Raw genomic sequence first — 144179 nt, 5'->3', positions numbered from 1 at the left:
TGCTCCGGGATTTTCCTGAGGTGTGGAGACAAGTAATATCCTGCTGTATAACCTCTTGTTTGTTTTGCAGGTGCTGTGTGATACCTTGCGACTCTCAGCAGTCACGAGAAAGGTTACGGAGGTCTATCTGAGGAAAAGACTTCTGATGCATATGAATATTGGCTGCGTGGCCCGATTTGAGAGTGGTTAGCGGCTGAGAGCAGGTGGGCATCAGGTGTAGTGCGCTCAGCAGGAATACTAGTCTGGGTCGTGTTTAAGGCTTTTATTCCTTTTTTCTGGTAATTTTTTTTCCAATAAGATTTGGCCACTGACATAGGGGCTTATTCATCATGGATGGCAATTGCAACAGCGTTTGCAGATCGGCCGATGGTGAATACTGCGCCAAAGTGATCACGTATGCAGATACAAAGCCATCGAAGAGTGAGTGTCAGGACGTCAGCGTTTGGGGGTGGTGACAGGGGGAGTGGTCCATTTGAACGCGGTTTCCTGGGCGTGCATAAATTAGCCACTGCGACGGCATTCGCAGCTTGAGTACTCACTGCGTGCGATGAGATTTGCAATTTCTGAGACGGGTCAAACCTGCTGTAATTCTGCGTTAGGGTCCGATGTTACTCGATGTTACTGATGTATACGCAGGACTGTGAGGTCTTATGGATGTGAGAAAGCGGTAGTGGGGGTCTCTATGTTGGCTGAGCGGTTGCAAACAGTATATTTTTGTGCGTAATCGCAGCTGCCATCACAATAGCGATCCGTAATGAATCAGGCACGCAATGCGGATGTTCGCGGGGGCCGAGAGCTTTTTTGCTACTGCGTTTATGTGAAAACTGTAAAATTCCTATGGCGCATGCGCATGGCGTGTGCACGCAAAGAGGCTGTTGCGATATAGACTCACGGTAAAAGAAATTACTTGGATAAGTGCCGAGCGTTCCTAGGCGTTGACTGGGAGGTGGCTTAGCAGACGCACGGGGACGGACTTTCTTATGGGGGCGTCACCGGGGTGCTGGCGTACACAGGCGCTCAATCGTTCACTTTGGTGCCCAGACTCAAATGGAATATTTGCACCTGCCACAGGGCTGGTGTAAGTTTTGATGCGGCGACCGATGGTGGCGTCTAAAGAGGCACCAGGCGGTATTACAGCGTGAATGGGGCGCTGACAGTGGGCGTCTCAGTCCTTGCAGATTTATACACACGGATACCAGGGAAGGACATTGTAGCGGCATCTGCATAAAGTCGCAGACAGGCAACGGCCAAAAGACACAGACATGGCCGAGTCTGCGTCCACCTCTAAACCCTATGTGTCATGTTTTTGTTTAGCTTAAAACGAGGAAACCGGCCTCTGCCTCTGTACAATATTAGGCTTTGCTGACTAGACCCTGCCACTCCGGCCAGTATTGTGCTAGGTATACGAAGAGCTAAAACACATTCATGGAAATGGGAACTTGTTGCTTATAGTGTCCTTTATTATTACAGATAAAATGCTAATGATAGGTTAGGGCTACGCGGACGATTTCAGTCTCAGCAATGAACTCTTACAATGAGATTAATCACCCAGAGGAGAAATAACGCCTCCTCCCTGTATTCTCTCTCTCTCTCTCTCTCTGAGCATTCGCTGGCTGGAATTGTCGACTTTTCCCCGAAACCAGCGAATAATTGCTCATCCCATTGAACTCTATGGAGGAGATTAATTGGCTGAAGTTCACGCGAGGTGATTAAATCGTGACACTGTGCGACTACAGGAGATTATCGCGCCACGGCACGTAGGAAACAATGAGTTACAAAAATGGCGAGATTGATTTCTTGAGATACTGCGACTACAATTTCCCCGTGTAGCTCAGACCTAGGGGCCTATTTATCAAGGATCGCTTTTGCAAAGCGATCAGGGCATGCCAGTAACGCTCCTGATTGCATTGCAAAAAGCGATATCTTCGGCCGGATGCATCATCCGGGACATGCATGGACACGGGCTCCGAAAGGATCCCGTCCCTGCGATGTCTCCAGAGAGCGGCCAGCCACTGCAGGGGGTGGTGCGCATGCACAGTCCCGTGGACTGCACATGCACATCCGCCATAGCCGGGGAGGGTTCCGGCGGATCCCTCCACCGGTTAATAGTGCGTGGTGTAGCCCATAGGCTACAGTGGCTAATGCCATGTTCAGATGGCGGGGGCCAATATCTGGAATGCATCGCATTGCGGATATTGGTAAATTTGGCAGCATCGCTTCCCCCATAGAAACCTATGGGGGAGGCGGCAGCCAGCGGTAATGGAGGGATACCTGCTGCGGTCCCTCCTTCATACATACGGGGGATACTTAGTATTTGAGGTAAACGGATTTTACCTCTAATACACTTTGATAAATGGGCCCCCTAGAGAGGTGAATGAGATTAGAGAAAAGTCTTCTGTAGTACACGGTGCGGTTTGCAGTGAGCTATGTGACAAGAGGGTGGACTTTCACACATGTATGGCAGCGTGCAGCAATTTATAAACGATATTCTGAGCCAACACAGCAGTTTCAACACCGAGCAAAGATAAGCTAAAACTCATACAGCAAATTTTACAACTGCTGTTATATAATTGTGGAATACAGCTGAGGAGAAATAATGAGTACATGCCATTACAATTGCTTACATTGGACAGTAATCTGCATGGTAAGGTACCAGGTGGAAAGCCTGCCTATAATCTTATCTGTAGGGTCATTTATTAGGCTCCAAACTGCAGACCAACAGTGTAGACATTCTTGTGCAATAATGTGTATTATTTACCATACCCATATATACAATCACACCCACTTAACAGGTAGGGAAGAGCTTATAAATGGGACAATATGATACAAAGCCTTTCTCATTGAGATTATCTTCTGACTTCCTATCTATGCTCTATAGCAACTCGCCCAACTGCGTAAAAAGAAACTCCTTAAGTGTGCAATTTCCATACTTATTCAAATACCAGTCTCTACCCCTTGGTTCACTCAAATCACAACATAAAATATAGTTTTTCCATGTGGGTACAATATGCATGTAACCTGCATTTACCCAGGCTCAGTGCAAGGTTTCTCAGCACCCAATGGTGCTGGTAGGAACCTATCACCCCTCCTCCTACCAACACTAGACCTCATTCAGAGTCTCTCGCAAGCGCGGTGCGCTCGCAAGCGGCCCGATGGTTTGCGAACGCGCATACGCACGCTTCGTTCTGCGAGTGCTTGAACTACTCTGTGTGAGCGCAGCCCGCTCGCTCGCCCAGCAAAGACAGCCCAGTGAAATGAGTGACAGGAGAGGCCGTTTGTGGGTGGTAACAGGGGCAGGACACTAATAATGGGGGAGTGGAGGTGCAAACGCAGGCGTGCCTGAGTGTTTCAACGCCGTTTTTAAAGCGTGCATAATTAACAGGCAGAGTCATAGTACACGTCACATGCCTGTTTTTTACACCGAAGTCCTCGCAGTGCTTGCGGTAGGGTAAGGCAACCACAAGCGCTGCGATCGATAACGATGGTGCTCGATGTACAAATGTTTTAATACACTTCCTGGAGATGACGTGTGCAAGTGGGAGTCTCAACATAGGCTAATAAGTGTCAGCATACACAGAGCGATTGCTCGCAAAGCCAAAGTGGGTGTGCTTATGCCTTGGCAAGCGATCGCTTCCCATGGCGTCACTTTGAAAAATTTGCATACGCTGGATGCGAGCGAGCGCCCGCTTGCGAGAGACTCTGAATGAGGTCCACTGTCTTCTCAGCCCCTCACATATATGACTTTGTAAAACCATAATTCTTACCTGCTCCTGTCTGGCTGGCGAAGCTGAAGTCCAGATGCACAGAAGTCTCATGCAGAATGCTGTACAGGCCCCACTGCTGCCCAAGGGCAAACACCAAATTTGTAGATGGCAGGTGGGTCCAAATGTTGAAATCATGCATAAAAAACTTTGATGATTTGTTTGACTGTGTTATGTACTTTTTAAAGGTACTGTGAAATGTCTGTATACCTGCACTATACATAATATCTTTCTTCATATTGCTACTTATATAAGAAAAAACTAGTATTGTTTTACAATAAGAGAGGGAAAATTTGTACCCCTCCCCCATACCTCCAGTGGGCTGCTAAGCCTGTAAAGAGGTATTTGGTCTTTAGTTGCTATGGGCAACTTCTCCACCTGTCCTCTTCAGAAGGTTTGATACAACTCTGCCAAAATTTACTAATTGTCCACCATGTAACTTTATATGACTCATACACGGACTCACACTCACAAACTGGCACTCTCTTTCATACATATAGACTCACACACACTCGCTTATCCAGTGTAGGTAACGGGCGGATCTGTGCTCTGATTGGCTGAGTGACTGTGAAGTCAGAGCACAGCAGAGGCTCATGGATAAATGGGCCCCTTACAGTTGATGTAATCTTGCTGCGCTCAGCCGCGTGCTTTCCCATACAAGCGGGTACAATTGCACAAAATAGATAAATCACATCAAAAACTGAATTCGTACTGTTATTCTAGTGAATGACCTTAACGGACTATTGGGCCTGATTCAGACCCGCTCGCTAAGATGTGCTCGCACGCAGCCAGCTGATTGTTTGCATTCTGCGCAAGTGTACGCATTGCAGTGCGCAAACCCAGTGCAAGCGATCGGGAAGCGTACGCTCGCTGCGCATAGACAGCCCGGCTGAATGAGTGACAGGAGAAGCCGTTTGTGGGTGGTGACACGGGCTGGCCGCTAAAAACGAGGGGCGTGGAAGTGCGAATGCAGGCGTGCCTTAGCGTCTTAACGCCATTTCAGAGGCGTGCATAATTAAGAGGCAGCGTCATAGTACACGTCACTTCGCTGAAATCTACACTGAATGCTCGCAGTGCTTGCGGCAGGGTATGGTCAACCACAAGTGCTGCGATCGCATCCGATGGTAACCGATGTACCGATGGTTGCATACACTTCCTGGAGATGACGTGTGCAAGAGGGCGTCTTAAGACAGGCTGGGGGCCTCTGCATACACAATGCGATCGCACGCTGAGACATAGTGGGCGTGCTAATGCCTTGCGGTGCGATCGCCTGCCTTGCCGAAATTTGCATACGCATCTAGGGAGCGGGTCTGAATCGAGCCCGTTATTGGGTCATACAGATTTTCAACCACACCATGAGTAGATTTAGCAGAACTTCTAGAAAGGAAAATTGAGGTGTTTCCCTTAGCAACCAATCAGATTGCAGCCATAATCTGGAATCGACTAGGCAAATAATAGCTGGGATCTGATTGGTCGCTTGGGGCTCAATTCCGTTTTTCTGTTGTAGAAGTTTTAGTAAACTTGCTGCCAATTTTTATAGACAACTTTAGCACAGCCGGTATAAAAATATTACATTTGTATCAGTTTAGGTACTGTGCTATTTATTCAAACAGATGGCTGCCCTATCGTTTTGAAAGGGAAGGGGAGAAAATGAAATCTTATACCTTACAAATAAAGTAAAATGATATAAAGTATAATTAAATGTATATATACAGCTGTCACTTACTTGTGCTCCACGCAGATTAATGTTAGTGATTACAAGGTGTATTTTTATTTTTCCATCTGTGGCCCACGTCCTGTTGCCATGTTATCTGCACTAGTAAAGGAGCCTTGGTAAACGCACTTTGTCACGCAATTAATTGCAATCGGACAATGATGCAGCAAAGGCGACACATTCAGATAATACAAAATAACGCAAAAGTGAATTGTCGGAGGCTCTTATTATTGTGCTCCCTAAGCTGGCGGAAGATCCTGTGTGCCCTGATTACCGCCCCATTTCCTTGTTGACCACCGATATTAAAATATGTGCTAATATACTAACCCCCTAGCTTAGTGCTGTCATTGGAGAAATCATATATCCAGATCAGACAGGGTTTATAGCCAGGGAAATCCACCTCTATAAATCTGCGGAGATTATATTCACACCTGCAATGACATTATCCAGATGGATCCCTCTGCCGTTGTGATGTCCCCCCACACACGGCAAAGATGGATATATCTCTGGGAGGTGTTAGGTCGCTTTGGAATGGGATCTACATTTATGAGATAGATTTCTAGCCCTGTATTCTGTACCAGCGGCAGGGATGCCCACTCTCACCTATGCTGTTTGCAGTGGTGATTGAACCCCTGGCATGTACTATAGGAGATCATTCTTCCATCAAGGATCTAGTTGGCTTCTACCAGTGAGGGGAAAATGTCACTATATGCAGACGATATGTTGCTGTTTTTTGGCAATCCTGCACTTTTCCTTTCCAGCCATATTATCTATAGTGAATCAATTTGGTTCCTTTCCTTTTGTAAAAATAAACTGGAACAAATCTAGTATGTTTCCCCTTAGATGTACTCCCTGGTTCTTTGCACTTACCCCTGACATGGGTTACTCTATTTCGATATTTGGGTGTTGCAATTTCTTATAACATGGCCGATTATTTTCAATTGAATGTACGACCCTAAGTTGACTTCCTTAAAGCCACATCTCGTGTTTGGAAGAAATCGCCATTGTCATCTATTGGTAGAGTGAATCTATGGTCAACCAGACTAAGGAGCTTATTCAGACCCGGTCATTAGCTCTACGAGCTCGCGACCGGGTCGATGTTGTTCCAGTGCGCATACACACGACGGAGCAGGCTCCGTTGTGCGCATGCCCGAGACCCGGCTAACGACGGGTGATCCGTCGTTAGGGGTCTCGTTGCAGACAGGGCGAGCTGTCGATGTTGAGTGACAGCTCGCCCCGTTTGCTGGGCGGGCCGGGGGCATGCCTGGCCAAACGGAGGCGTTCCTGTCGGAACGCATGCCGTTTGGGGTCGGCCCCACTGACATCATCAGTTATGTCAGTGGGGAGCTTCCTGCTCAAACAGAGAAGGAAGCTCCCTGGGGCTTAAGGTTGACGAGACCCTACCTTAGGGTCTTGTCGTAAGCCCCGATGGTCGCGATGGTCTTGACCATCGCGACCATCACCCTTGCCGGTCGTTAGAGCTGTGGGTGTTAACCCACAGCCTAACGACCGACATGGAGGTGGCCGTTCAGGATGCAAGCGGCCGCCCTGTTTCAGAACGACCGCTTGCATCCTACGACCGCCTCTGAATGAGGCCCTAAGTTTTTATACCTCCTTCAACAGTCCCCGATATTTATACATACCCATATCTTTAATTAAATAGATATGATGGCAAAATACCAGAGGCTCTAATCGAACAAGCAGGGCTTCATTATACCCCTGTACAATTTTTGTTTGTCGCTGGCCCAGCTCATGGATATCCTCCATTACTGATCCAGGCTAGGAAGGTGTGGCCTCGCCGCACAATCTCTCTCTGTTGATATCAGGATATGACCCTGGAGCTATGGAGACAATATGGGGCAGTGGCTGTAGGCCAATTGTATAAAGCAGGTGTTTTTGCCAGTTTTGAAACAATTCAATGACTTATGGCCAACCGAATATCATCAACTGCCAATGGGTAAGCAGTTTGCAGGTGCTGACCTGCAATATTCCATCTCCCCTTTGAGATCGTTCCTCCATTCTATCAGAGCCCGTAAATTTGTCTCTATTGTATATTCCTATGTGTTGGGTAGAGAGGCTAGTGAGCCATTGTGAAGCCTCCATGATAAATGGGAATCTAATTTGGGTATACTGATGGATAAAAATGGGTCTATTGTTTTGCGTTCGCTCTGTAAAGCCACTGCGTCATCAATGTTCCAACAAATTCAAACATTTATCCTTCATATGGGTAAATTTACTAAAGTGAAAGTTTTTAGAAGTGGAGATTTGCCCATAGCAACCAATCAGACTCTAGCTATTATCTTCTAGAAGGTGCTAGTTAAATGTTAAGTAGAATCTGATTGGTTGCTATGGGCAACATCTCCACTTCTAAAAACTCTCACTTTAGAAAATATATCCCATACAGTTTACTGGACACCGGTTAGGCTGGCTAAGCTAGGGAGGGGAGTAAGCACTAACTGTCCTAAGTGTTGGACTCCTGGGGCAGAGTTTTGGCATCTGCTATGGGCCTGTCCTAAAATTTTGATATTTAGTGATAGACTGTATTATAAAAATGGGAAGTACATACTCCTCTTCATCATCCGGGGATATGTATATTTGGGATTGGCATGGGGTATTCTATGACTTCTGTGCTCCAGCAATAAGTTAACAATCTATGTACAGTATGTTGGGAAGGTCTGCACAGCTAGACGCTGGATGGCTTCTGCCACACCCTCTTTCTCTATCAAGATGGCGGGTGTCTCCGTATGCTTGGAATCTAGTCACTCTACATGACATAACAGACTTAGGGGTCTAGTTACTAATGCTGGCCATACACGCTGCAATTATCGGGACGATCCGCCCGATATTGGCGGATCGCCGCGATAATTGTAGCGTGGGGGGGGCGACCGAGGGTTAAATATTGCTCGGTCGGGCATGCTGGATTGTCCAGCATGCCCGTCCGATGCGATATTTACCCAGTAACTGTCGGCCGCATCGGGCAGTGTATGCCCAGCGCGGCCGACAGACAGACATTTCCTGTGTTCCTTCCTACGGAAGGAACAGGGAAATGTCTCCTCCCCTGGGGGCGGAGCGCAGATGTCGGGCTATACACTGTGAGATTTCTCTCACAGTGTATGCCGCGGACATCTGCGGCTGGCAGCCGGCCAGATAAAATGTCTGTCAGTCTGACAGACATTTTATCTTGCCGTGTATGCCCAGCATAAGCAGTGTTATGAGACAGAGTGAAAAGTGATAAGGTGCCAGCCAATCAGCTCCCAACTGTCATCTCACAGGCTGTGTTTGAAAAATGACAGTTGGGAGCTGATTGGCTGGCACCTCATCACTTTCTTATCACTTTTCACTCTGTCTCCTAACACTGCTTAGTAAATAGACCCCTTGGTTACCCGTGAGCGGCGAAGCATTATTAACTGAGCTATAATGTATTGCATAATTACTGTCTGGGTTTACGTACCCAGACAGTAATTGCAAATTTATCTATCTGTGTCAGTGTCAACGCTATATTCTCCCCAACCGTGAATTATCCAGCTCTATGGACTGTACTATAGCATGTCTTTATTTATGTTCTTATTGAAAGTGTATTTTACATGAAGTGTAATGGAAAAAATAATATTTCTGTATGTTTATAAAATTTTTATAAAAATACTCAAATTAAAAAAAAAAAAAAATAATTGGCACCATACAACTCCACGTTACACCAGGGCCGGTGCCAGCATTAGGCTAACCTAGGCGGCTGCCTAGTGCGCGAATGGTTTGGGGGCACATACAACACTGAAAAAGTGTGACGTTCACCTCCACGGTCTCTGCTGGCCCTGTGTTACAGACCGTGCACACTGTCATTATTAAATTGTTCAAGCTGATCAACTGCTAGTGTAGCTTATCCCAAGGTTGAGTGTGGGATCTTTGTAACCGTTATGGGCCCTCGCAGATTCAGTAAACAGCCAAACAAGGTATTATTTTGTTTTTTTATATTTTAACCCCATGCGCCCATCCTTAAGCCTATATAGATTTTCATTTTAGTTTCGTATGGCGTTAAGAACTAGTTATAACTCCAAGATTAGATTGACCACTTACTTGTTGGTCCTTTCTCCATTCAGTCGCAGCACAGGTTAGTGATGTTGTGCCAAATTTGGCACAAATGAAATGTGATGTCAGAACTGTCCGTGAGAGGCTCTGACCATACGATCTCCTGCTCTCCGGCCTCGCTTCGCCATTCCGTACTTGTCTTTCACAGGATTAGAGATCTATGAATCGTGCAGGGAAAACAACAGACAATTCTGGGGTGAGGTATGAATTGCGGGTGGTGCTAAAATAATGAGGGATTCTGTGGGGAACGAGGTATGGTAAATAAATACACATATACCAAAAATCCTGACGTTATTACACAGCAAACACAACCCTCTTACTTGTCTGTCTGCAGTCCCCGCAGGTCTACACACTAAGGGGGCAATTTCATTACGAGGGACGTGTGCGCATTACAGTAGCCCAACCTCGCACCTCAATGGGGTGTGAGGAAAAAAAGTCTGCGGTGTTGGTGTTCGTGAGTTGCAGGAAAAAACGTTGGACTGCCGCCACCTCGCTGCCGTCGGGCACCATTGAACTGCCCCCTAAGTATGGGTGATAACAAAGGTTTTCTATTGCCCCATTTGCCGATCTAATTTTGGCGTGGCAGATGAGTGATACTCATCGATAATGGCGGCCGATGGTAAGAGTCCTCTTGCCACTTCACCAGAAAATCCTCAAAGCCTTTGCGCATACAGATTCGCCCCATATGCGGTGAACTGGAAGTTCCACTTCCGTTAAAAAAATAAAAATAAAAAGAGGACAATGAATTATTTTAATATTATCCCCTGAGAAGGCGAGAGTTATGGCCGCCCATAAGAATTATGAGTCGCCTGACAAAATTTGATCCTGGCCCCTTCCAGAAATGTGATATCTCACAACTTAATCGCGCTTGAATATTCATTGGTCATTAAGTGATTAATAAATAGATTTACATCCAGTCCTCCCCCCCATACATAAAACAAACTTGTATGAGTCCCTACCAACATTATATCCTTCCCATGCACAATGACGAGCTTCACTCACAGTTACCTCGCCAGTCCGTGACTCACTCGCGAAGTAACCGCCGATATCAGTACCTCAGAGCCACCTCTTTCCTCTGCGACTGTGTGATGTCAACAGTCTGGGCGGGTGAATATGTTGTGGACAATGGAGGAGGTGCCCCTTCAGAGCTGGAGCCCGGCGGCAGGCGCCTCCATTGTCTCCCATAGTTCTGCCCCTGCTGGTCAGGGAGGTGGCACACGTGTCTCCTGGCAGAGTGGGGCCCCTCTGACCTGTGTCCCCTCTTTCCCCTAAGGGCAGCCCTGGTGATAGCTATAAGAGGAATCCAGTGTTACAGGCACCTCTGAGCTCCTTCTTAAATAGGCTTTACCAGAGAACCCCGGCGAAAGCTATCGCTACTGATATATCCAGAGAGATGGGTTTTCTCAGTTTTACACATAGGTCTGCCAGTGTTATGCGTTATTCCTTTATTACTTCTCAATTGCAATGCACTGCGTAGTATTCTAGCATTTTATATACATGGCTGTCCCGTCTCCATCATGGGCTGTGGCACCAGACTCCATATACAGACGATTGTGGACAGGTGAGGGAGGAGAGAGACTAGTGACCCACCAGTCACAAATATTAGTAATAATAATAATATCCAAATATTAGACCTGATAATAATAGTAATACTATGTATTTATGCACCTCAGCAGGCAGCTGCCAGTGACATGTAATACATAGGAGGGTGCTATATTAAGTTTGGGAGCCAGCGAGCCCCTTGAACGCCAGCAGACAGAGAGGAATGCATGCGGGTGGGGGGGGGGGCAGAGCAGGGACAGCCCTGAGGTACACCTAATAATCATATAATAGTAGTAAATATGTTTATGGGCACCTTAGTAGGCAGCTGCCAGTGATATGTAATACACAGGGGTGCTATAACATTTGGGTATCAGTCAGGGCTGGATTTACCGCTAGGCAACCTAGGCGCCCACCTAGGGCCTGGCAGGTCCCAAACCGTCCGTGGCCGGGCACCCCTAAAATCCGGCCCTGGAGAGAACCTAGAGAGAGCACTGTATGACCTGCTGCTACTGCTGGCACCACCCAGGCAGGGGGAGATGAGTAGAGACAGACATACTGGCTGGCGGTGTAGTAGCAGCACGTCCGGCCCGGGGCCTGCCCCACTAAGCTAGGGGAGGAAGAAGCGGAGTTGAAGGCCAGGGCCGGCCCTTCCATTAGGCAGGGAGGATATGCAGCTGAATGAAGTGCCGCGGTCACGGTGAGGAGGGTGCTGCCGCGCCCACAGTCAGTGATTCACTGTAACTCACTTTGTCCCCCGCTGTGCCGCTGTTCAGGAGGCTGGAGCTATTCGAAGAGCCATGCAGGTCCGCACCAATTCACTGGGCAGGTAAGTTTGCTGGAGATGGCAGGGAGGGAAGAAAGGCGCTGATCTGTGAGGGGGTCTATACTGATAGGAGTCTGTACTGCGGAGGAAGAGGGGTCTAGTGAGTGGGGAGGTGCCTATGCTGAGAGGGGTCTGTACGGGGTGAGAGAATCTATGCTGAGAGGGGTCTATGTTGAGGGGGGGGGTCTGTGCTGTGAGGGGAGGAGGGAGTTTGTGCTGTGAGGGGAGAGGGGGGATTATGGGTGCTGTGTCCTGGGAGATAGGCAGTATGTGGTGCTGTGAGGGGGCAGTATGTGGTGCTGTGAGGGGGCAGTATGTGGTGCTGAGGGGGCAGTATGTGGTGCTGTAATGGGGCAGTATGTGGTGCTGTGAGGGGGCAGTATGTGGTGCTGTGAGGGGGCAGTATGTGGTGCTGTGAGAGGGCAGTATGTGGTGCTGTGAGGGGGCAGTATGTGGTGCTGTGAGAGGGCAGTATGTGGTGCTGTGAGAGGGCAGTATGTGGTGCTGTGAGGGGGCAGTATGTGGTGCTGTGAGGGGGCAGTATGTGGTGCTGTGATGGGGCAGTGTGCTGTGAGGGGGCAGTATGCGGTGCTGTGAGGAGGCAGTAGGTGGTGCTGTGAGGGGGCAGTAGGCGGTGCTGTGAGGGGGCAGTAGGTGGTGCTGTGAGGGGGCAGTAGGTGGTGCTGTGATGGGGCCAGGCTTTCTGTGCTGAGAGGGGTCTATGCTGAGGGGGGGGGTTTGTGCTGTGAGGGGAGAGGGAGGATTATGGGTGCTGTGAAGGGGCAGTATGCGATGCTGTGAGGGGGCAGTATGAGGTGCTGTGAGGGGGCAGTAGGCGGTGCTGTGAGGGGGCAGTAGGTGGTGCTGTGAGGGGGCAGTATGTGGTGCTGTGAAGAGGCAGTATGTGGTGCTGTGAGGGGGCAGTATGTGGTGCTGTGAGGGGGCAGTATGCGGTGCATTGAAGGGGCAGTACGCGGTGCTGTGAGGGGGCAGTATGAGGTGTGTGAGGGGACAGTATGCGGTGCTGTGAAGAGGCAGTATGTGGTGCTGTGAGGGGGCAGTATGCGGTGCTGTGAGGGGGCAGTATGCGGTGCTTTGAAGGGGCAGTATGCGGTGCTGTGAGGGGGCAGTATGCGGTGCTGTGAGGGGGCAGTATGCGGTGCTGTGAGGGGGCAGTATGTGGTGCTGTGAGGGGGCAGTATGCGGTGCTGTGAGGGGGCAGTATGCGGTGCTGTGAGGGGGCAGTATGCGGTGCTGTGAGGGGGCAGTATGCGGTGCTGTGAGGGGGCAGTATGTGGTGCTGTGAGGGGGCAGTATGCGGTGCTGTTAGGGGGCAGTATGTGGTGCTGTTAGGGTGACTCATAAGGGAGCCTGGGTTCTGATAATACTGTCACTGTGACTATAGCAACCTGAGGCTGTGTGCATACACACATATATTTATGGGAGGGGTACATATATTTATTAGTATACTTATATACATATATATATAAAAGAGGAGGCACATAGTGTAAAAGTTTGGCCACTGGGTACCACATGATATTGTTAAAATACTGAACCGGCAATACCGACAATCACCATCCAGGCTATAGATCAAGTCCACTCTCCCAGGCGCCATGGCCGTTAGTACAGGATACAGTGTGTCGGAAAACACACTGACCATGAAGGTGAGGTCCGATTGCGGGGAGGTAGGCGCGTCACCAGGCCTTGCCAGGGCCAGGTGACGCGCACTCGGACCTATATTTATTGGTGCATATATTTAGGTGTCACTGGAGCAAGATACACACATCATAACGGATCGGTATGGGATGCCGGCGGTCAGAATCCCGACGCCGGCATCCCGAGCAGATTACAATCCTGATGGCTCTAGGTAAGAAACACTAACCTAACCCCTAACCCTCCCTCCCCCTAAACCTAACCTCGAGGGAGGGGGCCCCAAACCGGTATCTTGCCTAGGGCCCCCTGAGGTCTGGTTTTAAATCCGGCTCTGGTATCGGTGAGCCCCTAGGAAGCTGGCAGACAGAGGAATGTATGTGGGGAGCAGAGCAGGGGAAGTACACCTAGTAATCATATAATAGTAGTAAATATGGGTAAGGGGCACCTAAGCAGGCAGCTGCCAGTGACATGTGGTACATTATAGGAGGGTGCTATAATATTTGGGAGCCAGTGAACCCTTTGCAAGCTGGCAGACAGAGGAATGAATGTGGGGGGGAGCAGAGCAGGGAAGGTACGCCTAATAATCATATAATAGTAGTAAATATGAGTAAGGGGCACCTAAGCAGGCAGTGACATGTAATAATACACAGGAGGGTGATATAATATGTGGGTATCAGTGAGCCCCTAGGAAGCCGGCAGACAGAGGAATGTATGTGGGGAGCAGAGCAGGGGAAGTACACCTAGTAATCATATAATAGTAGTAAATATGGGTAAGGGGCACCTAAGCAGGCAGCTGCCAGTGACATGTGGTACATTATAGGAGGGTGCTATAATATTTGGGAGCCAGTGAACCCTTTGCAAGCTGGCAGACAGAGGAATGAATGTGGGGGGGAGCAGAGCAGGGAAGGTACGCCTAATAATCATATAATAGTAGTAAATATGAGTAAGGGGCACCTAAGCAGGCAGTGACATGTAATAATACACAGGAGGGTGATATAATATGTGGGTATCAGTGAGCCCCTAGGAAGCCGGCAGACAGAGGAATGTACGTGGGGAGCAGAGCAGGGGAAGTACACTTAATAATCATATAACAGTAGTAAATATGGGTAAGGGGCACCTAAGCAGGCAGCTGCCAGTGACCTGTAGTACATAGGAGGGTGCTATAATATTTGGGAGCCAGTGAACCCTTTGCAAGCTGGCAGACAGAGGAATGAGTATGGGGTGGGGGAGCAGAGCGGGGAAGATACACCTAATAATCATGTAATAGTAAATATGGGTAAGGGGCACCTAAGCAGGCAGCTGCCAGTGACATGTAATAATACACAGGAGGGTGCTATAATGTTTGGGTATCAGTGAGCCCCCTAGGAAGCCGGCAGAGGAATGTACGTGGGCAGGGGCAGGAGCCTGAGGTACAGGAGCCGGGACACGGGCAGGGGGGGATCCCGGCCGCGGGAGGTGCTGCTGCTGTCCTGGGGGCTGATCTCCCGGCCGGGTCCCGGGCTCTGGGTGTGGTCTAGGGGCGGGCGGCGGCGGCTGCTGCTGGGGAATAAAGGTGTCTGAGCGCCGCCGGGGGTTCCAGGAAGCGGAGACCATCGCTGGAGGTCAGTGCGGGGAGTGCGCTGCTGTGGTGGCCATGGCTGGGAGAGCATGCTGAGACTTGTAGTCCCCCCCCCGTAGCTGCTCCGTCTTTGTAGCCGGGCTGTCCGTGCATGACGGGGACCGGGGGGGGGGGGGGGAGGAAAGCGGGGGCCACATCCTCATTACCGTCTCTCGGGGGGTCCCTGTAGCTGTACATGTAGTATAACAACCTATATGCTCCATAGATACGTATATGCGCTGCATGCTAGGATACTGCGTCAGTTTGGCAGTTTAGCGTCACGACCTGACATTTATCACCCTGCTGGGCAGACATTTATTTCATTGCTTCACCCTCTGTATGTTCCCGTTCTGTGTTATGTGAATATTTCCCCTGGTAATTCCTTTTGGGGTCAGTATATTGTAATAGGCATCATAGCTGTGACCCACTTTGCCTTTTGGGGTCCACATGCAGGTCACACTTAGGGCTCCATTTAAAAATGAGTCATAACCCCTTTAGCGCTCACTAACGGATGCCATAACCCCTTTAGCGCTCGCTAACGGATGCCATAACCCCTTTAGTGCTCGCTAACGGGTGCCATAACCTCTTTAGCGCTCGCTAACGGATGCTATAACCCTCTTTAGTGCTCGGCTAAAGGGGTTATGGAATCCGTTCTGCATTTAGCGCGCAGTGGTAAGCTCTGCCTAACGCCACTTGTGGCACCTATATATGCTGTTAGCGGCACGCTCCCTACTATCGCCAGTGGGGACCCAGCAAAGTCTTCCCGGCTCTGCGGAGTCCACACCTGCTTGAAGCACAATGCGCCTCTGCGGACCGCCGTCGCTCATGCGCATTAGTCAGCAGCCCGTCACCGGCAGAGGTAGGTCGCTGGCAGCTTATCAGAGAACACCGCCATGGAGGTGGAGACCGCTGGACCTTGCCGGACAGGTAAGTTATATTAACTACTGGCAACATATTCGTAAATATCACAATGATGCGAAAAGAAATAGATCGCCAGTGTTTGGTATCGTTCTTAAATGGAGCCCTTAATCTCAGAAATAAACTCCAAGTCCATACATTTACTGTAGGGCGAGAATAAATGACCCGCCAGTTGCCTACAGAGTGGCTTAGATCGGGTTTGTGGGATGGGTCTCTGCTCGCAGCCTATGGGTTTGCGGTCAGAAATCAGCTTGCTGTAATATAATATTGCTTATAAAGAAATGCTGCACGCTATAACAAACCAATCTGACAATAAAGCAGGAAGGAGTTGGAGGCGGCAGGTGAAAGCTCGGCGGGTTGCACGCAGCTCTAGCGCCACTTGGTTCCTCTCTCTACATTATAGTAATGGTAGATTGCGCCATAATTAAACAGTCGGGCAACAAGTTAGCCGTCATTGTTCCTGTGTAGCATCACTTTCTGAGTTCTTATGGACAGCCAGAAATGTGACTTAACAGTGGTGATTGAAGAGATAACATAATAATCTACTAAAAATATACAATTGTGCATCACTAGTGATGTTAGTGGGAGTGCTTTAGGCTCTGGTAGAGCTGAAAGCACTCTTGGGCTTGCGGCAACGAGACCCTACCATGAGGGTCTCGCCGCAAGCACGATGGTCGCGATGGACCATCTTCCTGGCCACTCGCTATAGCTGTGGGTGGTCACCCACAGCTATGCAAGCGGCCAGGAGGCCGCTCTAAAAAAACAGAAGGCCGGCTCTGATTCAGAGCGAGCGCTCTGTCAGAGCGTCCGGCTCTGAATCAGGCCCACTGTGCTTGTCTGATTATATCAGTTGTCACTAGCACATGGCTGTGAGCAGAAATCAGCTTTTTAGTCTCGGTATTCAGTAATAGCTCCATCTTTTTTCATTCAGCCATGTTTGTTATCTTAAAGGTTGCTAAAGTAGTATCCACATGCACCAGTGACCATATTAATGGTCTCTAATCTCACTGTAAAAGTTCCTTTAACTTTATAGAACCTGTTTAGCAACTGAATTCAAGCACTTGTTCTCTGTTATCACCCATACGCATAGTGATGATTGCATGCACAGGTTTTAGTGGCCATCCTTCAACCACATTTACCATCTTACCCGATAATGTTCCGATTGATTGTGGTCCCATCGTTATTACTCGGCCATAGGCTGCAATAGGTCTCTGCTCCTGTCAGGACTGAGCCATTGTAATCTGGATGTGAGATAGAAATGAATCCAGGTCTCACGGACTCGCATAATACAGTGTCTTGTGTTTGCCTGTAGCCTTTACAAAAGCAGCCAGTTGCAAGGTCTCCTGGTTCACGTTATGCACCGAATTTGCTGCACAATGCATGAGCACAACATTGTCTACAAACACTGGGTGAATCTGATGAAACGAGCAGTTTCTTCTGACCGCCATCTTAGGTCACATTAATGTCCATTCTGTGCAACATCGGATGGCTACCCGTAAGGCGGTAAAATTGTACAAAATTCTGTAGGAATATAGCTAGTCCTGAACACAGACTTGGGGGCCTATTTAACAGAATTAGCAGTGTGGCCCCAAAAATGAACATTCAGTATCACTGCACATCGCAGCGATTTGGAATGTGTTTAGGAGGCAATCTATCAAGGACCGGACACGGACTCCTATAATAGCCCATCCAAGTGATGAGTAAAAAGTAATTTGTTTTCGAGTTCGGAACAGGCCAGTAAATGCAGTTCTGTGTCCACATGTTTTAAGGACAGATGAATTAAGATAAATAGGCCCCTCTGGGATCCCTAGTGTGACCCATTGGTTTGCTGAATAGTGGGGTCGGAAAGCTTAAAAATATAAAACTGGGTACACACTATCTATACAATATATTGTGCAATCTTGGTAGTTTCGACCAATCTGCACGACCATCGTATAGTGGGCCTGATTCAGAGATGGACGCTCTGAACGAGCGCTCGCTCTGAATCAGGGCGTTTTTTTTTTTTTTTTTGCGGTCGGCCTCCTGGCCGCTCGCATAGCTGTGGGTGACCACCCACAGCTATTGCGAGCGGCCAGGTTGATGGTCGCGATGGTCAAGACCATCGCGACCATCGTGCTTGCGACGAGACCGTTGTGGTAGGGTCTCGTGGCCGCAAGCCACAGAGAACTTCTGGCTCTAATAGAGGCGAAAGCTCTCCCACTGACATCACTGGTGATGTCAGTGGGGCCGCCCCCAAATGGCAGGCGTTCCTTCGGGAGCGCCTCCGTTTGGCCAGCCACCCCCCCTGCCCGCCTACCAAACGGGGCGAGCTGTCAATCACCATCGACAGCTCGTCCCCTTTGGTGCGAGACCCGGAGCGACGGAGCACCCGGAGCTAGCCGGGTCTCGCGCATGCGCACGACAGAGCCGGCTCCGTCGTGCGCATGCCCAGTGGGCAAACATCGACCCAGTTGCGAGCGCTCAGCGCTTGCGACTGGGTCTGAATCAGGCCCAGTGTGTGCACCCAATCTACCATTTACGCACGTCGTTCATCGCATCGTCCCATACAGGGCTGGCTCCAGCCCTAGCAGCGCCCTGGGTGGTAATGGACCCCTACGCCCTACTCTCGCGACCGAAAAGAGGGCGTGACCTAATTAACATAGGCCACGTCCCCTAAATAACGCTATTTGGAGCCTCCCTTTTAACGTCAGGCTGGGGGCGAGCCCAGCACTATGTCAGTAGCTGGGCTGCCCCCAGCTCTCTCCCTGCACTGAATGGATGCGCACGCATGCACGCAGCATCCATTCTTGTTCCCAGGGGCTGGCAGCGCCGCACAGTTGCGGCGGTGAGGTGCCCAACATCGTGACCACCCGCGGGACACTTCGTCCCGGGGTTGAACAGCAGGACAGTGCCCAAAAAACGGGACTGTCCCGCTGAAATCGGGAATGGCTGGGAGGGGTGCGCCCTCTAAGGGATGGCGCCTCTGTTCGACCGCACTGGTCGAACATGCCTCGTGCCGGCCCTGGTCCCATCGGATGTGCTGCACGTCAGATGGTACCATGAACTGTACGATGTGGTGCACATCGTATAGAGTGTAGGTGAAATGATTAATTGGATACAATCCCGTGTCACACTATATCGTTCCGTCATTCCGAAGATTGCATAGTGTGTACGCTCAAAATCGTGGGTTCTGGGATGATATCATTGTAAGTGAAATTGTATCGGCCGTCGCATAGTTTGTTACATCGTTCAGGTGTGCACCTATCTTAAGACTAGATATGAACACTTTGGGGCCCATTAATCAATCACATACTTCAATCTGGATGCGATATTAGCGCCTATGATCGCATTCCGGTATGCTGTAACAGCCAATGTATGAAATAGCACACGCAGGGACGTCCCTTCGATCTGCTCGGAGTGGAATGAGCGCATCAGCTGTCTCGTCACTCCTCTTTTGGGACCGCTGTGCATGCGTGATCCACAGACCACGCATGTGCGGCGGCCATTCCCGGGGAGGGTTGAGTCATATTTGCAAAGTGTACCTTACAGCAGCACAACGCCCCCTAATATTCTTGCCCCAGCTCAGATTTCCCACTCACAAATTACCACCTTATTATGTTTTATACTGTGGTAATCGCAGCTGCGATGGCGCACTCAGACCAGCTGCGAAAATATGTTTATGTCTGCGGTCGCAATGCTGTCGCACACAGCCAGCATAGGGACTCCCACTACCGCTATCTCACATACGTAATACCTTGCAGTCCTGCGTATACATCGGTAACATCGGCCCCTCATGCACAATTACAGCAGGTCTGGCCTTACTCAAATGGCTAACCTCGTCACACGCGGTGAGTACACAAGCTGCGTATACCATTGCATGGGCTAATTTATGCACGCCCATGAAACGGCGTTCAAACGGAATGGCGCGTCTGCGTTACTCCCTTTCCCCGTCACCACCCCCAAACGCTCACAGCCTGTCACGCACTCTGCGATTAATTCCTCTCTGCGTAGGTGATCACAGTGCGATCGCAATGCTAACTCACGCACGCGCAGTGCTTATGTATGCGCAGTACGCACCATCGGCCGATCTTCGTATGCTGTTGCAGTTGCGATCGCTAATGAGTCAGGCCCATAGTGTGTTTCCAAATGACGTCCTGCGGTATGTTTACTACATGGCGCGGTCTGCGATTTTGCCTGCCGGATTTTACAATTTAAAGGGCATTGATATGAAACAGGCATGTTTTACATATAATAGTATTTTCGTCTTAAATTCAAAACCGCAGCCAATTGGTGGCTCTGGAAAGCCGTCGTTTAGTAACTAAACCTCCCGGTGTGTAAATAGGTCACTATTTAGTGTCCAGGCTTCCCCTAATTCTGACTCTTGTTCTGTACATTGCTGACTTCTAAGAGACGCTGGTAACAATCTGTATTTATTGTGTTTTACCTAGCCAGTCTAGTTGGGGCGGCTAGTTGTCCCATGTCCCGTGATGGGAGATTAGTGGATTATTGGGAGACCTCCAGGATTTTGGGTTCTCACTGGCCTACATAGTTGGCAAGTACATACCCCCATGCCGTAAACCGCATCATCAACCAATCTCCCACCTCTTCTTTTATATACGTGGCGTCCTCATCTCCCGGAGACCAGATATATAATGTAAGTAGCTATGACATCAATTTGAGGTTTGAGAAAAACTAAAGAGTATGACCAGAGGTTCTGGGACACAGGTAGCCAAGCCTATCCATCTCCGTTTGATGTTAAACTATAACGCCTATCATTTTCCCTGCCAGAATATGCTGAGAGTTGTGTAAAAATAGCCAAATCTTGCTGAAGTCTATAAATAATCACTCAAACCTGATTTTGTGGGGCGTATGCGAGTTGATTGCATGTTTCTTGCATAATCTCGCATCGCACATGCTACGGAGCCGAAGGTATGCAACTACAGGCCGGTTTCAACTTATCCCCGTATTCAATTTAGCGTCTTTTCGCTGGCGTGATAACGCAATGCAATGTAATGGGCAAAAAAGTTTCGCCTTTGAATACCCATCAGAGAAAAGTGCAGAATTGGGGTTTTGGGGTGCAATGTTTTGGGAACCACCCTGCAGCCTTTGGACACCCCCCTGACGCTAACTGCGTAACAAAACCGCAAAAAAAACCCACAAAGGAAACCCCCCAAAAATGGTCGAAAATAAATCAAAGTGGGGGTACAAATTCAAAAACTAGCGAAATAGCCTTTGGGGAGGTCTGCAAGTATGGGGGATGTGTATTTTTTATTGCAGGTGCTTTCTCAAGGTGCGTTTTTTAATGCTTGACTTTACACTTTTTAAAATATGCTTGCACCCATTTTCATGTACCCCAAATTTGGTGGGACTACTTATTTTCCCCCCAAAAAGTAGCAAAATGCTATTCTTCACCACTTGCTGATAGACACTAAATAGCGCCTATTGAGACCATTTAAAAACCCCAAATACCTTTTGCAGGGCTAGTCGAGGGTACCCATAGTGAACCCCCATGTCAGAGCATCTTTAGGGGGGTGTCAGGATGATTTCCCCAAAACTGACAGAACTTTTAGCCAATTTCAGATTCGCCTGGTCCCCTTTTCGCACATTTGCAATTGAATACGGGGATACGCAGGGGACGCGCGCTATATTTTTTCGCCGGCAAAACCTCCGATGACGGCAAAGAGTCCGGCCTCTGACTTTTCGCTCCTAATTGAATACGGCCCTTAATGTTTTTCTTTTCTTTTAACACATTTCTATAAATTGCCGACCCTGCCCATTTCCCTCTGTGGCTGGTCCGTCCTCTCTGATGGAAATAAGAGCCGTGAGACGTACGCAGGCAGAGCAGAGTGCAGCTTTGGGGGAAGGATGCGAGAGTTGGGAAAGACGTAAGCAGCAGTGTTACTGGTGTCTGCCAGCCAGCGTGATATTATTTCTGAGAGCCGGCCAGCGCATGGTGTATTTTTGAAGGCTGGGGAGTTACGCTATGGCTGCTCGTGTGTGCTGGAACATATCTGCTAAGTAGCTATATCACAAATGCAGGCGAGCTGCTGTCCGTAACCCTGTCTGTGCTTGCACGCAGCAGATTGTCAAGTAGGAAGAGGGATTGTCATGTCACATACAAGGGAGGGGGCAGTGCGGGTCACAAAGGAGGGTCCATACTTCCCTTCTCCGTGCAAAATGTGGTCTGTGCAAAGCAATGCCTCAGGGTGACGCCAGCACAAATCCTCCCGGAATAAACCCTGTTCCCGTGATCACCACTTTTGCACAGAGCATTTAAGATTACGCTTTAACACACCCAGGCCTGTCCAATCTCTCTCTGCGTCCTCCGTGTTTGCAGCTAATGCTCTGCCTTCAATGGCCTTGGGATTAACCCTCTGTGTGCCGGGGCTCACTAGTGAGCACAAAGCCTAACCTACAGGTCAGAGCCGTGCTGCAGAATTAGTAACCTGGAGTAGGGCACCTTCTATATATCAGAGGACACCTGTCCTTGGAGTGTAACACGAGAGGCAGGTATGGAATCCTGGTACTTGTAGTCCTACAGCAAACGGTAGCTACGCAGATTTCCTAAGCCCTGATATAAGGGACACAGGGATGTTGTGACTGAGAAATTAGGGTTTGATGCATAGGAGAGTCTGATTCGGGTGATTTATTCTATATTTCAGGCCTTAAACATCAGTGGGTTTACTTCCTCCATTAGGGCCCCTTTGTCAGGTGTAAGGTCTATAATATACTGTACGTGACCATTCATGAAATTGTTGAAATAATACAACCCCCCAATAGCGTATATTTATTATACAGGCACACATGAGCGCTAGAGCCTAATATCCTGCACAATTATCCCTGGAAGTAAGATCGTGTGTGTCTGTTACAGATACGTTCCATAAGTCTGCAGCTTTCTATAAGGCAGGGATAGCAGGTAATACATTATGCTGTAGCGGGGTTTCCTCTGGTGACTGGATGGGAGCCGTGTGTGGGATTTTCCTGACAGCAGATAATCTCAGCGATCTGGGGAGGTATCTGATTATTGCGCTCCTAGTAACTCTTTCACTGCCCTGATTCAGTCCTCAGCTTTGTGTGTGCCGGTACAGAGGCCTGGGAAGCCGCAGTACGGTGTGTCCTCTGCTACACTTCGCTTGTCTGAACCAGGAAATACCAGAGTAAGTTCCTATTGGCTATTGCCTACACTGCATGAATGCTACATCTTTCTTCTTATTGCTTGTTAATAACCACACAAAGGGGGGCCACTTATCAATAAACATTTGAGGCCTATTCCCCGACAAACACCAGTTTCCGGGGGGGCAACCGCAAATATTTGATATCCCCCGATGCGATGCATTCCGGAGATTGGCCCCCGTAGCTTCCGACATCTGACGATGGGCTACACATCGCATAATGGAATGGGTATGAAATGCTGGCTGTCGGGATGCCTACTGTCAATATACCCACAGCGGCATCTCGATGGTTGGTATCCCGACGGGTCGGGTAGGTATACTTACCCTCCCCCCTTCTCCCCTAACCCTCCCATTTTGTAGCCTAACCCTAACCCTCCCCGTTGCCTAAACCTAAGTCTCCCCCTTTGTGCCTAAACCTAACCCTACCCCCTTAGTGCTTAACCCTAACCCACCAGTGGTGCCTAACCCTAGCCCTCCCTCCTAGGGGTGCCTAACCCCCCTCCAAAAGAAAAACTAACCCACCGCCCCCCCCCTCCTCCCCGCGGCTAAGGCTAAGGGCGCCCCGAGAATTACCTTGTTTGGACTGGCGTACTGGATTCTGGCGTCGGGATTAAGATAGGCATCGGTATTTCGATGCCTATCTTAAGTCCCTTGTTGGGATTCATAACTACATCCCCGCATAGAAACCCTCCCCTGGCAATGGCCGCGGCGAATGCGTGGTCAGTAGGCCGCGCATGCGCTGGAGTCGCGGCACAGGAGTGAAGAGCCCGCCCGAATGTAGCAGAAAGTACCCGCATTATGATCATGGGCGCTAATATTGCGCCCAGATCGAATTGCAAATGCGATCATTAATAAATGGGCCCCTAGAGATTGTGGGCTGGACGGATGCAGAGATAAACGTGAATAAGCCCTATGTACTCCCAGACTGTGAGCACGGAAACAAATGCGGATATTCGCTCATACATATAGTTGTACGCATCTTGCGTCGCGCCTGCCCCTTTATGCGCGCTCAGGGCTCAGAGTCGGACGCTGCTGCATCCTCTCTTGCCGGAGTAGCGTCTAGGATAATATGCAAATACTAGTCTCAGCCTTCATGTGGTGTAGTAGCCTGCGTCTGACTGAGCAAACACGAGAAGCCTACTTTCAGCGCCCCTGCACGCTGTAACGCCGCCGGTGATTCTCAGCACTCAACCATCGGCGCACCATCGCGCTCGCCACCTATGCTTGCACCAGCTTTATAGCAGGTGCAGTGTCTCCATCTGAACATGGCCTCCGCGGCTGTGCGGCAGGGAACACAACCTCCACCCAGCCCTCCCATAGCACGCCCATGAGACAGACATTTATTTTGTGTTCGCTTCAGGCCACCGCCCAGGAAACGCCCATCACTTTGCCGCCCCATTTCTGATACCGTCTGTCCCGATCGCCGCATCTCTGTGTGTACGCTCTGTGTAACGTATGCATCACAGGGGGGTTTTTTCAGGACTTTGCGCAGTTGCAAATAATCTCTCAGCTATGTGAAAACCGCCATTGCGTGCGTCTCTGAATCAGCCCGACAGTTTGACGCCTGTCATCATCGGTGGAAACCAGTCCTATACTTGGAGCAAAGAAAAAAACCCCCAAGGTGTAGTTAGTCTGCATGGCCGGCAGTTCCATCAACGCGCCCTCGCTGAGCTTTGCCTATGCGAGAACGTTCTGTCACAGCCCAGTTACGATTCTTCTTTAGTGGCAAATGATGCGATTGAAATGCGTAAGATTCTGCATCACTCAGGCATTCGCACGCTCAGATCCAATCCTTACTCCGAATCAGACCATGCCGTCGCTGTATTAATATGTGTACAAAAAATAATCTCCGCTAGCGAATTCATACTGCTGGGTACATGAAGCGGCTGCTGGTGGCGTGATCTATAGACTAGGGGTCTGCTTCAGAGCCGCTCGTTATTTGCGAGCACACGCTCTGAATCAGGACGGGGAGTATTTTTTTTTTTTTTCCTGTCCGCTGGCTAAGCTGTGGGTGCCCACCCACAGCTAGTGCGAGCGGGCAGGAGATTTGTCGCAAGTATCGCGACCATCGACTATGCGAGGAGACCCTAAGGTAGGGTCTCAGCACTTGCAATGCTAGAGCCGGAAGTCCACTACTGACACCTCCGTTTGTTCAGCCACCACCCCCACCCGCCTACAAAACGGGGCGAGCTGTCGATCAACATCGACAGCCGCCCCGTTTTGCTGCGAGCTCCGGAGCGAGTGAAGGTCTCACCCGCTACGGGGCGAGCGCGTGCGCACTGGGCCTCCATCGACCCGCTTGAGTCAGGCCCTAGATACACTGGGCCCATGAAGGCCAGAGACCTGACGGTAATTGTCACCGGTGAGATACACTTGCACTGGCAGGTTTATCTAACCGACAATTAGAGGTAGACTATAGGTTCTTTTTACAGAATAGACCCTTTCTGCCTCATTGGATGTACGTCTATTTGTAGGGTGTAAATATAAATATTTCTCTGCTGTTCTTGCATAACAAATGCCCCTGTAATTAGATTTGAGTGTATTTTAGGCTTCCTGCCATTTACTCCTACAGAGGTGGAACCGTGGCGGCTCTGCGTTAGTAGAGTAAGGGAGTGTACATGTTAGTGTACCACGTCCCTGGAAACCCCACATAATAAGACTTGGGTGCATCCCCAGACACACTTTTTTGTAGAGGTAACAGAGGCCTGGTGTTAAAATGTACGACGAAGAGAAGGTATGCTGTCAGCTTGTCAGATGTTATGATGTCGACACACTTAAAAGGTTGACATCTGCAAAATGTTGACATAGTGAAATTATCGACATTAGTATAAGGGTTACCATTAGTGTTAAGCTGCATACACATGGAACAATATTGTGAACGATATTAACGATATCGTTATCGTTCATCCCGTTCAATATCATTCTGTGAGTATGCAAAACATTGTAAACTTGCGCGCTCCCGCGAATCGTTAACAATATCTTTCATCGGCTGTACCCGCAGGCCAATCTGACGATATAGTAAGATCCTGCCAGTTCGGGGATGCAGCCGGTGACGTCACTGAACGATATCGCTAACGATATCGTACAGTGTGTTTGCTCAATGTCGGGAGCGACATTGAGCCCGGCAGGTGAGAGGGCAACACTCAACGATATCGCTCATGGAGCTTATCGTTCCGTGTTTACCCGACTTAAGGGGTAGCATTAAGGTTATTCTAAAAACTGCTTGTCGACATGATCACCATGTTAACATTTCGTCAGTGTTGACATGGTACATGTCGAAATGTTGACCATGTCATCATTCCCATGTCGACTTTATGAATGTCACGAAATATACCGGAGCCCTACGTTCTAAATGCTGTATGCAACTTTGGAGTCTATTCATGTATATATTGAATTGTTACGCATCATTTTTATTGCGATATATAGCTTGTCTAAGTAGCGATTCATGTATACTTACCTGTTCTGATCGGGCTCCAGCGATGCCGTCTTCTCCTGCTGTCCCCTTCATTAGGCAAAGACTCTCCTCTTCGGGTCTTCTAACTTCAGTGCTGCGTGCGGGCCTGTGCGAGGCAGGGAGGACGGAGTGTGGTCAGGACAGAGGAGACAGGAATAAGGGCGGGGGCACTGGGGCAGCAGGGGTAGTGCAGAGCGAGGGACGGGACTGGGGCATCAGCGGGCAGTCAGGAGGAGGTGACCCGGCATATGCCCTAGGCTCCTCTGATTGGCTGCTGCCGGTGAAGTGGGTGGGGAGAGCAGGGAGAAGGCGGGGAGACAGGAGTCTTCGCTGCTCTTCTCCCCCCGGGAGGCACATTACGCCGTCCTGAGACAGAGAAAACATTTTTAGAAGCGAAACTGAAAGCTGAGCTCTCCCTGCTTCTATGGATTGCTCTCCCCATACTAGTGTATGGGGAAGCGATGTCTGTGCTACTCAGGGACACCCTGGGGAGATCTCAGATTTCTCCACGGTGACCCCTTCTATGAATAAGGAGAAGCAGTGAAAAGCCCTGTTATCTCTGATAAATGGCGTTTCACTGCTACATGAATAGACCCCTTTATCATTTACTGCTCAGGGGCCCATTTATCATTGAATATTTGAGGTAAAATCCAAATATTAAGTATCCCCTGATGTATTAAGGAGAGACCACAGCAGGTATCCCCGATGCCTGCTGTGATTCCCCCCATTCCCGCACGCAGCCGCATCCCCCATAGGTTTCTATGGGGGACGCGATGCTGCCAGATCTGAAGATGGCGTTAGCCGCTGTAGCCTATGGCTACACACCGCACAATTAGCCAGCGGAAGGTTCCTAAGGAACCCTCCCCCAGCAATGGCCGCCAGTCAACGGAACTGGCCGGCAGCTCTCTGGAGACATCGCGGGGACGGGATCCTTTCGGAGCCCTTGTCCCTGCATGTGTCGGATGATACAAAAGCGATCATTAATAAATGGCTCGGTGTCAGATTTCTACACTTTTCTTACTCCTGGGGCAAATTTACACCTTTTATACAAGCCCACCATAGAAATACAGCTGTGTTTTCAGCGGGCGCATCTTTTAGTAAGCCGGCTTTTTTTTTTTCTTTTTGGCGTAAGAATTTTTCTGCAGCCGTTCGGAGAGCACAATGGGCAATTCTTTTAAATAAATCAACTGCAATATCCTTAAAGTGTGACAGACAATGATACTGCGCGTGGATTTACCGTATTGGCGCAGTAGATTGCGCACTGTTTGTACCTGAGAGGCGGGACATTCGGAGAGCCAGGCCCTGCTTCTAGACATTTCCCACTGTTTGGTTTATACTCGTATTTTAAAAAAAAAGTGGTTTACATTCTAGCAAACTCCTTTCCTGTATCTCTGCGAGTAAATTGTGGACCTCACTCTCGGGACCCCGCCATTTGTTGCACATATATATGTTGAACTGTCATATAACTGGTTATACGCGCTGTTCTGACCTCTCGGGAGCACAGGAGATGCGCCACAGCTGCTGTAAATGACGGGAGAAGCAACTATGAAGTACAGTACGGGGGAGAGACTGACCCCAAAAAAAGTACCCTTGAAGGGGCAAGTGCTAAAATTCAACTTAAAAGTATATATATATATATATATATATATATATATAATATCTTTATGTGTAAGCACCAAGGGATAGATGCACTAAGCCGTGGAGAGAGATAAAGTACCAACCAATCAGCTCCTAACTGTCATTTTCCAAACACAACCCGTAACATGGCAGCTGGTTGGCTGGTACTTATTTCTCTTCACTTTATCTCACGCCAAGGCTTAGTGCATCTCCCCCAGAGTATTTTCAGATAGAGAATATATATATATAATCTCTATGGGCATATTTATAATGGGTTGCGGGGGACACGGGTCCAGGGGGCACGCACAGCACTTCCTGTACCCATAAAACTTGCCTCTTCGGAGTCCCACATCGACTCCGGTGTCTCCGCCTGGCTGCCGCACCATTTCCCAGTGACCTGCGCACACTGGCCTCCTTATCTCTAGAAACTCATATATATATATATATATTATGCAAATGCATCAGTCCAAAATGCCCGGCACTCCTGCAGCTACAGTACATATAGTTGTCCCGGTGGCCTTCCTAAATAAAGATATATATGGCAGGCTGGATGGCACTCAGGGAGCATACAGTGCATCCGGAAAGTATTCACAGCGCTTCACTTTTTCCACATTTTGTTACATTACAGCCTTATTCCAAAATGGAATAAATTCATTTTTGTCCTCAAAATTCTATACACAAGACCCCATAATGACAACGGGTAAAAAGTTTTTAGATTTTTGAAAATTTAATTAGAATAAAAAAAAACTAAGAAATCACACGTACATAAGTATTCACAACCTTTGCTCAATACTTTGTTTATACACCTCTGGCAGCAATTACAGCCTCAAGTCTTTTTGAATATGATGCCACAAGCTTGGCACACCTATCTTTGGGCAGTTTCGCCCATTCCTCTTTGCAGCACCTCTCAAGCTCCATCAGGTTGGATGGGAAGCGTCGATGCACAGCCATTTTCAGATCTCTCCAGAGATGTTCAATTGGATTCAAGTCTGGGCTCTGGCTGGGCCGCTCGAGGACATTCACAGAGTTGTCCAGAAACCACTCCTTTGATATATATATATATATCATATATATATGATATATATCTGTGTGCTTAGGGTCGTTGTCCTGCTGAAAGATGAACCGTGGCCCATTCTGAGGTCTAGAGCGCTCTGGAGCAGGTTTTCATCCAGGATGTCTCTGTACATTGCTGCATTCATCTTTCCCTCTATCCTGACTAGTCTCCCAGTTCCTGCCGCTGAAAAACATCCCCACAGCATGATGCTGCCACCACCAGGCTTCACTGTAGGGATGGTATTGGCCTGGTGATGAGCGGTGCCTGGTTTGCTCCAAACATAACACCTGGCATTCACCCCAAAGAGTTCAATCTTTGTCTCATCAGACCAGAGTCCTTCAGGTGCATTTTGGCAAACTCCAGGTGGGCTGCCATGTGCTTTTTACTAAGGAGTGGCGTCTGTCTGGCCACTGTAATATACAGGCCTGATTGGTGGATTGCTGCATAGATGGTTGTCCTTCTGAAAGGTTCTCCTCTCTCCACAGAGGAATGCTGTAGCTCTGACAGAGTGACTATCGGGTTCTTGGTCACCTCCCTTACTAGGGCCCTTCTCCCCCAATCTCTCAGTTTAGACGGCTGGCCAACTCTAGGAAGAGTCCTGGTGGTTCCGAACTTTTTCCACTTACGGATGATGGAGGCCACTGTGCTCATTGGGACCTTCAAAGCAGCAGATATTTTTCTGTACAGTTCCCCAGACTTGTGCCTTAAGATAATCCTGTCTCTGAGGTCTACAGACAATTCCTTGGACTTCATACTTGCGTTGTGCTCTGACATGCACTGTCAAGTGTGGGACCTTATATAGACAGGTGTATGCCTTTCAAAATCGTGTCCAATCAACTGAATTTACCACAGGTGGACTCCAATTAAGCTGTAGGAACATTTCAAGGATGATCAGTGGAAACTGGATGCACCTGAGCTCAATTTTGAGCTTCATGGCAAAGGCCATGAATACTTATGTACAGGTGATTTCTTAGTGTTTTTTTTTTTTTTTTTAATTACATTTTCCAAAATCTCAAAAAAACTTTTTACACGTTGTCATTATGGGGTATTGTGTGTAGAATTTTGAGGACAAAAATAATTTATTTCATTTTAGAATAAGGCTGTAACATAACAAAATGTGGAAACAGTGAAGCGTTGTGAATACTTTCCGGATGCACTGTACATCAAAGAAACAAGACTGACACGCAGCTTGACCTCAAGCTGCGTGTCAGTCTTGTTTCTTTGATGTATGATCCCTGAGTGCCATCCAGCCTGCCGTGTATATGTGTGTGTGTGTGTGTGTGTGTGTGTGTGTGTGTGTGTGTGTGTGTGTGTGTGTGTGTGTGTGTGTGTGTATGTATGTATGTATGTATGTATATGTATATATATATATATATATATATATATATATATTATATTGTACCGGGGTACCCAGTTCTTAAACAAAGCGGCCGCTTTCAGCACAGATTGGAGTTGTGCACAACAGCGTCTTCTGATCAAACGGCACCTTTTCCCCCTGTGCTGAGATACTGGAGAACCCCCCCCCCTTCGTCCGCAGATGTTTAGCCTCAGACTATAATGCTTGTGTGCAAAGGTCACCTCCAAATACTGGCTCCTGTCACCTATCTACCTCACTCCTGACTTACAGCATGTGTGACTCACTAATGCAGGAATTTATTACCCGTTATGTATATAGCGCACACATATTCCGCAGCGCTTTACAGAGAATATTTGTCCATCAACATCAGTCTACCTGTGCACGGGGGGGCTGATTCATCGTCCCGCGCAATTTTGCCCCCATAGCGATCATTTGTTATCCCCACATATCGCGGCATCAAGAAATTAATTTTTGGGGCAATATAAAAAGAATCTTTTGCCACAGAGAAGAGTAAAAAGTAAAGTGATAGCATACGCGCCTATTGTGGCACACAGGTGCAAGAATGGACTCTTGGATAGGGATCCCAAAAATCCCTCTCGGAAAGAATCTGTAGTGTAAAAGCTGCAATAGCCAATGCCAACTAGGGATGTGCCAAGCACTGAAGAGCAGAGCCGTAACTAGACTTTTTGGTGCCCTGTACCAGAGAGAACATTGGCGCCTCCCCGCTCCCCATTTTTTAAATTGGGACGTAAGATAGTGCACCTGAAAAAGGGCCATGGCCGCATGGGGAAGGGCCAGGGAAGAGATAGGGGAGGCCAGGAGATGCTGGGGATAAATAGGGACATAAGATAGTGCACCTGAGAGAGGACCATGGCCTCATGGGGAAGGGCCAGAGAAGAGATAGGGGAGGCCGGGAGATGCTGGGGATAAATAGGGACATAATATAGTGCACCTGAGAGAGGACCATGGCCTCATGGGGAAGGGCCAGGGAAGAGATAGGGGAGGCCAGGAGATGCTGGGGATAAATAGGGACATAATATAGTGCACCTGAGAGAGGACCATGGCCTCATGGGGAAGGGCCAGGCAAGAGATAGGGGAGGCCAGGAGATGCTGGGGATAAATAGGGACATAATATAGTGCACCTGAGAGGGGGCCATGGCCTCATGGGGAAGGGCCAGGGAAGAGATAGGGGAGGCCGGGAGATACTGGGGATAAATTGGGACATAATATAGTGCACCTGAGAGAGGGCCATGGCCTCATGGGGAAGGGCCAGGGAAGAGATAGGGGAGGCCAGGAGATGCTGGGGATAAATAGGGACATAATATATTGCACCTGAGAGAGGGCCATGGCCTCATGGGGAAGGGCCAGGGAAGAGATAGGAGAGGCCAGGAGATGCTGGGGATAAATAGGGACATAATATAGTGCACCTGAGAGAGGACCATGGCCGCATGGGGAAGGGCCAAGGAAGAGATAGGGGAGGCCAGGAGATGCTGGGGATAAAAGAAGAGGAAGCTACAAGTGAGTATGATAATAAACAGGAAAATTGACAGGCCTATACAGCACCCCCTGCCCTGCGGTGCCCACCCTAGTTACCACCCTAGTTATGACCGTGCTGAAGAGTAAGATAAGTTGTTACAGCTTGGTAAGTTGGACATTTAGAAGGATATAAGGACTTCTTGTGCAAGGGGAAATAGAGGTAACGCTACACACATCTCTGGTATCTGCTGTGATTCCCCTTCCTTATATATCCTCCATACTTACATATTACAGAAGTCCCCGAAAAAGGCCGTTATCAGACGATGACTACTGACAGTATCAGAGAGGAAATTATAGCTACCTCTGAGGTGGGGTAAGAATGTTGTTCTATATATCATATCTGTCTCTTCTGTTTATTTTCATCTATCTATCTATCTATCTATCTATCTATCTATCTATCTATCTATCTATCTATCTATCTATCTATCTATCTATCTATCTCATTATCTATCTCATTATCTATATCATATCTCTCTTCATGTTTATCTCATATCTAGCTATCTCTCTATGGGGGTCATTCAGACCCGGTCGCAAGCGCTGAGCACTCGCAACCGTGTCAATGTTCCCCCACTGGGCATGCGCACGTCGGAGCCGGCTCCGACGTGCGCATGCGCGAGACCCGGCTAGCGACGGGCAGCTCCGTTGCTAGGGGTCTCGCACCGTTTGGGAGGCGGGCAGGGGGCGTGGCCGGCCAAACGGAGGCGTTCCCGAAGGAACGCTTGCCGTTTGGGGGCGGCCCCACTGACATCAGCAGTGATGTAATTGGGGAGCTTCCTGCTCAATCAGAGCAGGAAGCTCCCTGGGGCTTGCGAGTGCCGAGACCCAACCTTAGGGTCTCGTCGCAAGCCCAGGTGGTCACGATGGTCTTGACCATCACGACCATCACCCTGGTTGGTCGCTAGAGCCGTGGGTGGTAACCCACAGCTTAGCGATCGACCAAGAGGCAGCACTACAAGATGCAAGCGACCGCTTGCATGTAACGACCGCCTCTGAATGAGGTCCTATATCCTATCTCATTTATCTTTCTCATCTGTTTATTTTCATATCTATCTCTCTATATCATATCTCTCTATGGGGCCCATTTATCATTGCATATTTGAGGTTTAATCCCTGAAAACACCCATTTTCAGGGATTAACCACAGATATTAAGTTTCCCCCGGATGTATGAAGGATGGACTGTAGCAGATATCTCTGATACCCGCTGTGATCCCTCCATTCCCGCTGGCAGTCACATCCCCCGTAGGTTTCTATGGGGGAATGCTGCCAAATTTACCAACATCCGGAATGCTATGCACTCCGGATATTGACCCCCGTAGCTACTGTCTTCTGTAGATGGCGTTAGCCGCTGTAGCCTATGTGCTACACCGTGCATAATTAGCCAGCGCAATGGCGGCCGTGCATGTGCAGTCAGCGTGACTGCGCATTTGCAATAGCGCAGGCAACACTCCGGGCACATAGCTGGGACGGTCTCCTGACAGCCAGCATCCCATCCATCGGTATTTCATACCGATTCCGATAAATAAACTTCTATATCACATATCTCTTTATTGAGTCTATATCCTATCTCTATATCTCATTTATCTTTCTCATCTGTTTATTTTCATATCTATCTATCTATCTATCTATCTATCTATCTATCTATCTATCTATCTATCTATCTATCTATCTATCTATCTGGGGCGTAACTATACCTACGGGGGCCCCATAGCAAAAATGCTTACAGGCCCCCTCCTCTCAGCCCGCGACCCCCCCCTCTCAGCCTACCGCCCCCGCACTTGTCCTGTGGACCCCCCTTGGCCTGAGGCCCCCATGCACCCTCCTCACGCACCTTCTCTCCCGGTCGGCTCCATCTCTAGAGATGACTAGTGAGTGAGTGTCTCAACACACTGACTCGAATCATTCAGATGAGTGAATGATTCGAGTCACTCAGTGTTTGGTGTGTGGAGACACCCACATCCTCTCTGTCACCTTCCCTAGCCTCTCTGTCACCTCCCCTAGCCTCTCTGTCACCTCCCCTAGCCTCTCTGTCACCTCCCCTAGCCTCTCTGTCACCTCCCCTAGCTTCTCTGTCACCTCCCCTAGCTTCTCTGTCACCTTCCCTAGCCTCTCTGCCACCTCCCCTAGCTTCTCTGTCACCTCCCCTAGCTTCTCTGTCACCTTCCCTAGCCTCTCTGCCACATCCCCTAGCCTCTCCGTCACCTCCCCTAGCCTCTCCGTCACCTCCCCTAGCTTCTCCGTCACCTCCCGTAGCCTCTCCGTCACCTCCCCTAGCTTCTCCGTCACCTCCCCTAGCCTCTCTGTCACCTCCCCTAGCTTCTCTGTCACCTCCCCTAGCTTCTCTGTCACCTCCCCTATCCTCTCTGTCACCTCCCCTAGCTTCTCTGTCACCTCCCCTAGCTTCTCTGTCACCTCCCCTATCCTCTCTGTCACCTCCCCTAGCTTGTCTGTCACCTCCCCTATCCTCTCTGTCACCTCCCCTATCCTCTCTGTCACCTCCCCTATCCTCTCTGTCACCTCCCCTAGCTTCTCTGTCACCTCCCCTAGCTTGTCTGTCACCTCCCCTATCCTCTCTGTCACCTCCCCTATCCTCTCTGTCACCTCCCCTATCCTCTCTGTCACCTCCCCTAGCTTCTCTGTCACCTCCCCTAGCTTCTCTGTCACCTCCCCTATCCTCTCTGTCACCTCCCCTAGCTTGTCTGTCACCTCCCCTATCCTCTCTGTCACCTCCCCTATCCTCTCTGTCACCTCCCCTATCCTCTCTGTCACCTCCCCTATCCTCTCTGTCACCTCCCCTAGCTTCTCTGTCACCTCCCCTAGCTTCTCTGTCACCTCCCCTATCCTCTCTGTCACCTCCCCTAGCTTGTCTGTCACCTCCCCTATCCTCTCTGTCACCTCCCCTATCCTCTCTGTCACCTCCCCTATCCTCTCTGTCACCTCCCCTAGCATCTCTGTCAGTGGTAGCTAGTGAATGGCAGCTCTGCCCCCTACACTGCTGATCCGACCTGATTATACTTCTCCACTGAGTCAGATCAGCAGTGTAGGGGGCGGAGCTGTCAGTGACTCACTCTGAGTCGCTGGCTCCCCTGCTGGCTACAGCGCCGCACTACATAAAGAGTCATGTCTCGAGACACTGACTCGAGACACTTCACTGAGTTGAGCCATGTGGCTCAACTCAGTGTAGTGAATCGTTCTGCCCATCCCTATGCATCTAACTGACTTATGCTAAGAGCAGGCGACCACGCCCTTCTCCCATTATCAGCCAATGGGGAGAGCCGGAGGCGGAGCTGACTGGGAAGACACGAACACGTAGTGGGGGGGTGGGCGCGACCAGGGAGCATGGAAGTGGAGTAGAGGGAAGTGAGGAGAGTGCTTGGCACCGTAGGTGCAGGGGGAGGGCAGGGCCCCTAGTTGGTCCGGGTCCCATAGCAGCCGCACCCCCTGCTCCTACGGTAGTTACGCCACTGCTATCTATCTATCCTATCTATCCTATCTATCTATCTATCTATCTATCTATCTATCTATCTATCTATCTATCTATCTATCTATCTATCTATCTATCTATATGTAGTGTACACATGTGTATTAAACCCTTTGATCTACATTATTCAAACACAGTCTGGTACAGGGCCATAACTAGGGACGTGTGAGTGGTGCCCAGGACACCGTCTCTGCCCCATGGCATCTGTATTTGGCTAGCACAGTGCCTGAAACGGAAGCCCGCAGATCTGCTGGAGAGGCGCCCAGTGCGTCCTCAGAATGCGCCGGGAGCTCAGCATCCTGGTCCTGGCAGCGGCCTGGCCCCCACTTTGTCATGATGTCACCACGGGGGGGCGAGGGGGCGAGGGGGCAGCCCATGGCACATTATCGCCCAGCTATGGTTCTGGCCTGGTATAGGAGTAAATGCAAATCAGGCATAAAGCTACCGGTGGTTATATTAGCGTGCATTGTATTCATCTGCATTGGTTGCATGCACTGTGGTGACTGCTCTTCTTTATATATGAAAGAAAATACAAAACTAACTGATACGTGATGAGAGCAAATAATGAAGAGCACGAAAAGAAAATGGTAATGGAATAAATCAAATGTTTGTTTTCATCCTTCCCTGTAATACATTGTCACTGCCCTGACCAGTGTGACACATCAGGGTGTGAGCTCTGCAGCCGGCCGCGTGTGTGTCTGTGTGTGTGTCTGTGTGTGTCTGTGTGTCTGTGTGTCTGTGTGTGTGTGTCTGTGTGTGTGTGTGTGTGTCTGTGTGTGTGTCTGTGTGTGTGTGTCTGTGCGTGTGTGTGTGTGTGTGTCTGTGCGTGTGTGTGTGTGTGTGTCTGTGTGTGTGTGTGTGTGTGTGTGTGTCTGTGCGTGTGTGTGTGTGTCTGTGTGTGTGTGTGTGTGTGTGTGTGTATAGATACATATTACATATTTGATGGGCCTGGTTACAGAAACAGTAGATTGTCATTGTTATGTGTCCTGTGACTGTAAAACTGTTGCAATCTCCTGGGTGACAGGGAATTTCTGGATTGACGCCCCCTTTACACCGTGTTTGGAGGTGGTGAGGAGTGAACAGAGCTTGTGTGAGGCCAGAGACTGACTCCAGCTCCACTTCCACACGAGATCCCAATGCAGCACAGCGCATTCTGGTGACCTACTGGAGACGGTAAAGGTCAGAGCTCTGCAACAGGCAGAGGGCTCTGCGTAACCAGCTCACAATAGGGTCAGCCTGGGGGATCCTGCTATGCAACGCTCACAATGGAACAGTTTAGTGGAGCTTATGCTCGCGCTCTCGCTCTCTCTCTCTCTTCCCAGTAGGTGTGATTTAATATAGTTCATATTAGAACCACAGATTCAAGAAAATACTGATAAATACATAAATGTTATCACAATCCCTTGATACGGAAGAACTATGGACCTGATTCAGACTTGCTCGCTGTGAGCGATTTTCGCCCATCTGCGCATGCGTATAATTCGCAGTGCGCATGCGCAAGCCAGTCTTTGCGATCTGATTTTGGCTGCTCGTAAGCTACTATCAGGTCGCTACTTTGATTGACTGATAGCGCCGTTTGTGGGTGGTGACAGGGGAAGGTGCTTGTGAACGGGGGAGTGGATGTGCGAACGCAGGTGATGTCAGGCCGCCAAAACGCTGTTTAAAGGACGTGCATAATTAGCAATGTAGATTCATTGTACACATCACCTGCATGTTTTTCAGCCCGCACTGATCACAGTGCTTGCGGCGGAGAAAGGCAAGCTCAAGGGCTGCGAGCATCTCCGATGGCTCTCGATGTTACCGATTAATCCTCCAGTTCCCGGAGATGACTTGTGTTGCGAGTGGCAAGGGGGCGTCTTTATACACTAGCGAGTGCTCATTGCCGTAGCTCGCTAAGACATAGAGGGCGTCCTTATGCAACGCAGTGCGAGCGCTTAATTTAAATATCCGGTCTCTTTTTGCCAGCGAGCGATCGCATCTTGCGAGCGGGTCTGAATGAGGTCCTATGTTTAGTAACTCCTATTTTATCTCATTTATGAATTGCAAAAAAAGGGTCTTCTGTGTATATTTGTTTGCGCCTATTTGTCACCCAAAGATAAGGTGGGCGCTTAGGGCCTGATTCAGACACGCTCGCTACGATGCACACTCTCGCTGCTGCCGATGTTTCGCAGTGTGTATGCAGTGTGCATGGGTATACCTTAGCGAAAGTTCACAATACATTCACTCGCTGCACATAGACAGCCCAGCAGAGTGAGTGACAGGAGAAGCCGTTTGTAGGTAGTAACGGGCTGGCCATTAAAAACGGGGGAGTGGAGGTGCAAACGCAGGCGTGCCTGAGCATCTCAATGGCGTTTTAGAGGTGTGCATAGTTATAGGACAGCATCACAGTACACGGCACCTGGCTGGTTCTTACACTGAAGTGCTCGCAGTGCAGGGTATGGTCAACCTCAAGTGCTGCGATAGCATTCGATGTTACCCGATGTACCGATGGTTGCATACACTTCCTGGACATGACGTGCACGAGTGGGCGTCTTAAACCAGGCTGGTGGGTGTCTGCATACACTATGTAATCGCTCTCTAATACCGGGCGTGCTAATGCATTGCTGAGCGATTGCACTGCCTACACAATTTGCATATCTAGCGAGCGGCTCTGAATCAGGCTTTTAGTTCTCTTTAGTCCTGCCCCTGTATAAGCAGATGCACCAACCTGCTGGTTCACCTGAAAGTGTGCACGGTAAATGAGTTAGGTCGCACCGCGCATGCCTCTCGATTGTGTGCGTACAGAGTCACATGTGTAATTTCAGACGCACACAGGGGAGGAGTGTAATGAAAATGTAGTGGGCGTTCCTGTTCTGTGACTGGGAGGTACTGCGTGTATGGGTGCTGACATTGGGCGCCTCAGGCCTTGGACAGTTGTACACAAGGGAAGAAGTTTGTATCGGTCTTTGCATAAACTTGGAGACAAGTGGCCGCAAATAGACGCAGTTGGGGGCGCGTCTGCATCTGACTCCCATTATGGGAGTTTGTCCACTTACGAATATGATTTTCCGTAAGTGTGAATGGGAACTGTGGAAAATTGTTTCCCATTGGTAGTAAAGTCCCCAAAGATGGGGAAACTAATCCAGTACCTTTATAGGGAGGAAAAATATATATAACCCTCCCACACGCTAAATGTGCAAGTCACGCCCCCTATCTGCCCAAACCATCCCATCAGATCCTGCAAACTATGGCATACCCACAATGCCACCAGCCTGGCCCGCAAATCCGTGTGCTGATCTTAGCTGTGAAGGTATGTGCGCAGTGCAACAAAAACACCTCCAGCTTTGCAGTTTTATACGCTCAGAAATATTTGTAAATCCTACAACTACAGTTTTATCCCATGTTGTGCAGCTTCGCTATATCACATGAACTCACCGGTTTCCCATTAGATTGTTACTGTGCAGACGCGTCTGTTTCGTGCTGGACCTTGGGCCCGATTCAGAGCCGTACGCTATACTGCCGTGATTTTCGCAGCTGTGGATGTGCGAAAATATGCTAATGCAACAGCGGCCGGGACTTGTACTGAGGCTCCCACCTGAGACATCGCAGCTGTCCGCAAACTGCGTACACATACGCAGCATCAGACGCAGATCATGCAAATATCGACTTCCTGAATGAGTCTATGGTGACTCGGATTGGCTGCCGTAACTGAGACGCCGGAGCCAAGTTTCCTGCGTCGCAGTCGGTGGCTGGTACAGGCCCAGGAAACTGTCGCCAAATTCCCACATTTTTCTCCCCCTGTTAATCACTTGCTAATAAATCCTCTGGGTTAGTGTATTCACAATTCAATCACCACGCGAGCGCATTGCTGCTGTGACAAATGCGCAGTCGGACCATAATCGCACGACAGCATAAACTTCGGCATAGCCGACTGTACAGTGCTGCATGAAATATTGGCCCTGTACATAATAATATTAATGATCCGTCAGAGGGCCTGATTCAGTTGTGAATGCAATGTCGATGTCGGACGGAAGCAGCGTTTTAAGTCTGCGTATGCATATGAATCGCGTTGCGAATGCATCCTGATGGTTACTGTCTGAAAGCCGCAGAAGTAATTTAAACGCAGAGAGAGGCAATTTTAGTGGGCTTTCCTGGGTGGTAACGGGGTGGAGGGAGTGAGGCTAACCAGACGTGAGCGCAGTTGCACTGATTTTGGTCTCCATGTTTTGACAGACATTCTGCGCCTCCATAGTGCTGGCGCAATGTTCGATGGTACGTCTTAATACGCAAAGCGGCTTATTAGCGCCGCAGCCAGTGAACGTCTGTACAAGTCCCATTGGCTGCAGCATTGGCTTAAAGTTGCAGTCACGCTATGGAATTAGACGCAGTGGAGGCTGCAATGGCGTCTGCCTCTGAATCGGAACCAGTCTCCTGTGCTAAAGCCTTGCGTGCAACCATCCTATATGTGGTATACACTGTCTCTGTGGAGTACTCGTATTATAGAGGTTGTATCGGTGACGTTTGCCGTGTACATTCTGACATACGTGTCCATTCATTCTTCCAGTTGGGTCTGTGAGCTCGGGCTCCAGGATTTGGTGAAACACTTGCTGAATTGCTGAGAACGTCTTATCCAGGGACAGCTGAAGTCATAAAAAGGTGAGCGCTATGCTATGTACTGTGACTCACTAATACAGGTGTGGCAAATGATCACAGCTAATTACATAAGCAGGTGATATAAACTGCTTACGGTCTATGTGTACTGGTTATCCACTATTACATTCCCCATAGATTCCTGATACTTCAATTTTAAATCCAGCTTTCCCAGCCCCCCCCCCCCCACACTTTTCACATCTACTGTGTTTAATGTCAAGAACCATCGGGTCCATATTTACTGGATTAATTTTACAGTAGGGGAAATGGGTTGCTTAGGGTCCTATGTGGGATCAGCGCAGTTTTCCCTCTTCGGTCGTCTTCCTAGTCCGCAGAGCATTCGCACTGTCTGTAAGAGGGGTTGCCCGTGATTTTATAGTGCTGTGTCTACGCTTTGTGCTCTGGACATCCATCGGGCTGTATTAGGAACACGTCCTATGGTTGGGTTATGTTTGAGTCCAGTACTGATGGTTCCCCTAAACTAGAGATTTTCAACCTTTCTGAACTCGCGGCACACCGAACAAATTTTTATAAGTACCAAGGCACACCATCTGTCCCCCATGAAGAAAAACACGCACATTGGTCTCCACGGGTGAAAATAAAGCACATTTATTGGCCTCCACGGAAACCAACAAAGCAAAAATAAAACACATTGGCCCCCATTTAAACAAAAAAAAAAACAATCACACTGGCCCCCACAGAAGGGAAAATAATACACATGGTCCCCACATAAAAACACAATCACACTGGCCCCCACAGAAGGGAAAATAATACACATGGTCCCCACATAAAAACACAATTACACTGGTACCTCCAGAAAGCAAAATAAAACAAACTGGCCCACAAATGAAAAAAATTAAAAAATTACGCTATCCAGAAAGCAAAATAATACACATTGCCCCCACATAAAAAAAAAAACACATTTACACTAGCCCCCACAGACAGCTAAATAATACACATTGCCCCCACATAAAAAAAAACATATTTACAATGCCCCCCACAGCAACATAATACATATAGGGGGTCATTCAGACCAGGTCGTTAGCGCCGATGCGCTCGGACCGGGTCGATGGCCCCCCACAGAGCATGCGCATGATGGCGCCGGCGCCGTCGTGTGCACGCGTGAGACCCGCTACGACCGACAGCGCCGGTCGTAGCGGGTCTCGATCCAAAGGGGGCGAGCTGTCGATGTTGATTGACAGCTCGCCCCGTTTGGAAGGCGGGCCGTGGGGGTGGCAGCCCAAACGGAGGCGTTCCCATGGGAACGCCTACCGTTTGGGGGCGGCCCCACTGACATCACAAGTGATGTCAGTGGAGAGCTTCCGGCTCAGACAGAGCCGAAAGCTCTCTGGGGCTTACGACAAGGGAGACCCTACCCTAGGGTCTCGTCGTAAGCCCCGATGGTCGCGATGGTCTTGACCATCGCGACCATCACCTTAGGCGGTCGTAAGGCTGTGGGTGTTAACCCACAGCCTTACCACCGCAAAGGAGGACCTCTTGAAAATTCAAGAGGTCCTCCCCTCATTCAGACCGGCCGCACGCTCTGTGCGACCGGCTCTGAATGAGGTCCATAGACCCCATACCTGGAGCACCTTATCCCTCGGTAGCGTTACTGGGCAGATCCTTCAGTCCCTCAGCGCTGGTTGGTGCAGGCTTGCAGCCGTCACATTCACTGCTCATCAGCAGTGTGAAGTACTGTGCAGGCGGGACAGCGACGCGGCGTGCGTGACCTATGATGTCACGCCGCCGCGTCTCCATTGGTATGGCCCGGGCAGCGGCCGAGCAACGTGGAAGTGCTCAGCGCTGACTCGGCACAAAGGGAAATAAATAGATAGAGCTGTGGGCGACATCTCCCGGCGGCACACTAGTTGAAAACCGCTGCCCTAGACTGTTCCACATACATTATTGACATTGATGCTATTGTGCCCATAGAACTGATTCTCTGTAAAATAAAACCATGTGCTTATACAGGGCCTGATTCAGAGAGGTAAGAGAACCCGATGGTTAGCCCTCATCTCTGTTGGTAAGTGGTCTGCGCTAGTGTAGGAATCGTTCTATGTTTGTGTATAACAGGTCCTACAATACCGCACAGAGGGCCTAATGCAGATTTCTGATGTTCGGGAATCTGCGCAGGCGCCAGACCCAGACACGTTGTGTGCATGTGCAGAACGGTCTGCGAGCCCACTCGTAAACTGACAGCAGACTCAGTGATTGACAGTCTGCTGCCGTTTGGGGGAGTGGGCGGCGATGGCCTCCGCTTCCTGACGCGCCGCCGTTGAAAGGGAGGGAAGAGGCAGGATCTCCGTCGGCTGACGGAGATTTCCTGAACTCTTCCTCGCAGCTGCAGCGGCCGGCTGCGTGACCCCATGGGTCACCTTAGCCGGCTGATGGTCCGCAGAGCATCCGATGCTGCGTTGGACAACGCAGCTCGGATATGCAATTCGGCAGGGGGCGTGGTGCCTGCTTGCGAGCAGCTGAGCTATTCCGCCTGAAGCTGAATGAGGCCCAGAGTCCCCCAAGACCCTGCCTAATTGACTGGCAGAAGCGTTTTGGGGGGCGGGGATGGCCTGCGTCCCCTGAATCTGCGACCTCGCAAGCTGCCAGGAACCGGTCAGGCTGCGGCAAGCTTCAGTTACTGCAGCCTGGCCAAAGGGACAAGCATCGCGGGCGATGGTCTCGATTGTTCCGATGGTGATCCCAGGCTGCAACCTCGGTTGCAGCGCCGGGAATCGCCGATGCAGCATGGAGGTGTCTGTTTCCCAAGGACACCGCCTGCTGCATTTGCATTTGAGATGGACGTAATTGCACGGTCACTTGTGTGCGTCTGCGCAGTTCCGTCCATCCCTGAATCAGGCCCAGAGTCTTGTTAGTGAATCTGTGCATTGACGCTGAAAGAATGGCAACAGGGACAGCAATGGGGCTTGAAAGGCCACAAGCTAGAAAGTTCCCATCGTCTTTGCTGAAAGAGCCGCTTAGGAATGTTGTATCTGCTTTGCCCCCGGAGTATCTAGCACAGAACATACTGTCAGATGCTGCAAATAACTTCCCAGAGCTAAGAAGCAAAACACTCAGACAGAAGAGGGAAACGGGATAAAGTGCAGTCACTGGACAACACACCTAAACTAGGATCTGATAGTAGGGGTGTGTTATGACCGCGTGCCACCCCGCCCCGTGCCGCTGCCTGCACGTGGCAGACTGGCACTGCGCCAGAGTCCACTGTTATGCGCATTCCTCCGGGGAAATGGCACTGGCGAGATTTTTCTGGAGGTCTCTTTTGAGTTAGCCGCAGCCACTGCAATGGGGTAAGTATATTGAATAGGTGCAGAGCGTGTGGTGTGGGCCCCCCTGGACCACACACCCTGCACCCATTATTGATTCGGCCACTATCCTACAGAAACTCATTTTTCAGCATGCTGATTACATTTAGTATAGCGAGTGCGCAACATAATACACAACATAATACACAACATAATACACAACATAATACACAACATAATACACAACATAATACACAACATAATACAGGGGTTTATGTTGCAAGAATGGGCTGAACAAAGTCACTGTAAATGTTAGTGGTGCGACTTATCCCTGCCCTCTCAAGAAAATGGTATATATGAACTTTGCTTTATATAGAGGTGCATTTGACACCACAATCTTTGCACTTTAATGTAAAAGGTGAATCACAATTCATTTCTAGTTTTGATGAACCTGTTCCTTCCACAGTATTACTTTGCCTGTGGCTTCCTGCTGCCCCCATTCCCCTCCTCACATCAGGTCACATGCAGCCCTGTCCTCACTGACTCATCACTCATCTCCTGATATACTCTGTGCTGCTGGGGATTCTGCCCCTCCCACTGGCTTCCTGCTGCTTCCATTCCCTTCTCCCATTATTTCACTACCCCTGTCACAGAGCCGGCTCTAACTAGGCAAGATTTTGGATGGCGCCCCCTAGCAGATAATCCTACCACCAAGCTTAGTATTTATACACTTTTTATACCTTTTCAAACATGATACAAAATTTTCTCTTACCTCTTAGGTGTTCCTCCCCTTTCTTTATTTCCTCTAGAGGCTGGCGGAGTACACAGAATTGTGATTCATTTGCCCCCATTTTTATTACGATCTCTCTCTAGACACAGACACACACACTATAGATACATATTGACATATAGAGCCATATATCTAGAGCTATAGTACACACACACACACACACACACACACACACACCCATATATACAGCACACACACTGACCCAGTTACTGCCCACTTCACAGCACTCGCTGACACTCCTCACAGCACCACATACTGCCCACCCCACAGCACACCACCCCCAATCCAGCACCCCCCCATCCAGCACCCCTTTCCCAGCACAGCACTCCTCATCCAGCACCCCTCTCTCAGCACAACACCCCTCTCCAAGCACAACACCCCTAGCATCATCCAGCACCTCTCTCCCAGCACAACACCCCTCATACAGCACCTCTCATCCAGCACAGCACCATTAACCTCATCCAGCAACCCTCTCCCAGCACAGCACCCCTGGCCTCATCCAGTAACCCTCTCCCAGCACAGCACCCCTGGCCTCATCCAGCAACCCTCTCCCAGCACAGCACCCCCTGGCCTCATCCAGTAACCCTCTCCTAGCACATCACCCCTGGCCTCATCCAGTAACCCTCTCCTAGCACAGCACACCTGGCCTCATCCAGTAACCCTCTCCCAGCACATCACCCCTGGCCTCATCCAGTAACCCTCTCCTAGCACAGCACACCTGGCCTCATCCAGTAACCCTCTCCCAGCACAGCACCCCTGGCCTCATCCAGTAACCCTCTCCCAGCACATCACCCCTGGCCTCATCCAGCAACCCTCTCCCTGCACAGCACACCTGGCCTCATCCAGTAACCCTCTCCCAGCACAGCACCCCTGGCCTCATCCAGTAACCCTCTCCCAGCACATCACCCCTGGCCTCATCCAGCCACCCTCTCCCAGCACATCACCCCTGGCCTCATCCAGCCACCCTCTCCCAGCACATCACCCCTGGCCTCATCCAGCCACCCTCTCCCAGCACATCACCCCTGGCCTCATCCAGCCACCCTCTCCCAGCACATCACCCCTGGCCTCATCCAGCCACCCTCTCCCAGCACAGGACCCCTGGCCTCATCCAGCCACCCTCTCCCAGCACATCACCCCTGGCCTCATCCAGCAGTCCTTTTCAAGCACAGTCAGCACCTCTTAGTCAGATCCAGCAGCACACTTAGTCAGATCCAGTCCAGTGCCCTCTCCCAGCTGAGAGCTCAGCTAACTTACTTAGACAGACTCACTGTCATCTGTCTCTTCTCTTCAGCCAGGCCAAAGAGACAGTCAGGGCCAATTTTCCAGCTCCTGGGACGGTCCCTGCTGCTGTACTTGGTGGGTGCTGGGCAGCGGCGGGTGATGGAGGCGTGCCCTCCCGCTGCCATTTTACTTGTAGCCAGAATGAGCTTCTGTGCATGTGCAGAAGCTCATTCTGACTTCTGCCCGATCGGAGCTAAGCTCTGATATCGGTAGCAGGTAATCGCCGCACCCGGCCAGAGCTGTCACTATGCCGCAGCCACCGAGCTGCGGGATGCCCCTAAGGCATTCCAGATGCCCTAAGCATTTGCCTAGAATGCCTATGAGTAGGGCTGGCTTTGCGGCCTGCCACATACAGCCCTGGGCTTACACATCACTCATCTCCAGATATACTCTGTGCTACTTCGGGGCCCGGCTCCTCCCACTATTTAACTTTCAGTGTTTGGCTTCCTGCTGCTTCCATTCACCTCCTCACATGTCACAGCCTCTGTCACTTTCAGTCCTGTCATCACTGACACAGCACTCATCTCCTGATACACTCTGTGCTGCTGTGAAGGATTTTCTGCCCCTGGGTAATTCAAAACTGAGCTTGGAAAGGACCCCCCTAGTCAAACTCGCCTTAAACTTTACAAATAGCTTTTGGATTTGGTTCCTGAATTCTACATCAATTTGACATAACTAACCTGGAAACTATTACAATGGGCACCAATAACTTAGTGTGATACTGCTAAAAACAGACGTAAAAACTATGTGGTTATAATTATCTATCTATCTATCTATCTATCTATCTATCTATCTATCTATCTATCTATCTATCTATCTATCTATAGCCACTGGGAATCTGTTACACTAGGGGGATCTATTGTCGCTGGGGGGTGGAAGATACCGTTACAGTGGGGGCCTATGGATACGTTGGGGTACAAGACACCCCCTAGGCATATTTTTGTTTCAATTAAATATGTACATTTTTAAAAACATGCTCTAAACTTAATTGACCGAAAAAAACCAAACAATTTCTAATCTTTGAAACAAATTCGCCAGATGAGTGTTAAAAGTAAAGATGTCAGTACTGTATAAATGTATCATCTGTGATCCTTATGTTTATATTTGGTCATTTTAATTTTGGATCTGCTTCTGTTACAATGTACATTCACAAAACAAAGTTTTCCTCTCAGTATCAGTCCATGTTGACGTAGTCAAAGGTAGGGTGCCGTGTGTTAGGTAGGGTGCCGTGTGTTAGGTAGGGTGCAATGTGTTAGGTAGGGTGCCGTGTGTTAGGTAGGGTGCCGTGTGTTAGGTAGGGTGCAGTGTGTTAGGTAGGGTGCCGTGTGTTAGGTAGGGTGCCGTGTGTTAGGTAGGGTGCAGTGTGTTAGGTAGGGTGCAGTGTGTTAGGTAGGGTGCCGTGTGTTAGGTAGGGTGCCGTGTGTTAGGTAAGGTGCAGTGTGTTAGGTAGGGTGCAGTGTGTTAGGTAGAGTGCAGTGTGTTAGGTAGAGTGCAGTGTGTTAGGTAAGGTGCAGTGTGTTAGGTAGAGTGCAGTGTGTTAGGTAGAGTGCAGTGTGTTAGGTAGGGTGCAGTGTGTTAGGTAGGCTGTATTGTGTTAGGTAGGGTGCAGTGTGTTATGTAGGCTACAGTGTGTTACGTAGGTTGCCTGGTTGGTACGTTGGGTGCAGTGTGGTATGTACTGTACAGTGTGGTACATAGGATGCAGTGTGTTACATAGTGTGTAGTGAGTAGAGTGTAATGTATTACTTGGGTGTAGTGTGGTACGTAGGATGCAGTGTGTTACATGGTGTGTAGTGAGTAGAGTGTAATGTATTACTTGGGTGTAGTGTGTTACATACGGTGTAGGGTGGAGTGTGGTATGTACTGTACAGTGTGGTACATGGGGTGCAGTATAGTATATAAGGTGTAGTGTGGTACATAATGTAGAGTGTAGTGTGGTACATATGGTGTAGGGTGTAGTGTGGTGCGTAGGATGCAGTGTGTTACATAATGTGCAGTGTTGTACATACAGTGTAGGGTGCAGTGTGGTCTGTACTGTACAGTGTGGTACGTAGGGTGTAGTGTGGTGCGTAGGATGCAGTGTGTTACATAATGTGCAGTGTGGTACATACAGTGTAGAGTGCAGTGTGGTATGTACTGTAGAGTGTGGTACATAGGGTGCAGTATAGTATATAAGGTGTAGTGTTGTACATAGGATGCAGTGTGTTACATAATGTGCAGTGTGGTACATACAGTGTAGGGTGCAGTGTGGTATGTACAGTGTGGTACGTAGGATGCAGTGTGTTACATGGTGTGCAGTGTAGTAAGTAGAGTGTAGTTGGTACATACGGTGTAGGGTGCATGGTGGTATGTACTGTACAGTGTGGTACATAGGGTGCAGTGTAGTATATAAGGTGTAGTGTGTTACGTAGGATGCAGTGTGTTACATGGTGTGCAGTGTAGTAAGTAGAGTGTAGTTGGTACATACGGTGTAGGGTGCATGGTGGTATGTACTGTGCACTGTACTATGTACAGCGAACAGACGGAACGGACCTAAACCCTGACAGATAACAGCTCTATGCCGTCCCCCTTCTAGGGAGGTGACATTGCTGCAAGTCCCAGCACCTCCCTCCTCCTCTCAGCTGCTTCTCCTTCCCTCTCTGCAGCCTGGGGCAGCTCTCTGGAAGCTGCTGGGAGGAGGCTGCCCAGCACTGAGCCCACAGCAGAGGGATGAGGGGGAGAGAGCTGCAGAGGGAGGGGGAGTCCCTGGTGAGTGTTGCAGGTCTTTGGCATCAGGATTGGAGAGGCAGGAGCCTGGGGGGGGGGGGGGGGGGAAACAAGTGACAGGCGGCATCCTGGGCAGTGTGGCAGTTTCTGGTCATGGTTATGCTGGTTCTTGCGCCGCCTTAGATAGGAGCAGAGAGGGGAAGCGGCCGAGGAAGTGAGAGGTTGGTCCCAAAACAAGGGGAACGGCAGAAGTGACAAAATAAAAAACTAGGGGACAGTTGGAGCAGGCTCTGGATCATGGGGCAATAAGCTGTAGGCCTCTTAGAGATCCGAACCTGAGAACACAAGTTCTTACCACCTACGTGTACAGTATGTACAGTACATTCACTCCTAGTCCTCGAGACAGAGGTACGCACATTGTGGCACGCAGTAAAGGGGGCCATGTGTGAACCAAAGCTGCTCGTGGCAAGACGTGTGACTGTACGTGACGGGTTAGTCTCAAAGTTAGGAGCTCTGCAATGTCGGCTGCCTGCAAGGAGAGGATACGCTCTGCACGTTGCGTGAAATGAGGGGGCAGTGTATGTGATGGATGCTAATTGCAGTTTTAATGCTCTGAACGTGACAGGTGCTGCAGCATTAGGGCTGTGTGTGACAGGTGTTGCGGGTAGGGGCACGGCTGTGTGTAATGTAGATTACTGTGACTGCTGTGCTGAGAGAGTGCTGTGCAGAACGTAGCCCTCTCCGTGACTGTAGGCTGTGTGACGGGTGCTGTTTACAGCATGGGAAGCGTGCTGCTGGCAGTGTGATGGCAGACCCCTGATGCAGGCGGCGCACGCAAGTAGTATGGTATCTAAGCCGTCCCTGAAACGCTCTGCAGCAGAGGACGGCAACCTGTGGCTGCTATGGAACTACAAGGTCTGTACAGTTACTGCTGAGGGGCTCAGCATTATTTTATGATCCTATAACATTAATAAATACATCCAGGTCTAATATATAATTTCTAAAGTGTTTCCCCCAGGAAGAATATAAATGAAACACGTAAAGAAACAGGTCATATTTATCATCAGGTTTTTGACTCCATAATTAGAATTTTGAAATAAGAAATTAAGGGGTCTAGTTACTAAGCAGTGTTAGGAGACAGAGTGAAAGATGATAAGAAAGTGATAAGGTACCAGCCAATCAGCTCCCAACTGTCATTTTTCAAACACAGCCTGTGAGATGGCAGTTAGGAGCTGATTGGCTGGTACCTTATCACTTTTCACTCTGTCTCCTAACACTGCTTAGTAAATAGACCCCTAAGTACCGCAGGGATTCATCATTCATTACATCCAGGCAGTGCCCTTTGCCCGGAACAGGGCCCTTTGCTGCCCTGTTCCGGGCCCCACCCCCAAACCCATGACGCCATGACCAGGGGGTGGAGCCGCCAGCTCCGGCAAGTAGAGCATTGCGGGCTGCTCCGCAGGGTGTCTGAAAGGAGAGGTTCTTGGACGCTCCGGGTGGCTCCTCTGTGCTGTTCCAGTCACCCTGCTAACCACGTGCAGGTGCCGCAGGGCAGCGACGGTGCCGCCCACAGGGTCCCGCGCTCTGTACGGCGGCACCAGTCGCACACCCGTAGTTACCGCCCTGCATCCAGGGACTGGGGCTTGGATAGTGTAAAATCATAGTGACCACCTTAGCGATCCCTTTACTTATAGTTTCCGGGGGGCCGGCGCGCAACTGCACATGTTCGGTCAAGGGTAATTGGTGAGTACCAGGGAGGGGTACTGATCCTGAGCTCTCAGCATTTAGGGCCCCGATGCAGAGTTGGTGACAGAATGGGCGTATAAGCGCACGTAAAATTAGCGTGCTTATAGAACACATTCGCCATTGGGGATCATTTCATTCACTAAAATCTCTCTGAGCAGGAAAACTACTCCCCGTCTCTCATATGCAAAGAAGAACCCAATAAAAAATATCTTAAACAGAAAAGCAGCAATCTGTGCCAGCGGGGTGTTTGCTCTCGGCTTATTACAAGTAGCCCGCCAGTGTTGGCCATCATCGTCACACCTGCCCCTGACCAGCAGCAAATAATACACCTATCCCAGGTGTCTATGCGGTTTTCTTTCATGATCTGCGTGTGCTCGCAGTACGGTGTAGATACACCCTTACTGTACTTGGTTTACTGTAGAATGCCACCAATCTGCTGGCCTGTTCCGCCAAACCAGGCACAGGCGGACGTGAGTGGCAGTATCCCCAAATCTGCATAGGTGCATCTATGTGCGCGAGCTGTTCTGGGCATGCTCAGTACGAAGTAACGCAAGCTACACTCCGCTATGTGGTGTAGTGGTCCCTCTGCATCAGCCCCTAAGATCAGGTTATTGTCGGACACTGGTATAATCACACACACATATTGGGCCACCTGTTGGCTGTTTTGCCCCGTGAATGTGCCGCTGTACCCTTGATTGCAGTGAACTTGAATTTTGAGGAGGGAGAAGATGCCCCTGGAATAGGGTCTACGATACGATAAGTGATTGTTCTCAGGTGGTGCTAAATAGGCAGTAGTAGTATGGGGCAGTGGTGAGCGTACCTGCCCCAAAGCAGGTTAGATTCTGACCAATCACCCTTTCTGTGTACAGTTTGTATGTTCTGTCCATAATTCTTTGTATTTCCTCCTTTGCTCAAAAGACATATGGGTACATTTATTGGCTTCAGATTAAAACTGACCTTCGTGTGTGCGCCAGGGAAATTAGATTGCAAGCTCCACTGGCAAATTGTATTGTCTGTCTGAACAAAATATGATGGCACAATCTGGAATTTGTTGGCGAAATGCAAATAAAAGGGTTAGTGCCGAAGGCTGTGCTGTAGTAGCAGGTGGGACCGTGAAGTGGGCGAGCACCCCGATATGTGATTGTAACGTGGGACCGTGAAGTGGGAGAGCACCCAGATATGTGATTGTAACGTGGGACCGTGAAGTGGGCGAGAACCCGATATGTGATTGTAACATGGGACCGTGAAGTGGGCGAACACCCCGATATGTTGTTGTAACATGGGACCGTGAAGTGGGCGAGCACCCAGATATGTTATTGTAACATGGGACCGTGAAGTGGGCGAGCACCCCGATATGTGATTGTAACGCATGACCGTGAAGTGGGCGAGCACCCAGATATGTGATTGTAACATGGGACCGTGAAGTGGGCGAGCACCCCGATATGTTATTGTAACATGGGACCATGAAGTGGGCGAGCACCCCGATATGATATTGTAACATGGGACCCTGAAGTGGGCGAGCACCCAGATATGTGATTGTAAAGTGGGACCGTGAAGTGGGCGAGCACCCCGATATGTTGTTGTAACATGGGACCGTGAAGTGGGCGAGCACCCAGATATGTTATTGTAACATGGGACCATGAAGTGGGCGAGCACCCCGATATGTTATTGTAACATGGGACCGTGAAGTGGGCGAGCACCCCGATATGTTATTGTAACATGCGACCATGAAGTGGGCGAGAAACCTGATATGTTATCGTAATATGGGACCGTGAAGTGGGCGAGCACCCAGATATGTGATTGTAACATGGGACCGTGAAGTGGGCGAGCACCCCGATATGTGATTGTAACACAATGAAGCCGTAGAGGATCCACACGTTTTGAGGTTCATAAATGGTACCAAATGGGGTACATCTTGGTGTGGGGAGAGGGAGGAGTGTGTGTGTGTGTGGGGGGGTGATTAGCTCATAACCGTGTAAGCATGGAAAAATAACAATTGGAAAATACATCGTCGTTCACTCAGAATATTGCAGCCATGCAGGCTGGCAAACTTGAAAGGAAAGTAGGGATCATTTACTAACATTGGGGCTGAAGTATAGCTGCTTAGTGGTCACGTGCAAGTACGGGGCGATGCACAGTGGTATGCATTTTCATTGCATTTACCCATATGACAGAAGTGTGACTGGGTTATAATGGGGCGTTCCGGCATAGGCAAAGTTCAGTGAGGGCGTGCCGGCTGCGGACTATGCCGAGCCAGATGTAAGGGAAAATGCGCCTGTTTAGAAGCGCATCATTTGGAATTAGTATAAGGCAGGTGCATGTGCGCACCGATGATATAGCGGCAACCAGGCAGACACATAGGTGACGGGACGCCTATAACTCTGCATAGGGATGAATACGTATATTATTTACGCACACGCTTCTTTCCAGCGGAGTACACCACGTTTTCTTCCAATTCTGCATCAGGCTCTTTGTGTTTAGGTGCAAAATTTTGCCTGATTCTAAGTTACATGCTGCTACGAACGCTTTAGCGTTGTTTGCTGTAGTATCTGCGACTATATGCTACTGCTGGTATCAGCCCTTCCCCTGGTGTACAGCCGTGTGTCTGTGACTATATGCCAATGCCGGTATCAGTCCTTCCCCTGGTGTACAGCTGTGTGTATGTGACTATATACTACTGCTGGTATCAGCCCTTCCCCTGGTGTACAGCTGTGTGTATGTGACTATATGCTACTGCTGGTATCAGCCCTTCCCCTGGTGTACAGTCGTGTGTATGTGACTATATGCTACTGCTGGTATCAGCCCTTCCCCTGGTGTACAGCCGTGTGCCTGTGACTATATGCTACTGCTGGTATCAGCCCTTCCCCTGGTGTACAGCCCTGTGTCTGTGACTATATGCTAATGCTGGTATCAGCCCTTCCCCTGGTGTACAGCCGTGTGTCTGTGACTATATGCTAATGCTGGTATCAGTCCTTCCCCTGGTGTACAGCTGTGTGTCTGTGACTATGGGGCCCATTTATCAAAGGGAATTTCAGGTAAATTCCCCGAAAACAGCTGTTTTCGGGGGTTTACCCCAAATACTAAGTATCCCCCGGATGTATGAAGGAGGGACCGCAGCAGGTATCTCCGATACTTGCTGCGATCCCTCCTTTGCCGCCGGCAGCCGCCTCCCCCATAGATTTCTATGGGGGATGCGATGCTGCAAAATGTATCAATATCGGGAATGCAAAGCATTTCCGATATTGGCCCCAGCAGCTAACGCTATCTAAAGATAGCGTTAGCCGCTGTAGCCTATGGGGACTTACCGCATATCAGCTGGCGGAGTGATCTGCCAGATCCCTCCGCCGGCAATGGGTGCCACTCATGTGCAGTCCGCGGGACTGCGCATGCGCAGAAGCCCCGACTGCCCTCCGGAGACATCGCAGGGACGGGCTCTTTTCGGAGCCCTTCTCCCTGCATGTCCCGGATAATACATCCGGCAGATAGGATCGCATTTTGCAATGCGATCAGGGGCGGTACTGCATGCCCTGATCGCATTGCAAAATGCGATCATTAATAAATGGGCCCCTATATGCTAATGCTGGTATCAGCCCTTCCCCTGGTGTACAGCCGTGTGTCTGTGACTATATGCTAATGCTGGTATCAGCCCTTCCCCTGGTGTACAGCCGTGTGTATGTGACTATATGCTGATGCTGGTATCAGCCCTTCCCCTGGTGTACAGCCGTGTGTCTGTGACTATATGCTACTGCTGGTATCAGCCCTTCCCCTGGTGTACAGTCTTGTGTATGTGACTATATGCTACTGCTGGTATCAGCCTTTCCCCTGGTGTACAGCTGTGTGTCTGTGACTATATGCTAATGCTGGTATCAGCCCCTCACCTGGTGTACAGCCTTGTGTATGTGACTATATGCTACTGCTGGTATCAGCCCTTCCCCTGGAGTACAGCCGTGTGTCTGTGACTATATGCTAATGCTGGTATCAGCCCTTCCCCTGGTGTACAGCCGTGTGTCTGTGACTATATGCTAATGCTGGTATCAGCCCTTCCCCTGGTGTACAGCCGTGTGTCTGTGACTATATGCTAATGCTGGTATCAGCCCTTCCCCTGGTGTACAGCCGTGTGTCTGTGACTATATACTAATGCTGGTATCAGCCCTTCCCCTGGTGTACAGCCGTGTGTCTGTGACTATATGCTAATGCTGGTATCAGCCCTTCCCCTGGTGTACAGCCGTGTGTCTGTGACTATATGCTAATGCTGGTATCAGCCCTTCCCCTGGTGTACAGCCGTGTGTATGTGACTATATGCTGATGCTGGTATCAGCCCTTCCCCTGGTGTACAGCCGTGTGTCTGTGACTATATGCTACTGCTGGTATCAGCCCTTCCCCTGGTGTATAGCCGTGTGTCTGTGACTATATGCTACTGCTGGTATCAGCCCTTCCCCTGGTGTATAGCCGTGTGTCTGTGACTATATGCTACTGCTGGTATCAGCCCTTCCCCTGGTGTACAGCCTTGTGTATGTGACTATATGCTACTGCTGGTATCAGCCTTTCCCCTGGTGTACAGCTGTGTGTCTGTGACTATATGCTAATGCTGGTATCAGCCCCTCACCTGGTGTACAGCCTTGTGTATGTGACTATATGCTACTGCTGGTATCAGCCCTTCCCCTGGCGTACAGCCGTGTGTCTGTGACTATATGCTAATGCTGGTATCAGCCCTTCCCCTGGTGTACAGCTGTGTGTATGTGACTATATGCTAATGCTGGTATCAGCCCTTCCCCTGGTGTACAGCCGTGTGTCTGTGACTATATACTAATGCTGGTATCAGCCCTTCCCCCGGTGTACAGCCGTGTGTCTGTGATTATATGCTAATGCTGGTATCAGCCCTTCCCCTGGTGTACAGCCGTGTGTCTGTGACTATATGCTAATGCTGGTATCAGCCCCTCCCCTGGTGTACAGCAGTGTGTCTGTGACTATATGCTATTGCTGGTATCAGCCCTTCCCCTGGTGTACAGCTGTGCATCTGACAGTGCAAGGCCTGAGATGCCCACCAAGAGTGCCGTCAGATGCCGTAATACCGCTTGGCGCGATTTTAGACTCCACCATGGGTCGCGCCATTGCAACTTGCAGCAGCCTCGTGCTGGGTGCATACTCTCCATCAGGGAACGGCCTCCGATGTGAGAGATTAGGCATCTGCTCACGCCACCAGCCCCGCTACAAGCCTGCGACACACCCTAACACTCCCAATGGACGGACCATCTCTGTGCGTCTGAACAGCCACTGCGCCTCTGTGCGTACACGCTATGGGACGCATGCGCGTAGGAGTTTTTAGGGATTTTCGCACATGTGCAGAAGTATAACTTGATCAAATCCGTGAACATCGGCATCGTGTGCGGCTCTGTTTAAGGCCCCTAGGGGTATATTTACTAAAGGTCAATTTTAACAGATGTTGATCAATTTTTATCGATTTTAAATCAATTAAAATCGACCTTTAATAAATATACCCCTTAGTGTCTGTTATGAACATGTGCTTTGATGCTTATTTGCATGCAGTAAGTAACAATGAAACTATCCATCTGTATAGTTAAGTTTTCTTTTCTTTTTTTTTTTTTTTAAGGAAACGGTTTAAAGATGTAAATGTCAATATTTGAAATGGTTAAAGCAGAACACCTCAGATTATTGTAAGCAGACAATCGTTGCAAATATTCAGTATACATAGAGAAAAAACTCTGTATGTTTGTGACTAAAGTGCAATGTATACACACAGAACTATTCTATGAAGCCATGAGCACCACAAAATAATGCACACCGGGCCGTTACTAGCGGTGTGCGAGGTGTGCCGTCGCGCAGAGCTCCGCGGGCGGTACTGTCAGAGCTCCATCCATGGCACCTGCATGTGGCTAGCAGGGTCCCGGGAACGGCAGCCTGCAGTCAGTATCACTGGCGCCCAGAGTGCTGTACTTCCCAATGCTAGTGGCCATGCCCCCTCGGCGCAGCGTTACTTCATGTGGTCAGGGGGCGGGGCCAGCACAGGGTGCTCTGCCTCCATGTTACAGCACTGAATGCACAACAGACGCGATGATTAACTAGAATTTAGAATCCTTTCAGAATTTTTCGGCAGTTTGTCAAAACCACCGATCATCGTTTTAAAATGGCAAATCTAAACCAGCATGGGCGTTTTAAAACTATCGGTGAACGAAACATAGCAGATATGTGGAGAGGGCCACTAGAAAGACTGCTTTATGAAAGTACAGAAACGAGGACAGATGCGGCCGCGCCCACGGACGCTGACGGTGGTCGCCTCAGTCCTTGCACGTTCGGATGTACACCAGGGAAGGGCTTTGTAGCGGCATTTGCATAAAGTTGCAGGCGGGCGGCCGCCAATAGACTGAGGCACAGACTCGCCTGCGTCCGATTCAGAATCGGTCCCACAGTGTATTTTATATTATGTGCAAATGCGGCTCTTGGTCTGCCTTCTGCATACATAGGAGCGCACCTACACTATACATCTACGGCATAAGCACGCCCACTATGTCTTGGCGTGCGATCGCTCTGTGTATGCAGGCGCCCACCAGCCTGTCTTAAGATTCCCACTTATAAACGTCATCACCAGGAAGTGTATGCAACTTCAGTGTACTATCCAGCCAGGTGACGTGTACTATGACGCTGCATCTTAATTATGCACGCCTCTGAAACGGCGTTGAGACGCTCAGGCACGCCTGCATTCACACCTCCACTCCCCCGTCACCACCTACAAATGGCTTCTCCTGTCACTCACGCTGCTGAGCAGTCTATGGGGGTCATTCAGACCCACTCGTGAGTGGCAGTACACTCGCAAGCGGGTCGATGTTCCCCACTGCGCATGCGCACGAAGGAGGGAGCTCCGTCGTGTGCATGCGCGAGACCCGGGGAGCGACGGGCTCTCCATCGCTCCGGGTCTTGCACCAAAGGGGGCGTCCTGTCGATGTTGATTGACAGCACGCCCCCTTTGGTGGGCGTGCTGGGGGCGTGCCTGCCAGACGGAGGCGTTCCCATGGGAACGCCTACCGTCTCAAGCCGGCCCCACTGACATCACTAGTGATGTCAGTGGGAGTGATTTTGGCTCTGATAGAGCCAAAATCACTCCAGGGCTTGCGGCAGCGAGACCCTACCGCAGGGTCTCCGTCGCAAGCCCGATGGTCGCGATGGTCAAGACCATCACGACCATCATCATAGACACTCGCTATAGCTATGCGAGCGTCCATTAGGACGCTCCAAAAAAAGGTAGGAGGGCCCTGATTCAGAGCGAGCGTTCTGGTCAGAGCGTTCAGCTCTGAATCAGGCCCTATGCGCAGTGAGCGCACGCTTCCCGGTCGCTTGGACTGGTTTTGCACGCACACTGTGATGCATGCGCACAATGCAAAAATCGTCTGGCTGCGTGCGAACGCTTCCTAGCGAGCGGGTCTGAATCTGGCCCCTAGTCCAGCCTGCTTTCCTATAGGAACCTCCCAGTCCTTTAGTTACATGTTTTCCTAATATACTGTTACAGTCGGCTTTATTTATGCCATAAGTATATCACACACGTGAGAAGACACTGGGACCGAGATGTACTAAAGGGGAAAATGCAGTAAACCCCCCAAAAATGCAGTTTTCGGGGTCTTTACCGCATTCCCCATATGTACAAAGCACCAGAATGCATCGTCCCGGTAGATAACGCCACCATCAGGAGGCATTATTCAATAGATACCAATGGGCTTCTTAGCAGGATTCTCCTACTTGGGAAGGATCCGATTGGATCCCTCCCATCACCCCCCCGTAGCCCATGTGCAGGTGCAGAAGGACGCCAGAGGGACTTCTGGATGTTAAAGCCTGAAGTCCCCCTGTCCGGAGCCATTGCAAAGGACACCTCTTATCAGGAGAGCTGTCTTTTGCGATACACTAGGTACATACCGCGGTATGTACCCGAAGACAGGCGGGACCTACTGCATTGTTGATGCGATGCTTAGTACATCCCGCCCTAAGGAGTAACTGTAGTAGCCTGCGACTTGCAGTCATTGGCTAGATCCTGGCGAGTCTGGCCGATGTTTTACAGGGGCTTATCATTTTAAAGGCAAATCCTGGTTGGTTTTACGTAATAAAGTGTTTCCCATATAACTAACGGATGGCTGGCGCAGACAGTGGCCGCCACCTCCTCAACCACCACAAAAAGCAGGGTTGTTGACCAGAAAATGCAGACTTCAAAGCTGCTCGATCTGCTGTAGCTGCCATCTTGTCTACTCACCTAAGCGCTTTGCTCAAAAACAGGCAGCCAATTTGGGAACCACTCTAGTCAGACATTAACAGCAGTGATGCCGCAGATCACACTCTAGCGCCACAGACTTGCCGACCTTTCAGTGTTCCCCGATGGGGGAGGTCCAGGGTGGGAGGTGCTGAGGGCGAGTCACTGATGACATCATACTCCCCCCCCCAACCCCTGCTGTACAATGCAGCACCATCAAGCTCGCAAACCACCCACTACGCTCTTGAAGGCTGATCTACAAATGTGTTCACATACATCTATGCTCCTTTTGCGCTAAAGTCACATCACACATAATGCATTAGTGTCATGCGGCTCTGTAGCCTGGGCATCGTTTTGTGCAACTTTTTTCCTTACAGTGCATCTTCTTCACAAATCGTGAAGCGTGTGAGGTTTTTTTCCCTTTACAGTGCGTCTTATCCGCAAAGGGACATGAATAGGACGCACAAGCAGCTTCTGCTGATTAAAATGACATACGGCATGCCTATACTCTGTGAGCGACTGCGGCTGTATCTGCATGTGTAATGCTACGTCAGTGTCAGAGGCTGTGACCCTTTAACATAGCATTCCGCCTGCAGATACAGCAATAGTCGCACACAGAATATATGCATGCCGTATGTCATTTTAATCAGCAGAAGCTGCTTGTGTGTCCTATTCACATCACATCACTTTGCGAATAAGATGCACTGTACGGAAATAAAACGCTCAGTGATACCGACCTGCGCCACGGTATGTTGTGACTAGAAGGGCTGCTTAACGCACAAGGATGATAGATGTATGTGGACATATCTGTACTCGGGGAGGGCGGGAGAATGTCCCGTAATTCACAGGATAGAGTAACAAACATTACCCTTAATCCCAGGAATAAGTTTCACATAAGTGATACAAGTTATAGTAAACACATCTGACTGTAATGCAGGAAGGAGCTGGGGGGCACAAGGGAAGACTTGTAGGGCCGCACATGGGCCCTGATTCAGAGCCGGACACTCTGACCAGAGCGCTCGCTCTGAATCAGGACCCACCTCCATTAATATGGAGCGTCCTCCTGGACGCTCGTATAGCTGTGGGTCACCACCCACAGCATATACGAGCGTGCAGGATGATGGTCGCGATGGTCTTGACCATCGCGACCATCGAAACTGCGAGCAGAAGCCTGCGGTTGAGTTTTTCAACCGCAAGGCCAGGAGTGATTTTGGCTCTATCAGAGCCAAAATCACTCCCACTGACATCACTAGTGATGTCAGTGGGGCCGGCTTCAGACGGTAGGCGTTCCCTTGGGAACGCCTCCGTCTGGCAGGCATGCCCACCAAAGGGGGCGTGCTGTCAGTCAACATCGACAGCACGCCCCCTTTGATGAGACACTCCGAGCGAAGGAAAGTCCTTCGCTCGTCGGGTCTCGCGCATGCGCACGAGGGAGCTCCCTCCGTTGTGCGCATGCGCAGTGCAGACCATCAACCCACTTGCGAGCGGACAGCCGCTCGCGAGTGGGTCTGAATGAGGGCCATGGTCCCAATCCTGCCTGTTACCGTCACTGCTCGAGAGGCCAGGCCAGGTTTAGTCAGTGTCGGGTGTGGGGGGCTATTATTAATAATTACCATACCATGTTTATAAACATTTTACCTAGTTACGTACAAGCAGCACAATATGCATGTTACATAAAAGCATAGGCTAAACTAGGATAATCGGTGTGTCTTGTACATAAGGGGGCGCTCCGCAGTGCAGCTTCCAGAGCGGTTTTGTATCACGAGTTGCCCCCTCAGGAAGAGGCTGTGAGATTGCAGACTCCTCGCTGTGGTATAGACAGCTGGCAGGGAGCGCAGACAGTGTGCAATCGCTGATCCCTGCAGTAATTAGTCGCTGCTTGTGATGGACAGAGACTGCAGCGAGTGCATTGTGTACGCACTGGAATCTTCCTCCTGGATCTGTCGGCATTGTGTACAGGGGAGGGGGGCAAGATTGTCATTAGGGACGGTTTATATTCTCTATATGTTTGCGTGGGTTTCCTCTGGTTGCCCCCCCACCACCCCCGGCCAAAAATATACTGATAGGGTCCATTTTTGTCAAAAGACAATTAACCTATTGTGTGTTTGTGCCAGACAGTATCTAGATTGTGAGCTCAAGGACATACATACACACATATAGATATATAGAGAAAGAATGATAAGTTACCATTACTTGGGTTATATACATAACTTATCCTGCATTATACATAAGTTATCATGTCTTATCCCGTGCAAGAAACAGTGACCGAATATACAATAGTTTTAGTCTTTCCTAACAATGTTTCCCATTGGTTGAGTCCCAGCTGTGACTGCAGAGTTACCTGGTCAGCTCTCCCCTGTTTTCTGCAGATCCTGGGTTATAATGACATTACATGCTACTCTGTAACATAACAATGTGGTGCAATGTGCTATTATGCCATAGGAGATTACTGTTAATGAGGAAAACCCTGAAAAGTCATAGGAAGGAACTGCCAGCACTGTAATCACAAATGGTCAGCATTGTTAGGGAAGGCTACGAAGAATTCGGGCCCATTTATCAATGTGTATTTGAGGTATAATGCTCCAAAACACCAGTTTTCAAGGGTTAACCACAAATATTTAGTATCCCCCGGATGTATGAAGGAGGGACCGCAGCAGGTATAACCGATACCTGCTGTGATCCCTCCATACCTGCTGTGATCCCTCCATTCCCGCATGTAGCCGAATCCCCCCATAGGTTTCAGAATTGGTATGAATTACCGCTGGACTCTTGGCCGGCGGTTCAAATCCCGACAGCGGCTGGCCAACAGAGGAGGAAATCCCAATCGTCCCTAGGTAAGTATAAACTAACCTATTTTTCCCCCTAACCTCCCCCCCCCTGTGCCTAACCCTAATCCCCCCTCTAAGTGCCTAAACCTAACCCCCCCCCTTCCCCACCGCCTAAACCTAAGTCCCCCGGGGGGGTGCCTAACCCTAACACTCCCTCCCCCTGGCCTAACCCTAACCTCCCGGGGGGGTGCCTAACCCTCCTTCCCCCTGGCCTAACCCTAACCTCCCGGGGGGGGGGGTGCCTAACCCTAAGTCCCCCCCGGGAGCCCTAAACCTCAAACCCCACCCCCCCACCCCCACGGCTATCCGCTGCGATGCCCGGCATCCGCTGGATCGTGATGCCGGGCGCCGGTCTCCCAGCGTCGGTAAAATGACAGGCGTCTAGATTTAGATGCTTGTCATTCGTCCCTCATCAGGATTAAATTGTCTGGAAGCCGGAGATCAGCATCTCGTCCGCCGGCTTCCTAAACGTATACCTAGGTTTCTATGGGGGAAGCGATGCTGCCACATTTACCAACATCCGGGATGCGATGCATTCCCGATATTGGCCTCCGCAGCTAACGCCATCTGAAGATGGCGTTAGGCGCTGTAGCCTGTGGGCTACACCGCGCATAATTGACCTCCGGAACCCTCCAAGGTAATGGCGGTCGTGCATGTGCAGTCAGCGTGCCTAGACATGCGCAGCAGCCCCGGCACCAGCCGGCAGTTCTCTGTGGGACACCGCAGGAATGGGCTCATTTCCGGGGCCTGCGTCCCTGCATGTCCCGGGCGCTATGATCGCATATTGCAAAGCGATTATGGGCGGTAATGTCATGCCCAGATCAGATGGCAATAGCGATCATTATTAAATGGCTACTACACTTGTGTTACTGCGGGTGAAAGTCAAAATGTCAGTATAATCCTCCCTTTGTGCTCACAGCTGTGCCCGGTGCCCTCTCCCACCACAACACATCGTGCATTAGGATTTGAGAGAACCTTAGAAATGTTTCAAGTTAAAATACGAACATCCAAACTGCACACGGAGTACTGGAGACGGTGCTGTGAGCTGGCCGGCGCTTGCAGTGAAATTAATGTGTGTGGGTACTACACGGTGTTACGCTGGCATTAAGCCTCCGTGTTGCAGTGAATGTCTCTTGCAGCGAGAGTGGGTGTGGGACAGTCATAAAGAGGCCCCTAGTGCCGAGGTGCTCATTGTTTATGCTGCAGAGGATCTCCGGCATAGGTGGCTGGTGAATCAGCTCCGTTAACACTGTGTGCTACTTGCATGTCTGTGATGAAACTGGATGCCATTTTGGCGAGGACCTCTGAATTAAATATGTGTTTCCTGCAGTTAGTGGAGAATATTTGCAGAACGTGTGCTCTGTGCAGCGAGTGTAGAGTTATGATGTAATATACCAGCGTATTTTGTGTGTGTGTGTGTACAAGGCAGCTGCAGCACAGGCACTGAGGAAGAGCATTACCAGCGTAACGGAGTGCGCGTATGCAGGAGCTCCACGCGTAATGGACACTACTTACGCAGGGGGATCCTTGCCTTTTATAAATAGCATTAATATGTGCTAAGGACTGGCAGTCGTATAGGAAAAAAAAACTCAGTTGAAGCATAAAAATCTGTTCTGTCCTGAAGGGATATTCTAATGAACTCCTTGGTGGTGACAGTGCAGATTATGAGTCGCCCCCTGACTTCGCAGGAGTCCGCAGGGTCCTTTCATTGTGTCCTAAATCCTTTCCTAAATCCCTCAATGAGGCAGATTCATTGTCATCTACACACTTCACAGCGAAGCCTACACAGAAGGCAGTGTAACGTATCCAAATAAATCGTCGTGACTTCTGATGTACAGGTGACACAGAAGTCCCCTTGCCGTCCTATGTATACACCTTTGCAGAAGTAGATTTCTGTCACTAGGATCTGGCTTCCTAACACCGCACTGAGAATTCCCAATAAGCTACACCTGCCTGTCAGACAATCGCTTTTATTACCAGACCTGCAATAGACGGATAAAACCGATAATTGCTGATTGGAGGAAATAGTTCAGTGTAATGCTGCCCATCCATTTAACGATGCAGGGGACGACGGCACGATTACGACGCCGTCGTCGTCTCCCGCGGGGTGAACTGCATACACTGAACGTTCAGTGTATGCAGATCAATCATCCCCGAACATGGCAACCTGACGGCGGTCGTCAGGTTGACCATCATGTTCGGGCGATGATTGATGTTAAAAAACGACCAGCGGGCGCGCGCATCGCTGGTCGTTTTTAACCTTTTACTGTCCGATTTGCGGGCGATTACCAAACGATGGAGCGGTAACGACTGTTGTTATCGCTCCATCACTAGGTATAATCGCCTAGTGCATGGGCAGCATAAATCTTACACCTAAATTCTTAGGGGTATAGCTACTAAAGTGCGGGTTTATAGAAGTGGAGGTGTTGCCTACAGCATCATATCAGATTCTACTTCTCATTTGTCTAGCACCTTCTAGAAGATGATAGCTAGAATCTGATTGGTTGCTGTACCTCCACTTCTATAACCGCACACTTTAATAAATATACTCCTTAGTGAGTGCGTCCAACTGACCATCATGTCAGGCACAGTGGTTCTGTTTCAGATGTGGGCGAAAATGCCATCACAGCCGCAATCTCTCACGAAACGCAGTTGCGAAAATATGCTAATGACCAATTTGCCGTCCAGCACTTAGGAGACGTCAACTGAAAGCATCTCACATCCGCCGCTCACGCACAAAACCGGAAACGTCGAACGCAGATCAGGCGGCCATCAGCATTCTACGTAAGACTGAGCTGCCGCAGACAGCGTGGGTCTCCAGACACGCAGAGGGCTCTCCTGAATAAGAACGTATTGGCTAATTTATGGACACCCATAAAACAGTGTTTACATGGTCCGACACTCCTGTGTTTTTCTAGCCAAACCCCCCCCCCCCCTCGTTACCTCCCCCAAACGCTAACTCCATGTCACTTACTTTGCAAGTGAATTCTCTGTGTGAGCATAATTGGAATTCAATCGGTGTGGCTTAAAACGCATGCACAATGGCCAACAATCGCTCAATCTGCATAAATATCGGCTTTGCGTCCACATCTGGCACTTTCTCTGGGTTATGTATTACCGCCCTCAGGTCTTGTGCCCCTATGTATCATAGGGAATAGAGCCCTAAATAGCAAAATTTTACAAGCCCCACATCTTACAAAAACTATCGTCTGGTATCGCCAAAGATTATCTTTGCTGGCACCTTCCATAGAAAGTATGAGGGGACTAGTTATGTTCTATTTAACAAGGACAGTGACGGTACCTGTTCCTCCGGCTGTCCTCCAATGGTTGTCCACATCTCAGGATGGCGATACATGGGAAATATATTTCATTAATAAAATAAAGCATTTTTTGGCCTTCGCTGAATTCATTAAAACTTTTTGTAAATTTTTTTTACTATAGTTTAACTTTTTAAAAAACTTAGGCCCTCATTCAGAGCCGTACGCTCTGAGCAGAGCGCACGCTCTGAATGAGGGCCGGCCTCCATGAAAATGGAGCGTCCTCCTGGACGCTCGTATAGCTGTGGGTCACCACCCACAGGCTATACGAGCGTGCATTTTGATGGCCGCGATGGTCGTGACCATCGCGACCATCGAATCTGCGAGCCGGAGCCTGCGGTTGAGGTTTTCAACCGCAAGCTCCGGAGTGATTTTGGCTCTATCAGAGCCAAAATCACTCCCACTGACATCACTAGTGATGTCAGTGGGCCGGCTTCTGACGGGAGGCGTTCCCGTGGGAACGCCCCCGTCAGGGAGGCACGCCCCCGGCACGCCTACCAAAGGGGGCGTGCTGTCAATCAACATCGACAGCACGCCCCCTTTGATCAGACACAACGAGCGAAGGAAAGTCCTTCGCTCGTCACGTCTGGCGCATGCGCACGACGGAGCTCCCTCCGTCGTGCGCATGCTCAGTCCAGAACATCGACCCACTTGCGAGCGGACAGCCGCTCGCGAGTGGGTCTGAATCAGGCCCTTATTTTTTAAATAAAAATTGCAACAAGAGGCCAGCAATGGGCTTAATGTACAGTAGCATGTGTGACCTCGGGCATTGGGGCGGGGACCTGGGCTGGCTAGCATTGCTCAGCCGCCCTGGCAAAGTTTGTTGTTTAATTGTGGCGGTAGATTTTCTATCACTATGATAAAGAATAATATCTAGCTTTATAACTAGACCTCATCATTTTTAGTATTTCACCTCTGATTTAGAAACACTTTGATAGAGATAATTCCGAGAATAACATAAATGAATGGACTTCTGCACATAGACTTTTTCACCGTTTGCTTTGCGCCATTTTCGACATTGCCCGTGGCGTTTAGAAGCGTTAACGCCATGGGGTTCCCTGGGAGTGCTCTTTAAGAACAGAGGGCTTGATTCAGTAAGGATCGTAATTGTGATTCCGCACGCAGTCTGACTGCGATGATATGCTAATGATTGCAATCGCTATGCCGCTGCAGCCTAACATAAGGACGCCCCCTTTACCTTACCAACATTCGGAATACGTAGCAAGACTGCAAAACATTGGTAACATTGCGTACAATCGCAGCCTCAGGCACAAGGTCTGACTTTACTCAGGAATCGCTAACCTCATCGCACACAGTGAAAGCCCGAGCTACGTATGGCATCGCAGTGGCTAATTCATTCACGCCCCTGTAATGGCGTTCAAATGCACTGACACACCTGCGTTTCGCCGACCAGCCCCCCCGTCACCACCCCCAAATGGTACTTCCTGTCAATCACTCTGCAATGGGTCTGCGTAGTCACTGCGATCGCAGTCCCGATCGCAGTGGAGTGTTCGCACACAGCATGAGCAGAACGCAACATTCGGCCGATTGCGTGTGTAATCGCAGTTGCGATCCTTACTGAATCAGGCCCATCGCACACTAAGCTGCAAGTAGGTTTTGAGATGGGGTAAATTAATGTGCTTGCTTTGTTAAAGGTTTTGTCCATCCTTTTATTTAGGTTTTTTGTTTTTCACCCCCATGTACCAACTCTTACTGGCCTTGCTTGAGTTCCCTGGGGCACACAGGTGCTTTGCCCCAGTGATACTTCTGTGCCATGAGCTAATAATAAATTGTGAGTGTAACGAGAAATATTGCAGTGCAAATTTATACGTTCTAGCATTAGTAGTGAGACACTATTCTAGCTTCTTCAGTAGGGGATCTATGTGTTATTATACAGTGGTGTTTATGTGCAGTAAAGGAGCTTGCAGGGTTAAAGTGTGGATTTGTGTTAGTGAAGCATATTGCACTCTGGGCCTGATTCAGACCCGCTCGCGAACGCTGAGCGCTCGCAAGCGGGTCGATGTTGCCCAAGTGCGCATGCGCACGACGGAGGTGCGGTGAGGGGACATGTCAGGGGCTCCCTGTGTGCAGTGAGGGGACATGTGACGGGCTTCCTAGGTGCAGTGAGTGGACATGTCAGGGGCTTCCTGGGTGTGGTGAGGGGACATGTCAGGGGCTCCCTAGGTGCGGTGAGGGGACATGTCACGGGCTCCCTGGGTGCAGTGAGGGGACATGTCACGGGCTCCCTGGGTGCGGTGAGGGGACAAGTCACGGGCTCCCTGGGTGCGGTGAGGGGACATGTGATGGGCTCCCTGGGTGCGGTGAGGGGACATGTCACTGGCTCCCTGGGTGCGGTGAGGGGACATGTGATGGGCTCCCTGGGTGCGGTGAGGGGACATGTGACGGGCTCCATGGGTGCGGTGAGGGGACATGTCACGGACTTCCTAGGTGCGGTGAGGGGACATGTGACGGGCTCCCTGGGTGCGGTGAGGGGACATGTCAGGGGCTTCCTGGGTGTGGTGAGGGGACATGTCACGGACTTCCTAGGTGCGGTGAGTGGACATGTCAGGGGCTCCCTGGGTGTGGTGAGTAGACATGTCAGGGGCTTCCTAGGTGTGTGGTGAGGATACATGTTACGGGCTCCCTGGGTGCGGTGAGGGGACATGTGACGGGCTCCCTGGGTGCGGTGAGGGGACATGTCACGGGCTCCCTGGGTGCGGTGAGTGGACATGTCAGGGGCCCCCTGGGTGCGGTGAGGGGACATGTGACGGGCTCCCTGGGTGCGGTGAGGGGACATGTGACGGGCTCCCTGGGTGCGGTGAGGGGACATGTCAGGGGCCCCCTGGGTGCGGTGAGGGGACATGTGACGGGCTTCCTGGGTGCGGTGAGGGGACATGTCACGGGCTCCCTTGGTGCGGTGAGGGGACATGTGACGGGCTCCCTGGGTGGGGTGAGGGGACATGTGACGGGCTTCCTGGGTGCGGTGAGGGGACATGTCACGGGCTCCCTGGGTGCGGTTAGGGGACATGTCACGGGCTCCCTGGGTGCGGTGAGGGGACATGTCACGGGCTCCCTGGGTGCGGTGAGGGGACATGTCACGGGCTCCCTGGGTGCGGTGAGGGGACATGTCACGGGCTTCCTGGGTGCGGTGAGGGGACATGTGACGGGCTCCCTGGGTGCGGTGAGGGGACATGTGGCGGGCTCCCTGGGTGCGGTGAGGGGACATGTCACGGGCTTCCTAGGTGTGGTGAGTGGACATGTCAGGGGCCCCCTGGGTGCGGTGAGGGGACATGTGACGGGCTCCCTGGGTGCGGTGAGGGGACATGTGACGGGCTCCCTGGGTGCGGTGAGGGGACATGTCACGGGTTTCCTGGGTGCTGTGAGGGGACATGTCACGGGCTCCCTGGGTGCGGTGAGGGGACATGTCACAGGCTCCCTGGGTGCGGTGAGGGGGCATGTGACGGGCTCCCTGGGTGCGGTGAGGGGACATGTCACGGGTTTCCTGGGTGCTGTGAGGGGACATGTCACAGGCTTCCTAGGTGTGGTGAGGGGACATGTCACAGGCTTCCTAGGTGTGGTGAGGGGACATGTCACGGGCTTCCTAGGTGTTTGGTGAGGGTACATGTTACGGACTGTCTGTCAGAAGTATACTATTATTATTATTACCAGTTATTTATATAGCGCACACATGTTCCGCTGCGCTTTACAGAGAATAGCTGGCCATTCACATCAGTCCCTGCCCCAGTGGAACTTACACTCTATGGGGCCCATTTATCAAAGGGAATATGAGGTAAATTCTGTTTTCTGGAGTTTACCTCAAATACTAAGTATCCCCCGGATGTAGGAAGGTGGAACCGCAGCAGGTATCGGAGATACCTGCTGCGATCCCTCCATTGCCGCTGGCAGCCGCCTCCCCCATAGGATTCTATGGGGGATGCTGCCGCATTCCCGATATTGGCACCAGCAGCTGCCATCTGAAGATAGCATTAGCCGCTGTAGCCTATGGGGACTTACCGGAGATCCCTCCGCCGGCAATGGGCGCCGCTCATGTGCAGTCCGCGGGACTGCGCATGCGCAGCAGCCTCCGGCCACATGTGCCGGATCATACATTCGGCCGCTATGATTGCATTTTGCAATGCGATCATGGGCGGTACTGCATGTCCTGATCGCATTGCAAAATGCGATCATTAATACATGAGCCCCTATATTCCCTATCACATGCACACACACATACACACTAGGGCCGTGGCTGTGGAGGAGCCTTGCACTTGCAGTAAGAGGTGGATTTGTGTAAGCACGGGTCTAATTGTAATGAGGTGGTGATTGCCTACTAACTGCCCCATTTGCAGTCAGAGGGTGCCTAACAGCCTGCCTTAGTTACTGCCCCTTTCCTGCCAGTAATACTTGCCTCTTTGCAATGAGGGGGGGGGCTTCCTAATAACTGCCCCTTTCCTGTCAGGGGTTCCTTCCTAATACATGTTTGCAATGAGGGGGGGGGGGGGTGCTTCCTAATAACTGCCCCTTTGCAGTCAGGGGTGTCTGCCTAGTAACTGCCCCTGTGCAGTGAGCACTTTCCCGGGTTATGTAGGGGAAGTCTCCGATGTGTAATCATACAGTGCTGCGTGGCCGGGCAGTCAGTGCGGGCTCCGGGCACGGAGATGACCCATGTCCGTGTAATGGAGTCCTGCGCGAGTGGATGGGACTCCGTGCAGTGTGCCGGCTGCCTGTAATGGAGTCTGTGTGATCGGGGGGGACACGGCGCAGCCTGTGATGTGGGGGAACTTCCCACGCTCGGTGTACACGGGACACGTCACGCGTGGGAATCTCCTTGCCCCCAGACAGGGACCTGTCACTCCCCCGGGGTAACATATCCACCGTGTGACGGGCATCTCCTGAGGTGACCCGGGAGCCATTTTATGAGGTGTCACCGACACAGCCATGTACAGGCACCGGCCACCCCTCCCCCTGCCGGGAGCTAGGGTGAGGTGACCCCTGACACAGCCCGTTCCCTGGCCACACCCCTACACCCTTGACAGAGCCCCTGTTATCTGGGCACACCTGACACAGCCCCTGTTATCCGGGCACACCTGACAGACCCCTGTTATCCTGGCACACCTGACACAGCCCCTGTTATCCGGGCACACCTGACAGACCCCTTTTATCCGGGAACACCTGACAGACCCCTGTTATTCTGGCACACCTGACACATACCCCTGTTATCTTGGCACACCCTCCACAGACCCCTGTTGTCCTGGCACACCTGATACAGCCCCTGTTGTCCGGGCACACCCTCCACAGACCCCTGTTATCCGGGCACACCTGACACACAGCCCCTGTTATCCGGGCACACCTGACACACAGCCCCTGTTATCCGGGCACACCTGACACGGCCCCTGTTATCCGGGAACACCTGACACGGCCCCTGTTATCCTGGCACACCTGACACGGCCCGTTATCCGGGCACACCTGACACGGCCCCTGTTATCCGGGCACACCTGACACGGCCCCTGTTATCCGGGAACACCTGACACGGCCCCTGTTATCCGGGCACACCTGACACGGCCCCTGTTATCCGGGAACACCTGACACGGCCCCTGTTATCCTGGCACACCTGACACGGCCCGTTATCCGGGCACACCTGACACGGCCCCTGTTATCTGGGCACACCTGACACGGCCCGTTATCCGGGCACACCTGACACGGCCCCTGTTATCCGGGCACACCTGACACGGCCCCTGTTATCCGGGCACACCTGACACGGCCCGTTATCTGGGCACACCTGACACAGCCCCTGTTATCCGGGCACAGCCCGTTACCCGGGTACACCCATGACACCGCCCCTTTTACCAGGGTACACACCTGACAAAGCCCCTGTTACCAGGTTCACCCCTGAGGCAGCCCTTGTAACCCGGGCAGCCCTGATACAGCCTGTTACATGGGTCACTCTTGACACAGCCCGTCCTCGGGCACACTCCTGACACCGATCACCCCAGATACAGTCCCTGTTGCCTGGGGCACCCCTGGCACAGCCCCTTACTCTGGCACACCCCAGACAGTCCCTTTTACCCAGGCACACCTACAACATCACCTGTTACCCAGTTCACCCTTAACACTGCCTGTTACCCGGGTACACCTGAAACAGCCCCTGTTACCTGGGCACATCCCTGACACAGCCCGTTAACTGGACACCCCTGAAAAACTCCTTATTACCCCAGGTCACCCCTAACCTTGTGTATGTCAGTCAGCTGCTGGGACTGTTAATGGGGTATGTGTAAGTGTTGTGTAAATGTGTACTGTGCCTGTCACACGTGTATGTTGTGTATTGTTGTTGAGCTGTGTAGTATGACACAGAGATACTGTGTAATCCTGCCCAGGGGCATCTATATATGGTAAAGAGTTGTGTTCTTGTGTAGTGTCAAACAAACATGGCCTGTCGTCTTCCTGCCCAGGGACTGCGGTATGTATTGTACAGTAAGAGCTGTGTAGTGTCACACAGAAATGCCCAGTCCTCCATCCAGGGACAGCAGTGCATGTGTATACAGTGAGAGTTGTGTAATGTCAAACAGAGTTGTCCTGTCTTCCTCCTGCACAGTGGCAGCTGTGTGTATGTACAGTGAGTGTTGTGTAGTGTCACACAGAAATTATCTGCCCTTCTGCCCAGGGAAAGATGTGTCTATAGTAAGAGTTGTGTAGTCTCACACAGACGTCCTGTCCTCCTCCTGCCCAGGGACAAATATATTTATTGTAAGAGTTGTGTAATGTCACACAGAGCTCCTCCTGCCCAGGGACAGATGTGTGTATAGTAACAGTAGTGTAGTGTCACACAGAGATGTCCTGTGCTCCTCCTGCCCAGGGACAGATGTGTGTATAGTAACAGTAGTGTAGTGTCACACAGAGATGTCCTGTGCTCCTCCTGCCCAGGGACAGATGTGTGTATAGTGTAGTGTCACACAGAGATGTCCTGTGCTCCTCCTGCCCAGGGACAGATGTGTGTATAGTAACAGTAGTGTAGTGTCACACAGAGATGTCCTGTGCTCCTCCTGCCCAGGGACAGATGTGTGTATAGTGTAGTGTCACACAGAGATGTCCTGTGCTCCTCCTGCCCAGGGACAGATGTGTGTATAGTGTAGTGTCACACAGAGATGTCCTGTGCTCCTCCTGCGCAGGGACAGATGTGTGTATAGTGTAGTGTCACACAGAGATGTCCTGTGCTCCTCCTGCCCAGGGACAGATCTGTGTATAGTGTAGTGTCACACAGAGATGTCCTGTGCTCCTCCTGCCCAGGGACAGATGTGTGTATAGTGTAGTGTCACACAGAGATGTCCTGTGCTCCTCCTGCCCAGGGACAGATGTGTGTATAGTGTAGTGTCACACAGAGATGTCCTGTGCTCCTCCTGCCCAGGGACAGATCTGTGTATAGTGTAGTGTCACACAGAGATGTCCTGTGCTCCTCCTGCCCAGGGACAGATGTGTGTATAGTGTAGTGTCACACAGAGATGTCCTGTGCTCCTCCTGCCCAGGGACAGATGTGTGTATAGTGTAGTGTCACACAGAGATGTCCTGTGCTCCTCCTGCCCAGGGACAGATCTGTGTATAGTGTAGTGTCACACAGAGATGTCCTGTGCTCCTCCTGCCCAGGGACAGATGTGTGTATAGTGTAGTGTCACACAGAGATGTCCTTTGCTCCTCCTGTCCAGGGACAGATGTGTGTATAGTGTAGTGTCACACAGAGATGTCCTGTGCTCCTCCTGCCCAGGGACAGATGTGTGTGTAGTAACAGTAGTGTAGTGTCACACAGAGATGTCCTGTGCTCCTCCTGCGCAGGGACAGATGTGTGTATAGTGTAGTGTCACACAGAGATGTCCTGTGCTCCTCCTGCCCAGGGACAGATCTGTGTATAGTGTAGTGTCACACAGAGATGTCCTGTGCTCCTCCTGCCCAGGGACAGATGTGTGTATAGTGTAGTGTCACACAGAGATGTCCTGTGCTCCTCCTGCCCAGGGACAGATGTGTGTATAGTGTAGTGTCACACAGAGATGTCCTGTGCTCCTCCTGCCCAGGGACAGATCTGTGTATAGTGTAGTGTCACACAGAGATGTCCTGTGCTCCTCCTGCCCAGGGACAGATGTGTGTATAGTGTAGTGTCACACAGAGATGTCCTGTGCTCCTCCTGCCCAGGGACAGATGTGTGTATAGTGTAGTGTCACACAGAGATGTCCTGTGCTCCTCCTGCCCAGGGACAGATCTGTGTATAGTGTAGTGTCACACAGAGATGTCCTGTGCTCCTCCTGCCCAGGGACAGATGTGTGTATAGTGTAGTGTCACACAGAGATGTCCTTTGCTCCTCCTGTCCAGGGACAGATGTGTGTATAGTGTAGTGTCACACAGAGATGTCCTGTGCTCCTCCTGCCCAGGGACAGATGTGTGTGTAGTAACAGTAGTGTAGTGTCACACAGAGATGTCCTGTGCTCCTCCTGCCCAGGGACAGATGTGTGTGTAGTAACAGTAGTGTAGTGTCACACAGAGATGCAAAGTCCTTCAATGGAAAGCTGTGTGTATAGTAATAGTTGTGTATTGTCACAGATTTCCCGTCCTTCTCCTGCCCAAGCACGGCTGTGTGTGTGTATAGAAAGTGTTGTGTAGTGTCAAACAGAAATGGCCTGTCCTCCTCCAAGGGACAGTTCTGTGTTTATACTGTAAAAGGTGTGTAATATCACAGAGATGTCCTGTCCTTCACCTGCCCAGGGACAACTGTGTGAGCATTAGTGTAGTGTAACACAGAGATGTCCTGTTCTTGCCCCTGCCCAGGGACAGCTGTCTCGGTGTGTACAGTAAGAGTTGTGTAGTGTCACATAGATACATTCTGTCCTCCTGACCAGGGACAGCTGTGTGTGTTGTTGTGTAATGTCACACATAGTTGTCCTGTCATGCTTCTGCTTAGGGACAGCTGTCTGTGTGTACAGTGGTGTCACACAGATATGTTCTGTCCTCCCAGGGACAGCTGTGTGTGTAAGAGTTGTGTAATGACCTGTCCTCCTCCTGCCCAGGGGCAGATGTGTGTATAGTAAGAGTTGATAGTTTTGTAGTGTCACATACAGATGCTCTGTCCTCCTCCTCCCTGTGAAGGATGTGTGTACAGTGAGAGTTGTGTAGTGTCACACACTGATTTCCTGTCCTCCTCCTCCCTGCGATGGATGTGTGTACAGTCAGAGTTGTGTAGTGTCACACACCGATTTCCTGTCTTCCTCCTCCCTTGGATGGAATTGTATACAGTGAGAGTTGTGTAGTGTCACGCACTCTGATGTCCTGTCCTCCTCCCTTGGATCGATGTGTGTACAGTGAGAGTTGTGTAGTGTCATACACTCTGATGTGCTGTCCTCCTCCCTTGGATGGATGATGTACGGTCGAGTTGTGTAGTGTCACATACTGAGGTCCTGTCCTCCCTGTGTGCAAAGTGAGAGTTGTGTAGTGTCGCACACTGAGTTCTTGTCTAACCCTTCTTGGGATGGATGTGTGTACAGTGAGAGTTGTGTAGTTGTATGGTGTCACACACACTGATGCCCTGTCCTCCTCCCCCTGGGATGGATGTGTGTAGAGTGAGTGTTCTCCTCCTCCCTGGGATGGATGGATGTATGTACAGTGAGAGTTGTGTTATATAGTGTCACAGACACGGATGCCCTGTTCCCCTTATCCCTGGGTTGGATGTGTGTACAGTCAGAGTTGTGTAGTTGTATAGTGTCACACACACTGATGCCCTGTCCTCCTCCTCCCTGGGATGGATGTGTGTACAGTGAGAGTTGTGTAGGGTGACACACACTGATGCCCTGTTCCCCTTATCCCTGGGTTGGATGTGTGTACAGTCAGAGTTGTGTAGTTGTATAGTGTCACACACACTGATGCCCTGTCCTCCTCCTCCCTGTGTCTCCCTGGGATGGATGTGTGTGCGCTGGCCGCCCGCGGTGCACGTCGGGAGTTGTAGTTCCCGGGCGCTGTGGCCGCCATTTGCACCAGTGGTGGGCGGCGCGGTGCCCGGACTACACTTCCCGTCACGCCCCGCGCGGCCTGGCTCGCTGCTCTCGCTCGCTGGCTGCCAGTGTCTCCGCCGAAGCTTCTTCTTCTTGTCCGGGCGCAGGAACACCCGCCGGCACCCGGCTCACCCGAGGGAGGCGCCGGCCCGCCCCGGCCCTGGATCCTGGAGTGGAGTCACGGAACAGGTGCGTGTGATAGCGCCCTCTCCCCCCCCTCCGCTCCCCCCCGTGTGTCCCCGACGCTCCGGACATTTAAACCCCCCACCGGGCTGCATATCGGCCGCCCCCTCGCCCAATTCCGGGCACCCTTCCCATATACAGGCAGGCAAGGACAGGAGGCGCCCGCGGGTCTCCTGTCCCCTCACCTCTTCCCAACACCCCGTACAGAATTCGGGTCACCCCGGGTGTAGCTGTGTACCCTGGTATCGGGGTGTGGATCACTGTGGTAACGGCAAGGCGTGCTGGGGCCCGGGCGGAGTGCTTACGGGTGAGCATCACATCGGCAACTTCTTATCTACCTGTGCGGACCCGAGCTGCGCTGCGGACACCCGCCGGGTGCTCCCCAGGTCACCTCTCGGGTGTTCTCACCCCACTCTCTCACTTGGCAGGAGTTTGGCCACTCTGCGATCTTGTGATGCGCAGGGAGGGGGCGAGAGATCACCCAACTCCTGCGGTGTATCCCGGCTGTCACCTACACGGGCGGCCGGCGGAGAGACCGGGTCATTGGGACGGGCGCGGGTGGTGGGAATTCAGCACCACCAGGGTGACGTGTGGCCTGGCGCTAAATATATGTGTATTATATATATTTATATATATATATATATATATATATATATATATGAGTCTGTGTGTATGTATGTATATGTATATATATATGTATGTTTGTGTGTGTGTATATGTATATATATATGTGTGTGTATATGTATATATATGTGTGTATATATATATATATATATATATATATATATATAAAAATCACATTTTCTATAGTACACACATCTACGCAGCCATCCCCAGCTTTCCCTGTTGCCCCCTTGCCAGTAAGCCAGTCCCCAGAGCACTCTGTACTGACAGCCTGTGTGCCCCTGGCTGGGGGCAGGATGTTGTGTAATGGGGTCTTCCATAGGCGGTCTGCGTGTCCCATACACTCCTGTGACAGGCAGACGTGAAGGACGATGTTTATAGGGTATATGGGGAAGAGATGAATCTTCCCACTGGGGGGCAATGGAGCAGCGTGGAATATACAGGGGAAGGGCTGAGGATGCAGGTAGGAGTACGGGAATATGTGTGGATGATGCATGTGTTATACGTAACTGGGTGAAGCTTGTATATAGGTGAATGGATGATGCATGTGTATACGTAACTGGGTGAAGCTTGTATATAGGTGAGTGGATGATGCATGTGTATATGTAACTGGGTGAAGCTTGTATATAGGTGAGTGGATGATGCATGTGTATACGTCACTGGGTGAAGCTTGTATATAGGTGAGTGGATGATGCATGTGTATACGTAACTGGGTGAAGCTTATATATAGGTGAGTGCATGATGCATGTGTATACGTAACTGGGTGAAGCTTGTATATAGGTGAGTGGATGATGCATGTGTATATGTAACTGGGTGAAGCTTGTATATAGGTGAGTGGATGATGCATGTGTATACGTAACTGGGTGAAGCTTGTATATAGGTGAGTGGATGATGCATGTGTATACGTAACTGGGTGAAGCTTGTATATAGGTGAGTGGATGATGCATGTGTATATGTAACTGGGTGAAGCTTGTATATAGGTGAGTGGATGATGCATGTGTATACGTCACTGGGTGAAGCTTGTATATAGGTGAGTGGATGATGCATGTGTATACGTAACTGGGTGAAGCTTATATATAGGTGAGTGCATGATGCATGTGTATACGTAACTGGGTGAAGCTTGTATATAGGTGAGTGGATGATGCATGTGTATATGTAACTGGGTGAAGCTTGTATATAGGTGAGTGGATGATGCATGTGTATACGTAACTGGGTGAAGCTTGTATATAGGTGAGTGGATGATGCATGTGTATACGTAACTGGGTGAAGCTTATATATAGGTGAGTGCATGATGCATGTGTATACGTAACTGGGTGAAGCTTATATATAGGTGAGTGCATGATGCATGTGTATACGTAACTGGGTGAAGCTTGTATATAGGTGAGTGGATGATGCATGTGTATACGTAACTGGGTGAAGCTTGTATATAGGTGAGTGGATGACGCATGTGTATACGTAACTGGGTGAAGCTTGTATATAGGTGAGTGCATGATGCATGTGTATACGTAACTGGGTGAAGCTTGTATATAGGTGTGTGGATGATGCATGTGTATACGTAACTGGGTGAAGCTTGTTTATAGGTGAGTGCATGATGCATGTGTATACGTAACTGGGTGAAGCTTATATATAGGTGAGTGGATGACGCATGTGTATACGTAACTGGGTGAAGCTTGTATATAGGTGAGTGGATGATGTATATGTAACTGGCTGAAGCTGGTATATAGGTGAGTGCATGATGCATGTGTATACGTCACTGGGTTTAAGGTTGCATATAGGTGAGTGAGTGTGTATAGGTGAGTGCTTGATGTGTGGGGGTGTTGAGTGTGTATAGGTGAGTGGATGTTGATGTGAGTTGGTGAGTGGGTGATGTGTGGGGGTGTTGGGTGTGTATAGGTGAGTGGATGTTGATGTGAGTTGGTGAGTGGGTGATGTGTGGGGGTGTTGGGTGTGTATAGGTGAGTGGATGTTGGATGTGTATAGGTGAGTGGGTGATGTGTGGGGGTGTTGGGTGTGTATAGGTGAGTGGGTGTTGGATGTGTATAGGTGAGTGGGTGTGTGTAGGTGAGTGATTGTGGATAGGTGAGCGGGTGATGTGTGGGGGTGTATAGGTGAACGGGTGATGTGTGGGGGTCTATAGGTGAGCGGGTGATGTGTGGGGGTCTATAGGTGAGCGGGTGATGTGTGGGGGTGTATAGGTGAGCGGGTGATGTGTGGGGGTGTATAGGTGAGTGGATGTTGATGTGAGTGGGTGTGTATAGGTGAGTGGGTGTTGATGTGAGTGGGTGTTGGTGTGTGTAGGTGAGTGGGTGTTGGATGTGTTTTGGCGAGTGAGTGTGTGTAGGTGAGCCGGTGATGTGTATGTGAGTGGGTGTTGAGGTGAGTGGGTGTTGAGGTGAGTGGGTGTTGGATGTGTATTGGCGAGTGATTGTGTATAGGTGAGCCGGTGATGTGTGTGTGTGTGTGTGTATAGGTGAGTGGATGTTGGTGTGAGTAGGTGAGTGGGTGTTGGATGTGTATTGGTGAGTGGGTGATATGGGGGAGTGTTGGATGTGTATAGGTGAGTGAATGTTGGTGTGAGTATAGGTGAGTGGGTTTAGGATGTGTATTTGTTGAGTGGGTGATATGCGGGAGTGTTGGGTGTGTATAGGTGAGTGGATGTGGGTGTTGGATGTGTATTTGGTGAGTGGGTGATATGCAGGAATGTTGGGTATGTATAGGTGAGTGGATGTGGGTGTTGGGTGTGTATAGGTGAGCGGGTGATGTGTGGGGGTGTTGGGTGGGTGTAAGTGAGTTGTTGATATGTATTGGTGAGTGTGTGATGTATGTGTATAGGTGAGTGGGTGTTGGGTGTGTGTAGGTGAGTGGGTGTTGGATGTGTATTGGTGAGTGTGTATAGGTGAGTGGGTGATGTGTGGGGGTGTATAGGTGAGCGGGTGATGTGTGGGGGTGTATAGGTGAGTGGGTGTTGGGTGTTTGTAGGTGAGTGGGTGTTGGACGTGTTGGATGTGTATTAGTGAGTGGGTGATGTGTGGAAGTGCTGGATGTGTATAGGTGAGTGGGTGTTGGGTGTGTGTAGGTAAGTGGGTGTTGGATGTGTATTGGTGAAGTGCGTGTGTATAGGTGAGTGGGTGTTGGATGTGTATATTTGAGTGGGTGTTGGGTGTGTATAGGTGAGTGGGTGTTGGATGTGTATTAGTGAGTGTGTATAGGTGAGCGGGTGATGTGTGGGGGTGTTGGGTGTGTATAGGTGAGTGGGTGTTGGATGTGTATAGGTGAGTGGGTGTTGGATGTGTATAGTGAGTGGGTGTAGGTGAGTAGGTGTTGGATGTGTATTGGTGAGTGAGTTTGTATAGGTGAGCGGGTGATGTGTGGGGGTGTGTGTCTGTGTGTGTGTAGGTGAGTGGGTGTTGGATGTGTATTGGTGAGTGAGTTTGTATAGGTGAGCGGGTGATGTGTGGGGGTGTTGGATGTGTATAGGTGAGTGGGTGTTGGATGTGTATAGGTAGGTGAGTGTGTATAGGTGAGCGGGTGATGTGTGTGTGTGTAGGTGAGTGGGTGTTGGATGTGTATAGGTGAGTGGGTGTAGGTGAGTGGGTGTTGGATGTGTATTGGTGAGTGAGTTTGTATAGGTGAGCGGGTGATGTGTGGGGGTGTTGGATGTGTATAGGTGAGTGGGTGTTGGATGTGTATAGGTGAGCGGGTGATGTGTGGGGGTGTTGGATGTGTATAGGTGAGTGGGTGTTGGATGTGTATAGGTAGGTGAGTGTGTATAGGTGAACGGGTGGTGTGTGTGTGTGTAGGTGAGTGGGTGTTGGAAGTGTGTAGGTGAGTGGGTGTTGGAAGTGTATAGGTGAGTGGGTGTAGGTGAGTGGGTGTTGGATGTGTATAGGTGAGTGGGTGTTGGATGTGTATAGGTAGGTGAGTGTGTATAGGTGAACGGGTGATGTGTGTGTGTGTGTGTGTAGGTGAGTGGGTGTTGGAAGTGTATAGGTGAGCGGGTGATGTGTGGGGGTGTTGGATGTGTATAGGTGAGTGGGTGTTGGATGTATATAGGTAGGTGAGTGTGTATAGGTGAGCGGGTGATGTGTGGGGGTGTTTGATGTGTATAGGTGAGTGGGTGTTGGATGTGTATAGGTAGGTGAGTGTATAGGTGAGCGGGTGATGTGTGGGGGTGTTGGGTGTAGGTGAGTGGGTGTTGGATATGTATTGGTGAGTGAGTTTGTATAGGTGAGCGGGTGATGTGTGGGGGTGTTGGGTGTGTATAGGTGAGTGGAAGATGATTCTATATAGGTAACTATGTATAAGAATAATCCTTACATATGATGCTCTGCTGTCAGTAGAAGACGTCTGTTCATCTGTATCTTAAGCAGCACCTAATTCAGCTGCGGGACCTATATGTTCATTTCTCTTTTCTTGGGCATAGTTTGGTTTGGGCAGGTGACCCCTGCGAAGGCTGGAACCGCTGTGGTGCTAGGCTGACGTAGGTAACTCAGTGCCCTCTTGGATAAATGGTGCGTGTGATATAGGATGCGGACTATACTCTTGTACAGGTAATGCATTGTGCACACATTTAGCACTTTGTATAAGCATCTGGGAGATGCTGGCTGTGTCCTTTAGTGTCTCAGGGCGCAGTATAGACAACGTAGTGATTTCCTGTACCTAGTTCTGTTTTCTCTTTTTTGAGTTTTTGTTACCTACCTCGCAGTGGAATGCCTCTGACAATGGGCATTTGTATCGTTGTGTTAATGTTGCCTGTGCTGATCATATTTTAATTCATACATCAATTTGTGTTTTCTTTAACTTTTAACTCTTTCCTTCTGTCTGCAAAGTGTACATTTATTTTCCAGCTGTATAGTGACACCTAGAACATATATTTTCAAATGTAAAACTGTGGACTTTTAAAATAGCAGCAGGCTTGTGTCAGGATGGTGTGACCCGGGGACCTCTATACCTTAAATTAGAGCCTCTATCCCCATCTCTGACAGTCAGTGGCAGGAATGGAACAGGGACAGGTCAGGGGTGGATGGCTTAGGGAAGAGCCAGGATGACTCAATGCTACATTAATTATGACGCTGTCTATATATACTGATAATGGATTTTATTTAAAGTAAATTATACGCAGGGATGAGGAAACTGTGCATTTCATGTATATTCGCTCCTGTATTTTAAAGCTGGAATAAAGGTCATTTTAGAGAGATCACGTTCGGATAGATTGATATGACACAATCAATGGAGGCCATACCCGTGACCTTGCTCAGTCTCCATTATGACTACCAGAATTCTAAGGCACAGCGGCAATATACAAGGCTTCTGATATTCTGAATATTTCTCCCTTCCCCTTTTCTTTATAAAGGACACATACTCGCATTTTGTATCCTAAAAGAGGGCATCCCGACCCTTTTCCCCTTCTAGAATTATCCGCCACTCACTCTTATCGATACCCAAAGGCCGATTGCCACTGTCTTGTCATCGCCTGGCATAAAATGCCAGGATGACGTCCCCTCCCAGAGTGGACGTCATCCTCCCCTCCGGTGCCATAGGTGTTGCCAGTCGCGGCTTCCTGCGTGCAAGCCTGTATTCTCGTGACATTGACGTTTCCTGAGTGACAAGCCGTCGCCCCGGAGGTGTCACGATGGGGTCACCACTTACAAGACACACTTCTGCTGAGGATATTGATTGCGCAGCTCCGGCCTAGTTGGCAGTCTCCTAATGACAAGTTATATTAATGTAGCGCTATGATCGTCACTGTGTCTTAATAACCAACGGGACCTGTGCTATTAATAGCATGCACTCAGGGGTTAACGTGATTCGGGATCCACGCTCTGTTCATTAATGTAGTGCTGGCTCTGTGAATAACATGTAGTAAAGTTGATGAAATCTGCAGGAGACAGACGCGAGCTTCATCCGTCCCTTTACCCGATAACTTGTTAGTCGAGTCCTGTTGTGCAGCGTGTACTGTATATTGGGAAAGAGGCTTTCCAACCTGTTAACTGTAAGGAACGTGTGACCTTGTCTCGTAGCTCTGGGCTGGAAAAAGGACAAAAAACGTACATTTCAGGCTCATGGCGGGGGGTCTCGTGAACTGCTGCGTGGATGTCTAAAAAGAGACCTCTTACCAGCCATTTTTGAGGGAGGAACCGGTATTCATGATGACACCGCCTAATGAATTAGCAATTAGTGACTTCAGTGAGGCATGAGGCACGATTGGATCAGCCCACGAAATGGCTGCCTCCACTGTGTTTAGGCAATCGGTTTACCAGTTCTCCTTTATTCAGGCAAAGTGACTGGCGCAGAGCTTGTGCAATCGCACGCCCAAATCACAGACACAATCTGCGTTCATTTAAAAGTAAGAGCAGCAACTGCATGCATACGCAAGGCGGCAACTATCTTATAAGATGCGTTACGGTCTGCTAAAGTGACATACGCGACTGGTTTGCGCCAGGCAGGCTAGGTATACGCTCATGTCCCGCTTAACGCTTCTCTTTACCGTCTACTCTCTTTGCAACAAATGCATTCACTATTCGACATCAATAAAACGGCTTAAACTTTAGTCATACAGCAGAAACAACTCATTGGGCTGAATACGCTAAGTGGCAGGGTTGACTTCGAAATTTAAAACCGTAATAATAATGAATATTAAACCAAACTGCAGCTTAGTAAATCTCACCCGCTGTGTCTTTTCCAAGGAAAAAAATGTTAAACACACAAATGCAAAATCAGAATGTTTGCACGAGTGGCGAAGGAATCTACTACGCCAGTGGAGCATTCGCACCCAGCCAATAACAAGCGGTTCGATAATGCCGGGGACATTTGTCATCTGCTACTTACACCTGCCCCATGGCACATCGTGAGGCGCATATATGTCCTCGTCTTGGTCTCCGTGCCTTCAAAATTACGCCAACACGCCTTTACGTTAGATCGTCCCTATCCAGCCGTAAGTAGCAGAATCACGCAGATATGGTTGGGCGCACTTCCGTGTGCCCATCGCTCACCCAATTTACTCTACGCCGACTACCGGTACTCGCCCTTCATCAGGATGAAAGTCTCCCAGACGTGCTCTGGAGCCTCGTCCTGCCCCGTAGCCCCCGAGCGTGAAGAGCTGCACTTTCATTTTCAGATATTCGGGCATCTCCATATACTGCAAAGATTTGTCCGTTTGGTTTATTTGGTGGTGATGAAATATGGTTTCAGTTTGTGAGCAGGAGGGGGATTCAGACGAGCGTTGTTGTGTGAGCGAGATAAGCCGAGAGGGAGAGGAGGTGGGAGATGAAATGATATCGCACACGACGGAGGAAAGCAGGGCGCACATGTTCCCCCTGTGTATAATGTGTGTCTAACTCGTCTCCTAAAATTCCATCTGGCTGCGGACTTTACCCTGCTTATCGGTTCTGCGTGTAGTGGCACTTCAGAGGTTAAACAGCCCATTGGAACATTTGCTCATTAATTCAGTAGAAGATCGGTGTGCGTATGCGGTAGCGTATAAGGATGATCGTTTGGGAACGTTGGCGCTATACAGGAAGTAGTGCTGGTCATTGTCAGGGATCACATTTATCCCCGTTTTCCAGGGCAGTCTTGTGTCTTTGCCTACAGAAATTTTAACCACTTCAAGACCACAAGGGTTTCACCTCTTCTACACCAGAGAAATGTTCTGTTTTCAGGAGCGCATGGTTACCCCATACAACAAACCTGGACAAATTTCTCCAAAAGTTTGGAACCAGGAAGTTTATAGCAATAAAAATGTTGGCGGGCAAAGTTAAGTTAATTCATTGTTTGGTAGCGGTTTGCCTAACATTTCCCTGATAGTACCCAGCATATACCAGCTGTGCCCAATACATTTACATGACTGTGCCCGCCATATCCAGCAGTGTCTGACACATTTGCATGCCAGTGCCCAACTGTATCAGCAATGCCCGACAAATTTACCTGAAAATGCCCAACATGTGCCAGTAATGCCACACATTTATCTGACTATACCCAGCTTTTACCAGCAATGCCCGATATATTTACCTGACAGTGCCCAATATGTGCCAGTAATGCCATACACATTTATATGGACTATACCCAGCTTTTACCAGCACTGTCTGACACCATTACCTGACAGTGCCCAACCTGTTCAGCAATGCCAGACAGATTTACTTGCCAGTTTCTAGCATATACCAGCAATGCCCGACACATTTCCCTGGTAGTACCCAGCAGTGCCTGACAGTGCCAATTTGTGCCAATCATGCCTGACACATTTATCTGGCAGTGCTCAACCTGTACCAGCCTGACACATTTCCTGATGCCAGTAGTGCCCAAAACATTTACCTGGTAGTACCCTTCATGTTCCAGCACTGCCCGACACATATACCCGACAGTGCTCAACCTGTACCAACAGTGTCTGACACATTTACCTGATAGTACTCCGTGTTCTCCTCAACATTTTTAATGTTGGGTGGTTGTATGAGGTAGCCGGGAGGGAGCGCAGAGGGGGGATAGCGCGGACTGAACCCCTAGATGAAGTGTGCAGAGAGCATAGCCTGTAATCCTGCAATTACCAAACCTAGGCCCTCAACCTCCCCCTGCCTGTTGGGACAGGCTACGTCTGTCCGTGTGCTGCCAGCCAGGGTCGAGGTGGAGGGGCCATGTGCTGTGAACTCTGCCGGCTGGAGTAGAGGTGGAGGGTCCGTGTGCTTTTAACTCTCTGCTGGTCGAGGTGGAGGGGTGGCCGGGATTTTCCTTCTGGCGGGTGCGGCTCCGGAGCAATACTTTGGCCGGCCCTGGGTACCAGGCGATGTGAGGCACAATAATAAGGGATTACCCTTCACCCTGAACCATGCAAGATTGCTGGTACACACTAGGAAGATTTAATGAAAGATGGAACGACCACTCGTTCCGTCCTACATTAATATGCGCTGCACAGCATGCGATGTCGTGTGATTGGCCGTGCAGTACGCCACTGACGACACGCCGGACCGCGCAATGGTGCGTACACACTAGTAGATGTGGGCGATTTGTCGTTCCATATCATCTAAAATCGCCATATCGTCCAATTTATCCTCTAGTGTGTACGCAGCCTAAGAAAAATGACAGATGGAGCATCAAAAAGGCCCAGGGGACAGAACTAGTACTTAGGATATACCAGCAGTGGCTGGCACATTTGCCTGACAGTGCCCAACATGTGCCAGTAATGCCCGAGACATTTACCTGATCGTACCAAGCAGCATGTAACAGCAATGCTGACACATTTACCTCTCGCTACCCAACGTGTACCAGCCGTGCCCGACATGTGCCTGACAATACCCAGCACGTGTCAGTATTTCCCAACACATTTACCTGACCATACCCACCATGTACCAGCAATGCCGACACATTTACCTGACAGTACCCAGCAGCATGTACCAGTAATGCCGACACATTTACCTGACAGTACCCAGCAGCATATACCAGCAGTGCTGACACATTTACCTGACAGTACCCAGCAGCATGTACCAGTAATGCCGACACATTTACCTGACAGTTACAAACATGTACCAGCAGTGCCGACACATTTACCTGACAGTACCCAGCAGCATGTACCAGTAATGCTGACACATTTACCTGACAGTACTCAGCAGCATATACCAGCAGTGCTGACACATTTACCTGACAGCACCCAGCAGCATGTACGTAATGCCGACACATTTACCTGACAGTTCCCAACATGTACCAGCAGTGCCGACACATTTACCTGACAGTACCCAGCAGCATGTACCAGCAGTGCCGACACATTTACCTGACAGTACCAGCAGTGCCGACACCTTTACCTGACAGTACCCAGCAGTACCTGATACATTTACCTGACAGTACCCAGCTCATACCATTATTTCCCAACACTTTTACCTGACTGTACCCTCCATGTACCTACGATGCCGACACATTTACCTGACAGTACCAGCGATGCCTGTCACATTTACCTGACCGTACCCAGCATGTACAGCAATGCCCAACACATTTACCTGGCAGCGCCCAACAGCGCGATATGCCTGGCGTGAGTGAGTCGACAGGTCCCGTGCCTCTCTGCTAGCGTCGGGCGTCTAAGTCCCATTGCGTTGCGACTAGGACGCACCAGCAGACTGTGCTGATTAATGTGACACTTGTATATCTGTATGTGACTGAGGGGTCTATTTACTAAGCAGTGTTAGGAGACAGAGTGGAAAGTGATAAGGTGCCAGCCAATCAGCTCCCAACTGTCATCTCACAGGCTGTGTTTGAAAAATGACAGTTAGGAGCTGATTGGCTGGCACCTTATCACTTTCCACTGTGACTCCTAACACTGCACTGCTTAGTAAATAGACCCCTCAGTCTGTAAACGGAACTTGGCGTGGGAAAAAAAATCTGCGTCTGCTCCATCTCGTGCTGATTGCGAGACTCAGTCGCACACAGGTATACAAGTGTCACATATCACATTAATCCGCATAGTCTCCTGGCACGTCCTAGCCGCGTCACATTGCAACTTAGACACATTTTCACCAAAGAAAGTCACAAAAAAGACGCCCGGCGCTAGCAGAGTCTCACGGGACAAGGGGCTGTTTGGCGCGACTGCAGCAAAGACGAGTGAGGGCACATCTGTACCAGCATCTGTACAGTATAGCAGCAATGCCCGACCAATTAACCTGCTCAGCATGTGCCAGTAATGCCCGGCGCATTCCGCTGACGACATGTGCCGGCAGTGCCCATCACATATACCCACCATGTACCTGTATGTGCCACCAGTAACACCCAGCAGCTGTGCCCACTTGTGGCACTCACCATATGCCTGCGGTGGTTGTCACAGATCAGCAAGCTGCGCTTGCATTGTAAGAAGCCGCTAGCCGGGTCGGCCATCTCCAGAACCATGTTATCCCGTGTTGGCGTGTGGAGCAGCTACAGCAGCCAAGGGGCCTTGTAGTGACATAGAACTGGCTGTTAGTAGCTGCTGGCAGGTCCTGGGAGAATCACTCAGCTTTCTGGTGGTTCTGGGGGCTTAGGGAGTGGGGTAACTGGTGCGGCCGCGGAGGCTTCTGATTGTTGAGCTCCAGGCTGCCAGGCTTGGTCTTGGTGCAGAGCGGAGTTACCATGGGATTGAGAGCAGTCTGGCTGTGCTGTACTGTGCTATACTACAATGCAGTAGGCCTACAAGGGGGCCAGACTTAGTCGCATTTACTAGGTAATGCTAATGCGAGTAGCATCCATCTATGTGAGTATTCTCGTGGCTTCATGCATACGAGTATTTATCGCTGCACCCAGTTGCCATCATTAGTATCGCCACTTGAACCCACTCAACGATTTGCCGGAAACAGTCGTCACATTTTCGTCCACATGACTCCCAACAAGCACGGAAGTCGCGCTACAGGACACTCCCGCGACACTGATCTGTTCCACGCTCCCGCCCTGCAAACCGTCCGCTCTTGTAACCTATATCAAGGTCCGTTTGCTGATAATCATGGGTTGCGTTTGCATGGTTCCGACTCAGAAGCAGGGCCCACGGTGACATGACGGGACTGCTGAGTGCTGAAGGGCGAGCCCCTACAAAATGAGTCTGTCATCGGTTGTACCATTCTGACCAGCACAAGGAGTCTTCGTGGATTAGGTTCCACTGGTCAGGTGACTGTGTAGAGGTGACGTTGCCTATAGCAACAGTCTGATTTTAATGTCTTTCATTTTCCAACCTGTACAATGACAAATACCTGGTTGTTATGGGCAATACAACCTTACCTGGAGGCGTTTCACAGTCCTAACTTTCTAATGCTTAATTCATAGACTTCAGACACCTGATATTTATTTATCAATAGAAATAATAGGAATATGATCCTAGAACTATATATTTGTATTAGACACCCTAAGTAAAGTATGGGACACCGGTTATAGGTGGAGCAAATGTTATTATGGCCTGTTTCCAAACTATACAGTCATGATATGTTTCTTAAGCGGCTGAAATGGTAAATTGGGGGTGTTTCACCAGTTCGGATTATGCAAAAGTCACCAGTTATGGGAAAAGGATGATTAAAGGGATAAGTCTGTGCAAGGCAGAGGCAGCCATTTTATGTTCTGGTCCTTGAGAATGGAGCCTTTCAATTTTTCATGCGTATCGGTTAAGCCAACAAAATGGCCGATTTCAGTGCCGTATAAGCCAGTGAGCTTTCAGACGTCCCTATGCTATTGTATGTACGATGATATTTGTCAGTGTCATTTTCTCTGGTTGAAAGACAGTTGCGCAGTCCTCGGTGATTGAGCTTATGCCTAGTTACTACGTTCCCGCCATGCTGACTATTTATAATCCTTACGTTAGATACCTTTCCTGACACCCTTGCAATTGGGGCATGAGGATTATTTGCCAACACAGTTGCAGTAACCCGTAGCAACCCATTGGTTTTGGTGTAACTACAGAGATCAGAGCAAATATCTGGTCCCTGTGGATCATTGTGTAGTAAATTAATCCGGCCTCCCTGAATTGGAAGCTGTCCCCCCGGCCCGTCACCCTCCGGCTTTTCCCGTCAGGCTATTCAGCGCTGACTCTGCATTTCTCCCTAAAGTGTCGAGTAAGGATCACGGTACACCCGGGGTCTATTCACCGAGGTGCCACAGGCAGAAAGTTCCATCCAATAATGTCCCCGTCGGCACAGATAGCAAGCGGCAGAATGCAGGTGTATTGTCGGGGACTGTGAGGAATTGGAGGACATACACAGAGCATAGATCACATGCTGTGTATATATAGGCACACGGAGCTATAGATAAGAGTACACACGATTCAGCGACATGTTAGCTTGCTTTTTATATGCTTATTGCAGCGTGCCTTACGTAATAAGCATAAAACAGGATTTCTCCGAGAGCCCCTTCTCCTGGGCGGCACCCTGCAGACCTCACAGCCGGGGAGCATTGCGTACGCTGATTTAACGGGCAGAGTCTGGCACAGGGGGAACTCCTGTGTTTGCTTATTGCCAAGTGCCTGAGGCACTAAAAAAAACAAAACAATGCAGAATCGATCCGCTAGGAACCAGCGACATCAGGCCGTCTCCTATCTGTTTACTAAAGGGATCTATTGAAGCCCAAACTGGCTGCGAGCAGGGTATGATAGTTGGCTCGGGGGAAACATAAAAAGGATATATAAATATATATATATATATATATATATATATATACTTTCAGACCTCTGTGATAGCATCCGCCACTTACATGTATATCGGTCAATGCTGAATTAAGGTTAGTGAGCCTTATAAGTGTCAGTGCTGAAAATATATATGTATATAGCTGCGGAAGGGAAGGGTCAGGCAAATTGCGTCTCACCAGCTCTTGTGGAACTACAAGCATCAGCAGGCCTGGCTCGTTTTCCCTACGTCTGGCTGTTGTTCTGTAAGAGCGCTTGCACTAATGTAAATGAACGTGTCATTAGCATATTCCAGCCTTTCATCTGTAAACATTGCTAAGTGAATATACTGCGCAGCATAGCAATCCTAAGTACGTCTTCTGTTTTCCACAGGGAGCCCTGGTCTGTCCTAGGAGTGTAGCTGGAAATGTGTACTCATTTTCCATATCACAGGAGCCAACGCTCTGACTGCTTTCACTGGATTTCCAAAATATAATCCCCCAAGTTTTTTCAGTCCAATACTAGAAGAAGTGGAGTATTTTGCGGAGGGTCGGTCATAAACCCCGCTGCATCTGCTCACAGGAAGTGTGCCTGACCGGGACGCTCCCGTCATTCCAGGGGGGGCGTGAGATCTAAATAGCTCACACAATCCTCCCCGTTACCTCCCCTAAGAGTGACCTACAGCCCCCTGAGCTCCTGAGATATTAACACTTTGGGCCTGATTCAGAGCCGGACGCTATTCGTGCTGGCTCGTTCAGAAAAAGGGGCCGGCTATTAAAATTGAGCGCTCGCTCTTTGCGGTCTGTTGACGCCTGTATGTCTGAGCGAGCGAACGAAACGTGCGCTCGCTATTTTGTAAAGACGCCCCCTGGCAACTCGCATCCTACGTCATCTCCGCTATTTATTAGATTAATCGAGTACATCGAAAGGCGTCTGAACTGCTCGCAGTGCTTGTGTTTGGATTTTCCTACCGCAATCATGCGAACAGTTCAGGCTAAGAAACAACCAAGTGACGTGGTCGATGACGCTGCTTTGTTAATTATGCACTCCCATTAAACGCCCTTTTGACCGTTTGGCACGCCTGCGTTCGGATCTCCACTCCCCGTTTTCAAGCACCTTCCCCTGTTACCACCCACAAACGCCTCATTCTGTCACTCAAATTAGCAGGCACTTGCTGTTTTGCGAGCGCTCGATTTCCGACCGCAATGACTGGTTGGCGCATGCGCATTACGACCCATACGCATGCGCAGTTGTGCGAACATCGCTCGGAGCGAACGAGCGGCCGCTTACGAGCGGCTCTGAATCAGACCCTTTATCCTATGTCTATAAACTTTGCTTACAGGATTACTCCTCCCAAAAGGAAAAAAAAAAAAAATTAGTTTTGGGTGAAGATGAAAGAGTTAAACAAAACCAAACTTACCGTTCTGTGATGCGGTCATGTGGACGTCGGACAGCTCAGACGAGTCATTCTAGATAAAGCAATGGATGGATGTCCGTTACATGGAATTAAAGGGTGTTTTTCATGTTTTTGGTTTCATCCATGTTGTTGTCCAATTTTTAGGCAAGGATTTCATTCCGACCCTTCCAACTCTGCATTTGTTTTTTGTTTTTACTGGAGACAAGTCCTGGTGCACAGTGGCGTATCTGGACGGCAGTGCGCCTTGTGCAGCACTGCCACCCCTCTCGCTCCCCCCCGCCCCCCTCCTCCCCATGAGAGCTTACCTTGCCGACCAGGTGACGGAGGGTGGGCGGGATCTTCCACCGTTGTTCTTCTGCACCGCTCACCACTGCCGGAGGTCTCTTCCTTCAGACCTCCGGCGCCGGGAAGTGTGTGTGGCTGGTGACCCTGGAGGCTTCCGCCCTGTGCGGAGGCACCAGTCGCACCACCCTCCCTACAGCCCTGCTTGTGCATGTACCCTCTTTCTGTGTCCCCATAGAGGAATTACTCCATAGATAATATTGTTAATGCGTTTTGCATTCTCAAAATCTGGGCACCCCAAAAATATTCTGGGAGCCTTATTTGGTTGTTCATTGTTGTAGTATTTTTTTTTTTATGTTGATCTCAAATCCGGAGTTCGCTATCTTTTACACGCTGCTCCATGCGCCTTCCTCACTGCCTACCACATCTGTGTCACCCCTGTCTGTCTGCCCCTCCCCTTTAGAATGTAAGCTCTAATGAGCAGGGCCCTCTTCCCTCATGTGCTTCTCCTGCCCTTACTTGTACGATCGTCTACTCCTAACCCCCCACAAGGGCACCTAACACTTGGTTGCTGACGCCCTGCTGCTTATTTGAATGTTATGATCACTATTGCAGCAATGTGTATAAACTATGTACCTTGTCCTGCATTGTTTTGTACTGTAAGTCGCTGTTTTCTTGTTCGCTCATTTGTTTATGTACTATGTAAGGCGCTGCAGGACCCTTGTGGCGTCATATAAATTAAGGATAATAATAAGGGTAGGTATTAGCTAAAAAAACCCTTATGTGAAACCTTTTAAAGGGTATCTCAACCCAAAACTAAAAATGTAGAATAAAGAGACATTTAAAATAAAACCTTTTATTTATTTGCTCCACTCTGCTTGCTGAAACAGGTGCAGTCCACGATGATTCAAATTGGTCCCAACTTGCACTCCTCTCCCGTACCCCCCCTCCCCCTCACCCCCCCCCCCCCCCCTCTGGAGTCAAGTCAAGCAGTTGTCAATGACCCTCCCATGTGAACGTCAGGTAGCCAAAATCGAATATTTATATGGGGAAGGCCATTTACAAATGTTTGAGTTGTTTAATGATTATTATCATTAATTGTTTTTATTTTTGCAATTTTTGTTTTAATACTTGAAACTGCTACGGCAGAATGTGTTCTATATATCTCCATAGACATTGCGGGCATTTTCTGTTTTCTCATGGCACTTTTTTCTCTGTGTGTACCAACAGGTGGAATCTGCGTAGGGCACAGGGGAGGGAGGCAGAGGAGCTGCGGACTCGTTCAGCAGCTCCCGGGGCGCAATCACCTGCCATGATATCGGCCGCCCCGCTCTACAGTGGCGTGCACAACTGGAGCAGTACCGACCGCGTGCGTATGTGCGGCATCAACGACGACAGGTGAGGATGAGCCCCTTACACTACACCAGGCCTGGCCAACCTGTGGCTCTCCAGCTGTTGTGAAACTACAAGTCCCAGCATGCCCAGCAACTGTTTTATCATTCCCTAATAACAAACCTATGTCCGGGCATGCAGGGACTTGTAGTTCCATAACATCTGGAGAGCCACAGTTTGGCCTCCACTACACTATAGTAAACAGTTTGCTGTGTCTATGATTTGGTATATCTCCTTCATCCACTAGGGGACACTGGAGTCTCAGTACAGTGGGGTATAGATGTGGGATAACCAGGAGCTGGCACTTTAATAAATTTGAATAGTAGCTAGCTCCTCCCCCTCTATACCCCCCTACAGGTCAGTCTAAATTTTGTGCCAAGGGAGCTGGTCATATACAAGAGCTCTCTACTAAAAATCACTTGATCCTCGATCAGCATGAGGATCAGACGGGCAGCTCACTGCCCCTGCCTGTCTGCTTCGCTGGAGCTGCCGAGAGACCTCACCACCACTGCTTGCAGCACGCACTGGGGTCTTCAGCTACAGAGACCATTGTCTTTGGGGGGTAGCCAGACGCGCTGCGTGCAGCATTTGTCGCGCTCCCCCATTAGCAAGCCCGCCGCCGGCAGCATTTGGCAGAAGGTTAGTGACTCCTGGCACTCTTTGAGTAGCAGGGTGACCAGGAGGATATGACAGGCGGGCATTAAAAAGGCTAAGCAGCAAGAACAGAGGGAGCGGAGCCTAACACACAGTTGTGCTTCTGCCTCCCAGCAGCCCCAGCGCTTCCAGAAGGTGGCTGGTGGCCATTTTACAACCACAGGCTGCTGACACATGCAGAGAAAATGATCTGTCTGCCCAGATTGTGCCTGCACAGTGGGGATAGATTTGTGAAGATCAGGTTGGACTGTGGTCCTGATTCAGAGCTGGACACTCTGACAGAGCGCTCACTCTGAATCAAGGCCGTCCCTCCTCCTTTTTGGAGCGGCCTCCTGGCCGCTCGCATAGCTGTGAGTGACCACCCACAGCTATAGCGAGCGGCCAAAATGATGGTCGCGATGGGCAAGACCATCGCGACCATCGGGCTTGCGACGAGACTCTCGCTTCCGCAAGCCCTGGAATGCTTTTGGCTCTATCAGAGCAAAAAGCACTCCCACTGACATCACTCGTGATGTCAGTGGGGCTGGCCCCAGACGGTAGGAGTTCCCATGGGAACTCCTCCGGCACGCCCACCAAAGGGGGTGTGCTGTCAATCACCATCGACAGCACGCCCCCTTTGGTGCGAGACCCATAACGGCGGCTTGGCCGTCGTTATTCGGGTCTCGCGCATGCACACGACCGAGCAACCTCCGTCGTGCGCATGCGCACTTGGGCAACATCGACCCGCTTGCGAGCGCCCAGAGCTCGCGAGCGGGTCTGATTCAGACCCCATGTTTACACAGTGATTACAGCATTATATTGTGTTAATAGCACTGGTCTCTGAAGCAGAGCTGGTTGGGCGGGGTTGATAGCATCATCTCCCTCCATGCATCTATCTCTTCTTCAAACAGTCTCTGTGTGTGGTGTTTGTCTGTATCACTACCTTTTTTCCCTGTGTGCTGTGTACAGTGAAGTGGTAGAATGTCATCTAAGGGGTCTAAGGCTGCAGAATAACTTTCTCCTGTAAGAATTGTGCAGAGAAGTTTACACAGAGACTAACATCCAGCTCCCTGTTGTGTGAGAAGTGTGTTTCAGAGACACAGACTGCAGCATCCGCACAAAATTTATGGACAGATCAAATTACATCAGTCATGTCTCAAATGTCTGCAGAGCTAGAAGCTTCTCGCAGGGAGAGAGAGGTTGAAAGATCTCAAAGGTCTTCCTTCTCTGAGCCAGACTGGGCACGGTCTTTAGCCAGGTCTGTAGAAGGGCTCACAAGGGTTATGTCAGCCCAGGTTCCTCCCGTGGCATCATCCTCTAGTGTCCCTAGGAGACTTATACCGAATCCTCTTATGTGGAATGATCCGGAAGAGGACGACATGCCTGATACGGAGGAAAGGGGAGGTACAGGACCATATAGAGGAACAGGTGCCAGAGGAGGCGGCGCCTGTATATCAGGGAGTAGAGGCGCTGATTGCAGCGACACGCCAGGTGTTACATGTTGAGGACAGGGATGCTGTAGAGGTTAGGCCGTCTATCTTTAATAAAAAGCAAAGATTGGCAGCCTCCTTTCCGCAGCTCGCTGAGGGCATTAAGACTGTGGCTCTGGCGGAGGATCTGGTTCCTCTAGCGGAACAGATTGCAGAGACGGCTGCTTTTCTTGGAGAAACTTCTAAGAATATTTGTAGTCTTTCCTCTAGATCCTCGGCCTTGGCTGTCTCAGCCCGCAGAGCCCTGTGGCTGCGACAATGGCAGGCGGATGCGGAATCCAAGAGAGCCGTGGAAGCGCTTCCATTCACATGAGAAGCTCTGTTTGGAACAGAACTGGATAAGTGGATATCTCAAGCCACAGGTGGTAAGTCCACTTATCTCCCATCTGCTGCTCCTCCCCCCAGGAAGCCCTTTGCCGGACCGTCCTTTCCGTCCTTTCGTATTCCAGGGAGATTCAGGGGCCATGGCAGAGGCGCTCCCACTATCTCCCGTAGTCCCAGAGGCAGGGGTAGAGCCACTGCATCCTCTTCCCAGCAGGATATGGCTTCAGTTAAGCCTCCAGCATGACGCGCTCCCTTCTCTCCTGGGGGACCCCAGGGTGAGAGCTCGCCTTTGCAACTTCAAGGAAGTTTGGATCAAGTCTTGCCAGGACACGTGGGTCCGGGACATCATTATTCAGGGGTTGAAGCTGGATTTTCAGATACAATCTCCTCGTTTTTTCTTAACCGGTTTGCCGGCATCTGCGGACAAACGGGTTGTTATACAGGAGGCAATACAAAAGCTACTGTCTTCTCGAGTAATAGTGCATGTCCCTATCCACCAGCAGGGTCAATGTTTTTTTCCAGCTTGTTCGTGGTTCCCAAGAACTTGAAACATCTCAATCCTTATTTGCGGACTTTCAAGTTCAAGACGGAGTCCCCGCAATGCGTCTTTGCAGGGCTAGAGAGGGGCGAGTTTCTGGTGGGCTAGAGAGGGGAGAGTTTCTCGTATCCTTAATCATAAAGGATGCTTATCTCCACATTCCCATTTGGACTCTTCATCAGGCATTCCTTCGGTTCACAGTGTGGGCCTCTCATTTTCAATTCCAGGCCTTACCTTTCGGTCTTTCATCAGCACCAAGAGTGTTCACAAAGGTCATTGCAGTAATGATGGCCCTTCTTCGGATACAAGGGGTTACTATCGTCCCTTACTTGGACGACCTACTCCTCGAGGCTCCGTCAGTCTCTCAATTACTGCAGGACATCCAGGTAACACAGAGTCTGCTGTTGCAACATGGATGGATCCTGAATTACCAAAAATCTCATCTGCAGGCTACACAGCGTCTACCTTTCCTAGGGATGATTTTGGACACAGTGGAGCAGAAGGTATTTCTTCTGCAGGAAAAAGTCACCTCATCCAACACATGGTGCGATTGATACTGCGTCATCGCAGGGTGTCAGTGCACCTGTGTATTCGCCTTCTGGGAAAGATGGTTGCATCTTTCGAGTCCATCCAATACGGGAGGTTCCATGCCTGTCCATTCCAACTGGACCTCCTCTCTCAGTGGTCAGGGTCCCACCTCTTCCTTCACCAGCGAGTTCAACTGTCACCCAGGACTCGGACATCTCTCCTTTGGTGTCTGAATTCCTCTCACCTATTGGCAGGCAAGAGGTTTGCATTGTGGGAATGGATTCTCCTCACCACAGACGCCAGTCTGAGAGGATGGAGGGCAGTGACTCAGGGAAGACACTTTCAGGGCCGCTGGACTCAGCTGGAGGCAGTACTGCCCATAAACATTCTTCAGTTAAGGGCCGTGTTCTATGCTCTTCAGTTGGTACATCCTCTGTTGAAGGGCCAGGCCATCGGAGTGCAATCCCACGACGTCACGGCTGTGGCGTACATCAACAAACAGGGCGGTACCAATAGTCTGTCCGCCATGAGGGAGGTAAGCCGCATTCTTCTCTGGGCAGAGGAATATGCGGTAGCGATATCAGCAATTTTCATACCAGGGGTAGAAAATTGGGAGGCCGATTACCTCAGTCGACAGGACATTCATCCGGGAGAGTGGATGCTCAATTCGCAGGTCTTCCAACAACTGATTCAGCGTTGGGGTCTCCCTCAGGTAGCTCTTATGGCGTCGAGACTGATCCATCAACTGCTACGTTACTGCTCCAGGTCAAGAGATCCACAGGCAGTGGCGGTGGATGCTCTAACAGCTCTTTGGCGGTTTCAGTTTGTCTACCTGTTTCCACCACTCCCACTCCTTCCTCGTCTGCTGAAAAGGATCAAACGAGAAGGGGTAAAGGTTCTGTTGGTGGCTCCAGACGGGTGTGGTATTCCAACCTACGTCTTCTACTGATAGACGACCCGTGGCCTCTTCCTCTGCAAGAAGATCTACTGCAACAGGGTCCGTTTATTTATCGGGACTTCAAGCGGCTTCATTTGACGGCGTGGCTGTTGAAAGGGCTATCTTAAGAAAGAGGGGTATCCCTTCCAGGGTGATTCTTACTAATGTAAAGGGCTACAAAGGAAGTTCCCTCTAAGCACTATCATCGCATATGGAAGGCATATGTCGCTTGGCGTGAACGAAAGGGTGCGCCACCGTCAGAATTCAACTTAGCCAGGCTGCTTCTTTTTCTACAGACTGGTTTAGCAGCAGGTCTTCGTCTGAGATCTTTAAAAGTTCAAGTATCGGCTTTGTCGATTTTCTTTCAAAAGCGACTAGCATTCTTACCGGATGTCCAGACTTTTCTGCGGGGGGTTGTCAGATTACAACCTCCGTTTGTATCTCCTACGGCCCAATGGGATTTGGATTTGGTCCTCTTTTCTCCATTCTTCCCTATTTGAATCCTTTACAAACAGTGGAATTAACATTTTTATCATGGAAAGTGGTTCTCCTGTTGGCCCCTCTCGCCTCTGCTAGGGGTGTGTCTGAGCTAGGGGCGCTTTCTTGTCGTCCGCCTTACCTCATTTTTCATGAGGATAGGGCTGAGCTACGTACGCAGTTATCCTTTTTGCCTAAGGTAGTGTTGGCGTTTCACATCAACCAACCGATCGTAGTTCCAGTGTTTAAAGAGGATTCTTTGGCTTCCAGATCCCTAGATGTTGTCCGGGCTCTTCGGATTTATGTTGATAGGACAGCATCCCTCCGGAAGTCAGATACGCTGTTTGTTCGATATGATATGGCGCGGCCAGGCTGGCCGGCTTCTAAGGCTACTATTTCTAGATGGATTCATCTGACAATCAGACAAGCCTATCTGGCTGCATCAAAGCAACCACCTACTTCAATCACAGTGCATTCTACGCGCTCGGTGGGTCCTTCGTGGGCAGCTGCCGTGGGGTTTCCCTGACCCAGCTTTGTCGAGCGGCCACTTGGTTGGGCCGGCATACTTTTACAAAGTTTTACCGTTTTGACACATTTGCGGCTTCTGCTTCACACTATGGCCGTGCTGTTTTGCAGGGTTCTCAGCGCTCTCCCACCCGGGATGTGAGCTCTGGGACGTCCCCACTGTACTGAGGCCCTGATTCAGAGCCGGACGCTCTGACAGAGCGCTCGCTCTGAATCAGGGCCGGGCTTTTTTTTTTTTTTTTTTTGAACGGCCTCTTGGCCGCTCGCACAGCTATAGTGAGCGGCCAGGAAGATGGTTGCGATGGTCAAGACCATCGCGACCATCGGGCTTGCGATGAGACCCTCGTGGTAGGGTCTCGTTGCCGCAAGCCCCAGCGAGATTTTGGCTCTAACAGCCGTTCCCAAACGGAGGCGTTCACATGGGAACGCCTCCGTTTGGGCAGCCACCCCCCTGGCCCGCCCACCAAAGGGGGCGTGCTGTCACTCAACATTGACAGCACGCCCCCTTTGGTGCGAGACCCGGAGCGACGGCTTGCCCGTCGCTATCCGGGTCTCGCGCATGCGCACGATGGAGCCGGCTCCGTCGTGCGCATGCGCACTGGCCCACCATTCGACCCGGTTGCGAGCGCATAGCGCTCGCAACCTGGTCAGAATCAGGCCCAGAGACTCCAGTGTCCCCTAGTGGATGAAGGAGAAAACAGGATTTTGGTACTTACCGTTAATTCCCTTTCTCCGATTCTACAGGGGACACTGGACGCCCACCCGGTTCTGTTCCACCTGCATTTGTTATTGTTCTGCCAGGTTTGGACAGTCAAGTTTTTCTTCAAGGTCTGCTTGATTTGTTTCCATATTTGCTTGTTGTTTATGTATGTTCTAGCTTCTCTTCTCCTCTGTTATCCTATTACCAGCTCCCCTCGGGCACAGTTTATTTAGACTGACCTGTAGGGGGGTATAGAGGGGGAGGAGCTAGCTACTATTCAAATTTATTAAAGTGCCAGCTCCCGGTTATCCCACATCTATACCCCACTGTACTGAGACTCCAGTGTCCCCTGTGGAATCGGAGAAAGAAATTTAACGGTAAGTACCAAAATCCTGTTTTTCCAGCGCACGGTTAGACTGCGTCCTTAGTCGTTGTAGGTTTGTTGAGCGTGCCTTGAGTCCTCCTGTTGTATAGTGACCGATGTCCCGTCTTAGCAGCCCCCAAACTATAATCTCTTGTCTTGATTTTTGGACAGGAGGACTCCACTGTCTGATGAGAAGTTAAAATCCAGTAATAGCCAGCACCTGGGGTCCGAAGATCTTTGTGTGAATAGTGTTCTTTCCAAGGTGAGCTTAACAGCACAACATAGGAGCATTGTAGGTACCATCCATCTCTGACCATTACACATATAAAACTTTGCAGCATTCACAGCTATATATGTAAAGATTCCCATGTACTGTAAGACCCTGAAATCTAGAGAGCGAGCCGGTGTCCTCTTGTACACTGTAGGTTCTTTTGTGCACAATGTGGCTACGGGGCCCATATATCAATGATCACATTCTCCGTGCCCTCTGGGCGCGATATTAGCGCTCACAATCGCATTGCCGTATGTGATAACAGCGGCATGTATCAAATAGCACATGCAGGGACAGGGGTCCGGAGGAACCCTCTCCCGGTAAATTTCGTGAAGTGTAGCCTTATAGGCTACTGCGGCTAACTCCATCTGCAGACGGCGTTAGCTGCGAAGACCAAACTCCGCCATGCTTCGCATTCCAGAGGTTGGTAAATACGACAGCATCGCATCCTCCGTAGAAACCTATGGGGGTTGCGGCTGCCGTCGGAAATGGGGGGACCGCATCAGGTATTGGAGATATCTGCTGCGGTCCCTCCTTCATACATTAGGGTGATACTTGCGGATATCCCCCCAAAAACACCCGCAAATATTTAATGATAAATAGCTCCCTAGAAGAGGTTGTTAGCAATATTGTATAATGGGATTACTGTCAGGAAGTTGATATGTAAAATATACCCCCCTCCAATAAATACTTTGCCATCAGTATTGTCAACCCTGAATAGCTCAACAACTTAACTGACGTGGCCAGATTGGATGCAAACAGCCAGCTGTACTTCCGCTGACAAGGTGCCACCGCGCTGTGTTTTTGAAGAAAAAAATTTTGTTCTACACATGTGCAGAACGGATCTCGTCTGGCTCTCCTGCGGACCCGGCGATTTCTGACCAGTTTTACCGAAAAAAAAAAATCATCAGTTAAGTGGTTAAGCAACCATTACCTATGTGTTGGAGCACCCTGGTCCTCGAGAGCTACCAAAAGTGCATGTTTTCCAGGTCTCCTCCCAGAATCACAAGTGAAATAATTAACTCCACCTGTGGATCTTTTCACATGTGTCAGTGAGCAATCACTACACCTGTGCACCTGCTGACCTGGACAGCGTGAACTGTTGGTAGCTCTCGAGGACCGAGGTCGGCTATCCCTGTGTTAGAGCCACTAACAGCTCACAGTTATATAGACCGGCATCCATACATGAACATTACCAAGCTAGCTTCTATTAAAGTCACGTGATAATTTTTGACATCACTAAACGTATTGCAGGTGATTTCTCGCATTGGGGACCTATTTACTACAATCCGCATTTAAAATTCAGGCAATATCACAGGGATTTATTAAAAATCCCTTGCAGAGACAGAGCTTGCGATAAAGCTCTGTCCCTGCGAATCCCCACAGCAATCTTTTCACTGTATGTTTTGAAAAATATACAGTGACTAGGTGCCGTTACCCCCCCCCCCCCTTACTTTCACTTCCCTCCGGTCAGACCACACAGCTGTTCACTGGGGCCGCTGCTCTGCCTGTTAAAGCAGAGCAGGAGTCGAGGAACCAGGGGAAAGCCCTAATAACGCCATCATCACAGGGCTTCGTCCGGTATTTTTTCACAATATATTTTTAGTAACTTTGGCCAGATCACGTTTCCCATTACAATTATGGGAAATACGATCTGCTTACTAAAAATAAGTGATAATTAGGGCTTGGAGTAGAATTTTCCGAATTCTACTCCAATTGCCCTTTAGTAAATTTTAGGTGATACTAAAATAATGTGAAAAGGGTGTGAAAACCTTTTTTCACTTTATTTTAGTAAAAATAATGTTAATAAAACATTGAAATGACATTTTAGCCTTTATCGATGACGTCTGTTTGGTCTGAAAATAGTGATGGTAAGACCCCATAAGGTGACGTTAGGCCCTTGTCACGCTCGCTATGCCATCAACTGGATTCTCCCACAAAGCAGTCGTACAACATGTCATGAAGAGCTATACCCCATAGTAGGTGGTAATCCATTCCATACGTCTTGTCTACTATTAGTGAGGAGAGCCCTTAGGAATTATGATACAGCATGGTTCTCAAATAAGCAAACTGTATAATTCAGTCAGTTTCGTTTCTGTCCGCAAGATATGTGCCTTAAACACGAGAGGCAGCTGGGTTTATATGCCTCATGCCTCAATAATATCACTACTCAGTTCTGCATTCTCATTGACAGGTCAGGCAAATTAACTTATTGGGTCAGATGCTGAGTCAGGCGCCCTTGAGTCATTTGCCGCAGTCGCGCCTTTATGGTAATGCCGCTACAAATCCCTTCCCAATTGTAGATCCGTGCGTCCGAATGTGCAAGGACTGAGACGCCAGCAGTCAGTGTCCATAGATGCTGTAATGCCTCCCTGGTGCGTCTGGACACGCACAATTGGTTATAACATGTAACCTTACACCAGCCCTCTCTGTCTGAGTGTGGCCCTCTCATGTGAGCGGTTGAGCGTGTCTGCGCACAGCCGCTTTCAGGGACACTCCCATAAGGCGCAACATACCAGTGTATCTTTCTAGAACACACCTTAAAAATGTGCTACTGTTCGTCCACATGTGTACTGCGATTCTGTACGTACAAAATCGGGACAAGTGCACGGCACGATTCACACACATGCGCAGGAGAAAAAATATTGGCTGTTAGCGTGCGACTCAGACTCAGGCCCGTGTAAGACGAGTGATGTACAGCTGCATTAGCCGTGAACCTAAATGTAAATCTTTATGCATCAAAGTGTTTGGGTTCTAGACACGTTTACTGAGAATTCTTCATTTAAGCTGCCATGTATTGTGCTTAGAGGAACATTGTAACCCTCCTCTTACAAATATATGTATTAGAGTAACATACACACACACACACTTTATAGGCTTTGTATGCCCTTAGTGATATAAATTGGCCAAGTAACAGCTGATCCGTGTAACTTTAAACCTAATATTCCCTAATTTGTGTGGGTTTCCATCAAACAAATCGGTGTCTCCTTAAAAAGTTTACAAGTACCCCTAAATAGCTTATTTTACCGGTGATAATTTAATTTATATACAGCCCCTAGGGGGTATATTTACTAAAGTGCAGGTTTTCAGAAGTGCAAATGTTGCCCATAGCGACCAATCAGATTCTAGCTATTATCTTCTAGCAGGTGCTAAATAAATAAGTATAATCTGCTTGGTTGCTAAGGGCAACAACTCCACTTCTAAAAACCTGCGCTTTAGTAAATGGGAATTGGTATGATTTACCGCCGGACCCATGCCCGGCGGTTGGAATCCCGACAGCGGCATCCCGGCAGAGGAGGAAATCCTGATCGTCTAAGGTAAGTATATACTAACTTATTTCTACCACCTAACCCTAATCCTCCCTTAGGGGTGCCTAACCGTAATCCCCCCTCTAAGTGCCTAAACCTAACCCCCCCTTCCCCTAGCCTAAACCTAAATTCCCCCCGGGGTTGACTAACGCTAACCCCCCCTTCCCCTAGCCTAAACCTAACCTCCCGGGGGTGTGCCTAACCCTAAGTCCTCCCTGGAAACACTAAACCTAAATGTCCCCCCCCCGCGCGACTATCCGCGCTCGGCATCCCGATCGAAGGGCTCCCGACATATGTCTAATGACGGGCGTCGGTATATCGACGCCTGTCTTTAGACCCTTGCCGGGATATGACAGTCGGGAAGCCGGCTGCCGGGATTAGATCCGCCGGCTTCCTGACTACATACCAGTAAATGTACACCCTTGAGTCTTCCTCTGTTCTGCAATACACCTGATCCAGGAGATGGGAACGTAGGATACTCTTCATAGCAACCAACCAGATTCTAGATTTTCTATTTTAGAGCAATGTAGTAACTGAACGCAAAGGTGTGATTTGTAGCTATGAGATATGGTACAGTCAGAAATGTCCCCAGTGGTGTTTGTAGCATCCCCGAAAGCCAACGGTTCTCTGGTGGCTGGTGTCCTGTTACAAGGTATTGCTAGTCTACAACATAATATTCCTTCGCCTGGAGCTCCCATTGATTTATCTGTCTTTTGGTTTCAGGTGGATTTCATACCAGCAACCAACCAAAGGGATGTCCTGATGCTCCAGGAAGGCGGCGGTGCCGTGGTGGAATCCGGACAACAGCTAGAGGAGAAACCACCAGATCCTGTTGCGTCCAAGCTGGCAGGAGCGTCGTTGTCGTTTAGAGGCTGTGATAGCGTCTCGCCGCCGGACGGCAAACAAGTCGCCAGCATGTTGGACACGTCCATCCAAGCAGCTTCAAGTAAACACAGTAAAAAAATAGAGTACGCCAGGACTCCAGCGCAGGAGAAGGTCGCAGGGGCGGAACACCCCGCTATTCAGCCCGCCGGCCCGGATCCGCCTGTCAAGCAGAAAGCTGTAATGGGCCCTGGATTACAAATTGCTGGTCAGCCGGTGGAGGCGTCTCACGCCGTTGTGTCCTCCAGTTTCGGCACGCTTACTCCCTTTACTATGAGCAGAATCTGCTTCTCCGCCACTCAGGTCCCTAATATGCAGAAGCTTCCTTTGTCCTTCACATCTGGTACGGTCATAACACCAACCCAGCCCCTAGTTTACATCCCGCCTCCAAACTGTGGACAGCCCCTCAGCGTAACTACCTTACCGACCACATTTGGGGTGACGTCGACGCTGACCCTTCCCATAATGCCCTCCTGCTTGCAAGAGCGATGCCTCCTTCAAGCGTCTTCAGAACTGCATCCACATGCATTTGCGTCTTCTCTGGGAAGACCCTTAAACACTGACTCCAAAGTGGTTTCTACAGAATTGAACATACCAGTCAGCACAGCCCCTTCCCTTTCCCTCACCAACAGCAATACCATTATCACATCTTCAGTGGATGGGCCCCTGTCCGTCCGCACTGACCCGTCATCCACCACTCTATCTGCTTTACACACTCTGTCCACGCATCCCACCCTCCCAATGGTCAGCGTGAGCCCTGTTACCCTAACAACCTATTCCAGGACACCTAACTTGGAACCACAAACAGACTCTTCATCCGTTTCCCCATTAAAGTCCCCTCCACAACTTGAAAGAGAGATGGTCTCTCCCCCAGACTCTTACGAAATGCCTTTGGACCTGTCCTCCAAATCTCACCGCCATAAGCACGCCCCATCTAACCAACGTAAAACTCCACCTATGCCAGTATTAACCCCAGTGCACACGAGCGGGAAAGCCTCACTCTCCACTGTCTTGTCCAGGTCCGACTGCGGTTCTCAGCGCCTCGCGCAAAACAGCTTCACCACCAGCAGCGGCGGCGTTCAAGGCGCGCCGCCGTTGGTAATGTTTCCAGAATTCTTGAGGAACGGGGATCCAGTGTCATCGCAGTTTGTGGGAGCTCCTGGATCTTGGATAAAAAATTCTGCTGCTCTAATTAGTACTATACCTGGTACTTACGTAGGGGTGGCCAACCCAGTGCCTGCCTCGGTGTTGTTGAACAAAGACTCTAGTTTGAGCCTTAGCACGGACTCCCAACTTTTGGCAAAACAGGAGCCAATTTCGATAATCGACCAAGGAGAGCCAAAGAACTCAGGGTCATGTGGCAAGAAAAATACCCAGACTGGTGTTGATGGCATGCAGCCCACAGAAAAGCGGCACCTTCACGGGCGTGCTACTACAGTGAACTCTTTATGTCCGTCAAAGGATTGGACCTTATCTGGACATGGGACAGTGCACCCAAAGTGTCCCTTAAATGGGAATCCCAGCAATTCTCAGGTTCTGCCAGTCAGTTGGTCTCCGTACCGTCATCCGTCACTGCTGTCCATTGGCCTACCAGCCGCAGGCACAATCCGATCAAGCCAAGGTCCTCCTCACAGACTTCCTGTAAGCGAGTACACCTTATTCTCCAGCATACTTCCAGCGGAGTCCAATGTGACACCTCAAAAGAGCATCAGCGAACCTCCATGTAATGCTCAGCAACAAAACGCCCCCACCGCCGCCGCTACCGACCATGAGACGCTGGCAAAGCAAAGGACATGCGAGTCTCTTTCTAAGCCGCGTAAGCCTCGTACAAGTAAAACTTTGCTCGCACCAAAACCTGCTGCAGGAAACGCCGTTTTATACCTTCCGCCAGGTGTGGCAGATGGTCCGCTAAGGGTAGAAGGAACCACTACTTTAAATAAAGTTTCCGACAAACACAACTGCAAAAACGATAAAATTCGCCCAAAGTTGACTTGCAGTCGAAAGGCATTTGGGGACACCAAGCCTAAAAACAAAGTTTTGGCCTCTTACATGACCAACGACCAGCTGAAGGTGAGCCAACCAAAAGACATCAGCCACGACTTTTCTTTGTTGAGCCAGGACTGCGGTAAGAAGGACTCCAATACAGACGTGTCGCAGGATCAGCCTGTGCACCGCAAGCGCAGCCACAAAAAAGCGCCCCCCATAGACAATCTGCATTGCGTGCAGGAGGTAGACTTGAGCAAAGTCAAAATCGAGAGGGTGGACGACGACGAGCACTTTGGCTGTTTGTCGCCTTTTAACCATTCTTTGTGGTCTCCTGTGGAAATGCCACCAATTACCAAAGTCAAGGCTAGGGTTAAAAAAGAACCAGGGTTGAGAGGACGTTTTAAGCATTCAGAAGAGGTCGCCCCAACCAGGCCAGCACAAGCCAAGTCCAAGAGTAAACCGAAACAAAAGGACGTGGACAAAAGCCTGCAAGAACCGCAGAAGCGGAAGGTGAGTGCCTCAGATAGCCGCTATTCTCTGTAAGCCTGTGAGCATGAATAACATCCGCTCCCAAAGAGGGTGTCCACAGAGGGTCATGGAGGGGTCTCTTAAACTCATATTCCATTATTTAAAATGCATGACCCACAAATTGCGCATCTCTGACTTCACTAATCGGTCTACCCTCTTTTACTTTTCTAGTTAGATAACCATAGTAGTCAAAACTGTCTACAATCATAGGGCAGTTTTACTAGCGATCGCAACTGCGAATGCAAAAGCGATTACGCACGCAGTTCCACTGCGATTTTAGGCAAATCCATTGCGATCGTTATGCAACATAAGGACGTGTTTAGCAAGACTGCGAAACCATCAGTACAATAGAGTACCATCGCAGCCTCACGCACACTTGCACAAGCTCTGACTTTATTCAGGAATTGCTAACTTTTATCGCACGCTACGAGTCCTCAGGCTGCGTAGGGCATCGCAGTGGACCCCTGTCACTCCCCCCCCCCCCCCCAAACAGCACTTCCTGTCAGTCACTCTGCGATGGATCTGCGTAGTCACTGAGATCGCAGTGGCCGGTTCGCGCACTGCGATGCATGCGCAGAATGCAACAATCGGCCAATTGCGTGCGTAATCGCAGTTGCGATCTGGAGTGGATCAGGCCCATAGTCGACAATATGGCACATCCACAAACTGATAACTTGAGTTACCTGTACGATTGATTGGTTGGTGTCTGGTGTTGGAATATTGGGGAAGGGGGTTGGAGTTTAGGGGGTCATTCAGACCCACTCGCGAGCGGCAGTACGCTCGCAAGTGGGTCGATGTTCCCTACTGCGCATGCGCACGACGGAGGGAGCTCCGTCGTGCGCATGCGCGAGACCCGACGAGCGAAGGACTTTCCTACGCTCGGAGTGTCTCATCAAAGGGGGCGTGCTATCGATGTTGACTGACAGCACGCCCCCTTTGGTGGGCGTGCCGGGGGCGTGCCTGCCAGACGGATGCGTTCCCAAGGGAACGCCTACCGTCTGAAGCCGGCCCCACTGACATCAGTAGTGATGTCAGTGGGAGTGATTTTGGCTCTGATAGAGCCAAAATCACTCCTGGCCTTGCGGTTGAGAAACTCAACCGCAGGCTTCAGCTTGCACTGGCGATGGTCGCGATGGTCAAGACCATCGCGACCATCATCCTGCACGCTCGTATATGCTGTGGGTGGTGACCCACAGCTATACGAGCGTCCAGGAGGACGCTCCATATTAATGGAGGTGGGCCCTGATTCAGAGCGAGCGCTCTGGTCAGAGCGTACGGCTCTGAATCAGGGCCTTAGTCTTTTACAGTTATCAATCTCTAAAGCTTGCCTGCACACGTAAACACTATCTGTCAAACCAAACAACTAGTTGATTGGTTGGAATGAAAATCTGGTAAGGTATGGGAGTAACTGATGATCAGCAATTTGCTCCTAAATGCCAGAAAACAGATGAAAATGGCGTCAGACAAGTTTGTTAAATATTTGATCTAAACAATTTGTTCAAACAGTTTTTGCCCATTTTCTGGCGTTTTGGAGCAAATTGCTGATTGTCATTTACTTTTATCCCTTACCAGATTCTCATTCCAACTAATCAACTAGTTGGATGGTTGGACAGAAAATCTTTAGGTGTGTATGCAGCTTAACTTATAACTAATGTTAGACGTGGAGGTCTTCATCGTTGGTAATTAGGTCATGGGGAATGCTAAACTGAGGTAGACAATTACTAGTTATAACGGGGTCATCTTCGCTTGGCTGCTGGAGAGCGAAACCCTTATCATGCAACGATGGGAATTACATTTTGTAGAAAAAGATATTCATTGGGGAACTGTCGTCTGGTCAGAAAGGTATTGGGATAATTTTCTGAAGGGCGTCTGTTGCACACAGCGGCAATATGTGTAAGGAACAGCGAAATGCTAATTTTGACTTTGGGCCTGATTCAGAAATGTACGCCACAGCAATAGCAGCTGCGCAGCTGCGAAAATATGCTAATCACTCACTCGCCGTCCAGCGCTTAGAGACGCCTACTTAAAGCATCTCACATCCGCTCGCACACAAAACTGGAAACATGGAACGCAGATCAGGCGGCCATCAGCCTTCTGAGTAAGTCTAAGCTGCAGCAGACACTGCGGGTCTCCAGCCACTCGGAGCTCTCTCCTGCAGCCAGCAAGGACTCAGGGTCTAATTTATGCACGCCCTGAAAACTGTGTTTAAACGATCAAATACGCCTGCGTCCTTCTAACCACCCCCATTACCTGCCCCAACGCTGACAACCTGTCACTCCGTTTGCGAGTGATTTCTCTGTGCAACTGTGATCACAGATCAATTGATGCGAGTGCGCAGTTCGGCTTACACGCAAGCGCAGTGGCTAACAATCACTCGGTCTGCGTAATTATCGCCGTTGCGTACATCTACAAATCAGGCCCTTTGTTACCTAATTGGGACTAGAAGACCAGCCTTATAAAGCCTCATAAAAAATTATTGTATGGGGTTTATTTACTAAAGTGCTGGTTTTTAGTAGTGGAGATGTTGCCCATAGCAACCAATCAGATTCTAGCTATTATCTTCTAGAAGGTGCTAGATAAATGTTAAGTAGAATCTGATTGGCAACATCTCCACTTCTCAAAACCCGCACCTTAGTAAATAGGGTGTGGGTTTTAAGGGGTCTGGGGTCTGTACACACACACACCTCAGTGCTGCAGTGCGATGTTCATGACCCCTGTCACACAACGCTTATTGCGCACACTGTGAGCCATGTAGATATAACTGCGCATGGTTGCGGGAGCTGCGTAGTTGCGCTGCCATCTGTTTCCAGTGTGCGCCTGCCTTTCAGCATTTCACGGTTTTGTGTTTAGAAATAAAAATTCTTTATCCTTCAAAGGAAGCCAGATGCCTGCTTATTACATACGCATTGGCTATGCATCTGAGCGCACGTTTCTGCTCTCTGTTATCAGTCATTTCATATTAAGAGCGGCCAGCAGTCTGTCCTTCAGGAGAGAACCACAACATGGACACTTCTGAACATTGGAGCTTTGTCAGCTTGATAAGAGCGAGCGTATATATAGCGCCAATCATTCCGGTGCTGTGACATTGATGTGACGGGGAACGCTCATCCCCTGGTATATGGGAGCAATTAATATGTAAAAATGCGGCGTTCTCTAGGTGTTTGTTCCCATCTGACAAGGAAGGAGTACCCCCATTCACTTCAATGTGTCGGCACAGAGCAGTAGGAGCGTTCGGGGTGCCCATCTGAGCCCACACTTAGCCCAGTCACAATATATTTATCGGATGAAATCTTGGCGAGGTGTGCAGACAACAAGTGCAGACGTATTTGTAAACCATTTAATATTATACCATTCTATATGTTTTCTATTATATATTAATATTATACCATGCTATATGTTTTATCACTTATGTTATTGGACTATAGTTTTAATCCTATGTGACCTATATCTCGCTGCTTTTTTTTTTTTTTTTTACCAGCGTCCTGGAGTATTAACATTCTGTAGGGAAATCATGAAAAATCTGTGTTCCTATAGCTGCCCTGGTGTAGCTGCCCTGGTGTAGCTGCACTGTTATAGTTGCCTTGGTGTAGCTGCACTGTTATAGCCGCCCTTGTGTAGCTGCGCTGTTATAGCCGCCCTGGTGTAGCTGCACTGTTATAGCTGCACAGTTATAGTTGCCCTGCTATGGCCGCCCTGGTGTAGCTGCACTGTTATAGTTGCCCTGTTATGGCTGCACTGTTATAGTTGCCCTGGTGTAGCTGCACTGTTATAGCTGCACAGTTATAGTTTCCCTGCTATGGCCGCCCTGGTGTAGCTGCACTGTTATAGTTGCCCTGTTATGGCTGCACTGTTATAGTTGCCCTGGTGTAGCTGCACTGTTATAGCTGCACTGTTATAGTTGCCCTGCTATGGCTGCCCTGGTGTAGCTGCACTGTTATAGTTGCCCTGGTGTAGCTGCACTGTTATAGTTGCCGTGTTATGGCTGCACTGTTATAGTTGCCCTGGTGTAGCTGCACTGTTATAGTTGCCCTGTTATGGCTGCACTGTTATAGTTGCCCTGTTATGGCCGCCCTGGTGTAGCTGCACTGTTATAGTTGCCCTGTTATGGCTGCACTGTTATAGTTGCCCTGCTATGGCTGCCCTGGTGTAGCTGCACTGTTATAGTTGCCCTGTTATGGCCGCCCTGGTGTAGCTGCACTGTTATAGTTGCCCTGTTATGGCTGCCCTGGTGTAGCTGCACTGTTATAGTTGCCCTGTTATGGCCGCCCTGGTGTAGCTGCACTGTTATAGCCGCCCTGGTGTAGCTGCACTGTTATAGCCGCCCTGGTGTAGCTGCACTGTTATAGCTGCCCTGTTATGGCTGCCCTGGTGTAGCTGCACTGTTATAGTTGCCCTGGTGTAGCTGCACTGTTATAGCCGCCCTGGTGTAGCTGCACTGTTATAGCTGCCCTGGTGTAGCTGCACTGTTATAGCCGCCCTGTTATAGTTGCCCTGTTATGGCTGCCCTGGTGTAGCTGCACTGTTATAGTTGCCCTGGTGTGCTTGCACTGTTATAGCCGCCCTGTTATAGTTGCCCTGTTATAGCTGCCCTGGTGTAGCTGCACTGTTATAGTTGCCCTGGTGTGCTTGCACTGTTATAGCCGCCCTGGTGTAGCTGCACTGTTATAGCTGCACTGTCATAGCTGCACTGTTATAGCTGCCCTGGTGTAGCTGCACTGTTATAGCCGCCCTGGTGTAGCTGCACTGTTATGGCTGCCCTGGTGTAGCTGCACTGTTATAGTTGCCCTGTTATGGCTGCCCTGGTGTAGCTGCACTGTTATAGTTGCCCTGTTATGGCCGCCCTGGTGTAGCTGCACTGTTATAGTTGCCCTGTTATGGCTGCCCTGGTGTAGCTGCACTGTTATAGTTGCCCTGGTGTAGCTGCACTGTTATAGCTGCCCTGCTATGGCTGCCATGGTGTAGCTGCACTGTTATAGGCAGTGGCGGTTCTAGGGGCGGGCTAACAGGGCCGTCGCCCGGAGTGCCAGCCCCTAGAGGGCGTCACTGAGTCCCCAGGAGGCAGAGAAAAAAAAATCCCAGGAAAAAATATTTGTTATCAGCAGGCACCCGGCTCCCTGCAGCGGCAGCCGAAAGACGGAGCTCACTCCTGAGCTCCAGCTACCGGCAGAGAGCACTATGGGAGGGACGTCGTGACGTCATGACGTCCCTCCCATAGATCCGTGGTGGAGTCGCTGTTAGACCGGACGGCAGGGGACGGAGGAGCGGGGCTTAAGGTAAGTATTGTGTTTTGTTTTTTCATTGTTTTTTTTGTTTTTCAGAAGCACCAGCACTGGGGGGATTTCTATAAGGGGCATTACTACGGGGGGGCATTACTACTAGGGGCACGACTATAGGGGGGCATTACTAATGGGGGCATTACAACAGTGGCCACTACATTACAACAGGGGCATTACTACTGGAGGCTCTACAATAGGGGGCATTACTACAGTGGACACTACTAATGGGGGCATTAATATAGGGGGCATTACTACTGGAGGCACTACTGTAGGGGTCATTACTACAGTGGACACTACTAATGGGGGCATTACAACTGTGGGCATTACTACTTTGGGCACTACTATAGGGGGCATTCTTACTGTGGGCATTGCTACTAGGGGCACTACTAATGTGGGCATTACAACTGTGGGCACTATTATAGAGACATTACTACTGTGGGCACTACTATTGGGGGCATTACCAATGGGGGCAGTACTATAGGGGACATTACCAATGGGGGCACTACTACTGGGGGCCTTAACACTGTGGGCATTACCAATGGGGGCACTACTAATGAGGGCACTGTATGGGGGGCACCACTTGTTGGGCCATTGTGTAAGGGGCACTACTACCGTGGGCATTGCATTAGGGGCACTACTATTGTGGGCCTTGTGTATAAGGGGCACTAATTTGGGTATTGTGTAATAGGTGCACCACTGTGTGTCATAACATGAATAAGGGACTACTGTGTGGCGTAACTTGAATTGAGGATAATGTATTATAAAGGGAATTACTGCATGTGACATAATGTATTATACAGGGCATTACTGTGTGTGGCATAATGTATTATACAGGGCATTACTGTGTGTGGCATAATGTGTTATACAGGGCATTACTGTGTGTGGCATAATGTGTTATACAGGGCATTACTGTGTGTGGCATAATGTATTATACAGGGCATTACTGTGTGTGGCATAATGTGTTATACAGGGCATTACTGCGTATGGCATAATGTGTTATACAGGACATTACTGCGTGTGGCATAATGTGTTATACAGGGCATTACTGTGTGTGGCATAATGTGTTATAAAGAGCATTACTGCGGGTGGCATAATGTGTTATACAGGGCATTACTGCGGGTGGCATAAGGTGTTATACAGGGCATTACTGCGGGTGGCATAATGTGTTATACAGGGCATTACTGCGTGTGGCATAATGTGTTATAAAGGGCATTACTGCGTGTGGCATAATGTGTTATACAGGGCATTACTGCGTGTGGCATAATGTGTTATAAAGGGCATTACTGCGTGTGGCATAATTGTTATACAGGGCATTACTGCATGTGGCATAATGTGTTATACAGGGCATTCCTGCATGTGGCATAATGTGGAATGCCATCTAATTTTTTTTTTGTTGGGGGGGGTGGGAGGCGCCACTGGGAACTTTCGCCCTGAGCTCCGCAATGTCTAGAACCGGCCCTGGTTATAGTTGCCATGCTATGGCCGCCCTGGTGTAGCTGCACTGTTATAGTTGCCCTGTTATGGCTGCCCTGCTATAGTATTGAAGGGCATCAAATGTTGACATTGGTGACTGGTACAGACATGATAGGGAAAGCCTAGCTAACATCACAATGTTCTTATAGAGAAACCCCTTCCTGCCCGTAGGCATGTGGGTTGGTTATGCCTAAAATACACCGTTCTTGACCGTCATTGCCAGTCAGGCTTTTGGTAAGGGGCCTCACGCTACAGCAGGTAGCTGCCATACTGAATTGTTATGTATAAATTGCCCATTCCATCTGCTGACTATACAAACATGCTATCATTTGCTTTTAGTCATAAGCCGGGTGCACACTAGAGCAATGTCGTTCCGATTTGGCCAAATCGTGCATATCGTGTAGTGTGTCTGCGCCATATGCGTGCTCCCGCGCTCGCATGCTGCACATCAAACCTGCCGATATCGTATGCGGCGCCACGCATATTAATGAATGTCGGAACGAAGCTCGTTCATATGTGTGCCGCGGACATGATATGTGGGTCACGCGGCCGCCATATAGTCCTGGTGTGTACCCAGCAATAGACTAACCACTGGCAGAGGCTAAATGAATCCTAGCACTCTGTTAAAATGTAATGGATAACGCTTCATCAATGAGGGGGAGGGTAGATAACGATGCTTAATGCCGCACAATACGGCAGGGTAATAAATCGCTATACCCAGGGTACCATTCACAGCGGCTGCTCTGTGCAGTTGATTTGGGAGGCTCCAAGAACTAGGACCATGTGAAGCTGCTGGGTAGGAGATGTTGGGTGGGGGGCTGTGGGAGAACCAATCAGAAGCCGCAGTGACTTCTCTATAGCCTCCCCACCCTGCAGCCATTTCAACATTTGTACACAATCGTTCTTATTCTTAGGTGGTGAATGTAGCAATCGTTGTCCTGCTGTTCTTTGTACAACAGGTCCTGTAACAGTCGCACCCTCCAACATCTGTATTTTGTTGATACAACCATTCTGTATTGTTATGCGAATGTGTTCGGTCACTGAGGGGAGGGGGTCTCTGCTGAAGTACAACAGACACACAGTGCAGCTACATTTTAAAAAGCAGCCTAATTACTGAAAACTCTAATATTGCCGGTATTATTGAGCTATAGCTCCTAGCCTGCATTTCCCATCATCCATAAACAAGACTTCTACCTGTAATGTAAAATCTGACGTTAGCTGGGGGATAAATGTGATGTTTGATGACTATAATGCACCCGTCCCCCTTATCTGCTGGGTCCCCGAGTCCTCTCACTACTTACACGGCCGCTGTCCTTACTCCTCCCTCGGTGCAGGTGTCATTGTCTTGTACAGGGTGATACTCTGGGGAGGGGCACTGACTATGATTCAGGTGGGTGGGAGCAGATGACATTAGAGCAGCTTAGGGACCTCTTATTCATCGGCCATTCGGGCACACAGCACATCACAGGTTAGTAAAACACCCGATTCACATGTAACAGGTGAATGCCAGTATTTTGTATAATGGGGACGTTACGTCGCTCAGCTCACACTGCGTGTTCACTCCGCATCCTGTTTTATTTCAGTGGAAAAGGCGGTCGGCCACCAGCCCTGAGAAGAAAGAACACAAGACCGCCAAGTCCAAGAAGGAGCCGGTCGCCGTCCGGACCAAGAGGCGGAAGAGAATGACCATAAAGGCCGAGCCCTATGACCCGGAGTTTGACCTAGGTAAGGACCGAATCTGAGCTACTAACGCCATGTAAATCGCTCCAGTACCAGCGAGTCCTGAGGCATCACCTTGCGTTAGAGCTGGTTTCCGCTCCTGTCAGGAATAGAGTCTGGTAAAGATGGATGCGCGAGTTTGTTAGTTACAGACCGAGCAGCTAGACCCGTGATGCCGGCTACTTAGTATGATAGAAGGTCTGATTGGCATGCCAATCGCCTGACCCATCGGAGCCCCTGCAGCGCAGATGGGCGCTGTGAGTCACAGAGGAGGAACCTCACAGGGCGGACGGGTCCTCTTGAAATATTTTTTGAAAGATTTTTTTTTTCCCCCTGATTATTTATGTAATGATGTGACCACAAGTGATGTACAGATAGAGCAGCCTGTCAGATCATGTCACTCTCTGACCTCCCGTGTGGCCCGTACTTGTCCTGTTTGGACTGATGAGCAATGCATGAGATAGAAGAGGGCAGTCAGCAGCCTCTAAGGGCGTCCTGTCCTCCCGCACTGATAACTGATAACCTCTCCCCTCCGGGTGATTCTGATGTTAGTTTATAAGTACGATTAAAGACCAGGTGGTGGGATTCTCTCCGCATTAGTCATAATAAATATATATATATATATATATATATATATATATATATATAATTTATTAAGTTATTTATATAGCGCACACGTATTCCGCAGCGCGTTACAGAGAGTATTAGGCCATTCACATCCGTCCCTGCCCCAGTGGAGCTTACAATCGATGGGCCCGATTCCTGCTGATCGCAGATTCCCAATTATCGGGAATCTGCACGTGCGCAGTACCCATTCTGCGTGTGTGCAGAATGGGTCCTGCGTAGTCGCACGCAGACCCCTCTATGCCCTTTTCCTGATTGACAGGCAGAGGCATTTAAAGGACGCTGCGGGGACGGGGTCGGTCGGCGTTCCCGCAAACGGGGGTGTGTCCGCCCCGTTTTACGGGAGTGGCAAGCCCAGGGACGCAGTGTCCTGGGCTCGCTAACCGGCCAGCCTCCGTCGCAGTGCTGGGATCGCAAATGCACCTCCTGCTGCATCTGCATAATAGGATGTAATTGCAAAGCTATTTTTGGATTATGGGAGGAAACCCCACACAAGCATGGGGAGAATATACAAACTCCACACAGTTAGGACCTTGGCAGGAATCACACTTATGACCTCAGTACTGTGAGGCAGTAACGCTAACCATCACACCATCCGTGCTGGCTACAGTTCGGGCCGGTGGCTTGCTCTGTTGTGTCTGCAACGTGCTTAGCTCCCTTGTGTGGTCACAGATAAGTCAGTCATTGTTTGCTGTAATTCCGGGAGTTGCAGCCTCCTGGGCCCCTTACAGTGTGCAGAGAGGCAGAGTTTAGTGTCTCAAGACACTTAACCAGCCCAATGCCTTCCTGATAGGTAGGAGTAGACTTTCCGGCCTGTTTACCAACGTGCTAACGAGCCTGGCTAGAAGGGATGTGTGTCTCAGGGCAGCTCTGCACAGGGGGATGTTACACAACGAGTCAGTGGCCGGCCGTTAGCTGCACTTCCTGTGCCCCAGTCACACTTCCTATTGCAGACTCAGGTCTGGTCCTTGTCCTCCCATCTAGCAAATTGTTATTACTAACCTGCACCGTGCAGAACTTTCCTGGCTGGCTTCTTGTGATGCTTTCTCTGCACGACCTGGAACTCGTTATCCCCCCCCCCCCCCCCCCTCCCATTAACTTTATACTACGGATTAGGGCATGGGTCTCCAACCTTTTGGCCCTCCAGCTGCTGTGGAACTACAGATCCCAGGATGCCCTGCCACAGTTTTAGCATGCTGTTATAGTAAAACAGTGGCAGGGCATGCTGGGATGTGTAGTTCCACAGCAGCTGGAGGGCCCAAAGGTTGAAGAACCCTTGGGTTAGGGGTTCAGTTGCCAGCGATGCATTCTGGGGATTGTAGTTCAGTCCAATAGATTTGTGAGAGCAATGTACTTTTTAGGTGTTTATTGTTAATACAAATAAACATTGTGTCTACCTGTGGTGTTAGTTTGTTGGTTTGTGGTAACAGCAAATGTACACTGGTCTATAGGACCACTAAACCTATAATAGAAACAGCCTTATATAGAGGAGATGCGAATGGTTTTCACAGATCTATCTATGGTAGAACATTAGGTATCTGACACTGGGCAAGTGCAGGCTTCTGGTTTAGAGGCAGAGGAGGGGGTGATCTTACCAATTATTAGGGTCTCTGTGCTGTGTCATCCACTCTTACTATCTCCTGTACAGTGTTGTGTGCGACACTATAGATAAAGGCATCTATTTATGTTAGTCATTTATTGTTCTATTATTTTGCCCTATTTATTAGGCAGGTGTGCACCCCCCTAGTAAATTACCAGCGGAGCCTGCAGCACTGTTTCCCCACGATTAGTCATATTCTGTACCCACTATGCGATATGTCGTTCAAACAGCCTGTGGGCGACATACCGCATAGTGCGTCGGACGATATATACAAACAATATGTCTGTGAGCGACGTTGTTCACTTACATATCTCATCTGTCATGCAGCACAGCCGATATATCTTACAGGTACTTTATATTGGCACGTCTGGCTGTGTGTACCGGAGACCCTCCGACCACCCGTACACATCCTGCAGACCTCCAGTTGCTAGACTAGAACAGTAGTATATGCACCAGGGTGATGCTAGGAGAGAGCAGTAGTATATGCACCAGGGTGATGCTAGGAGAGAGCAGTGGTATATGCACCAGGGTGATGCTAGGAGAGAGCAGTGGTATATGCACCAGGGTGATGCTAGGGAGAGAGCAGTAGTATATGCACCAGGGTGATGCTAGGAGAGAGCAGTAGTATATGCACCAGGGTGATGCTAGGAGAGAGCAGTAGTATATGCACCAGGGTGATGCTAGGAGAGAGCAGTAGTATATGCACCAGGGTGATGCTAGGAGAGAGCAGTAGTATATGCACCAGGGTGATGCTAGGAGAGAGCAGTAGTATATGCACCAGGGTGATGCTAGGAGAGAGCAGTAGTATATGCACCAGGGTGATGCTAGGAGAGAGCAGTAGTATATGCACCAGGGTGATGCTAGGAGAGAGCAGTAGTATATGCACCAGGGTGATGCTAGGAGAGAGCAGTAGTATATGCACCAGGGTGATTGCTAGGAGAGAGCAGTAGTATATGCACCAGGGTGATGCTAGGAGAGAGCAGTAGTATATGCAACCAGGGTGATGCTAGGAGAGAGCAGTAGTATATGCACCAGGGTGATGCTAGGAGAGAGCAGTAGTATATGCACCAGGGTGATGCTAGGAGAGAGCAGTAGTATATGCACCAGGGTGATGCTAGGAGAGAGCAGTAGTATATGCACCAGGTGATGCTAGGAGAGAGCAGTAGTATATGCACCAGGGTGATGCTAGGAGAGAGCAGTAGTATATGCACCAGGGTGATGCTAGGAGAGAGCAGTAGTATATGCACCAGGGTGATGCTAGGAGAGAGCAGTAGTATATGCACCAGGGTGATGCTAGGAGAGAGCAGTAGTATATGCACCAGGGTGATGCTAGGAGAGAGCAGTAGTATATGCACCAGGGTGATGCTAGGAGAGAGCAGTAGTATATGCACCAGGGTGATGCTAGGAGAGAGCAGTAGTATATGCACCAGGGTGATGCTAGGAGAGAGCAGTAGTATATGCACCAGGGTGATGCTAGGAGAGAGCAGTAGTATATGCACCAGGGTGATGCTAGGAGAGAGCAGTAGTATATGCACCAGGGTGATGCTAGGAGAGAGCAGTAGTATATGCACCAGGGTGATGCTAGGAGAGAGCAGTAGTATATGCACCAGGGTGATGCTAGGAGAGAGCAGTAGTATATGCACCAGGGTGATGCTAGGAGAGAGCAGTAGTATATGCACCAGGGTGATGCTAGGAGAGAGCAGTAGTATATGCACCAGGGTGATGCTAGGAGAGAGCAGTAGTATATGCACCAGGGTGATGCTAGGAGAGAGCAGTAGTATATGCACCAGGGTGATGCTAGGAGAGAGCAGTAGTATATGCACCAGGGTGATGCTAGGAGAGAGCAGTAGTATATGCACCAGGGTGATGCTAGGAGAGAGCAGTAGTATATGCACCAGGGTGATGCTAGGAGAGAGCAGTAGTATATGCACCAGGGTGATGCTAGGAGAGAGCAGTAGTATATGCACCAGGGTGATGCTAGGAGAGAGCAGTAGTATATGCACCAGGGTGATGCTAGGAGAGAGCAGTAGTATATGCACCAGGGTGATGCTAGGAGAGAGCAGTAGTATATGCACCAGGGTGATGCTAGGAGAGAGCAGTAGTATATGCACCAGGGTGATGCTAGGAGAGAGCAGTAGTATATGCACCAGGGTGATGCTAGGAGAGAGCAGTAGTATATGCACCAGGGTGATGCTAGGAGAGAGCAGTAGTATATGCACCAGGGTGATGCTAGGAGAGAGCAGTAGTATATGCACCAGGGTGATGCTAGGAGAGAGCAGTAGTATATGCACCAGGGTGATGCTAGGAGAGAGCAGTAGTATATGCACCAGGGTGATGCTAGGAGAGAGCAGTAGTATATGCACCAGGGTGATGCTAGGAGAGAGCAGTAGTATATGCACCAGGGTGATGCTAGGAGAGAGCAGTAGTATATGCACCAGGGTGATGCTAGGAGAGAGCAGTAGTATATGCACCAGGGTGATGCTAGGAGAGAGCAGTAGTATATGCACCAGGGTGATGCTAGGAGAGAGCAGTAGTATATGCACCAGGGTGATGCTAGGAGAGAGCAGTAGTATATGCACCAGGGTGATGCTAGGAGAGAGCAGTAGTATATGCACCAGGGTGATGCTAGGAGAGAGCAGTAGTATATGCACCAGGGTGATGCTAGGAGAGAGCAGTAGTATATGCACCAGGGTGATGCTAGGAGAGAGCAGTAGTATATGCACCAGGGTGATGCTAGGAGAGAGCAGTAGTATATGCACCAGGGTGATGCTAGGAGAGAGCAGTAGTATATGCACCAGGGTGATGCTAGGAGAGAGCAGTAGTATATGCACCAGGGTGATGCTAGGAGAGAGCAGTAGTATATGCACCAGGGTGATGCTAGGAGAGAGCAGTAGTATATGCACCAGGGTGATGCTAGGAGAGAGCAGTAGTATATGCACCAGGGTGATGCTAGGAGAGAGCAGTAGTATATGCACCAGGGTGATGCTAGGAGAGAGCAGTAGTATATGCACCAGGGTGATGCTAGGAGAGAGCAGTAGTATATGCACCAGGGTGATGCTAGGAGAGAGCAGTAGTATATGCACCAGGGTGATGCTAGGAGAGAGCAGTAGTATATGCACCAGGGTGATGCTAGGAGAGAGCAGTAGTATATGCACCAGGGTGATGCTAGGAGAGAGCAGTAGTATATGCACCAGGGTGATGCTAGGAGAGAGCAGTAGTATATGCACCAGGGTGATGCTAGGAGAGAGCAGTAGTATATGCACCAGGGTGATGCTAGGAGAGAGCAGTAGTATATGCACCAGGGTGATGCTAGGAGAGAGCAGTAGTATATGCACCAGGGTGATGCTAGGAGAGAGCAGTAGTATATGCACCAGGGTGATGCTAGGAGAGAGCAGTAGTATATGCACCAGGGTGATGCTAGGAGAGAGCAGTAGTATATGCACCAGGGTGATGCTAGGAGAGAGCAGTAGTATATGCACCAGGGTGATGCTAGGAGAGAGCAGTAGTATATGCACCAGGGTGATGCTAGGAGAGAGCAGTAGTATATGCACCAGGGTGATGCTAGGAGAGAGCAGTAGTATATGCACCAGGGTGATGCTAGGAGAGAGCAGTAGTATATGCACCAGGGTGATGCTAGGAGAGAGCAGTAGTATATGCACCAGGGTGATGCTAGGAGAGAGCAGTAGTATATGCACCAGGGTGATGCTAGGAGAGAGCAGTAGTATATGCACCAGGGTGATGCTAGGAGAGAGCAGTAGTATATGCACCAGGGTGATGCTAGGAGAGAGCAGTAGTATATGCACCAGGGTGATGCTAGGAGAGAGCAGTAGTATATGCACCAGGGTGATGCTAGGAGAGAGCAGTAGTATATGCACCAGGGTGATGCTAGGAGAGAGCAGTAGTATATGCACCAGGGTGATGCTAGGAGAGAGCAGTAGTATATGCACCAGGGTGATGCTAGGAGAGAGCAGTAGTATATGCACCAGGGTGATGCTAGGAGAGAGCAGTAGTATATGCACCAGGGTGATGCTAGGAGAGAGCAGTAGTATATGCACCAGGGTGATGCTAGGAGAGAGCAGTAGTATATGCACCAGGGTGATGCTAGGAGAGAGCAGTAGTATATGCACCAGGGTGATGCTAGGAGAGAGCAGTAGTATATGCACCAGGGTGATGCTAGGAGAGAGCAGTAGTATATGCACCAGGGTGATGCTAGGAGAGAGCAGTAGTATATGCACCAGGGTGATGCTAGGAGAGAGCAGTAGTATATGCACCAGGGTGATGCTAGGAGAGAGCAGTAGTATATGCACCAGGGTGATGCTAGGAGAGAGCAGTAGTATATGCACCAGGGTGATGCTAGGAGAGAGCAGTAGTATATGCACCAGGGTGATGCTAGGAGAGAGCAGTAGTATATGCACCAGGGTGATGCTAGGAGAGAGCAGTAGTATATGCACCAGGGTGATGCTAGGAGAGAGCAGTAGTATATGCACCAGGGTGATGCTAGGAGAGAGCAGTAGTATATGCACCAGGGTGATGCTAGGAGAGAGCAGTAGTATATGCACCAGGGTGATGCTAGGAGAGAGCAGTAGTATATGCACCAGGGTGATGCTAGGAGAGAGCAGTAGTATATGCACCAGGGTGATGCTAGGAGAGAGCAGTAGTATATGCACCAGGGTGATGCTAGGAGAGAGCAGTAGTATATGCACCAGGGTGATGCTAGGAGAGAGCAGTAGTATATGCACCAGGGTGATGCTAGGAGAGAGCAGTAGTATATGCACCAGGGTGATGCTAGGAGAGAGCAGTAGTATATGCACCAGGGTGATGCTAGGAGAGAGCAGTAGTATATGCACCAGGGTGATGCTAGGAGAGAGCAGTAGTATATGCACCAGGGTGATGCTAGGAGAGAGCAGTAGTATATGCACCAGGGTGATGCTAGGAGAGAGCAGTAGTATATGCACCAGGGTGATGCTAGGAGAGAGCAGTAGTATATGCACCAGGGTGATGCTAGGAGAGAGCAGTGGTATATGCACCAGGGTGATGCTAGGAGAGAGCAGTGGTATATGCACCAGGGTGATGCTAGGAGAGAGCAGTGGTATATGCACCAGGGTGATGCTAGGAGAGAGCAGTGGTATATGCACCAGGGTGATGCTAGGAGAGAGCAGTGGTATATGCACCAGGGTGATGCTAGGAGAGAGCAGTGGTATATGCACCAGGGTGATGCTAGGAGAGAGCAGTGGTATATGCACCAGGGTGATGCTAGGAGAGAGCAGTGGTATATGCACCAGGGTGATGCTAGGAGAGAGCAGTGGTATATGCACCAGGGTGATGCTAGGAGAGAGCAGTGGTATATGCACCAGGGTGATGCTAGGAGAGAGCAGTGGTATATGCACCAGGGTGATGCTAGGAGAGAGCAGTGGTATATGCACCAGGGTGATGCTAGGAGAGAGCAGTGGTATATGCACCAGGGTGATGCTAGGAGAGAGCAGTGGTATATGCACCAGGGTGATGCTAGGAGAGAGCAGTGGTATATGCACCAGGGTGATGCTAGGAGAGAGCAGTGGTATATGCACCAGGGTGATGCTAGGAGAGAGCAGTGGTATATGCACCAGGGTGATGCTAGGAGAGAGCAGTGGTATATGCACCAGGGTGATGCTAGGAGAGAGCAGTGGTATATGCACCAGGGTGATGCTAGGAGAGAGCAGTGGTATATGCACCAGGGTGATGCTAGGAGAGAGCAGTGGTATATGCACCAGGGTGATGCTAGGAGAGAGCAGTGGTATATGCACCAGGGTGATGCTAGGAGAGAGCAGTGGTATATGCACCAGGGTGATGCTAGGAGAGAGCAGTGGTATATGCACCAGGGTGATGCTAGGAGAGAGCAGTGGTATATGCACCAGGGTGATGCTAGGAGAGAGCAGTGGTATATGCACCAGGGTGATGCTAGGAGAGAGCAGTGGTATATGCACCAGGGTGATGCTAGGAGAGAGCAGTGGTATATGCACCAGGGTGATGCTAGGAGAGAGCAGTGGTATATGCACCAGGGTGATGCTAGGAGAGAGCAGTAGTATATGCACCAGGGTGATGCTAGGAGAGAGCAGTAGTATATGCACCAGGGTGATGCTAGGAGAGAGCAGTAGTATATGCACCAGGGTGATGCTAGGAGAGAGCAGTAGTATATGCACCAGGGTGATGCTAGGAGAGAGCAGTAGTATATGCACCAGGGTGATGCTAGGAGAGAGCAGTAGTATATGCACCAGGGTGATGCTAGGAGAGAGCAGTAGTATATGCACCAGGGTGATGCTAGGAGAGAGCAGTAGTATATGCACCAGGGTGATGCTAGGAGAGAGCAGTAGTATATGCACCAGGGTGATGCTAGGAGAGAGCAGTAGTATATGCACCAGGGTGATGCTAGGAGAGAGCAGTAGTATATGCACCAGGGTGATGCTAGGAGAGAGCAGTAGTATATGCACCAGGGTGATGCTAGGAGAGAGCAGTAGTATATGCACCAGGGTGATGCTAGGAGAGAGCAGTAGTATATGCACCAGGGTGATGCTAGGAGAGAGCAGTAGTATATGCACCAGGGTGATGCTAGGAGAGAGCAGTAGTATATGCACCAGGGTGATGCTAGGAGAGAGCAGTAGTATATGCACCAGGGTGATGCTAGGAGAGAGCAGTAGTATATGCACCAGGGTGATGCTAGGAGAGAGCAGTAGTATATGCACCAGGGTGATGCTAGGAGAGAGCAGTAGTATATGCACCAGGGTGATGCTAGGAGAGAGCAGTAGTATATGCACCAGGGTGATGCTAGGAGAGAGCAGTAGTATATGCACCAGGGTGATGCTAGGAGAGAGCAGTAGTATATGCACCAGGGTGATGCTAGGAGAGAGCAGTAGTATATGCACCAGGGTGATGCTAGGAGAGAGCAGTAGTATATGCACCAGGGTGATGCTAGGAGAGAGCAGTAGTATATGCACCAGGGTGATGCTAGGAGAGAGCAGTAGTATATGCACCAGGGTGATGCTAGGAGAGAGCAGTAGTTTATTGAGAGAGCAATAATATAGGTTTATGTCAGATGCTGAGAGTGATAATAGTAAATGATAAAGTTACATTACACAAATATCACATACATAAGACCGTCTGGCTGTGTCCTTTCAGTGTTTTCAGACATAGGTATGACATTAAGATACTAATTAATTTCAATTGAATTTAAACTTCCATTACCATCCTCTTTTGAAATCTCATCTTCCTGCTGTAGCCCTATTGCAGATATGTAATAAAGTAATAGCGCAGGGGCCACACTAATACCAGTACTAGTAATAATGGGAGGGGCAAAATGCATCCAGCCAACCAGAAGCAGTCGCTGATCATTGCCGATAGTGCTCTCTCTGCATCAGGGAGGGAGCATGTGCAATTGATTCGCCTCCTGATAGGCGCACATGCATCTTAGGGCCGTATTAAATTAGCGATAAAAACTGACTTTTATTCGCCATTGGCGAAAACCGCAACAAGCGAAAAAATAACCGGAGAAAAGTTTTCTCCATCCCAGACCAGGAGGAAAAAAATGCAAAACACCTATTTTTGGCTAAAAATGTGGGGATTTCTTTTAGAACCCTTTGGACCCCCCCCTAATGATAAATTACCGGAATTTGTTTCTGTAATTTGCGTACTTTGGCGAAAATCAAGCGTGCAAATTTTAGGTGAAAGAAAAAATGATTGAAAAAAGATAGAAAGCTATTTTTGTTCCAGGAAATAACTGTTCCACGTACATTGGGGGAACGTTAAAATGGGTGCAAGTATATTTTCTTGTCGTAAAAATGCTATTTTAAAACTGTTAAAAAAAAAAATGCCTGTTGCGACCGCGTACGATATTTAAAACACTTGACGCATTCATACCGCCCCCCGAAAAAACAGACCAAATACGTTAAAACCATTTTCAACTATTTTTTTTTTCGCCCAAAATTTGCGCGGCCGTTTTTTTTGCCAAAGTATACAATTTACGATTTTTTTTTCTGGTAATTTATCATTAGTGGGGGGGGGAGGTTCTTAAAGAAATCCCCATATTTTTAGGCAAAATTGCAGTTTTTTTTTTTTTATCCTGGTCGGGAAGGACAAAACTTTACTCCTTTTTATTTTCCACCTGTTGCCGTTTTCCCGTTTTTTGGCGAAAATGTCATCTTTTTTTTTTTTCAAAAACCGCCCGTTTTTCACCAATGGCGGAGAAAACTTTCGTTTTCTCCGCTAATTGAATACGGTCCTTAGTTGGGATCTGTATGAGCCATTTTTGCATAAACACAAATCACTGTGCATTTCAGTATGTGAAATATTGAGCTTTGCGACACTGTAAACTCTTTTCTTTTGACCTAATATTAGCAACAAGGCAGAGCAGCCATTTTGTCGGTGCCTTAATGAGCAGACATGGGGATGGGGTCTCTCTCTTTGCATGCATTCAATAAGATGATGCTCACAGAAACACTCTGCTTTCTCTTTCTGCTAGCCACGCCGGAGAGAAAACCCAAGAACAGTTTCAGAGACTTCATCCCCGTTGTCTTAAAGAGCAGAACACGCAGCCAGACAGGTAACTAGATTGAGGCTCCCACTTTAGTATCACCGGGGTCAGACGCAGCCTATTGCGTCGTTGGGTTCTCTAGTGTCCCCCTAGTTAAAGGAGAAGACACCAATGCACCAAAAATTCTTGCTCATACCTCTCCCTAGATTTATTTTGATAGGTTTATTAGAATGTCGCTTACACGCTGTGTAGACATTTTATGGGCTGAACCTGCATTCACAAGAATGCAGAATCTCCAATCTATAGGAATTAGGTGCATCACTGAGGCACGAGGCACCAGGTCTTTACTTCTCTGTAAATTGATGCCCCAGAGGAATCGCAATAACTGTCACCTGCAGCTCGATTATACTGAAATGAGCAGATTTGTGTAAACATTTTTTTTTTTTTTATATAAAAATAATTATTTAAAAAGCTAATAACATTTATAATAGATGAGGTATAGGGGGAGTCCCACAGACCTATTCAGCCAGTACTGTTAGTAAATAAGCTTTGTCTGCCTATTAATAGTGGTCATTTTATTTATATAGCACTTTTCTCCAGTAGGACTCAAGTTATGAATAGAAGTATATTGTGATATGCATGGGGTCTTTTAAAGAAAGTAAAACAAGTGTTTGATAGATATATATATATATATATATATATATATAATCTGAAAGGCTGCGTATTATACAGAATGACATGTGTGCACTGTACTGCTGCCCTCCCCTGCAGTAGGTTGCCATATTGGCAGGGAGGAGCTTCACTAACAGAGCAGACACAGTTTACTGACAGCCAGGCAGACTTGCTTTGCTTACATACTCTGTGTTGATTGGCTGATTCATACACTGGTCAGGGGCTGGTGATGCCGCAGAAGCTCAGATAAGTCGTCTGTATGCCCCGTATCAGAACCCCGCCATTAGGACGCTGCCTTTGGTAGGAGTCCAATGCTCGTAGCTTTGTGTGAAGATGCAGAATGGGGGGTTAGAACAGAACATTTGCAGAAACGCACGTCTTGGGGTTTCGTGGTCCTGTATTTCCAGTGTGGGGTTTGTTTCAGATGTGGACGCCAATACGGTCGCTGCCGTGATACCGTAACGCAGCTGCGGTGCGAAAATAAGCAAATTCTACAGTCGCCTGGAAATGTAATGAGGCGCTCATCGGCGGCTTCGCTGATCCAAGCGTCTGCGTACAAACACGCAGCCGCCGCTGCAGATCCTTCGATAGTCGACCATCTGCGTCACCCCGTGGTCATGCAGAACGGCCGCAGAAACTAAAACGCTGGAACCGTATCTTCTGCATACAGGCTTGCAGATGTAGGCAGAGACACACCCCGAAACAGGTCACGACACGCCCGCGTTTTTGCCTCCACTTCCCGTAACCGCCCCTTCAAATGGTCCCTGAATGGGAATTCCTTCGCAAAGAAATCGTCACTGTGAGTGGCATCACTAAGGTACCTTGGCGCGTTTGCAGAGCGACCATGACGCATGCGTAGTAGGTCGATAATCGCTCATCTGCGAAAACATTTGCATTGCGTCCGTATCTGTAGCAGGCCCTCGGTGACTGGAGTGTGTAGACTCTGTGACTGGAGTGTGTAGACTCTGTGACTGGAGTGTATAGACTCTGTGACTGGAGTGTGTAGACTCTGTGACTGGAGTGTGTAGACTCTGTGACTGGAGTGTGTAGACTCTGTGACTGGAGTGTGTAGACTCTGTGACTGGAGTGTGTAGACTCTGTGACTGGAGTGTGTAGACTCTGTGACTGGAGTGTGTAGACTCGGTGACTGGAGTGTGTAGACTCGGTGACTGGAGTGTGTAGACTCGGTGACTGGAGTGTGTAGACTCGGTGACTGGAGTGTGTAGACTCGGTGACTGGAGTGTGTAGACTCGGTGACTGGAGTGTGTAGACTCGGTGACTGGAGTGTGTAGACTCGGTGACTGGAGTGTGTAGACTCTGTGACTGGAGTGTGTAGACTCTGTGACTGGAGTGTGTAGACTCTGTGACTGGAGTGTGTAGACTCTGTGACTGGAGTGTGTAGACTCTGTGACTGGAGTGTGTAGACTCTGTGACTGGAGTGTGTAGACTGGGTGAGTAGAATGTGTAGACTCAGTGAGTGGAGTGTGGTTGAGTGATAAACAAAGTCCAGGAATGAAGTGTTGACTCTCATGTTCATCCTGGTTGCAGGTAACTCTGGATTCTCTGAGCTTGGGATCGCCGACGCTGAGAGCGAGGCTGAGGAGGAGGTGGGTCTGCCTGGCAAAAGGCGTAAGTCCAGGAAGGCCTATAAGACCCGGCGACCGCGCAGGTTCACGGCTGTTAAAGAGGAGCCAGAGCCAGAACTAATCAGCCCGTTGCTGCAGGACCCCTGGGAGCTCTCCACAAGAGGTCTGTACTGCGGAAAGTCCACCGTCCCCTCCGAGCAAGATGGGGAAGAGGAGGGTCCTCTGCGGCGGAGAAAGAGGAGGCGTCAGAAGAACCGGAAATACCAGAACGGGGAATATCTGACCGAGAAAGAGGAGGAGGAAGTGTCTCAGTGCTACCGGAGGAGAAGGTCCAGAGCAGGTGGGTCATTATATATACAGGACGGAGAACAATGTACATTATAACGTACAAACCAGTCTAGGTACATAAATCCTTTGTATACGGACGACGTATCCTCTTCCCTGACTCCTATGTCCTCTGTGCAGGCCACTAATATTGGCCCTCATTCAGAGCCGCTCGTTAGCGGCAGTACGCTCGTTCCGAGCGATGTTTGCACATCTGCGCATGCGTACGGTTTTTAGTACGTATGCGCGAACCAGTCAGTGCGGCCAAAAATCGTTGGTACGCAATATAGCGAGTGCCTGCTATTTTGAATGACAGAATGAGGCGTATGTGGGTGGTAACAGGGGAAGGTGCTTGAAAATGGGGAGTGGAGATCCGAACGCAGGCGTGCTTAAAGGTCAAAACGGGCGTTTTATGGGTGTGTATATTTAAAACAGCAGCGTCATTGTTCACGTCACTGGGTTATTTTATAGCCAGAACTGCTCGCAAATTTGTGGTAGCAAACACCAACCACAAGAATAGCGAGCAGTTCATACGCTGGTCGATGTACTCGATTAATCTAATAAATAGCGGACATGACGTAGGATGCGAGCGGCCAGGGGGCGTTTTTAACAAATAAACGAGCGTATGTTTTGCTCGCTCGTTCAGACTTAGAGGTGTGAACAGACTACAATGTGCGTACGGATCATTTGAATAGCCACCCCTTGTTTTTAAACGAACGACCGCAAATAGCGAACGGCTCTGAATGAGGGCCATTGTCTCCAATTCCACAGTACGTTAGGATGTATGTTCGGTGGTTACGATAACTGTGATTGATATTGGTGATGGCGTAGACCCTATAATGACGTATAGCTTACCAAACAGTAGTTCTGAACTCAAAACCCTCTTGTTTACACATATCGGCAACACCATAGCAATTTGGTCCACGTTCTTTGGGCCTGATTCAGAGCCGTTCGCTATTTGTGGTCGTTCGTTCAAAAACAAGGGGTGGCTATTCAAATGATCCGTTCGCAAATTGCAGTCTGTTCCCACCTCTAAGTCTGAACGAGCGAGCAAAACATACGCTCGTTTTTTTGTTAAAAACGCCCCCTGGCCGCACACGCACCATACGTCATGTCCGCTATTTATTAGATTAATCGAGTACATCGTACAGCGTATGAACTGCTCGCTATTCTTGTGGTTGGTGTTTTCAACCGCTATTTTGCGAGCAGTTCTGAGTTAAAAAAAAACCAAGTGACGTGGTCAATGACGCTGCTGGATTAAATATGCACTCCCTTAAAACGCCCGTTTTGACCTTTAAGCACGCCTGCGTTCGGATCTCCACTCCCGTTTTCAAGCACCTTCCCCTGTTACCACCCACATACGCCTCATTCTGTCACTCAAAATAGCAGGCCCTCGCTATATTGCGTACCAACGATTTTCGGCCGCACTGACTGGTTTGCGCATGCGTACTAAAAACCGTACGCATGCGCAGATGTGCGAACATCGCTCGGAACGAGCGTACTGCCGCTAGCGAGTGGCTCTGAATGAGGGCCTTTGTTCCTTATTGGCCTCAGGTCTAGTGGTTGGGTGATCAGGTTGATGATGTAACAGCTTTTGACTAGCAAGTAACTATAGGAGTTTGTAGCGATAAAGACTATATCATTCGTTCATATCCTGTGGAAAGGCCGTACGCAAGGTATAATGTGCTGGGAAGCGGGATTATGCGAGTCTCTTGCTACATACTAGAGCACTGGTTCTCAAACTCGGTCCTCAGGACCCCAAGCATGTTTTCCAGATCTCCTCACAGAATCGCAAGTGAAATAATTACCTCCACCTGTGGATCTTTTAAAATGTGTCAGTGAGTAATGAATACACCTGTGCACCTGCTGGGTGACCTGGGAAACGTGACCCGTGTGGGGTCCTGAGGACCGAGCTTGAGAACCACTGGGCTATAGAAAGTGTGTTGTCTGGTCACAGTAATGTAATCTTATGATTTGTGTGTGTACAGGATCCCGGCCATGGTGTTCAGCTGTCTTTTCTCATCATCTTCATTCATTTTAGACTTAAGTAAACGGAAACTGTCGCCAGACCGGGGCAGCGAGACCTGGAAAGGCAAACGCCCCGTTACTTCCCGCGAGAAACCGAGAAAAAGCGATCTGCGCACCGCCTCTTCCAGGGGTGGCCCCGAGGAATCGCCCTCCGCACAGTCGCCAGAAAAACCGTCCGGAAAGCGCAAATGCAAAACTAAACACACAGGGGGCAACGCAGACGAGGAGGTGAAGGTAGGAAGCTGACGTCTAAGGGAACAGTCAATGTGGTTATTTCATGTATTGTTTCAGCCAGGGTGTCTCATCTCCATGTGCTGTAAATAAGTCACTAAACATTTCTCAGAACTGCGTCTTCACAATGGCGAACGCTCCAGATTACACCTATTGCTGAGTTTGACGACCATAAAATAATTGTACTTTGTAAGTCACCCCGTATTACAGCTGGTGGCTCTTAGAAGGATAAATAGCCTGCATGGAAATCGGGGTTCTCTCACTTATAGTGACCAATATAACCGGTAGACAATGAGAATGGGTCTTTGGCCCTCATTCAGAGCCGTACGCTCTGAGCAGAGCGCACGCTCTGAATGAGGGCCGCCCTCCATAAAAATGGAGCGTCCTCCTGGACGCTCGTATAGCTGTGGGTCACCACCCACAGCCTATACGAGCGTGCAGTTTGATGGCCGCGATGGTCTTGACCATCGCGACCATCGAAACTGCGAGCCGGAGCCTGCGGTTGAGGTTTTCAACCGCAAGGCCCGGAGTTATTTTGGCTCTATCAGAGCCAAAATCACTCCCACTGACATCACTAGTGATGACAAGTGGGCCGGCTTCTGACGGGAGGCGTTCCCTTGGGAACGCCCCCGTCACGGAGGCACGCCCCCGGCACGCTCACCAAAGGGGGCGTGTTGTCAATCAACATCGACAGCACGCCCCCTTTGATCAGACACAACGAGCGAAGGAAAGTCCTTCGCTCGTCGCGTCTGGCGCATGCGCACGACGGAGCTCCATCCGTCGTGCGCATCCTCAGTACAGACCATCGACCCACTTGCGAGCGGACAGCCGCTGGCGAGTGGGTCTGAATCAGGCCCTTTGTTTTCTACCCTAACAGTATTACTGTGTATGGCCACTTTGCAGATAGACTCAGGCAGCTGTAATGGGGGCATCCACTAGACGATTTTATCCCTGTTTAACCTCTTAACGATTTTCCCTTGAAGTTTCCCTTGAAATATGATCTTCCACTCTGAACAATTTGCAAACGATTTGCAAAAGATCTAACAATAAACTATGTTGTTTTAATCTGTGATTGAGAGCTTTCAGCTATAGTGGGCAGACAGTAGTTCATCGTTTGATCGTTCAGCGTGAACGATGTGTAAACGATTTGTAAGCAGTCAAGTGAAATTGACCTGCATGTTCAGTCGATGGAGGAGACGATCAAACGACCAGCGGGAGCGCGCATCGTACATCGTTAGAAACAATTACTGCACGATTTGCAAACGATGTTCAAACGATGTTTGAACGATTATCGAACGATTTTATCATTATCGTTCAATCGTTCAACTTTATCGTCTAGTGGATACCCCCCTTAACTCTATATTTATTTTACATTGGTCCGTCCCATTCTCACGATAGACTATCTGCATCGCTGATAAGAGCTGTATTTGTATCGCAATATATGACCTGACGTTAATACCCTCGTATGTCTGTTATTTAATGTAGGCAAAGGGCAGACGAAGCGTCCAGTCCCCCAGAAGCACCCCCATCAAATCTCCCCGGAAGAGCACAGACCCCGGAACCCCCTGCAGATCCCGACGTACCAGTACTCTCGGCTCCTGCGACACCCCCAGCGCCCAGCACATTCCTCCCGAAGCCAGGAGGCTGATTGTGAATAAAAACGCGGGAGAGACGCTGCTACAGAGGGCGGCACGGCTGGGATATAAGGTGATCCGCTATTTGTGAGCCCAGACACCGCGCAGTACGAGTTTCACAAACTCCTCTCGCTGTGTCTCCTATTGTAACACTTATCTGGCTGACTCTGGGCGGATCCCTCGGTGGGGTGTGTTTGGGGGAATTCTGTGTATCTGCGACATGACATACTATTCGCTTTTGCGCTGTGCTTTATAGCATTATGATAGAACAGTGCGTCTCGCAGACGAGCCTCCATGATGTGCCGGATTGAGGGCCTGATTCAGAGCCGGACGCAATTAGCGCTCGCTCGTCCAGAAAATAGGGGTGGCTATTCAAATGAACCGTTCGCTGTTTGCGGTCTGTTCACGCCTCTAGGTCTGAACGAGCGAACAAAACTTGCGGTAGTTTTTTGGGAAACTACGCCCCCTGGCCGCTCGCATCCGACGTCATGTCCGCTATTTATTAGATTAATCGAGTACATCGACCAGGGTATGAACTGCTCGCAATTCTTGTGGTTGGTTTTTGCTACCACAATTTTGCGAGCAGTTCTGGCTATAAAATAACCCAGTGACGTGGTCAATGACGCTGCTGTTTTAATTATGCACACCCATAAAACGCCCGTTTTGACCTTTAAGCACGCCTGCGATCTGATCTCCACTCCCCGTTTTCAAGCACCTTCCCCTGTTACCACCCACATACGCCTCATCCTGTCACTCAAATTATCAGGCATTCGCTATTTTGCGAGCACATGAATTTCGGCCGCACTGACTGGTTCGCGTATGCGTATAGCGATCCGTACGCATGCGCAGTTGGGCAAACATCGCTCGGAGCGAACGAGCGGCCGCTTACGAGTGGCTCTGAATCAGGCCCTGAGTCCTCAGTCCTGTTGAACTTACCAAAAGTATATCTCCTGCTTCAGTCACTTAAACCTGTTCTGTGTCCCCAGGATGTGGTGCTGTATTGTCTGCAGCGAGATCTGGGTGACATTAACCACAGAGATAACGCTGGATACACCGCTCTACACGAAGCCTGCGCACGCGGCTGGACCGAGATCTTACAGATCCTGCTGGATAGTGGAGCTAATGTTAACTGCAGCGCACAGGATGGCACCAGGTAAATGGACTAACAGCCGTGTCCTGACTAACCCATCACTCATCTCCTGATATACTCTGTGCTGCTGGGGTATGCTCCTCCCACTATATAACTCTCAGTCTGGGGCTTCCTGATGCTTCCATCCCACTCCTCACATCATGACACTGCCCCTGTCACATGCAGCCCCGTCCTCACTAACACATCACTCATCTTCCTGATATACTCTGTGCTGCTGGGGTATCCTACTCCTTTTATTATACCTTTCAGTCTGGCTTCCTGCTCCCTTCATTCCCCTACCCATATCATGTCACAACACTCATCTCCTGATATACTCTGTGCTGCTGGGTACCCTGCTCCTCCCGCTATATAACTTTGTCTGCAGCTTCCTGCTGCCTCCATTCCCCTCCTCACATCATGTCACTGTCCCTGTCACATGCAGCCCTGTCCTCACTAACACATCATTCATCTCCTGATATACTCTGTGCTGCAGGGGACCTGCTCCTCCCACTATATATCTCTCAGTCTGTGGCTTCCTGCAGCCTCCATTCCCCTCCTCACATCATGTCACTGTCCCTGTCACATATAGCTCTGTCCTCACTAACACATCCCTCATCTCCTGATATACTCTGTGCTGCTGGGGACCCTGCTCCTCCCCCTATATAACTCTCAGTCTGTGGCTGTCCTGCTGCCTCCATTCCCCTCCTCACATCATGTCACTGTCCCTGTCACATACAGCCCTGTTCTGACCCATCACTCCTCTCCTGATATACTCTGTGCTGCGTTGCATGTTTAGATGACCTGTAAAACTGAGGACATCCTGGTCAATAGATTTTCCCTATATAAGTACAGTACTGAAAATAATTTCAACGTAGGTGTATCCGAACGTGGTGAAGGGTTTGTTGAGCTGTAAAGTAACGAGCTGGGGGTGGGGTTGACGTGTGCTAGCTGGTAAATCTCATGTTGTTAGTATGGACCGACCGTGGTATTTATAAAGTTTCATAAAAACGTGGCTTCAGCCTCTGCAGAAGATTGTCGCCTACTAAGTGCAGTTCAGTTGTAACGTTCATTTCACTTTATAGTGCTCTATATAAAACGCAGGAAGAGCGCTGGGGGGTGGTATAGAGCAGGGGGTGGGGAACCTTTTATCTGCTGAGGGCCATTTAGATATACAGTCAGGTGCATAAATATTGGGACATTGACAGAATATTCATATTTTGGCCTCTATTCACCACCACAATGGCTTTGAAATGAAACAAACAAGATGTGCTTTAACTGCAGACTTTCAGATTTAATTTGAGGGTAATTACATCCAAATCAGGTGAACAGTGTAGGAATTACAACGGTTTCTATATGTGCCTCCCGCTTTTTAAGGGGCCAAAAGTAATGGGACAAACTAAACAATCCTAAATCAAACTTTCACTTTTTAATACTTTGTTGCAAATCCTTTGCAGGCAATTGCAGCCTGAAGTCTGGAACGCATAGAGATCACCAGACGCTGGGTTTCATCCCTGGCGATGCTCTGCCAGGCCTCTACTGCAAATGTCTTCAGTTCCTGCTTGTTCTTGGGGCATTTTCCCTTCAGTTTTGTCTTCATCAAGTGAAATGCATGCTCAATTGGATTCAGGTCAGGGGATTGACTTGGCCATTGCATAATTTTCCACTTTTTAGCCTTTGCAGTATGCTTTGGGTCATTGTCCATCTGCACTGTGAAGCGCCATCCAATGAGTTCTGAAGCATTTGACTGAATATGAGCATATAATATTGCCCGAAACACTTCAGAATTCATTGTGCTGCTTTTGTCAGCAGTCACATCATCAATGAATACAAGGGAACCAGTTCCATTGGCAGCCATAAATGCCCACGCCATGATACTACCACCACCATGCTTCACTGATGAGGTGGTATGTTTTGGATCATGAGCAGTTCCTTTCCTTCTCCATACTCTTCTCTTCCCATCACTCTGGTACAAGTTGATCTTTGTCTCATCTGTCCATAGGATGTTGTTCCAGAACTGTAATGGCTTTTTTAGATGTTGTTTGGCAAACTCTAATCTGGTCTTCCTGTTTTTCAGGCTCATCAATGGTTTACATCTTGTGGTGAACCCTCTATTTTCACTCTTGGTGTGAAGTCTTCTCTTGATTGTTGACTTTGACACATATACACCTATCTCCTGGAGAGTGTTCTTGAATTGCCTAACTGTTGTGAAGGGGTTTTTCTTCACCAGGGAAATAATTCTTCTGTCATCCACCACAGTTGTTTTCCGTGGTCTTCCGGGTCTTTTGGTGTTGCTGAGCTCTCCGGTGCGTTCTTTCTTTTTAAGAATGTTCCAAACAGTTGATTTGGCCACACCTAATGTTTTTGCTACCTCTCTGATGGGTTTGTTTTGATTTTTCAGCCTAATGATGGTGACAGCTCTTTAGATCTCATATTGAGAGTCGACAGCAACTGATTCCAAATACAAATGTCACACCTAGAATCAACTCCAGACCTTTTACCTGCTTAATTGATAATTAAATAACGAGGGAATAGCCCACACCTGTCCATGAAATAGCTTTTGAGTTGATAGTCCCATTACTTTTGGCCCCTTAAAAAGTGGGAGGCACATATAGAAACCGTTGTAATTCCTACACCGTTCCCCCGATTTGGATGTAATTACCCTCAAATTAAATCTGAAAGTCTGCAGTTAAAGCACATCTTGTTTGTTTCATTTCAAAGCCATTGTGGTGGTGAATAGAGGCCAAAATTTTAATATTCTGTCAATGTCCTAATATTTATGCACCTGACTGTATATAACATTATTTATGCGGGCCCGGTGCAAACCACTCGCCCTTCGGGTGGTATCAAACGTGGGCGAGGCCACAATCGTCGGTGATTACAGGAATTCCCGGAGCATCCTGAGGATGTTCCAGCGATCTGTTAGGGCAGCGGGGTGACTGTCTGAATTGTTCCTAAGGATGCACCAGGCGGCACTGCTGCATAGATTCTGGCCGCAGGGTGCAGCCAGAAGAGGTTAGCAGAAAAAGCTCAGAGGGACAGACCAAATGTCCCTGGTATAGAGGTGAGATTAGGGGAATGGAAACACATTCACACCCAGTCCTGAAAGGCACCAGAGTCCGGCTTCAGCCTGGTCAGGGGCATTCCAAGGAAATGTTCCAAGATGGCTGCCTGCCCAGTCCCTCCCGTTCACCCAGCGACGATGTGACACAGGAAGTGGAGGGAGTTCTGCTGTTATATTACAATCTGTTGGGGATAGGAGGGGGGGATGGATGGAGAGCAGTGACAATACCAATGAGTGAGGGAGAGGGCGTTGGTGTGTCTGCGTGTACTTAATGAATACATGATGGATGAGCGTGAATAGGATTCTCCCATGTTATCGCCTCATACAGCGTCTGGTGCTCCAGAGAATAATGGAATCCTATTTCCTGGCAATAGATAATTAGTCAGACAGGCCGTCAGTACTTACTACGTGTTAACCCTCTGCCGCAGGCCCATACACGACGCCGTGGTCAACGACAACCTGGAAACTGTGTGGCTCCTGCTGTCCTACGGTGCAGACCCCACGCTGGCCACATATTCCGGACAGACTGCCATGAAGCTGGCCAGCAGCGAGTCTATGAAGACCTTTCTAAGCGGTAAGTCTGACGTTCTTAACCCTACGTGCGCCTCTCCAGCTGTCGTAGAACTACAAGTCTCAGCAGACAAGTGCCAGCTGATTTGTACTACACTACTTCCCCGGAGGGCATGCTGGGATTTTCAGTTCAGCAATAGTTCTAAAGCCAAGGTTTCCCGCTTTTCCCGATCCTACCTGTAGTGAAGATGTGGTCTGTCTGTCCCTTTCCTGCTGTCTGACACCGCTAAAGTCTAGAGCAGTGACCGATATCTCATTCATTGTGTCTTGCGCAGATTACCTCTCCGACCTGCGAGGCCGTACTGATGGCGACCCACGGGCATCCTGGGACTTCTACAGCAGTTCTGCATTTGGTGAGTGCATTACTAATCCTGTGTGTTTGTGCTTTTATGGGTTGTTTTCCCTCTGCTGGAGACTTGGTGTCACTGCAGCTGTACCTAAGATTTGTAGATATGTGGATCCTTTGTGATGTGCTGCTCTGAGGTTAGGGGATCGTAACTAGGGGTGTGCAAGTGGTGCTGCCGCACAGCGCCCTGGGGGCAGCACCGTCCCTGCCCCATGGCATCTGCACTTCCAGAGTTCCGGGAACTGCACCCTGCAACCAGTAGCTCTGCTGCAGAGCCGGGCACATACTGTGTAGCCTGTAGCTCTGCTGCAGAGCCGGGCACGCACCGTGTAGCCTGTAGCGCTGCTGCAGAGCCTGGCACGCACCGTGTAGCCAGTAGGTCTGCTGCAGAGCCGGGCACGCACCGTGTAGCCTGTAGCGCTGTTGCAGAGCCGGGCATGCACCGTGTAGCCTGTAGCGCTGCTGCAGAGCCGGGCACGCACCGTGTAGCCTGTAGAGCTGCTGCAGAGCCAGGCACGCACCGTGTAGGCTGCAGAGCTGGGCGCGCACCGTGTAGCCTGTAGAGCTGCTGCAGAGCCAGGCACGCACCGTGTAGGCTGCAGAGCCGGGCACGCACCGTGTAGCCTGTAGAGCTGCTGCAGAGCCGGGCACGCACCGTGTAGGCTGCAGAGCCGGGCACGCACCGTGCAGCCTGTAGCGCTGCTGCAGAGCCGGGCACGCACCGTGTAGCCTGTAGCGCTGCTGCAGAGCCGGGCACGCACCGTGTAGCCTGTAGCGCTGCTGCAGAGCCAGGCACGCACCGTGTAGGCTGCAGAGCTGGGCGCGCACCGTGTAGCCTGTAGAGCTGCTGCAGAGCCAGGCACGCACCGTGTAGGCTGCAGAGCCGGGCACGCACCGTGTAGCCTGTAGATCTGCTGCAGAGCCGGGCACGCACCGTGTAGGCTGCAGATCCGGGCACGCACCGTGCAGCCTGTAGCGCTGCTGCAGATCCGGGCACGCACCGTGTAGCCTGTAGCGCTGCTGCAGAGCCGGGCACGCACCGTGTAGCCTGTAGAGCTGCTGCAGAGCCGGGCACGCACCGTGTAGCCTGTAGAGCTGCTGCAGAGCCAAGCACGCACTGTGTAGGCTGCAGAGTTGGGCACGCACCGTGTAGCCTGTAGAGCTGCTGCAGAGCCGGGCACACACCGTGTAGGCTGCAGAGCCGGGCACGCACCGTGTAGCCTGTACAGCTGCCTGGAGCGTCCTATAGAGACTCCAGGCATTGCTGTACCTGCTGGCCCCCAGGCATGACATCATGACCTTGCGTGCTCAGGTGGTGGCACAGACCCTCGCTCCAGCAACCGTGGGCCTGATTTTTATATATATATATATATATATATATATATATATATATATATATATACATATATATACTAATGCAATGGCAGCAGCGATCCCGCACTCAGCTACTGTGCACAGATATGCTTTAGCTGGCAGGAAACGTATTCGGCCAAAATGCGCAGCCGCCGTCAGATTTCATTCGATAATCGCCCATCTGTGCAGCCTTATGGTCACGCGGAGTGGGCGTCTGAACTGAGATGTCGGAACCACTTTATCTGTATGATGGATCGCATGCACAGTCTACGGCACACCCCGAAAACGGCCGGAACATGTCTGCGTTTTTCTGCCATCTTTCCCTGTGACCTCCCCCTAATTGTCAATCACTTTGCAAATTAGTTAATCCTCATTGTGAGCGGCATTGCAAATGTACCTTGGCGCGTGCGCAGCACGATTGTGATGCATGCGCAGTTGACCGATAATCGCTCAACTGCATAAATATCGGAATAGCTTACATCTCTGACTGCCATGTGATATGTGCTCCCCGACCGCCATGTGATATGTGCTCCCCGACCGCCATGTGATATGTACTCCCCGACCGCCATGTGATACGTGCTCCCCGACCGCCATGTGATACGTGCTCCCCGACCGCCATGTGATACGTGCTCCCCGACCGCCATGTGATACGTGCTCCCCGACCGCCATGTGATACGTGCTCCCCGACCACCATGTGATACGTGCTCCCCGACCGCCATGTGATACGTGCTCCCCGACCGCCATGTGATACGTGCTCCCCGACCGCCATGTGATACGTGCTCCCCGACCGCCATGTGATACGTGCTCCCCGACCGCCATGTGATACGTGCTCCCCGACCGCCATGTGATACGTGCTCCCCGACCGCCATGTGATACTTGCTCCCCGACCGCCATGTGATACGTGCTCCCCGACCGCCATGTGATACGTGCTCCCCGACCGCCATGTGATACGTGCTCCCCGACCGCCATGTGATACGTGCTCCCCGACCGCCATGTGATACGTGCTCCCCGACCGCCATGTGATACGTGCTCCCCGACCGCCATGTGATACGTGCTCCCCGACCGCCATGTGATACGTGCTCCCCGACCGCCATGGGATACGTGCTCCCCGACCGCCATGGGATACGTGCTCCCCGACCGCCATGGGATACGTGCTCCCCGACCGCCATGTGATACGTGCTCCCCGACCGCCATGTGATACGTGCTCCCCGACCGCCATGTGATACGTGCTCCCCGACCGCCATGTGATATGTGCTCCCTGACCACCATGCATCATGTGATATGTGCTCCCTGACCGCCATGTGATATGTGCTCCCCGATCACCATGCATCATGTGATATGTGCTCCCTGACCGCCATGTGATATGTGCTCCCCGATCACCATGCATCATGTGATATGTGCTTCTTTCATCAGGAGCTAAGGATGAAATTGGCTATGACATCCTCTTGAACGCTTCTGAGACCCCTGAGGAGGAGAAGGGGGAGAAGGAACAGGAAGACCAGTTTCTGTTTGAGTTCTCAGATACACCTCTCATTTCCTGTTACAGCCTGCATGTCTCTCTAACTAGCGGGTGAGTGGCTGCCTCCTATGGGACTGAAGCAATAGCTCATATTGTGCAGTGAAATTAAACGTTTACCAAGTTGTGGGTAGCAGTGACCTCTTGTGGCCAATGTTAGAATTGTACTTTTTATTCCCTTTGAGACGGACTTGTATTAAAGGTTCTGGAGCTTTCAAGATATTTTACATAATTAAGAAGCTTTGTACAACATACGGCCTGGAATGATCTAAGGCCTAAAATGTCTGATAACAGAGACAATAGCTTGCAGTGATGTTAGATTGAGTGCTATATATTCGTAATAGTGTTCACTCTAGGTCCTGCACTGGCCTTAAAGACGCACCCCCTTTTCATCACTCTTGGGGGCGTGCCCGGCAATTACGGACATTCCCCCCAAGCTGCCCCTTTTCTGTGAATAGATGCCAGGCGCATGCATCTATTCGGCATCTATTCACCGGCCGTGATGGCTGCACAGCAACTTTCCAGCAGGCTCTTTTAGCGCTAAAACAGCCTAGCGCAGTGATTTTCAACCTTTTTTAAATCAAGGCACACTACAATAAAAAAATGACATTGGACCCCAAAGAAATAAGGCAATCACAGAGAAAAAAAACATGTTGCTCAGGAAGCGCTGGCTCGGTCACTGGCGGGGGGCGGGCAGGAAGCGCTGGCTCGGTCACTGGCGTGGAGCGGGCAGGAAGCGCTGGCTCGGTCACTGACGCAGGGCGGGCAGGAAGCGCTGGCTCGGTCACTGACGTGGAGCGGCAGGAAGCGCTGGCTCGGTCATTGGCATGTGGGGGGGCAGGAAGCACTGGCTCAGTCAATGGCGCAGGCAGGGTGGGCTTGCAGACAGTCAAAGCGGCGTGCGGGACCTGTGATGTCACACCGCCGCATCTAGGCAGGTGACGACCCAGGCACGTCTAAGCCTCCCAGAGGAGCTCGCCGGCAGCCCGGGCCAAACAGTACTGTATAATGTGCCCAGCGGCTCTGACCACTGCCGCGGCACAATTCACAACTGCCCGCAGTTGAAAACCGCTGGTTTAGCGGGAACGTAGTATACACTACACTCGTCCTTCTGAAGTTTGCGCCTAAAATTCAGCACAACCTTGCAGGGTATGTAAGCCTCATGCGGCCACTAAGCTCTGGAAGGAGGAGACTGCGATCGCTTTGAGTCGGGTTGTCGGCCAACGTCCGCAGGCAACAAATTAAAAAACTTTGATATTTGCTGCAGGGGAAACTGTCCGAGTGCCGGCAAATCGGCGTCTTCGTGATCAGTTGAATTCCCCCCTATGACGTGTTTATAATTTCGTTTCATGTAGAAGTCAGTGGCCCTATAGCTCAAGGGACACAAGCAGCCGACAAACTTTTTAAATTCTTAGTTTTAGAGATGTTATTGCACAGTCACTAAATTTCACCCCCTGCCCTCCCGCTGATAGTATCCCCGCCATTTGTACTATGCAGCAATCTTAGGCGCTGTTTGGTTTTGTCTGTAGCAGGGGAGATCGGATGCGGCGGGGGTGGGGGTCTCAAGTAGAGTGACTGCCCTTAAAATGCTATCATTGTGGATGCAATGTAGGTTGTTTGGTGAAGGTAGAAACCCCTTTTTAATGCTTTAACGTGTGCAAAAATAAACCTCATACACTGCGCTCTGGCTACTGCTACAGAGCAAAGAATTATTACTGAACTGTATCATGGGGTTGTCCACCTCCCCATTCATTTATCTCATCTACTTGCAGACCCAGCAACTGGTTCCTGATCTCAGACGTTCTGAAGAGACTCAAGTTGTCCTCCCGGATATTCCAGGCTCGGTTCCCGCACTTTGAAATTGCCAGCATGCAGAAGAAAGAGTTCACCCGACAGGTGCTCTCTAGCCAGATCCTCACGCCCGCCGAGGGCATGGACCTCTGGCCTCAGGACAGTGGAGAGACAATAGAGTTGATAAAATATGAGCCGGAGCTGCTGCGGCTCTTGGGCTCCTCTGTGGAATCCCAGTCCATCAGCAGTTGACGGCTGACGCAGGACTTATGTGCAAGTACCTTCCGCTGCATCGGAGGCAATAACCCAGATCAGGGGGTGGCGGCCTTATCAGTGCCAGAACCGGTGAATGGATGTCTTCATTCAAACCTTTCCCTCCCATCCTTTCTGTGACGTCTGGCTTTCCTACACTAACTTCCATATGAGTTCTGTATATCCCATACCCGCCACAGTTAGGAGATTTCCAGCACGTCACCAAAGGGCAGCGGTTAACCTCACTGGACTGTGCACGCGGGTTTTTTTCCTGGCGCTTTTTGTCAGTCGCCCATCTTCATCAATCTGTGTCTTTCCTACGCCACATTATGTGTGCTGAGCAATCGTCTTTGTGACCCCATCCGTTGGATGTTTTTATTTTCTTCCCGTGAGTTCGGTCGACTTGCATCCGAATGGCGCTTTAGGAGAAAAGTTAGAATAATGTACTAAGTTCACCCACAAGACATTACGGATCAACTGACCCCTCTCGTCACCCAATACTAGGATAGACAATCATGGTTTGTTGTCTGAAGACACTTGGGATCGAAGCCAACCACAGCCAAGGACTCAATAAACTTTAGACGCTTGTAAATTATTCTGATTTAAATTTGTTTTCTTTCTGTCCATCTTCAAAATATCTGAAACTGCTTTCTAAATGAGTACGTGCAAACCGGTGAGGACGGAGGTCCAGGAGAATCATGCTGGCAGAAATAGACTGCTACCTAACCTGTAGTAAGATGGTCTTCGGCTCGCTCTACACATAGAAGCCCAGGCATTCGTATGTGCTCGTCTACTGATAACACTCAAACGACACATGGTGTGGCCATACGGGTTTCCAAGGACAGCGTAACGGCAAACGAAGAACAGGCAGGCTCTGGAACAAGTGCGCAGAGTTGTAGCCACGTACCAGTGGCGCCCGGGCCTTGCCGACACCACTAGGCGCTTCAGCCCTGCTTTCTGCAGCAGACACAGCAAATGCGTAGACAGCATGGCTATAGACTGGGGAGAAGGAAATTCGTGTGAATGCGCTCAGGGCTCTTCTTCCCACTAATCCAACGCTTCTTACTTTTTATAGTAAATGCTCATTTTAAAGCATTTTGGAGTGAAAAGAATAGCGCGAGGCTGCTTCCTGCAAGGAAAGGAAATTAAATAAAATAAAAAAAGGACAAATGAAATTGCAAAGCCCTCGGTATGGGGCCCGCCGTGTGCTGCTCCACGGGAACCACGCGCCACTTTAACTTCTTATGAACTGAGAATTTTCTTTTTATTGTAAATGGTACAGTTTTATTGTACGGGTGCTAAAAAAATACAACGAAAAATATTCATTTGACGGTTTGGACAATCCATTATTTCGGAGTATACTTGGGTAGCGTGGCATTGTCTAGGATAATAAACCCCTATTTTTTTGCTATTTAATATGGAATTGGGCAACCTGAACCTTTCATTTGTTGCCGTCAGTGGTGTTTGGGCACCGTACACAGAAAGCAGTGGGATTGCTATCCTTTACCTGCTTGCGCACAGGTGGTTTATAGAACACCAATCCTGGGCCAGCTACGTAACACGGAGGCCAGCATCTCTGAATGTGCTCAACAGGAGAATGGATATTTCTATTTCGATCATAAATAAAACACCTATTTTATATTATTTATATTAAATGTACAGTTTATATTTACATATTTTTTCTCTTCAATAAACGTTCAGTATAAATTGCCGTAAGTTTTATACATAGAGAACTTTCTTTCACTACATGAAGGCTTAGACAACTGGTAGCTCTACAGCTGGCATGTAACTACAACTTCCAGCATGCCCCTGCCAGTTTCTGGCTAAAACAAATGCATCGATAAACTGTTGCCCACAGTTCAGACAGGCATTGAGCACTGAAGAGTTAAATAATTGGCTCCTCCCCTTGTATTAATGATGCATTTTAATGTGTATAACTTAAGCCAATCGACTAAAGGGATGAAACCGCAATTACGCCGAGGCTGCCGGCCATGATGTCCTGACTGCGGTGATGAAGATCTATGGAATTCAAGATTATATAGAGATGTTTATATTTATAATGAATTTTTTCCTGTAGCTGTCACTTTCATGATAAAAAGTAGATCTTGGGTGTATGATTCCCTCAGCACATGTCCGTGTGATTTCTTGCAGTCTATACTATGGTCACATGGCGCCTTTTACCGATTCTTCAATCCTATAAACAACAACAGAGCCTCGTTATAGACGCGCCTGCTGTCAACCAAGAGTACTAAGGTTGGGTTTTAGTAGGTCAGATTATCTATTCCATAATTGTGTATGGTGTCCGTCTATCTCCTGAAGCTGATAGCTGCCTGAGACACGGTGGACCAGGATGTCTATGACTGGTTGCAGCTGCTCTCCTACCTGGATGCCGACTGCATCCTCATGCTTCTCAGAGGACAACCCAGACTTGTTGGAGAACATCTCCCAAGACGTGGGTGCCCGAGGTCAAGCAGTGCTACCCCCAGCATCCACATGGTCAGCAAGAATGACCTGCGGAACGCCGAACACATCTGCAAAGAGGAGGCCTGCATGCCCCAATATCCGATCCGTACCGTGGTTGGATGGCTCATGGCCATCAACGCCAAACCGAAGAATTAATGAAACTTCATATAGCAGTGAGACTCCTAACAGGCTACCTGGCAACCATCAGTGCACTGAGCGCCTGATTCAGAGTTGTACGTTTATCCGACGATTAACGTACATCTCCAATGTTGAGACGCCTGCACCTGCGCAGGACCCGTTCTGTGCATGTGCAGTACAGGTCTTGTGATCTCACTCGCAGACCCCTCTCCCCAAGCCGCAGCATAATTGACATTTGGAGGGCGAAACGGGGGCGTGCCTGGTCACCGTTCTTGGAAACGGGGGAGTGTTGCCGGGAGGGCCGAGGCCAGGGACGGCCTCGTGGGTGCAGATTCCTGGCCTCTTAAGTAACCAGTACCTGGTGAGACTGCGGGAAGCTTCAGCTCCTGCAGCCTTTTCCCAGCAGCCCGACCAAACCATCGGTCGTAATGGTTTATATGAGGATCCCAGCCTGTGACGTCGCAGTGCTGGGATCGCAAATGCAGCAAGGAGGTGGCTGACACCCGCATTCGCATCTGAGATGGACGGAAATTGCACAGCCGCTACTCGGCAAATCCGTCCGTCTCTCAATCAGGCCTTGTTTCGATAAGACTATCATTGGCAAGTAGAGATATCACCCCTTCCCCTAGATAAAAAGTCCAATACCGCTATTTCACCTGCCCACTAGTATGAGTGAAAAGGACATTGGGCCCGATTCAGACCCGGACGCTAAGCCGCGATCGCTCGCTATGGGCAATCGTCACCCGTCTGCGCATGCATATGCATCACAGTGCGCCAACCAGTCACTGTGATCGGGAATCGTGCGCTAGTAGCTACTATGAGTGACAGCGCCGTTTGTGGGTGGTAAC

The 144179-nt window shown here is 49.8% G+C and overlaps 1 protein-coding gene across 4 annotated transcripts; it reads left to right on the top strand.

Annotated features, from left to right (window-relative positions):
- Positions 1–40295: 40295 nt before the first annotated feature.
- BCORL1 (BCL6 corepressor like 1) lies at positions 40296–142441 on the top strand. Of its 4 annotated transcripts, none has more exons than XM_088475581.1 (14): positions 40296–40374; positions 91390–91557; positions 98239–98329; positions 102370–105024; positions 113375–113516; positions 124226–124306; positions 126458–126835; positions 128861–129081; positions 130564–130785; positions 131699–131865; positions 135331–135476; positions 135748–135825; positions 138585–138741; positions 140460–142441. In XM_088475581.1, exons 2-14 carry the CDS (start codon positions 91472–91474, stop codon positions 140728–140730), a joined length of 4695 nt encoding a protein of 1564 aa, XP_088331707.1. In that variant the 5' UTR covers positions 40296–40374; positions 91390–91471; the 3' UTR covers positions 140731–142441. The 4 variants fall into 4 exon arrangements, with proteins under 4 accessions (XP_088331707.1, XP_088331705.1, XP_088331704.1 ...); XM_088475579.1 differs by lacking the exon at positions 40296–40374 and adding an exon at positions 74579–74758; XM_088475577.1 differs by lacking the exon at positions 40296–40374 and adding an exon at positions 74849–75059.
- Positions 142442–144179: the final 1738 nt, after the last annotated feature.

Source organism: Taudactylus pleione, unplaced genomic scaffold, assembly GCF_031769625.1.
Source record: "Taudactylus pleione unplaced genomic scaffold, aTauple2 ptg000174l, whole genome shotgun sequence".
NCBI classification, from domain to species: Eukaryota; Metazoa; Chordata; class Amphibia; order Anura; family Myobatrachidae; genus Taudactylus; species Taudactylus pleione.
This window is presented reverse-complemented; position numbering and strand designations above follow the sequence as displayed.

Excerpts from the sequence above, each read along its gene's own strand:
- BCORL1 (XM_088475581.1), top strand. The coding sequence starts at position 91,472 with ATGATATCGGCCGCCCCGCTCTACAGTGGCGTGCACAACTGGAGCAGT. Across the intron at positions 91,558-98,238 it reads TGCGGCATCAACGACGACAG|GAGGACTCCACTGTCTGATG; the intron begins GTGAGGATGAGC and ends ATTTTTGGACAG. Across the intron at positions 131,866-135,330 it reads AGCGCACAGGATGGCACCAG|GCCCATACACGACGCCGTGG; the intron begins GTAAATGGACTA and ends CCTCTGCCGCAG.